The sequence below is a fragment of the Chamaea fasciata genome, unplaced genomic scaffold (assembly GCF_029207755.1).
Source record: "Chamaea fasciata isolate MVZ Bird 193981 ecotype frontalis unplaced genomic scaffold, bChaFas1.0.hap1 SCAF_8, whole genome shotgun sequence".
NCBI lineage: Eukaryota > Metazoa > Chordata > Aves > Passeriformes > Sylviidae > Chamaea > Chamaea fasciata.
In genome coordinates this window covers 11,016,223-11,118,290 of record NW_027094093.1, presented here as the reverse complement: position 1 = coordinate 11,118,290, position 102,068 = coordinate 11,016,223, and the positions used below count along the sequence as shown (strand labels likewise).

General features: G+C 41.0%; 5 protein-coding genes and 1 long non-coding RNA gene across 14 annotated transcripts; 4 read left to right on the top strand and 2 right to left on the bottom strand.

The window, feature by feature from the left end:
- The first annotated feature begins 259 nt into the window (after nt 1–259).
- RFTN2 (raftlin family member 2) lies at nt 260–31,484 on the top strand. Of its 2 annotated transcripts, XM_066189642.1 has the most exons (10): nt 260–355; nt 747–951; nt 5,827–6,010; nt 7,884–7,995; nt 9,917–10,229; nt 13,122–13,322; nt 15,627–15,748; nt 16,814–16,917; nt 22,494–22,572; nt 26,852–31,484. In XM_066189642.1, the coding sequence occupies exons 2-10, from the start codon at nt 813–815 to the stop codon at nt 27,119–27,121; spliced, it is 1,524 nt and encodes a 507-aa protein (XP_066045739.1). In that variant the 5' UTR covers nt 260–355; nt 747–812; the 3' UTR covers nt 27,122–31,484. The 2 variants fall into 2 exon arrangements, with proteins under 2 accessions (XP_066045739.1, XP_066045740.1); XM_066189643.1 differs by lacking the exon at nt 260–355 and having other exon boundaries at nt 488–951.
- An 84-nt stretch (nt 31,485–31,568) lies between these two features.
- On the bottom strand, nt 31,569–51,087 carry LOC136293188 (MOB-like protein phocein). Of its 2 annotated transcripts, XM_066189644.1 has the most exons (8): nt 41,639–41,731; nt 39,558–39,620; nt 39,004–39,104; nt 37,650–37,692; nt 37,320–37,406; nt 35,723–35,802; nt 34,828–34,939; nt 31,569–33,945 (listed from the first exon to the last, which is right to left on the bottom strand). In XM_066189644.1, exons 1-8 carry the CDS (start codon nt 41,696–41,698, stop codon nt 33,814–33,816), a joined length of 678 nt encoding a protein of 225 aa, XP_066045741.1. In that variant the 5' UTR covers nt 41,699–41,731; the 3' UTR covers nt 31,569–33,813. The 2 variants fall into 2 exon arrangements, with proteins under 2 accessions (XP_066045741.1, XP_066045742.1); XM_066189645.1 differs by lacking the exons at nt 31,569–33,945; nt 34,828–34,939; nt 35,723–35,802; ... (3 more) ...; nt 39,558–39,620; nt 41,639–41,731 and adding exons at nt 46,588–46,944; nt 47,466–47,555; nt 48,771–48,935; nt 50,813–51,087.
- A 231-nt stretch (nt 51,088–51,318) lies between these two features.
- HSPD1 (heat shock protein family D (Hsp60) member 1) lies at nt 51,319–60,872 on the top strand. The gene is made up of 12 exons (XM_066189637.1): nt 51,319–51,411; nt 52,189–52,364; nt 55,077–55,329; nt 55,852–55,934; nt 56,507–56,602; nt 56,905–56,998; nt 57,391–57,559; nt 57,811–57,910; nt 58,761–59,006; nt 59,200–59,374; nt 60,006–60,184; nt 60,274–60,872. Exons 2-12 carry the CDS (start codon nt 52,191–52,193, stop codon nt 60,424–60,426), a joined length of 1,722 nt encoding a protein of 573 aa, XP_066045734.1. The 5' UTR covers nt 51,319–51,411; nt 52,189–52,190; the 3' UTR covers nt 60,427–60,872.
- A 1,835-nt stretch (nt 60,873–62,707) lies between these two features.
- On the bottom strand, nt 62,708–73,035 carry COQ10B (coenzyme Q10B). Of its 3 annotated transcripts, XM_066189639.1 has the most exons (6): nt 72,920–72,973; nt 71,577–71,668; nt 69,348–69,494; nt 67,710–67,902; nt 65,521–65,622; nt 62,708–62,989 (listed from the first exon to the last, which is right to left on the bottom strand). In XM_066189639.1, the coding sequence occupies exons 2-6, from the start codon at nt 71,663–71,665 to the stop codon at nt 62,822–62,824; spliced, it is 699 nt and encodes a 232-aa protein (XP_066045736.1). In that variant the 5' UTR covers nt 71,666–71,668; nt 72,920–72,973; the 3' UTR covers nt 62,708–62,821. The 3 variants fall into 3 exon arrangements, with proteins under 3 accessions (XP_066045736.1, XP_066045738.1, XP_066045735.1); XM_066189641.1 differs by lacking the exon at nt 71,577–71,668 and having other exon boundaries at nt 72,920–73,035; XM_066189638.1 differs by lacking the exon at nt 72,920–72,973 and having other exon boundaries at nt 71,577–71,980.
- LOC136293186 (uncharacterized) lies at nt 67,850–73,039 on the top strand. 2 transcript variants are annotated; one of them, XR_010722107.1, is made up of 4 exons: nt 67,850–67,936; nt 69,392–69,558; nt 71,555–71,704; nt 72,665–73,039. It is a non-coding gene; the product is annotated as an uncharacterized lncRNA (long non-coding RNA). The 2 variants fall into 2 exon arrangements; XR_010722106.1 differs by lacking the exon at nt 72,665–73,039 and adding an exon at nt 71,960–72,045.
- Nucleotides 73,040–78,415: 5,376 nt separating this feature from the next.
- Nucleotides 78,416–101,858, top strand: SF3B1 (splicing factor 3b subunit 1). Of its 4 annotated transcripts, XM_066189633.1 has the most exons (25): nt 78,416–78,508; nt 84,319–84,485; nt 86,227–86,328; nt 87,025–87,139; nt 88,978–89,057; nt 90,208–90,375; nt 90,524–90,758; nt 91,517–91,729; nt 92,125–92,246; nt 92,879–93,076; nt 93,168–93,269; nt 94,635–94,814; nt 95,182–95,268; nt 95,388–95,658; nt 95,934–96,079; nt 96,167–96,313; nt 96,458–96,583; nt 96,985–97,206; nt 97,455–97,637; nt 97,730–97,841; nt 97,928–98,048; nt 98,315–98,446; nt 99,317–99,589; nt 100,066–100,282; nt 101,231–101,858. In XM_066189633.1, exons 1-25 carry the CDS (start codon nt 78,481–78,483, stop codon nt 101,387–101,389), a joined length of 3,906 nt encoding a protein of 1,301 aa, XP_066045730.1. In that variant the 5' UTR covers nt 78,416–78,480; the 3' UTR covers nt 101,390–101,858. The 4 variants fall into 4 exon arrangements, with proteins under 4 accessions (XP_066045730.1, XP_066045733.1, XP_066045732.1 ...); XM_066189634.1 differs by lacking the exons at nt 78,416–78,508; nt 84,319–84,485; nt 86,227–86,328; nt 87,025–87,139 and adding an exon at nt 87,158–88,663; XM_066189636.1 differs by lacking the exons at nt 90,208–90,375; nt 90,524–90,758; nt 91,517–91,729; ... (15 more) ...; nt 100,066–100,282; nt 101,231–101,858 and adding an exon at nt 88,608–88,663.
- The last annotated feature ends 210 nt before the right edge of the window (nt 101,859–102,068 follow it).

Below are 102,068 nucleotides of genomic sequence, written 5' to 3'. Positions count from 1 at the left end.
ATGAGTTAATTTTCATGATGGAGATTCTTACTGATTTTTCTGGACAACGAATTACTACATATTTTTACACTGTTACACTGTGTTCATGTTTGGTTTTTCTTTTTTTTCCTCTGGAACAAAGTCCCTGTAGAAAGGAAATAGGAGCCAACTCTGAAATCTAAAATAAGGACTAAACAGCTTTTCATTTGCCTTTCTACCCTTTGAGATGCCAGAAGCAATTTCCTCTTGAAGCTGACTTCCTTTCTGGAAGTGATTTTCGTCTCCAACCATGTTGAGGCTCTTTTCTCATTCTTTCATTCTGACTAACTTGCTTTTTTCCTGTCTGACTTTCTGCTGCATTTGGGAACTTCTGGAGGTAAGTAATGACAGACAAGTTTCTCTCTAACTTTCTTTTTCAGTTCTTCTTCCCCCTTTGCCCCCCCTCACCCGGTCAGTCTAGAAGGACAAACAAAGCACTATTGGTGTCCTCTGCAAGAGAGCACTGATAGGGGCTGGCTGTAAATTGACGTGGCATGGAAAATCTCTGCTAGTTTGGAGCAGCTCTAACGTTGCTGCGAAATCAAGCCTACTCCTAACCAAGTTTGTAGCTTGAAATCAGCACGAGCTTACTGCTTCTATATTAAAAATGAATGGAAAGTACCTTTGCTCTTTGGTCTGGGAACTGGACTTTTTCTCTGTTTGGATTTACAGCTAATAGAAAAAAAAAAATCGAGGGGAATTATTTGGTTCCTTTTTTTCTCCTGTAGTAAGAGCGACACATCTTGCTGCTCCCCCCACCTTTTCCTGCGACTTAATCATTTGCAGATCTTGCCATGGGGTGCGGACTGAGAAAGCTGGAAGACCCAGATGATAGCAGCCCTGGAAAAATCTTCTCTACACTGAAGAGACCACAAGTTGAGACAAAGACTGATTCTGCTTATGAATATGTATTGCTGGATTTTACTTTAGAAGGTATTTTTTTATGCTGTATTTTTACTATTTTGAAATAAGGAGGGACAGGGTTTAACTTAGTTTTGTCTGGTTTGACTTACAGTAAATCTTAGGCGCTTTTATCAAAGCTAGCCAAAATGTAAGACTTTTATTTTGAAACACAAATCGTGACGAAGGTTCTTACTTGTATAAAATTACAATGGAAACTGCTGAAGTATTTTTAACAACCAAACCCTCCAAACTGTACAACTGTCCTCGTTAAGGAAGCTGGCTAAAAACTGTTAAGAGATTTTTCCTGGTTTCCTATGAGTCAGATACTGCCATCTGTACTCGCTTTGAATAATGGTTGTCTGAATTCAGTGTGACGGTTCAGAAAATACACTGTGCCTGAGCCTTAATTGAATAACAATTTTTTAAATGCACTCAACTTCCGAAAACAGGCTGTCATTGTCCTTGTTACTTTATGCAGAAGTAAGTCTGTTCCTTAGTTGTATATCAGGAGTAACTTCCCCTCTTGCGCCCACCGCAGTCTCTTGGTAGATGTTTCTGTGAGAGCCTGAGTCTCATCTTACTTTTTTTTCCAAATGCTTTACTTGTAGTTGTTGAATAGTCTTTTGAAATTGTGACTGAAATGAAACAAAATCTGTATGCATAGCTAGAGGCAGACAGTGCTCTGTGGGATACTTCCTTCCCGAGGGTCTCCCATCTCTTAACAGAGCGACTCCCTGTTCCACAAAGTTGAAAACATAAACAAGCCCAGATGGCTGCCCTCAGAGAACAGACAGCTCAGTTTTACAGTCACTTTATAGTAACTTGCATTTTGTAACAACCCAATCTACTAGAGATGCTTAATAACAAGGATTTGAAGTAAATGCTGTTACTAGAAGGTTTGGATAAAAGGAAACAGTGTAAGGGCAGGTCTTACTGCAATTGCAGAAACTTTTTCATAAACAAAACTTGACTTCTGATTAGTTTTAATTCTAGTAATATTTTTATTTAAAATACAGGAGTCTTTTAATTAAAAAACTGCAAGATACTAATAGAAGATATGTTCTGCTAGGTTATAGTACTGAAAATCTGTGTTCTGTTTATTTACACAAAAAGTTTCTCTCTGGCTTTTTCCTTTTGAAGAAACAAAACTGTTGAGTAAGTAGTAGTAAGATGTTGGAAATACAAACTAGGCTGCCTAACGCATACATGGATTACCTACTAATCTACTGATACGGAAAGGATAATTTTTTTGGAAACTAAAGAGCATTTGGTGTTCTTAAATAGCCTCTGTTGCAGATAGTTTTGCTGTGTTTTCAAGTTACAGTTTCTAGTAGTGTTGTATAAATTATTTGTTGTAAACGTGGTTGTGACTTTTTAAGTAAAAGCCCATCAAACAAGTGCAATTAAAGGTGTATCTCTGTTTTAATAACCGAGCAGTACAGCAGTAAATATTCATTTTCTGTTGCTTTGTCTGATAATCAGACTTGCTTCGTTTCAGAGGAATTATGAATATTAAACAATGAAATAACTGAGATCAGTTTCAGGTAATTGCCTCACTCTTTTATAGTTTTCTCACTGGAAGTAAGGGGATTTGTAAACACAGGTATCTTTCTGTTGAATGGTTCTAGCTATGTGTGTACATAACCTTAAAATTCTTTTTGAAGTATCTATTTTTTAGAGCTAAGATGAATAAGAAAAAAAACCCTGTAGTGTGTATGTATACTGTCTTGGAGGCATTTTTCAATTCTGAGTGTTTCTGAAATGGGGGAATAGCTCCAGTACTGTGAAGAATATATTGAGCTTTTTTCCTTATACTTCAGTTACCTTGCTCATGTACTTGTTGCTATTTGAATATCCTTTGGCTAAATGAAACTAAGTGAGAGCCCCTTATCACTTCAGAGCAAAGTTTTTGCTCTGCTGTCAAGTTGTGTGTTTATGGCACTCATTCTGCTTTGCCTACTTCCGGAGCAAAGTCTTCCCCTGCACAGGAGACTTCTGTGTACCCAAGTGATTTCTTGCCACTATTATTAATTAATATTTTAAGATCTTACAGTAAACCATATCCTGCATCTAGATAAAAGTATAGCAAGCATAAATGTGTTACTTCAATTCAATATGCCTTATTCTTGTGCTTTAGCAGATATATGCAATGTGAAGTCGAAATGAGCCTGCTGGGGAAACTTTGAGCAGTCCTTGATCTCTCCCAGGCCATGATGCAGATTAGGTCAACTATGCTGTAGTCTGAATTTGCTGGCTGGAGTCCCTGTGCATCTTAACTAGTTATTAGCTGTGCACTGAACCTTGGCTTCTCCCTTCATGGTCCCCAAAATGTTCCCATCCCTACTGTAAAGATTAGCTTTGATTTCCATGGAGGATGATGCCTATCAGGGGGATCCCAAACAAGAAAATTACAGCCAATCTTTTATCTTGTTAGAATGGAATAGTAGAAAGAAAAGGGAGCAGTGGGCTCTAAAGTGTAATTTTAAATGCTGGTCAGTGACTGTAAATTCCAAGGTCTCAATCATGAGGCATATCGCCATCACACAAACAGCTGCTACTTTTTGAAATCAGTTTAACCAGAAAGTAGGGATCGTTTATATATTTCTGCTAAGCAGAATGCTTATGCTTTATCCACTACCCTCCTATTAGGAAAAGAAGAAATACTGATGCAGCCTACTAAGATGACATGCTGTCATGTTCTTGTCACTCTGAATACCAGTATGAATATGTATGAAATAGCTGTTTTGTCATCCTTTTCAGTATCCTGCATCTGAGGCTTACTATGCAGCTAGAAAGTTACCTGGAGTTGTTATTGCTACAGTATTTTGGCTACCTGTTGAGAGCACATCAGGAAGGAATTTTTTTTTATGGAACAGGGTTTAAGACATTTATAAAATCAAGGAAGTGATGATCATTTTGCATCATTCCTGCTTTTTTGGCCTGTGGGCTATGGAGCAGTTAATTCTCAATACATATGTCTCCCACTTTTACAGTGAGTAGAATCATGGGATGAAGATCTTGCCAATGATAAAATATCATCTGTTTACAAAAAGGGAGCTGTCATACACTGTCTGCTTAAAGAAAAAGTGCAACAGCCCTATCCTTATGACTGAGGATGACTGACAGTTTGGTTTAATAAGTTGAATTTACGGGTTATCAGCAATAAACCATCAAATATGTATGTTGGTGATAATTTTTGGTAGGGTGTGTTTCCTGTGGTATAAATTATTCTGGTTCTTCTTGATGGCTTTTCTGTTAAGACTCTTACAGTGACAGACAAAGTAGGCCACCATTCCTTTGTCCCTTTAGTAGAAATTGGTGTTAAATAGCATTGGAGTGTTGTTGAAATACTAGTTTCTGATTGTTTGTGAAGTTTTTGTGGTCTTTTTTTTTAAGCCCTCCATAAGTGTATGTATGTCAAATATTATCCTCATTTTATAGTGGGAAAGCAGTATAGAGAGGCTTTACAGAACACTACTCATGGATCAGCAGAGTTCTAATTCAGTTTATTAGAATAAAATGGTGCAAACTAAGGAGTCCTGTCTCTGGTTTATGATAGTTTAAAACAGTAGAATAGACAAGCAGTGATTTGCTGTGTCTTAGGTCCTTAAATTCCTTGCTATTGCCAACCTGCACTATAATGCAGGTAGACAAGAGAAGGTAGCAACGAGAAATTGACTCAACAAAGTGATGAGAGATTTATGTAATTGCATTTATTTTATTTTATACATTTTTAAAAATTACAGAATCAAAAGAGAGTTAGTGTATTTAATTATTTTCAGTTGCATGGTTTGAAAGGGAATGTTCAGGGCAGCATGCCGAAGTTGTTTGTATCTTGGAAAAAGCATTGTGAGGTCACTTAGTTTTGATTGAGGCATCCTTTAATGCAGATGGGCACTGGCCTTACTGCACAGAAAGTTCTGCAAAGAGGGACCCATCAGAGCCTAGACAAGTAGGCTGCTTGGAGCAGACTTCCAGCCTGGCTGCTCTGTTATCAGAGCTCCTAAGTGCAAAGAATGAAAGCTTTGGCAAATCTGTGCTGGCATAATTACTCTTCTGCTGCTGTTTGTGTATGAGTATTGATTTTCTGCTTTCTGAGAGCATCTAGAGTTCTAGCTATACTTGAGAGAAACAGGAATTAGTGACCCATCAGACTGGCAGTAGCAGAATATGTTATCTGTTACCACTGAGAAATTTTCATTTTCTCTCTGCAAAGGCTGTGGACCATTCAAAAAAGGTTCTCCAAGAAGTTTTTCCTTTATCTCTGTAGTTTTCCCTAACAATAATGTATTATCCAGGTGCTGCCTGTTGATGCAAAATGCCTGCACATGCTGAGAGAGATCCTCCTTTGAAATCAGTAACAGCACAAAGTTACTTAGGTGATGTGTAAGTCTGTTGAAAAAAGGAACTGGGACTATCAAAATGTCGACTGATTAACTCCACAGATCACTTCTAAGGGAAAAAAAAAAAAAAGGAAACAATTCAATTGTCGTAGACTTAAATCTGTTATGTGGGAATTTACCTCAAAACTAGAGTTGAGGGATACTGCATCAGTATGTTTAAGGCTTTGGCTAGACAAATAGTTGCTCTGTTATGTTCCGCTCTATTGTGTGTTTAGATGTTAACACAGCTTTTAAATCAGCTTGGCAGGCCTTGATCAAACAGAAAATGTTGCCAAGTATGTTAAAAACAGATCATACTAAGTTGTAAAAATAGGTACTTGAAGTAGTTGAATAGTGTTGAATCATCCATGAATGTGCTTTTTGTTGTATAAATAGAACTGTAGTTTTTTAGTAAATGCCTGGGGATAGGTTTAGTGTGGTTTGCATAAAAGGAACTCACCCAAAATTTTTTGTAGACGTACACAGTATCATGTGCCTCTCTTCTGCTTTTAATGCTTTTTAGCTTCCTCAAATCCAGAAGTTATCAAGATCAGTTCTGTGCTGGATATAGCATCTCAAGTGGAAGAATATTACAGCAAGGGCTATGTTGTGGGAGCTGTTCATCCCATCATGCTGCCAATTGGACGGAGAAGGAACTTCCCCGCAAGTCACATGTATCGAGTGGTGCTCTCACGATTAAAACTGAGGTAACAGTGAGATAACTTGAATACACTGATGCTTTACTGTAGCCGTTTCTAAGTGGACTGCTCAGCGTTCATAACTTAGCAACTTGAAATTATTCAATTAGCCAGTTAGTAATGTTTATAATTAATGCGAAGCACACAATAGGCTAATGTTTCCTTTGCCTTAGCAAATATCCTAACTCAAATCCAAAGTGTAGTATCATCTGCCTTAGAACTTGCAGCAAATTAAAGATTAACCAAAATACTAGGAGAGTAATATGCTACTTTAAACTATCTCATGCCTGACATAGTTTGTGAATTAGTTTATCAGGGATAGTTTGGGGTTTTTCCTTATTAAGAAGGAAAACATCATTCTGGATCAGTGGTCATACAAAAGCTTAGCTTTGACACTGAGGGAGAGGCAAGGGCTTGTTTATGTTCCAGATCCATGATCTTGTTTATTACTCCAGTTTTTACTGCATTGTAATCACCATGTGATCCTAAAGAACACCTACAAAGCAATGTTACCATTCATTAGTTTCTTTGAATGCAAAGATAACCTCTTGTTCTTATTTTGAATAACTAGAAAAGTGGATTTCTTAGAGCATTAGAAGCTGTCAACCTTCCCCTTCTCTCCTGAGTCCTTATGTGATGCACAATGGTTCTGGCCTTTATTTGAGGGCTGGGAGGGTGTGAATTGGAAGCTGCCTTGCTGCCACTCCATTAATGCTTTCCTAAAAGATTCATTTGAGAGAAATTCTCAAACCCTTTGATTAAACAAGTGTTGTCCAGAGTATATACTGCTCATACAACTTTATAAATTAACCTCTATAAATTCATCTGCAAACAAGGTGAATGCTGTTCCTGTGGGCAAAAGGTTGAATAAGAAAGCAAAATCTTGCCCTGGAGCTGAGGCTTCCAAGAGCTGACACTGCCAGCACACAGCTCCCACAATTTGCCTTATCCCTGTAGATGTGGCATCCTTTGGAAGTTGTTGTTTGAACCTTTAGGCCCTTGATGGCGTGAAGGATGAGACTCGGTAGCCTGTGTGTGAAAAGTGATGTAGATTGCAGTTTCCTTCCCATGTGAACCAAGGCTGGTTTTGCTGTAGGCAAATAGATTCTCCAACTACTGTTTGGAAAGTACACTTTTATATTTGAATGTGTCTAATTGATGTTCTTTTTAAAATGAAATTATTATACAAAGGAAGCATCAAAATCCCATTATATTATTGGCATACACTAAATATTGTCTGACTAATAACACAACTGGCTATCGGTGAAACATGAGTACAATTCTGTAACTTTAAATGCAAGTTAGTCAGCTTAAATATGAGCGATTTAAACTTTATTTAACCCTCAGTAGATGTTTTTGTATTGTATTCCTAGTATTTGCCTACACTCTTTCATTTCATAGATGCAGCTCTGCTTTAGTTAGAAAACTAAGCAGCAGGATGTTAACAGTGTAAAAGGACCATTTCTATTCATGGTGTGTTTTCTACAAAACTGAACCTGCTTTGTGCTTGCTAAATTTATAGTTTAAATCTGTGTGGTTTGTATTGTCAGATATTTTTGCATTTATTTATTTATTTATTTATTACAAAGGCTGAGCTGTTTGTCAGAAAAGCTCAGTTTCCAAAGTACTTCTCTACATGGTCTTGAGATGAAATTCCTGTTAAATATTAATATTCTTATCCTGGCATTGAAACACACAGTACCTGCCACTTCGTGTAAGAAACAGTACAAAACACCAAAACCCACTGAGTTCTAAAATGTATGAAGAAGCATTGTCAGGATTTCATTCATAACTATTCCTAAAGAAAAGAATTCTGTATGCAAGCATTTGCTCAAGTTAGCAGCAAACTCCTGACAAAGACTGCTTTCTTTCTGTGTTCTAGCCAGAAGCACGCAGCACCCAGAGGACAAAGGCACCCCAGGCTGGTGATTGAGGAATGTCCTTTAACATATGAAACACTGACAAATGAAGTAGTGAAAGAACTGCTAGAAAAGGTAATGGAGGTTTTTTCCAACTTCTCTCAGATTTTTGTTTCTATCGTACATGTAAGTTACATTTAGCGGTTGTGGTTTTAGTTTTGCGTTTATTTTATAGAAGCTACAGAACTTTTCTCCAAGTGAGAAAAGAGATACTTTTTGTAGTGTAGGACTAAGTATCCCTGTAAAGCTTCGGAAGTCCTTATTGAAAGCAGAATCAGGCCCAAGTTTGGTCACTCGTTATAAAATACTTGCATGATATGTGAAGTTTTATGTTTTTTTCTGATTTAAGTACCTAAAAAGAATTTGTTCTTTTCATTCTTTAACAAAAAAATACATGTATAGGAACTATAATAAATATTTACTTGGCACGACTTTTGAAAACATTGTGTAGTTACAGTAAACTTCTACTGGAATGCACTTACAGTTCTGGTTCTTTTTGTGTTTAACTTCCTCTGCAAAATTGAAGACTTGCTGAAACAGGAAGCTATTGTTATTACAAGAGTTAGTGATATCTTTTACATTAGTTGCCAAGGAAGGTAGTAGAGGAAAAAGCATATTGGAAATCATTCAAAATTTCAGAGATCATTAGAGTTGTTTATATTTTCTAAATGGCTTGTTTTGACTTTGACAGGTGTTTCAAATTTAAAATGTGATTACATTATGCATTTATAATATGTATACCTATTCTAGGTTGGTGATGTAGTGTAGCAGACAAAGATTAAAAGGAAAAACACACTTGAAATGAGCAATGATGGAGTCTTGGAAGCATATCTGTTACAGAAGTAGTGTGTGAGAATAGTTTGGTCTTAAAATGCTCTCAGTTTTAAAAAGACAGAGCCATTAATCCAGTCAAATCTTAGTAAAGTTTTTTTAAGATCTGAGACAATAAGATTTTGTGGTGTTTCAGAAAAAAGATTGTGTTATCTGTTTTTCTCTGTTGCTTGTTAAATTCAAAATTATTTTGCTTGTCCTTGAAGCAGCAGCTCTGTATATATAACCACTGTGATTGGCATATTATACCATTGCTGTACATAAATAATGGCAGCAGATAGACTGAAGTGTCATTATCATGATACTAAAAAGGGATTGCAGTATCATCAGTTGCTGGATTTTTACTCACTGGGGGGGATTAATAGTTTATGTGAATAAGCTGAATAAAGATCCTTCCCTCTCTGCCCTCACTTAATCCAGTGCTTCCCATGTGATGTCTTCTTTCTGAGGTGAAGCTCCTATATTTACCTGTGAAGACTTTACAGGGGAGCTTGTAGTACACGATGTCAGTGGGGTCACCTTCCTAAATGGCAGCACTCCTTAAACCAGGAAAAAAACACTTCCAAGAACAGAAACATCCCACAGGTGACACAGATGTTGCAGTTGTGTATTGAGACCTCAGTGCGGAGAAGACATCACTGGCTGAAATAAGAGGATTTCCATTTGCTTCTAGCTTCCTCCTTTCTCTGCTCCTCCACTATCCTCAGTAGTAACAAAGCTGAGTAGCCTCCAAGGGAGCCAGAGGGCAATGACTCATGGCTCATGACAGAAATACTTCTGTGGTATTGGAGGTCAGTATTTTTAGTATGACTGGCATCATGTATTGAGAGAAATACTATTTATTGCTCTACTATACTGCTTGTCAATACAACACAGTAAATAAAATACTTGGGGTTTGTTCTAAATGAAGGATTTTGTATACTTAGTGGTCAGTACCAGTGTTGGCCACCTTTCTTGGCCTGACTCCAAAGACATGCTGGAGAACTCCTATTTACTCGGAAGCAGGGACGGAATCACAGACATGTCACCCTTCTGTAATACAGTGTTATGCCTTTATGTCCTCAGCAGTTTAGTAAAATGGTTCATGTACGTACAAGTTTTAAAGAAGAAAAAGTTCCATGCAATTCCAAAACGACTTTGCGGCTAAGTTTATGTTGTATTACAGGTTAATGAAGCTGCTAAAAGAGGAAAGAAGTTTGTGGGATTTATAACACAGCATTTTCCTCAGCCTAAAGCCTGTAATGGAACAAGCACAGATGGAGGTGCAGAGCTCAACTCAACGTTGGGCAGAAGAAATAGGGAACACAAAAGAGAAAACTTTGATGAAAACTATAAAAACTGGAATGAAGGGACATTGAGCGGTCACTCATCTGAGAGTGGGATGGAGGAAGAAATGCATGGAGAAAGCAGACTGTTGGAGGATCCAGATTTCCAGTTTGGAAAAGAAGCTAGCCCTTCTAAACCACGAAAAGGAGATGGTAACAAATACTGCTTGTTTGTTGCAGAAATAAAGTATTTTATTGAGTTGTTGGAAAAAACAGAACAACATCATTTTCTGTTGTATCAAATACTAGTTTTGGAAATGCCTCTACACGTGCATATGTAAATGCATACATATTTCTAAAAGAGTTGCCATAAAAGAAGCAGAAGGAATATTCTACCTTTTGCTTTATGTATGTGAGCTGTGGTAATATAGTAAAATGATATTTCAGTTTTCACATAGACTATTATAGATTTACTGTCAGAATTTTAGTTTGCAATTTAAAGAAAAAAAGATAATTACAAACAAACTCCCCCAAATCACCCATGATGTAATTGTGGCTTGAAATGTGGCGCAAACAGAAAAGGTTTTTGTTCAATATATGTATAACAAACACGTGGCAGTAAAAATCCTTCCTTTTAGAAGGATGCAATTGTTACAAAGTATTTTCTGTGGTGCACGTGTAGTTTTACTGAATATTAAATTGTAAACACATACTGATTTCCAAGTATATGTTGTGATTCCAGTTGTGCCTTTTTCAAAGCTGGCTACAAAGAGAGCCCCTTCCAGCTAGAGCCATAATTTTACATGCTTCCAGGCAACTCGCATAATGTACAGCAAATAAATCCATTCAGAATGGATTCTTTCTGGTTCACGTGCCTTCAAGAAATGTCCTGAAAGAGATCACTGAAATTAATGCATTGACCATGAAATCGAAGACAATAATTGTTACAAAATGAATTTCTTAGAGAAAAGTAAGCATTAGAAGTATAGGAAGGAAAAGCATAATTGAAAAAATGCTGGTGTTGTGATAGACAACTTAGCTGTAGAAGAATGAGGTGCTTGGTGTAGTCTGTGTAAAAAATGGGCTGAAACATTGACTTCTGGTACTGAAACTCTAAGGCCTCCTGGCTGCAGAGTGGAGAAGGTAAAAAGGAAGAAGTAATCTAAGTCAGAGAACTATGCAAGACAGTATTGTGTGGAAAGCAGGCAGCATGAAACTTTCATGTCAGGCTGCACTCCTAGATGAGCCAGACATGTTTTAATTGCTCTCAAAAGCGACCTTTTCAGTTTCCTGTTGAAGCAGCCTCTCCAGTTTGTAGACTCTGAGAATAATGACTCTTAAGCACAGAGATTATCAGTGTCCCTCTTACTTTTAACGCTTGAGTAAAAGCAGTTTTTCTACAAGTGTGCCTTTTTAGCCTAACCTGTTAAAGCTTAACTCTTTTCTTCCAGCTTGCTATATGTAGCAGAATAGAAGTCCTATAAGGAAGCAGTGGAAAACTCTTGGTATTGTTCGGGAGCATTGTGCAGGCTGTGTGACCAGGTAGATCAGCAGCCAGTGCATCCCCTACATGCAGTGTTCTCAGGAAACTTCAAAAAGCTTTAGCAAGGATATGCCAGGCTTCTCTACACTAGTCAGATAGAAAATCACTGGTGTTAATAAGATAAAGCTTCTGGAAACTCAGCCACCTTTCTTGGTCTGTTTTTTGTAGCCATCATTTTGAAAAATACTGATGTAAACTTTCCAAGGCAGTCTTACACATGTGTAGGTATATACTGCTATGCCAGTGTGCCACATCCATTTACCTCTGCTCAAAAGAGGCAAAACTGTGTCCCAGTTATAGATTTGGGGATTGTAAGTATGAATTTTTTACTGTTATGTTGCTTTTTGAACTATTCTAGTCTATTGAATGTTGACTATAATACATTGCTTGCAGAAGTAAATTTCTGGTAGATATGAGGAATTGAATAGTTGTATTGAGCAACAGGGGCGTTTCGCCTGAAGAATAAGGGATCTCACTTCAATATATGGGATAAGAAATAAAGGTTTGTCAGGATAAACACATCTATTCTGATGTAAGCACCTGTGAAAGTGATAAAACTATATAAAAAGAGTCATCTCTTAGGAGTTCAACATTTTGTTCTGAATTTGCTTTATTCCAGGCACCTGATGTCAACTGCAGTGGGTGTAATAACACTTCTCAAAGCAGAGAGGGATTCTTCCAGATATTGATTCAGATTACTTAGAGTACAAATCCTATTTTGGAAGCTGGAGCCTAGAGAGACTGACTTCTTAACTGAGGTCATCTAAGCAAATTCCTTTGTTTTAACAGTGAAAACTTCAATGTTTGCATTGATTTAGGCTGCCCAGCAGTATAAGGCAATCTGAGAATATTTCTGGGCAACTGCTTTGTGTTACTTCTCTACACCAGTGACATACAAGTGTATTTGTAGAACACACTCACATAGTTAGGATTTCATAACTTGCACCAGTGATTTCCTAAAATCCTATGGATATGTTAGTTTTAAATGAGTGCTTGCTTGTGACTGGTGTTGTTACAGCACTGTATTAATACCTAGACAGAAAAACAATTTGAGGATACTTTTTTGTTGTTGTTCTTAGCTTCCACTGATCATCAGTTACTATGGGAAGATCCCAGGAAGCAACTAATTACACTGGTGCTTAGCTCAGAAAATAATGGATAAAAGTCAGTACAAGGCATTCCTTATATTTGCAAGCTTAGAAAATTGTCCTTTTTTAAATATAGTTGCAAATATTTGTAACCAGAAGTTCTACAAGTGCAGAAATGAAGGCTGTTTCCACTGGGTATTTTCTTAGTCCTTGTATGTTTTCTTTATGCCAGCCCCAACTACCTGAAGAAAGACAGCCCAGCTGTAATAAGTTCACATTTACCTCGTATCCCAAAATGTACCTTCCCTCACACCTTGTCTTGAGTCTGTTTAGGTCTTAAGCAGAGCCACTTTAAGAAACAATTATTAAAACTGTTGTTTGGAATTAGACAACTGTGTTAAAATAGGAGATAAGTAATATTACTAATTTTGGAGCACTGTGTTTGAGGTTCATTTTTCCTTTCTCTCTCCTTAGACAAGCTCTATACAGTCTTCAATGTTTTTGATGATGATTCTACCTGCTGGACCTACCATGAAGGTGTTTTGTCTATGAAAGTAACAAGAAAGGGGCCAGTTGTCAGTGCACTGGAAGCAGACTGGTTAGAATTAACTACATTTTATTATAAACAAGGATTGGCCTTAGTTGATTCTTTTGTACACTGGGAAACTTCTAAAGGTGAGTACTGTCCCAAGATATCTTGAAGCTTTTGCTTGTTTACACAGAACTATGTAACTTGAAAAAAATTATTATTGTATTTTGCTTCTTGATGGAAGGGTATTTATGTAAACATGTCCAGATAGATCTGTAACTGCCCAGAAAATAAATTATTCCCTTTTAGATATCAGATTCCATAAATTTATAATAGACTTAAGTAACTGAAATTTTTGCTTTATCAAATGGACAATTTCCAAAGCAGCAAACTAGAGTAGCTTTATAACAAAATAAACCTTTTGTGCTAGTTCTTCTGGTTTGGTTTGTGCTTTTCCGAGGAAAAGACAACAGGATGAAAAGTGTTTAGAACTCTGAAACTCTGTTGCTGGTAAAATATGTAATTGAGAGATATATTTCCATTGGAACTGGATTTGTCTGAAAGCCAGAAGATAAAAGTGTGCAAAAAATAGTAGGTAGCTCCTGTTGTACAATTACTTGAAATAGAAGTGAAGAAAATTGTAGTACCCTGGTGTTAGAGGTACACACCAAGACAAACTGACATGATTAATAAATTCCAGAACAATTAACTGTTGTAATAAATGTTGTTTGATAGCAAACCTACACTTTGTACTTCGCTAAGGTGATGCTTTGGTTGCTTTGGTACCTGTCTTGCTTGTACTGAGTTGCAAGTTGATGTTCCTTGAGAATTAATTTTTGCAGTGTAAGCAAGCAAAATACAGGGTTGCAGTGGAGAAAAGTCTTGTTAAATGTTTGTTGAAAAAGTTTCAGTTAAACAGTTTTTTGCAATGCTCAGGGTGATTAACAAGTGCAGTAGATAATTAATGATGTGTTAAAGTGGCTTTCATCTGTCATTTTGCCTGCTTTTTACACTAATTATATGAGGAGGGTAAAATTACTGTCAGTTTGAGTAGTTGTTATATTTACTATGCCTTATGCTTTTTTCTGATAATTTTGATTTAAAACAATACAGACTTCTCATCCCCTTTGCAAGGCTTGGATTATTGAAGGCCTTAAATTTTAAAAAAACCAACTGCAAGACATAAAATCTTTGCAAGTTAAATTATGATTCTTCGAAAACAAAAAGCTGACATTAATGATAACTCTTCAGTTTTCATTGCTCTCCACGGTTTTGAGTGTGCATCACTGTGTTTCTGCAGCTCTGCAGTGAATTTAGTGACTCAGAGGCACGTAAGCTCATCGATGTAGTTTTACTTCTGATGGAATTTGGCAGCTAGTCCCTCTCAAACTGCATATTTTGTGCTCATGAACAGTCTAATGCCATAGTCTGTATCAATCATACTTTTTACTCTGAAACTTTTTTTCCTATTTATTTAAGTCAATGGAAGAACCAAATTTCCTTCAGTGAAGTAGAGGTGAGAATTCAGACTTGTAGTTTTCAGTATAGAGTTTTTTTCAGAGCTGGAAAAGAACTCTCTGATGGAGATCTGTTCCAGTTCACTGAAGGGTGGTTTTGGCAGCTGTTGAAATTAATCTTTGCAGCTGTTGTCCAACAACAGTTTACAGTCTTCCCATTCCCCACAGGGAGAGCTGTCTGCTCTTCTCTGCATGAATAACTCTGTCTTTAATACCCAGGTAGTAACATACCTCATCCAGTATTGGAGGGGATTTAATGCTGATATTCTGAGGATTACGTAATTTTGCTATACCAGTTTAGTTTGTTAGTCAGTTGCCAAAGTAAATCTCCACAAAAGGCTTCCCAAAGGCTATTAGGAGAAGCAGAAGCAGAAAATGAACCAATATTTGATGTACAGCTTTAGTTTGGGCCAAACGGATGCTACTGAGCTTTGACATGTGAGTCAGGGAGTTGTGCTCTGAAACTTCCTTCCCATCAGGAATCCTCCTACAATTACTTGTTTCAGGCACTTCCTGTGGCCATTTATGTGTTTAAGTAGCTGTAGCTGAGTTTTACACTTCATGGTTCACTCATTTTTGTGCTCTCTCCCAGCACACCAAAAGCCACATGTCTTGTCAGGAGAACAATATTGAAGTTGAGAAAAAGGGTTGTGCCCATCCTCTGCAATGGATATGTTGAATACAGGAAACCGGAATTCATACTGAAGCATGGAAGGTTTTAATGCTTTTGAGAAAGTAGTTCTAAGTTCAATTTGTATAGAAAAAAGGGATTTTAATAGTAAGTTGACTTGATGCTCCATGAATAACCACAAATTTGAGTTTGCTGAGTCATGTAATTTTATTTTAGAGGACTGTTCAGTGAGAAAGAAACATCTTGTGCACATCTTGGTAATCTATTAAGCTAAAACTTAATGCTTGTGTTTATGTTTACAGGGGATTATTTGCCCAAATCTTTGGAAGGATTATTTATCTATGAAGAAGAAGGTGCTGGGGTTCCAGGTTCTAACAGGAGGGGAAATGATGCAATAGTAGTTGAACAATGGACAGTCATCGAGGTAAATAGGTGATGATTTAGCAGTGCAATTTCCTACTTGTATTTTTCTTTGTTTTTTCCTTTAGGATGCTGGTACCAGTGTTCCAAAAACATTCAGTATGGTTTCCTGAAGTCACCTGCCTGGGCTTAACTAAAGCCCCAAGCGATATAAACAAAATAGATTTGTGGGCATTGGTAAATGTACATAAAACAAATATGCCAGAGGAGTTCTGGCCTGACATTTGTAAATGTTCATACCAACACATACAACTAGCAAAGAAAATGTCTTGGGGTAATTTCAGCAAGTGCAGGTCACATTGATAGTGTGCAGTATTTTTTTCAAAAGTGAAAGAAAATAGCTAGAACTAGAAGGACAAGAGAAAATTGATAGTGAATTAATTCAGTATGATATTTAGAGATGTATTTTTGTGAAAATTTTACTGCCAAATATGAAAGACTTGGGTTTCCTAATAAATTTACATCTACTGCTGTAGTAGGTTACAGCAATAAAATTACTTAAATTACTCTTTAGGTATATTCTAATCTTTTAGGATTATTGGTATGAATGGCATCTCAAAGCAGTTGTTGGATTAAGGTCTTACTTTTGAAATATCCAATGATAAATGCATTTACCAATGTGAAAAAATCGACATCAAACTAAAAACTTGTACATTTAAAAAAAAACCCCACCACCGTAAGACCCACCAAAACCTTAAGTATGTAGCTAAGAGAGATGCTTATTTTTCGCAAGTGGAGTAAAAAGTGTAAAGATGTCAATTGAGACACCCAGTTATGATGCTTAAAATTTTTAGGCACTAATTTAGCAAATTGACAAGTTTAATAAGTGAGATGTGCTTTGAATTATATCTTGATGAGTCAGGGCTCATACCTAATGTTATTAAATTCTGTTTTCCCTGGATCTTGTAGTCTCGAATTTTTCAAGTTGTTTTCAGTTTGAAATAATTAGCTTGATGTCATCTCAAAAGATATCTCATTAAAAGTGAGAGGGGAGGTGTTCTAATTGTGTAGAACTGCAAATAAAACCTGTACAGAGTCTCTTTACTACTTTTTATAATTATTAATGTAGGGGTGTGAAATTAAAACAGATTATGGACCTCTACTGCACACCCTGGCTGAATTTGGATGGCTCCTGACCTGTGTCCTGCCTACACCAATTGTACGACATGACAGGTACCCAAACTATTGATTACAGCATTTCTGGTGTGTATGTCTGAGAATTGTCAAATAATCACTTGCATACTTAAATCGAAAAGGAAGAAAAATGCTGATGATGCTAAATGTAGGTAGAGCTGGAGTTGTAAGTAGCATTTTCCTGGAGTGCTTTGCCACATCTGCTTAGGACTACTGATTTCAGTGAGTCTAATTCTAAATATAAAATGCATCATGTAAATCTAAATGTGAAAGGTTTTATTTAGGAAACTTTTTATCACATACCCATTCCCCAGCAATGGGGTTACTCATGCTTCAACTGGAAAAAAGTGTTGAAATGTTTCACTAGTTTAGGACCTTGGTGAATGACTTATTTAGACAATGGGAAAACTCATGTTATCACAAAACAGTCATGGAGTATTTGTGGCAAATTAGGGCAGAGAATCTGCTAATCCAGCAAGTTATTGGACTCTTCTCTAATGTGGACATTATGGTTCACCTCAAATATAGTACCAGACTACTGGAGGATTTCAGGTCTGTAGGTGTAATGGTTATTTGGAGCATTGGTGGGACTCTTTTCTATGTAAGAAGAACTAAATTGCAGACCTGGTTTCTCCGTAAGGTTCCAGACTTTATAGTTTTTTCTTCAAGTAAGCTCCCCAAAAGGTACTCTGGCTTTCAAGCTAAAAAAATGGCAAATGAAACACTAAACCCAGCATTCTTAATGCCTCTCTTCTATAATTTTTTTTTTTTTTTAAGCTCTCCACCCATTAAATTAGGATTTCCCAACTTCAAAACAAACAAATGTACTGAGGCAGGGCTTAGAGCTCATTATCAGCTGTGGAAGGAGTGGATGACTTCAGTAATCTTTGGATCCCAGACCTCACTGTGTTAAATCAAGACAGCATGAAAAAGATGTGAATGAAAGATTCTCAGAAAGTTGCTGCAAGAAAGTGGAGTTCTGGTCAAGTGATTTGACATAGTTAAATCAACTCACCCCCTGTAAGAAGGAGGCTTTTGTGATCAGGAAATTGGTGTTGGGATTTTTTGGCAATGTTTTTTCTAATAGTCGATTTTAACTAACTGGTTAAATGCAAAGACAAAAGTAGTTGTGGTAAAATATGGCATGTTCTGTTGCCTTTTTTTTTAAGGGTCTTTGTTTTGTTTTCCTCTGGAAGAAGAAGCAGTTTCCAGTATGTGTAACAAATAGTTATCCTTTAATCTCTTTAATAATTTTTTAGTCTAAGTGTATTAGCTTTGAACATGGTGACTATATGAACTACTGGGCCTGGTTTTCATAACCAGCTGAAATTTTGGCCAAATCTTACAGCTTTGAGAGTAGGTCTTCAGAATCTGGGTATAATCTTTGAAGAATGGGAGGGAGATTTTAGTAGCCACGGTGTGTTCTGAGTCATAGGATGAGAGAATATTTAACTTCCAACCTTTTGTGTCCCACAGGCAATGTAACTGAACCCATCCCCACAGGGCCTGGACAGCAGGGTCAGGAATGTCCTGAGCAGCTGCTGGTGACACTCTGGGAGTGTCAGCCTGTGCTTGCAGCACATCAGATGGTGCTGGTTTGTACCTCAGAGGTCACGGGGCAACGGCTAGAGGCAAAGTGCTGTAAGAAAAAAAAAATAGGGTGCAGTGCTGTAGGAAGCATTAACAGATTGATTAGGCTGGAGCTGTTCTTTGAATTAATGAGAATGTACCAGGAAGATATTTAGGTCTCAAATATGCTGTATCCCAGATGTGAAACAAGCAGAGCATTAATAGCAGTGCTTATGCTAAAGGGGCTGTATCCTGGCCAAATCTGAAACTGGATTCATGTTGTATCCACACTAGAGTAACTCAGCCTAATAAAAACCATTTGTTTTCTGGTCTAAATGGCTGAGTAGGAGTCTGTATGAATTGTCTAATGCTTGTTATGCCACTGTAGCTTGTGAGTTGCTCTTGGTAGAAATAGGATGAATCATGTTTTGTGTGCCTGTTGTATATCTCATATACAGCAATTCAGTTTGCTTCAAAAAAAGGAAAAAAGCTTATGGACAAGAATTCCTAATTAGGGATTGAGAATTCATGAGAATGAGAAAATGAATGTCTTCCTGTTCTGATAGGCTGAGTAGTGATTGATAACTGCTATTTTTAGGCATTGATGTTGGTATTTAAAGAGGAGAAGAAATTCCTGGATGGTTACTGTGTGTCTGCTATGAAAGATGCCATTACTGTGGTGGTGGTGGATTATCCTAGGAATGCGAAAGTCTTAATAAAGAAGGACACTTTATGCTGCTCAACAGCTGGTTTTTTTCCCAGACTTGAAACTCTGACCTCAAAACCCAGCCTGAATATTAAGACGCTTCAGAAACACTGAAAAAACAAAATAAGCAACAATTTGGCGTGATCGGACAAAATTATGTTTTATTTTTTAAATAGATCTTTTGCATAGTGTTTAAAGAAAATTTTATCTATTGTCCCCATTTTTACTCGCTGTAGTACTTTCCTCTGTTCCTGTCTTTCTTTTCTCCTAATTTATTGCAAAACTTTCCCTCATCTCAGATCTTTTGTGAGTATCTAGAAAAACTTCACTTGTACATTAATGCTACTGCAGTTTTTAGTAGGGTATTACCATGAGTTTGTAGAGGTCCATACTTGTTTGTGGTTGAAAATTAGAATTATTTTTAAGGTTTTTTAAATTTTTCATTGAATAGATCCTTTGAGCCAGGACACTTAGTATCCCAGGCTGGTGTCTGTCTCAAAACTGAAAGTCTAGATGCTGTCTAGTTCCAAAGGAGTGCAAAGTTTTATTTTGAGAAATGAAGAGGAAAAAAAATCCAAAAACCTGAACACATGAAATTATGAAATAATTTCTTATTCTCTTTATATTTTCAGAAAATCTTGTCTAACATCTATTCTGAGTGCTTTGTATATTAAATATTCATGCATTTTAAAAAATGGATCTGTAAAAACCAGAGTCATTGGCAGTACTCCTGAGCTTGTAGCTTCATGGTTATTTTGGAGGACTTAAATATAGACGTGTAAGAGGACACAGTTTTTGCCCATACAGCATAAGCAGACAAACAAATTGCTGGTGTTTCAACAAAAGAGTCTCTGTTGCTCTTCATCACTCTTAAAAGAAGAGACAGGAAAAAGGCTTCAGCAGCCTTACTCTGCAGTGACCTTTATTTCCCTTCACTGGTTACTGTAGTCCCTGAGAATGGGCAGGGCAGACCTGGGCAATGGGCGATGCTATGCAAAAACAGTGACGTTATGGTTATTAATTTATCCTGGCTCACTGCTTGATCTGTGTTTGCAAAATGCCCTGACTTATGAGGCAAAGAGCGAGTGTAGAAATGAGAGGGAAACTCTGGAGCTTCCCTTGCTCTGAGCACTTTTTCTCATTTAAATTCTGTGGAAATCCCACTGTCATTGAGTTCTTTGTGAATTAAGCTCATAGCAGCTTTGTCGTGTGCGGCATTTTAATAAGGTCAGACTTAGAAATTTGTTAATTTACTTCTTGTCTACTCGCCATCATGTCCTTTTTCTGTTCTAGTAGAATTTGTACAAGCTGTAGCTTAATGTTTGGGTTTTTTTCTTTTCTCTGAAGGAATGCAGACACTGTTACAAAATAAGCCTTAGGCTCTTCCCCATGCCAGGGTCTGTGCTCAGCCTTGTTGCTTGGAAGAGACATTTTTGAATTGATCAAAAGAGACATAACTGAGGCACAGAGAAATACCTAGCCAAGTGGAATAAGGTTGCAGGATTTCAGATTTCCTTGTAATGACATAAAATCTAAACACTTTTTCTTTTAATGAATGCAAATAATGAGGTAGGGACTCTTTGAACAGGAAACCTCGTTAGGCTTAAGGAAATGAATGAATTTGTTCTCTTGCATTTTTGTTTTTCCCACAAGCTGAAGGTTTAGTTCTCTGTTCTCATCCAAGGAAGACATGCAAAGATATGCCATGACCTGAGTACAGCTGGACTGAAAGAAAGATTGCGAGGGGCCAAACAATCACAAATCCATCATTACTAACTATTGATCTGAGTGGCTGTCTCTGCAGAGAATAGTACTGATTTGTGTACTCTCTCAGAGCTCACTTCCGGAAGCTTTACTAGGGCAGGCTGTTAAAAAGCTCTTCTGAGCTCATAGGAACAGTTTTAATCCCTGACTGTTCTTGGAGCAGGTCCCTGAAGTAAAATACAAAATGGCTTTTGGTTGTGAAACATGCATCAGTTACCTTAACTTCACCTGTGTGATGGTGAACCTGGTGACATATCCAAAATGAAGTAAAAGCTTACACTGCTTTAGTAGTTCTTTCTGTAACGTTATGCACAATAACTGTGTTTTATGATGGATAGAATAGGTAGAATCATACATACTTCAAATGAACTCCCATCTCTTTGGTGTTTCTATTTTGCTACTTACATTTAGTGCGCTGTTAAATCTTTTGCCAAACAATTTCAGTGTTTTGCTTAAAGACCTTACTGAGTACTGCCCAGAGGCAGCTGGGGGGAGAAGAGCTTATAAAAATGAAAACAGGAATTTTAAAAACCTTCTTATTCTGGAGTTCTTGTCTTGAAATTGTTTCACTTTCAGTGAAACGTGGAGTAGGGGTTTGTATTACATATTCTGTCAATGTGGTGACCTGTATTTCTGGTGGGAAGGTGATGGAAATACATTAAAACTTAAAGAGGATGTATTTATCACCACTGCTCAGGGAGTGTAATGCTTATGAAACATCATATCAGTCATATCTGGTCTGGAGAGCAACTGCACTTGTCATAGGTATTTTTCTACAAGTATTCCCTTTTGGAAAAAAAAAAAAACAACACATTTGCTTTGTCTACCACGACAGTATTAGCATCTGTCAAAGTTCCAGGACTGAAGTTGCTCTTTTTTTTTCCCCCCTTCTTAATTTTTCTTACTAAAATATTCTCCTGTCCTGCCTGTGCCGATACCTCCCTCATACAAAACTCCTGGTGTCATTCTTCTCATTCTTCATGTAAAGCTTATTAAAACTGAGCTGAAGCCCTTTATCCATAGGTGGTGAGGCAGCAAGCTGATCCTTAGATGACATTTTACAACTTTTATTTAGCAGTAGAGAATGCTAATTCCCAACTTTCATACCACAAAGTATTGAGAGATTTTCTAAAGCTATGGATCTATAAAGATTTGGCCTGGTTGTTGTGATATTAATAGGTAGTAATATGTTGCTGTATATTTAACAGTGAAGATTAAGTTAAGAAAAAAGACTTGTGAAGGCTTGCTTCAGACATAAATATGCAGACTTGGATTAAAAGTAGGATCTCTGATATTTCAACTCTCAAGAGCACCCATATTAAATGACTGCAGTCATGGTAATACAAGTTACTGCTCTGTCCATATTTTCATGTGCATCACGTTAACCCAGGTCTGTGCTTCCGTTATTTTAAAAATATCATTATAGAACCATTGGGGAATTAATAAAGTAGATAATACTTTGTAGTCTGTCCTCTTCTCACTTATGGATTTACACCCCCCCTAAAAAATTGACTTTGAATATGTTAGTGACAATTATTGCCTTTAAAACATGGAAACTATTTTCTTTAAATTTTAGTGAAGGAAATCTGGCCACAAAGCAAGTAATTTTTCTTCAGAGACCTGTTATGTGGAGTTCTGCTGTCCAGACACCAGAGGTGAGTAACATATTTGTGGTATTAATATTAAAAAAATAGTACTTTACATAATGGTAAGATACAGAAACAAACTAGACTTCAGAATTGCCAAGGGGAAAAACGTGGCAGAACAGGGTTTCCCCTTGGACAAGTTGGAGCTTGTGGATGTTTTTTGCAGCTCAATCAGATGTTATTTTTTTTCTTCAGCTGTTATTTTTTAAACCATGGAGAAAAGCATAATGAAAGCTGGGTTTTTGCTGAGGAATTACCCTGTCTCAGGTGAATGAGGTTGGCTAGCCTGTATTTCCTTGGAAGTCTTTAGGGAGTCTTAAAAGTTCTGATCAAAATCCTGCATCTCTTGTTCATGAAACAGAAAACCATTTTCACCTTCAAAACATCTACTTTCATATTTTTAGAAGAAAGGAGTGTTAATCTGTGCTGTAAGGGATATTGTAATCTGCAGGTTATCAGGATGAAGGGCTGTTGTTGCATGAAAATGAGTGACAGAGATAGAGGCTTTAAAATTCCTGCAGCTGAACCTCAACAATTCCTTGTCCATTTTGAGTGGAGTTCCCATAACAGTGGTTGTATCAAGTGCTTTGAGGATTAAGTGACTGCCAGTCTCCACATTCTGCTCAAAGTCAGTGTCACAACAGTTGCTGCACCTGCACCGGATTGCAGGAGATCCTGTGTGCCCAGAGAAGGGTGAGCTCCTGGTGGGCTTTTCTTTGCCAGGTTTTTTGATGTACTGTGAGGGGTTTCCATTTTTGGTTCTTTCTGGTTTTCAGTGTCTGGTCAGCCTTTTTCTATTCAACTTGTCTTTCCTGTGATAATCTTAAGCAGCTAGGAAGGCTGTGAATGTTTTCACTCATGTCCAGCAGCAGAGTAGTAACTTTGCAAACTCACTCATGGCATATAATTACATGGCAGCGATATCTAGCTGCTTCTTTCTTTATTTGTATGAATACTTCCATAAATCTCTGAATTTCTTGCATTTCTATTTGATCTTTCTCTGCTTTTTTTTTACTGTGTGTTCAGTGTGTTGCCTTCATCTGTGTTTTCCTTTGTTTAGTGTTTCTAAAATACACTCTTCCTTTTTTTGTTCTTCTCCAGGCTTCTGCTTATCTCCAGCCTAACTTCCTTCTCACTGTGTCCCCTGATAATTAGTACTTCCATGCCTGGAAGAACTTGCCTTCAACATGCACAGTTCAAATGCTGTTTGATTGTTTTTGTCTCTGCCACCGTCTCAATTCCCAGCTAATTCTTGTACGCTATCATTTATTTCTTCATTTTCAGAATTGGAGCTTTTGCATTTTTTGCTCTTCGGTGTTCTGTGTAGTCTCCTTTGCCAGTGTCTTAATCGCTCTCCATTCATACTCTCTTCTAAATCCTGCCAGTGGAATTTTTTCCCTAACTACCCTCTGTGTCGAAAGCACCTTCAGCTTTTACCATTAAAACCTTCTGACTTCTCCCACGTCTGACTTTGTAGCCTTTGCTTTTTTCCTAATACATTTCATACAAAAAGTATGTTTTGGACCTCAGTTTTTGATAACTAGATTGTAAATATGTAACTCAATATCATGTCAGTCAAAAAATAATGTTTTTCCTGATGCTTTCCTACTTCTTTAATACTCTGTATATAATAAGGTCATGAACTCCTGATATTTTTTCCCTTATGGTAAGGCGTAATGTTACTTCTAACTATGTGTCCCTTAAAGGCAGCATAACTGTATGTCACAAGTTGGATTCTGCCAAGAGATGTAATACAAACCAGTTCTGTAAAAACATTCAGTCTGAAGGAACTGATGAATCTTTGAGGCATGGCTTAAATTAAAGATAGGAAACATTGTACTCACTGTTGAAATTCTTTCACCCCGTTGTGGGGTGATGAGCAGACTTGGGCTATACAAATAAAATGTGTTTTGTAGTTGTTTTTTTTTATTTTGTTGGAATGGGAAACATTTGACTTAAGCATTAAACACACTCAAAGTAAACAAGAAATAGCTGATTTGTAGCCATTTACATCAGGATTTCTGTGTTTGAAATCTGAACAAAATGTGCTTTTTCAGTACCAGTGAATGTTTTGCTTCTCTACCAGGAAATTTCACTGTGCTGAGGTCATTTATCTTGGGATAATCAGGTAACTCGGGCTGAAGCTGAAACATTTACCAGAGTTACATTTTCCTTCGGTTTTGCCAATTACTTTGTTTTTCCCCATAATTTTAATCTATTTACTTCATTGCTTTTTTACCAAAATGTTAGCTTTGCATTGAGTACCTAGATTTCAGGTATTAAACAAGCTACTGAAATTTGAAACATTCTCTTTTGCTCTAGAAACTTTAATGTGTAGAGGGGTTAGGGTCTTTTATTTCAGTTGTTTTGTTTTTGTGGAGGTTTTGTTTTGTTTTCTGTTTAAAATGTCCCATGGACACTGATGACACAGCTCTACAGCTTTACCAAAAATGCAAACATTTTTGTAAAAACATTTAATGCCTGTGATTGTATATTGTTGGTCATGACATCACCTTTGTACATGACATGACATTTTCATTTGTGCTGTGTATCTCTCTGTTCACTGATGTTCATAGTACATTAAAGCTGGTATTAAAAAAATTTCACATCCACAGCCTAGGATGTTTTTGAAACACAGAAATATTTCAGATACCTAAAGTTAAAAAAAGACTGCATCACAACTCATGATTATTTAAGCATATACTTAGCATGTTCACAGCTCAGATACCTTGAGAAGAATGCTGCCAATCAGGCTCTTTCATTACTAAAATAAGAAGCAGCCTCATCCAGGCCTTCTCATCACTTAACTACCAAGCCCTGGTCACATCACTTTCCAGTTCCTTACAGTGCAGCAGGGTCTGGCCATGGAAGGAGCTGAGCTCCTTAGGCATGTCCAGCTGTTGGACCTCTGTGACTTCCATTCTGGAAAATGGCACCACAGGGTATGGGGTGCTTTCTGTATTCAGAATAATTTTTTTTTGATTGTTGGATTGAATTTAGCATTTTGCCATTTCTAGAGGAAGTTTTGCTTCTGTAAGAATTGAGGGGAACCCCCCATTACTTGGGGGGTCTCAGAGGGTCTCTTTTCTGAGGATGGAATTATGTCCTCACAGCTCATCTCTCTGCCTTCTTGTATATTTGTGGGGTAGTGTGTTATGGCCTGGCTTATGATTTATGGGGTAGTACAAAAGCTGCTTGGGTTCAAGGGCTGTACTGTCTCAGTGGACTTTTTGTTTGTCACGTACCATTTGCTTTTCTAAGAAAGGGTTCAGAGGATGAGATGCAAGATTGAACCATGCAGTGCTTGAGGGGGTTGGTTTTTTCTTTTCCCTTTTTCTTTATTTAGCTTAAGCAGACTTTTCCAGCCTCTTACTGTGGCATCCAGGCAAAATTTATTTCCTTCTGTTTCTACTGAGGTAATGCTGTTTCCCCTTGTCTAATTTCCCAGTGTCCCCTGTAACAGCTTTCCTAAATATGTTTCCTTTTGCCATATGGGCCATTGTTTTTACTATTTCAAAAGGATTTGAGAAAAAGCTTGGAGGACACAAACTTGCCAAAGCATAGTAAAAGTCTGTGGTGTGTTTGTTTTTTTAAGTGTCTGCACTGTGTCCTTCATGCACTGAAATGCAGCTCTGTGCTGAGGCTGGATTCCCTCTTAGCTACACGTGCTCCTTCTGTGTGCAGAGCTGTGTCCCCTGGCAAACATCTCTTGGTGTAGTTGTGCCCGTGCTGAGCAGGGCTCCAGGCTCAGGGTACTCCTGCCTTGCTGACCCTGCTCCTCTGTGTGGCTCAAGGCACTGACATTGTCTCTGGAGGTGCTGCATCATCACAGATCTTGGTACCGCAGGTAGCTCCTGATGCTGAATTGAAGTAAACCTTTTATTTATTGTTATGCCTCAGAGAACCCTTAGCAGAGTCTGGTAGGTCTATTGTTTGCAGAACTCACAATCTGCTTTTCTTTTTGACACTGGCAACCATCACTTCAACGGGCAAGATGTCAGGCACTCGCAATACTAATGTCAGACTGTATTTATACTGAGTTCCTGCTGTGCAAGGACTCTGTAGATCCCATTTCAAATGGCTGTATAGATCAGCCCCTGACTTCTATTTGTATAGATTTATCACGGGAATTGTAATCGCCTCCTCAGATAATGGCACATTCCTTGAGAATTGCACTCGGTATTAAAATACAGCTACACTAAATCTATCCATGAATCATTGCAAAGCATTTGGCTGGGTTGGTTTTCCCCTAAATAAGCTAACATTTCAACATCCTCTTGTTTTTCAGAGGAAATCCTTAAGACAAGTGACCGGGGAAGAAAAAGGCCGAGTGTCCAGCAGAAGTGTTGGATCAGACACAGCTACATCTTTCCCTGTAGAAACTGGACAACCACCTGATGAGTTTCACCTATCTCCTTCTAAACAATGTTGGATCAAGGAGGGATCCTCCCATTATGGAGGCTTTCCAGGATTCAGTAGCAGTGATGGCGTATTAAGGGAACTGGACGATGGACAATTTGACCAGGAAGATGGAGTCACTCAGGTCACATGTATGTGATAAGTAAGTAACTGCATCAAATGGACATGTACATAAATCACACAAATGGATTTTTAAAAAAAATTACACTACTTTAAATGCATTGGTATAACCCTATGACTCTTCCCAAACTCCTTTTGTATTTTTGTCATTTTCCATGTTGTGTTAATCCTACTGTAGTAATAATACTACTGCAAAATAATTGTTTTTTTCTGTCTTTAATAGTATAACTACATGACTTGGGTGCTCTGCGAACTTGTTAATGTTTCTGATAAGCAAGGAAGCAAAAGCTGCAAAACAGTGACAGTTTGAATTGTGTGAGAGAGAAAGGAATGAGGATGTTTAGAATTTTCCACAAGCTGGAAGAATGTTTTTGGGTTTGATTGTTTTGTTGTTTGGGGCTTTTTTGAGGATGTTGTAAATATTGGTGGGAAAAAATGAACCGTTTGGCTGTTGTTAAGTTTTAATATAATTTTCATTTTATTTGCCTTGCATAAGTTTAGAAGCCTAGAGAAATGTCAAGTCTTACACTAGAGTGTTAATAATTTAAGCTACATTCAGACCTGGTATGGACAGAAAAACTCAGGAGGCTGTAGGTAGGTAACTTGCTCCTGGAATACAACTTCACCTATGCAGTTTTCACAGGGTTCCTTGTACATATAAGCCAGGAGCTTATAGCTTGTATTATAACGATGTGTTCATAATACACTTGTGAGTGGAAATTAAGCACTGCTCATCCCCTGAAAGATAACTTGCAGTCTTTAAACAAGTAGTTTGAGAAGCTCCCTAGGAAGCATTGAGAGGAGCAGTATGCACAGTGATGCTGCTAATGCGTAGGAGGATGATGTAGGCTAAACTTCATAGGCAGTATTAGATGGATGTATATATAAAATGTCTCAGCTAAATGTATCTCACACTGGATGAAGTGTATTGAGCTGCGCCAAATACCAGATCTGATGTTCAGAGGAAAGGATCAAGTTGCTGTGCTTCCATCCTTATGGGGAGGAGCTGCTTGTATTAAGGGAGGTTAATACTGGCAGGGTTCTGTGGGGAGAGGAACAAACAGCAATTGCTTTTATGCTGCTGTCTGGAAACTGTTTTACAGAGGAGCTGAATAAAAATGCATCTCCAGAAGGTAAATGTGATTATAACTACAATGTGCATTTTTAATTTAGTTCTAGAAGCAAAAGAATAAAGTTAAAAATGCTCATCATCTTTAAGCTAGTGCAAAATAATTGGGTCAAAGTAAGTCAGAACAGAACTGAGCAAGTGCATTCATAACTCCACTCTCAGTGTTTGCAGTACAGCACACACATCACCCAGGGATTTTGGTACCTGTCTTTGTGTGTTGTGCTGCAAACACAGATGCCATGAATCATTTACCTACAGCACCCTGTTCCCCATGGATGGCATCCCACCAGCTGCTGTTGACTCTGCCTAATCCACTGTGGTAGATGGTGGCACTAAATGCAGTGGGGCAGATTAATGCAGTGATGGGAACACCAACCATTAGCTCCAAATAAGCACCCCAGGAGATGGCCAGGATAGTTCACCTGCAGTCTCAGAGCTGTGCAGACAGAACGTGGGCAGTAGCTGCTTTTTCAGTCAGCAAAACTAACTCATGCAGGAAAAAAGGTTGATTTTATACAGCACGGGGTAGGGGGAAAACCCATTCTACTGGCATAATTAGCATAGGGGGAGCTTGACATAGTATTGCTTTGGAGCCGCTTCCTGATTTACTTACGAAATTCTTACTGGCAGGCTTGTTATTTTTTCTTTGAAATAGCAACTTTTAACTATTTGTAGCAGCTTGGGGGGGTTTTCTTCCAAGAAAATCTACAGCTCTGGAGATTTAGCTTCAACTTCATTTTCCTACTGGACACTGTGGGGAGTGATGGGAGCACCTCGAATAAGAGGTACAGTAAGAAACCCCTTCTGGCAAAGGCTCTTCTCCCAGCTTTCCCACCATTATCTTGAGGTCAGGGATGTGGAGCATGAGCCTTGTGTTCATTCCCAGTCTGGGGACACTGTGGGGAGGACAATCCCCCTGCTGACAGGGAGAGTGCTGAGCTGGGTGTCCCTGCAGAGCCTCCCCAAGTGCTGCTTTCTCTTGTGGCACTTCTCAGGGAGCATTGGTCATAGTCATAGGAAGCAGGGATCTCCTCCATGGGACTCAGATGGGGAAGAAATATGAAAATACAAGTTACAGCCATCTCTGGCAGAAAGCCAGGTAACTCTAGCATATTCAAAATGGCATAACAGTTGGTCTCACGCATGTTCACACATGGAACATGTTGCTCTATTCTAGTATTTTTAATGAGTTATCCAAAACTTGGGTGTGTGTAATTTTAACCATTGGACATTCTCCATACAAGTCAAATCTGTAAAATGGGCAAAAGTTGGTCCAAAACTCCAGTTCTGAATATTTCAAGTTAGAGCTTTTAAAGTAAATAAATTGCTTAAGGTAGTTAACATTAGTGAACCCTTAACCAAAACTGAGCTATAAGTGTTTAAGTAAGTTACAAAGTATAAAATAGTAAATTTAATGCAGTTATTCTTTCTAGAATGCATTCACTGGATAAAAATTATTTAACTAAGATCTTTCCATATCACCTGTTGAAAGCACTGAAAATCCAAATAAAATAGTATCTTTCTAAGAGAAATATTCTTTCTTGTACACAAGAGAGACTGTGTTCTGGAACTAGGGTGGAAATTGAGGATGCCTTGGATGTCCACAGGTACACTAGAATATCATCGCTTTTAGCACGAAAGGCTTTTTAAAAAATGAAATAAAGCCATATTCTTTTCAGTAGCCCTCAGTTTTAACCGTGCTTTAATCCTTTCTCATTAATCTCACAAGTGTTGACAATGCTGCAAACCTCTGAATTTGTCTTTTTAAAGCAGTATAACAATGCTAAATTGTTTCCTCTGAGCCCACTCAACAATTCCTGGGTTGTTAAGGACAGCTGGTGTTTTTAATGTCATTTGTCTCATGGTATCAAAGTTGCCTGTGCTGAAGAAATACTCATCTGAACTTTGTGCTTTTGCAAGTCAGGGCAAGTTGCTTCCTCAGCCTGTGTGAAGACAGTGCAATGATTACCTGACTTCATGCACTTGACCACTCATCTTCCTAAGGCTTGGATGCTGAAACTGAAAAAATGGAAAATGCCTCTAAAACAAATTATGGAAAATCTTCTGGTTTTCCATAAGATTTGTAGTAAAAAATTCTGAAAGACAACTCTGTCTTACTTGGATGAGTGAAAAAGGGAGGGTGCATTTTGGGCATAGATTTGATTTCAGATCCTCATCACCTGTCTAGCACAAACCAGAGCATTAAGGTTTGCCTTTAGTGGTGTGGTGATCAGCACTGTCCATGAAGTAAAGCAGCTTTGTAAATCAGAAGAATTCTCTGAAAAAAACAGTAAGTACACTTTTTATAGTCAATAACAAGACTTCAGCCAGGAGCCTCTGTGTCTGAAATGTAGTAGGGAAACCCCTTTCCTGATTGTGACAACAGAAATGCTCTGCAACTATTAGAAAGAACAGAAGGCAGCCATTAGTTTTCATGAACCTCTGCAAAAGACTGTTTATACTTTCTGATGTTTAATTTGTTTGGAGAGGAAATAGTTTTCTAGTGTTTACAAACAGGAAGAAACTGTCCACAGTTAAATATTTTGTACTTTGCTTATAACTGTAAGAACAGTTTATTTACATACCTGGTCAACTGTAATAAATGGCTGCTTCACTTGTTTCTGGTCTGTAAAATACTGTCTTTCTGTATAGGTTCAGGTCTTTTCTATAGTTCACGTAGGAAGGTTCTCACCATTTGAAGTTCTTATCAAATCAGTTACATGTTTATCATGTTTGTCTCGCACAGGCTGAATTAACTGGGTCAGATCAATGTATACCTTGCCTCAAGCTAAAATTACCTTTTTGCAGTCTTGTCTGAACAGCAAAGCCTGACAGAATTAATGCCATCTAGAAAAAGCTCATTAGGTTTTCCCTGTTCTTAGTATAGTCATCTTTTGAAGCCAAAAAATGGAGATTGCTGTCTTGCCAGTTCCCTGTGGCTTAATACCATGGCTGATGTGCTGGAAGATGCGTAAGCCAAAGGTGAGGAAAAACCCCAGTGATGAAGGAAGAAGTAATTTGACAGTGAGTCTTTGCTTACAGCCTTTGTGTCTGTGACATGCAGTCATAAATGTGCTTATTCTGTATCCAGAAGACCTCTTCTAGACCTCCCATATTTTAACTGTGGAACCAGCATGTTCTGATCTGAGGGGCGTATAAATTTGAGGTCTGACTAGCAAGTTCCTAATGAGCATTTTATTTCTCTACTTTGGAAAGAAGAAAGACAACTGGACTTGAGCACATCTTGTAGCAGAGATGAGGGAGCACCCAAAGGTCTGTTGGAAACAGCTGTTATGTTCTCAGACAACATGAAAAAAGAGAATAACTTGTCAAAATATAGTGGTATGGATAAAGAAACAGTTTAATTTTATCCTTTTTTTACAATATAATTCAAAGACAGTCTCAGTTTTCCCTATGATGTAAAGTCTAAATTAAACCTGTTAATATTTATTAGACAAATCAATGATCTGCTTAGGCTAATTGTAGTTTTATGGTACCATCCAGGCACATGTGTGTACACAGTACTCATGTAAACAATAGCAAGGGAAAATACAAGCAGTGTCTCACTTAGGCCTTATATAAAATCAGCTTAGTATAGCAAGTCAACTTTACAGTGCAAATCTGAATGAGAATGAACAGGATTCAAACTTCCAGAGTTTTGTTTTGAAGTTAAACTCTTAAAGCATAAGAGGAAGAGGTTTAAAATTTTAATGCACTCCTGAGCACCACATCATTTTCTTCAGTTTTGTAGAGGAAATGTAATTAGCAACACCAGTCCCATGTTTTTGCCTGTCCCAGTCACCACGGCCAATATACACATGCAGAGTGACTGTACAAAGGAGCCACACCATGGATGGTCCTAGAGCAGACAGCAACGAGCTAAATACATTTTACTACCTCCAGAAAGCATCCTCCTACCTGCAGTACAAACTCTCAAGTTATCTATCAAAATCAGGTAAGCTGGTCTATACAAGGCAAGTTACAGCTAAGTGTATAGACAGCAACTAAAGCTACTTCACTCTGACAACATCTCATGCAATTACCCTGCTGACAGTTAAATACAATGATAAACATGAGACAAGAAGCTGCTGAAGAACACAGCTGTTGAAGTACTTAAGCTTAGTCTCTCAATTTTCTCATTGTTTATATTCCCTTTACCTCCAGGTGATAGCAGTTGCTTGAGGTGTGCTTGATTCATATAAAGAAAAACAGAATTTAAGGCATGTTTAGTATATTATGAAAAAACACTTAGTAAAAATATGTGGACTCCCTTCTTTCCATGTAAATATAATGCAGAAAACAAAGTGTAAATTGCTGAAACTAGCTGAGCTAACCCATTCTGACCTGCTGAAAGAAATAGAGGGCTCCTGTCAACCTCAGAGAAACAAGCTAACTTCTTAAACAGCAAAGCAAAATTCATTCAAGAACACTGCTACTGCTTTTAGACCCTGTGTTCATGTACACTTAGCAGTATTTCTCTTATATGCATCTCTAAAACATTTAATTCTATCCTTCTAGACAAAACACAATTAAGCAGCACTCATGGAAAGTTATTGTCAGTTATTGCAAATCTGCAAACACCACTTGAAATAGACACCTGATAGGGAACCAGAAGCATGAATCCAAATATTTCTGTCAATATGGTTAAGGTAACTGAAGAGAAACAAATGTATGTTGAAAACATAATTAACTCTTGCAAAGGATGGGGTTTGATATTTCAGGTACTTAGCATGTTTTGACTAGGAATACAAGCAGAGACTGGGCCAGTGTGTTATGTAGTGTAACATGAACAGCTGAGGTATAATCTGTAAGCAGTTGCCATAAATATGCACAGGTATTCTTTAGAGAGGTTGTGGACTGGAAAACAGCAGTCGTCTGCCTTAAGAGGACAGCACCTGTCCCCTGCTGCACACAAACCTCCACTGCGGACAAAAAAAAAAAAAAAAAAAAGTAGTCCAGAAAGTGTGTTAGATATATATCAAGAATATATATATGTTCAATACCATAGTGAAATTGTCCTTTTGGTTTAATACTATAGATGCTGTTAGTATTTGGATATACACATACAGCAGTATGCACATCCAGAAGTAAATCTTCAAAGCCATTTTAAAAAAATAAAAGGTAAATTAGGAATAAGCTACATTGCAAGAAGCTTCCTGCAGGATTATATATTTAAGGTGATCATCTTTGAACTAAGACTTAATATAGCTACTGCGTTACAAAATGGCTTGCTGTGAAATCGTTATCTCACTTTTTCCCCACCCAATCAGACACATCTTCAGGATTGTGATTCAATGATTGTTTAGCAGCATTTTTAGAGAACTGTAAATTCTTTTATTAACAGGCATTATAAACAGATACTACTACTTTTATTTAAAAACCATGAGTGCCACATTGATGAATATACAGCTCATGAATAACTTAGAAGTATTTCCCATATTAAAAGGCAATGCACACAGCATACAAAAAGTTTACTAAACAAAGCTATGAGGATACGTGATTGAAGTGTCTAAAGTGATATATACAGTACATAATTAATGTTTTGTTTATATTCAGTACAGGAGTCTGTACTGCTCTTCCCATTATGCCTCACTCTCCCCTGACACTGAATTTTGCACTTCTTCTTCCAAAATTGGTACAATCAGGTTATCCTTGGACATCAGATTATACTTCATCACAAACTTAGTGAACCGGTGACACAAGAAAGTTTCATTCTGGAGGTGAAAAAAAGGGAAAAACAGTATGTACAGAAGGATTATTGTAAACCATTTTGAGGAACATGCTAAACAAAAAAGCCTGCTTCTATGTAATTGTCTCATTAGGCTTACAGGTCTTAGTCATGCTTAAATAGTAAATTTATATTGCTTCTTTTATATCTTCACTGGTTGCTTATAGTTACTACAAATACTAAGAAACCTACTGAAATTGAGGCTTCAGTCACAGCTCAATTTAACAGCACTTAGACAAGAATATATTTAAATATTTAAAAGTATGGTTCTGAAATTCCTCCTACATGCACTATCTCCAACACAACAGGGCACAATCATTTGATAGCTGTTCCAGAAATCTTAAGTGGGATTTGGCAAAGGTTTGCTTCTATATTTAGCTGTACCCCTTATCTCCATCTATTAATTTCTACTTTCCCATTAAAAAAAAGGTTACTGGTGGTGCAGTAACCCAATTGCCCTCAATTACTCTGATCCTTTACAGTTACACAATCAGAATTCCTTAACTGCTCTGCAACATACACAAACAGGAATTACAGATATGTGAGCAGTACTAACTGCACTCAGTGCTTGAATGCATTCAGGATTCTTAAATACAAGATGAGTTTGAGTTGTCTGTAAAAATCCCTCAAATTCTGGCCTTTTATTTAAATGAAGGGAAACCATAACTGAGTACGCTAATCACATAAATGAATCTTTATGTGTATATGTAAGTTTAACAGCTTTTCAGTTCTTGTAAAACTGAATCTACTGTAATTAATCCTTCACTTGAATACAGATCTTCGAGTAGGACTACGATATTTTATGCAACTCCATCACAGCTGTAACTTCAGTTACTTCACTTTCAAGATGTAATTTCAAACTACTTACTTCATATTCATCAAATATCTGCCGGTGATGAAAGTAAGCGTGTGAAAATATTCTGTAAATCCTTCGGCACACTGATCCTAATTTGGCTACAGAGGATTCCTTAATGCTAACCCTGTAAGCAACAGGAGAAATGTTACACAACTGCTCTAATGAAATGACTACTGAGGCATGTGTTGACATAAATTTTGATCGTTAAAACTATTCTGTATAATTTCATATGAAATTTAGACTTGTTGGTGTAAGCTCTACATTTACAAATTGTATTCTGACTACAAAAAAAGTTCTGCCTGTAAGTAATCATCATCAATTATTCTGGTAAAGGCTGGATTTCTGGTTTCTAGAGTTTATGGGCAAAGCAAAAAAAAAAAAAAAGACTTCCAGTTGCACCTCTTTGTCTGTACTGAATTCCTAGAGAAGCACAATTTTGACTTCTGCAGGGAGTTTTCTCTGATGTGACCTGCCCAGTCAGTGGCCTGTCTCTGTCTTCTGTGATTGCCATGTCCCACAGTAGGTTGGTTGTTGGCTTCTGGAGGGTTTTGGTGCTGTCCTGTTGAAGGCCTCTGAGGTGCAGCATCTGTCCAAAGGCCATCCTCTTGTTTAGGTGGGCACTACTCCAACAGAAGCCCCAGACCACTAACAGATAATCACTAAAACAGTTTTTACCTAAACAGCCTCCCTTAGCTCCAGTAAATGGCAAACCATTTGACTAAGCCAGAATTCTTCCTTGGCTTAGAAGTGGCAATAGGCCTTCCAACTCCTAAGAGCTGCAGGATTTTTGATAGTTCCAACAGTAGCCATGAAAAATGCATTACACCTCTCCCTAGGCTTTGTCAATGTCTTAAGATGCAACCTCCTCCCTCCTTCTCTCCCACCTCCCAAGATAAAATGTTTTTACCTGCTGGGGAAATATTTATTGCTATTCAGAAGACATGCAGCTCCATCAAGTGTGTGCCTGGTGTAGTCTATAGCAGGACACTACAGAAACAGACACAACATTGTCAGAACTTGTTTAAAAAGAACCAGTTTATTCTATTTCCTGATGCTTTGAACTTCACTGGTCATTTTTTATTCCCAGAAGTTTCATGTAGCTTGTCTAAAGGTATAATTACATTTCTTCCTTAAGTGAGTAATTCCTTTTCTCTGCTTCAAAACCCATATAAATTATTTCAAGACAAAAAGTTACTATGGCAATGCCATTATGCACGTGAGTAGTGAATGTTATGCCTCTCCTTGAGCAAAGCTGTATAATAAAAATACATGCTAGGAGTACACTGAAAGGAAAGATGATTGTTGCCTCACAGCTCATTTGTTTCCCACACAGTCAAGTTGCCAGACTTGCTCTTCTACAGGCTCTGAAACCTAACCTGCACCTAAATCTATCAGTGCTTTTTACTTTGGCAAAGGAAACTAAAATCTTACATGTAACTAAGTGTGTAACAAGCCATCCCTGACTCTGCAATCAAATAACACCTGAAGCAAGAAAGTAAAGGTGAACTGAGCCAGACTGAGAGAAAGAATATCTGTCCATTGTCCATTCACTAATTTCAGGAAAAAGACTCGTCAGTTGTACATTTCTGTCAGCAGTTCAAGGTTCCATCACCCCCGGTCTGGCCATAAGTTGGTAGCTACTGCTATGGAAAACAGGAAATGAATGCTGCATGCTCAGAGATAAAAAGAAACCTGAAGTCCTCCAGTCTAGCTAAGGACAACACTGCCAGACATGCCAAGATGCTATGTAGGGATAAGGGTTAAAGGAGGGAGTGGGAAGTTGGCTAAATCAAAACATCTCAGGAAAGTAAAAGCAGAACAAAACAAGAACAAAAAATGATATAGGACAGAAAAGATAAAAAGAGCCAATACCTTATTCTGGAAGGTGAAATACAAAGATAAATATGACAAACTGCATAACCAAAAGCAACAAAGACTTTCTGAAGGCAAAAAAAAACTGTATTAAGTGGTTCAAGAGAAGGTCCAAACAAAGTTTAAACTATCTGGACATGGAGGAAGACAAGCTAATGCCATGCTGATAAACCCACTTGACTGAAAACATTTTTATGACTCCACCCCCTTTTGGGAGTAACTGCCCTAAGAATGAGCACATGGAGGCACATTTGGAGTCAGGCTTACACTGACCAGTGGATCAAGGCCAGTCTTTGAAGATGAGTGCCTATTCTCAGCATGGACTCTTCTATCAGTTAAACAAAGAGCTTTTTTCCATTACGTTTCAGGCAGGCTCAACACCAACCCAGAGAGAAAAGGGGAGTGTGCAAAGCTGCTAATACTGAGGTAGAAAAGCAGTTCCTTTTACCTCATCCTGCTCCTCTGTAAAACACTACAGAATGGCAAAGAAGAGTAGCTCAAGTGATATTCTTAACCCACATAAGCTCTCAATTTGACTAAGAAGCCACCTCTAACAGGCTCCTCAAGAACACATGGACTGTGAAAGAAAATTCCTACATGACGGGAGTCAGTTTTCCAAAATGCATCCATACCTCTTTGGGAGTTTTATGAGCTGCACAAAGAAAAATCCACTGTTCAGTTGCTGTCATCTGAGTACATGTGTCAGGGTGACATTCACTCTGTTAAAACAATTGCTCAGTTAAGAAAAATACCCAGCAGCAAAAAGGAGCTAAACTTTTCAAATCACTTCTTTGCCCTGTCCACCCCCCAAAAGAGTTATTTGCCATAATCGCTTAAAATCTTACAAAACCTTCAACCACTGCTTAGCCCTGTGTGTATATATTTAGAAGAAAGCGCTGCAATCTACACAAAACAAAGAAGTCTCCTCCCTGACAAAATATAAGTCTCAAGAAAACAATTACCTGAAGCTTGACAGCTAGTCCATTGAGCTCAAGGCAGAATTGTCTAAAAGAAATTCAACACAGCAGCATCAAAATCAGCTATTTGTTTCCTCACTGCAAGTATCTCATTAAAAAATAGGTTAGACATCCTGATCTTCATACCAGCAGATTGTTTTTTTACTCAACTAAACCATTACATTTTAATTCTTCACTGACAGCAGAGGCTGAATTTAACTTACCATTTAGTGGAAGTGTTTAAGGTCCCAACATGCTATGAAAGTGAGTGCTATTCCACAAACAAAGATTAAAAAAATTAAAAGAACACTTCAAGAAAACTAATTTAAGAATCTAAGTGTTAAACTCCTATAGCTGGATTGTCCCATCCTTCTAAGATGTACTTCCAATCAATTAAGGGGCTAAAGTCCCATCTGAGGTCATTAACAGAGTGGGACCTCTGGAATACAGCTTTCACTGGAATGTGTCTGAAAGTGCATTCTTGAACTTTACAGAACTCAGACCTCCACCCTACAAGAAAATCTGAATAAATTTTTCAAAACTCACAAGTCATAGTGTTAAGAATCTAAAATTTCTGGGGGATATATGAAAGGATGGGGAAATCTTAAAATAAGACTTTGCAGCTTTATGTAGATACTTTTTCTTTTCTTGAGGATTCCCTGTTGCCTGTTGGAATGATTGCAGACCAGAGGAGAGAAAAAGAAAATGTGAGGCAAAAAACCAAGGTGTCCAAATCTTAGAATTGTTCTTATTCCAGAGTATACTCAATAGTGAGAAGAGATGCTTATAAGAAAAAAAAAAAAAAATCAAGACAAAAGGATTACTGCATATGTATTAATAACTACACTACAGCTGAAAAATACTTTCTGGCACAACCTTCCAAGGCTGAATGTATTTACTGTACTGCAATTAGAAGAAAAAAAAAACAAACCACAGAGATGGACAAAAAGGTTTGTTTCCTTACAAGCAGAAAAAGAACTGTAAGACACAGGTACTCTTGCTGTCCCCACCTATTTGCCTATAAGTTTCAGAAAAAGCACTGGAAGCATCTGGAAATCACATTACACATTAGTGGAGATGAAGAACTGACAATACAATAAGAAAGTGCTGTGGAAATTCGTGATTATGTCTTCATATTCAAGAAGTGAGGTACAAATATTTTCTTTTAAAGAATTAAGATCACATTACAAACCTTTAAAAATGACAGGGAATTCAGAAAATAATACCAATATTTAACAGTGGAAAAATCAATCTTCATTTTAGTTAGTTTTGATGTGTCACATTCAAATAGATTCACTACCAGCATCAATGCACAAAACTTAGAACCAAGACAGCATGTTGACAAAAGATGGATTTTTACCTTAAATGTTCATACTTCCATACACCTTCATCCTGGCCTTCGGGAGGTTCAAGGATCTTATCAATGTTGGAACAGTCTGCCCTTATGTTCTGTTGAATATACTGGGGGGGGGAGTAGAAATAAAACTAGATCTTCTTGTAATTGTAGTAAGACAGTATATCTAGGACATTACATCTTGGAGGGGTTTAGTTTTTACTTAAATAATTGACAGACTAAAAAAGTTCAAAAGCAGATGGGCAGGGTAAGGAAATTGGTATTAAAAATGCCAGATGTGAAAAATGCCTTTCTTCAATTCAAAAAGGTAAAAGAATGAAGAACCCCCCATCATTTTCTTAAATCGGATTTGTTTAAACCAGACATGGTAATTAAAGTTAATGTCTGCAAACAAAATTAACCATTAATCTGTTAATATACATGGGTGCTTAGGAAATTCACTGCTGTGCAGCAGCACCACCCTAAGCAGATAAATACCAAGCCCTGTTCCATTTTATATACCAGAACATAAAACCTGGGAAACTGCACTTATTAACAACATTTCATGTAAATAGGAATACCTGTTGGACAGCTAATGTGCTATCCATTTCTTCAAAGGATTCATCAGGCCAGTTGTAGAAATCCTGTTTTGAAAAAAGAAAGTTTAAAGCAATGTAACAAAACCAGAGGGGGAGGAAGGAAAGCACACAGCCTACAATATGCATGAGCATCCAGGAGAATAGAAGGAGTTGATACAATTCCAGGAAGCTGCACCTGAAGAGAAGCAGCACACAGTTGTGGCAGGAAGAGGGTGAAACAGGATTTACACCCCAGCACTGCAATAGCAGCAAACCTTGAAATGAAAAGCTCTGCATGACTCGGCAGGTGAACACACTGCTCTAACACCCATAGCCTGCATTTTTTACATTAAATACAGCACACAGCACCCACTGCAGGTGTTACACCAGGTAGCAATGGGGAAGAGCAGCTCTGTAGAGAGCAGCAGCATCCACTGGTTATGAAACTAAAACTCCCAGTGGTGACACAGCAAGAAAAACATCTCTGAACTGAGATCACGCAACGCTGTGCTGGCCTAACCTGGTACCACACTCCCACCTCACCCTTGGTAAGGTCAGTATGTCTTAATTAATTTACCAGGATGCTTATCAGCCTTGTTAATGATAAAGCTTTCCTGAAGTGTCACCTCAGATCCAGCTGCCCCTGTGTTCTGCAGCAATCCACAACTGCTGCACCCACAATCATCCCAACCATAGGCATTTTCTTACTGTGCATTCTTCACATCTAAAATTTGGTGCTATCCCTCACATCATGCAGAGATGCTGCACATCAGCTGGCTGTAGTCATCCCAGTAGGAGCAATGACTCAATGAAAATGTCCCAACTGCAAAGCTCAGCAATCTGTTCCTGAGAGAGTAAGTCAGCTCTGGAAAAAATACCTCAAGTGCATATCCACTGTTGAAATATCATTATCTAATTGTCTTTGCAAACTGAATAGCTATACAAGTGTTTTTCTTTAAAACATATGTTTTAAAGAAAACATTAAATACAGCCATACACAAAGAAAAATCATGTCTGTGGAGACAAATTATCATTGCTATATACAAAACCCTTCGATGTACATGAACTTCAAAATATTTGACCAAACCTAGGTCTATGTCCAGCTGTTTTGCAGAATACCCCAAATTTATTAAAGGCACACAACATTCTGTCTGCTTCACAGATGAAACATGCATAGAATGACCTGATTTACAGGGTTGTGTAATAATGTTACCTCTATGCTATGACAAAGAACAGCAGACTGGTGTCACACACTGCTCCTTTCCTACCATGAGTTCTCCTCACAAAAGCAGAGGAGAAAGTCTCACATAAAGGTCTAACAGATCACCTCTATGAAATAATCTAAAAAACGCAGTTTCCGTGTTGGAGGTGTGCCTTTTCCACCTGACCGTGAAACCCCAGAAACAAATGAACTCAATTTTGATTAAGAGATGTGACACCAGCATTTTCTGGTGCGCAGTTATGCAAGGGAAGGACGACTTCCCTCTGGGATGGGCAGGCAGGTACGGTCGCTGTGGCGGTGCCGAGCTCCCACCCGGAGCCATGTGCAGGGTCATGAGCCCGCTCCCGGAGCGTGCTCTCGGTGTTTTCACAGCAGGAACAACAGCAGTGCCTGACAGCCCCGGGGCGCCGCCCTGCCTGCCCCAGCCTGCGGCCCGCGCTCCCGCCCGGCTGTCACAGGTCTTGCCCGGCCCGGCCGAGGCGCTGCGGGACGCGGCCCCTCCCTGGGCCAGCCGGGCCCGACGCCACCTCCATTCCCAACCCTGGCAGCCCCGGCGGCGCCCGGCGCTCCCCCCGCCCCGGGGCCGCTGCAGCAGCGGCCTTTCCGCCGAGCCCGCGGGGAAGGAGCCGTCGCCGTCCCCGGCCCGCAGCCCCGCCGCCACCGGGTCTCGCCCGCTGCCCCACGGCCGCGGGAACAAAGCGATCCCCGCAGCGGGGCCGCCGCCGCTGCCCGCCCCAGCCCCGGTAGGCCCGGCGCGCCCCGGGGCGCCGCCCCGCCGGCCGCCGGGCCCTCGGCGGCGGCGCTGCCCGCGCCCGCCCGCCCGACGGCCGCGGGGGCGGCGGCGGCGGCGGCGGCGACTCACCTGGGCCTTGGTGCCCGGGCGGTTCCGCCGGAGCACGGCCGTGCCCTCCGCCATGACCATAGCGACCGCGGGGCCCGGATGTGCCGCGGGGCGGGGCGGGGCGGGGCGGGGCGGGGCGGGGCGGGGCGGGGCGGGACGAGAGCCGGTCCGCGGAGGGAGGGGCGACACGGCCAGAACAGCCGGCGCGCGGCGGGGGAGGGAACAGCTTCTCGCGAGAGAAGGCGGGAGGCGGCGCGCGGGGGCGGCCGTGAGGGAGGAGGGGACGAGGCCTTCCCGTTCCCTGCCCTTTCCCTGCCCGCCTCCGCCTGGCCGCGGGGCAGCGCCCACGAGCCGTCCTCCGCGCCGCTCTGCAGGCCGTGGACGCTTCCTTGTGGGGCAGTGCTCTGTGGGCGCCTGCCGGTCCCTCTACCAGAGCAGAGATTTGTGTTCCTGGGGGGCAACACTGACACCGCCCCCCCACCCCACACACACAGAGGCGGGAGTTTTGGGGCGGCCGCTCGGTGCTGCGCGGTGGGGCCGGTGTCTCAACGAGTGACCCGGCTTGTGAGGCGAAGCCTCGCACGGAGATTAGCGGGCTGAGTGGTTGTTGAGGAAATCCATGCTTCGCATTTCACTCTGGTTTCATCAGCATCCCCACTTTAGCCCCTGGCTGTGCGTGCGCTCACTCAAGGTTAGTCCCCGCTTGTCCCTGTACAACCGAATACCTGATGTTCTGTACAATACAAACCATAAGGGTGTGCGTTTAAAAAAAAAAATCAGAGTTTTATGTTCAATATTTATAGTTGTTAACTCTAAAAATAATGAGTAAAAAATCCACCCCAGCAAAGGCTGTTTGGGGCAAAATAATTTTAAAGTAGGTAGGAAGCCTTTCTAGGTCTCCGAAGGCATGACTGCGAGCTGGGTGTGCAGAGGGCACGAACTGCTGTGCTAACGGCAAACAGAGTTAGCTTAGGTTTCAAGGTTTACTGAGTCGGCTGTTGGCTCTATTTGGGAAGAAACCAGAAAAAAAGACACTGTTACATCATAGCTGGCTGATAAATTAGTCTCCCATACAGGCAAGTAAAGTAAAAGGTTTTGGAAGACCAGAGTGACTCATACTATTTCTGTAGGATAAGTGAGAAGAAAATTATTTGAAAGCTGTTCTGTTTTTTTGAAAATACACGGTAAGAAATGAGTACAGAATAAAGAGGGGTGGATTGCTTCTGTGTGCAAGAAGGATGAAGCAGCGAGGTGCCGATGAGACACCTCCCTGCTACAATCAAGGAATAAATGGTTACAATTGTGTGGCGTCTCCTGCAAAGCGGAGAAGGCTGCTGCCTGCAGCTTGTCCGCATTTCAGGTTGAATGCTGGGTGCAGTCTCCCCCTTCACCCAATTATTTTGCCGTAAACAACACGTTAAAACCCCTTCCTTCCACCCAGTGAAAGTTACGGTTTGTGAAACATTTCTAGATCGCAAACACTGAAGAATCTCTAATCAGGCTTTCCCGTCAGAAGAAGAGGAGCACTTTGACTCCTGTCTGTGCTCGGGCGAGGTCGTGAGCAGCCCCTGCCGTGCCCCGGGGGTCGGAGCCGAGAGCGGGGAGCAGAAATGGGTGACGGGGTCAGCGCCTGCCTTTCCTTTGCAGGCACAGGGGGCTCCTCTCACGTTACACTGTAACGCGGAGCTCGGCATTCCTGGCTTCGGCCGCCTGAGTTCGGTTTGCAGTAGTTACTTTTTTACTCCTGCCCCAGGGATGTCAGCTATTCGGGTGGTGTGGCGAAACTCTGCTTGTGTAAGAAGCCTTCAGAAGGTTTAAAATGCTGTGAGAAGCTGGTGTATTGGAATGAATGTCTAATTAGAAATGTCCTATTACCTCTTTGGACCAACGTGTGTTCCATAATGTGTTCCAACATTAATTTTCTTTTAATGAGATTGATATTATTATTAGCCAGTTTCACAACACAAGCAGTTCTGGCTGCTTGAGTCCTTCAAAATTCAGCAGCTTGTTTGCTTGTTGTTTTTTTGGGGTGTTTTGTTGTTGTTGTTGTTGTTGTTTTTGGGGTGGTTTTTTGGTTTTTGTTTTTTGGGGTTTTTTTCTTTTTCAATCACCATATTCAAGGTTTAACTTTAAAGCACAGAAAAGTTGGGGACTTGACATTTCCATTTGTCCCTGATCTTCATTTCATGGCCATCTTGCCTTTAACATGGAAACAACCCAAATCTGACTGTGAAGAAATACCTCTCAGAGAAAAATATGTCTCTGTTAGGTCAGTCTGAAGGTGGTTCATGCATTTGCAGAAAAAAAAAGGAAGGAAATCTGCCTCGCTTATTAAGATCTTGAATTCTGAAGGGTATCTTGTGTTGCCCCTTGATAATTAACCTCTATTCCTGGAAGACACTAATTATTTTTATTTCATTAAATTTTCAAGCTGTTTTTGAACAAAATCTGAACAACCGTAATTTCAATTTTTGTGAGCTGGTCCTCATTATCTTAATGCCTTCAATAATGAAAATTTGAATATTTGGCCAAAATTTTATCAACCATTCATGTGCTGTTAGGGACCTGGCTCTTCTTTCTTCTCTATTGGTATATAAATGTTCCATCCTTTTCTCACTGCAGCAGGATAACATAACCAGGGTGAGAAAAGCTTTCTGAAAACACCACAGCTGTTGATAATGGAAGCTATTCTGAAGTGTTAACAAAAGGAAGTCCCAAAAGATGGACTCCGCCTGGTTTCCTTGTGATTCAGACAGGCTGAAGAAAGACTGAAGACTGTATCCCCTCAAAAAAGCAGGTGGGGCAATACGCAACATTTACACCGAAACTGAAGTTTTGAGACCATCTAGAGAAGTGGAAAGAAGGTTCATTTCCTACAGGAAAAGCAGAGCAAAGAAAGAGGGTTTGGATTGATTGTCTGTCCTCCCCTGGAGAAGCCGAGGGGTACAGGATTTGGCACAGTCCTGGCCTTGAGAGGCAAGGACAGCAGATGGATCACCCTGGCTGTGTGGCAGCTGCCTTGTCCTTGCTTGCAGTGAGAGCCTTGTGCTGCAAGGATGGAATGTTCCTGTCAATCCAGCAATGTTCCAGCTTGTCCTCCATCTGATTAGGCCTAGGAATGCTATCTTCCCCCCACATCCATCAATTACTTACTCCCATGAAGTGTGACTTCTGTTTTTAATCACTTGTGTAAACTGTAGTAGATACAGCCATGCTAAATATTTTAATAAACAGGGATTGTATCAAGGTGCTGAAACCCTGCTGGGCTGAAAGTGTGAGCTGAGGGTGGAGCTGGGGGCAGCCAGGTTGTGTGGTGAGGGCCCAGAGTGATCCTGTGCAGTTCACGTCTTTTAGAGACATTAAGGAAAGAAATGCTGAAATTTTAGGCCTAAACATTTCTCTGTTGGCAGTTAATTCCTACTGCATCTTGAGATGGGGTAGAGTGTCTTTAAGCAGTTTGTAAATATTTGAAATGCCTTTCCCTCTGGGATGTGACTGCAGCAGGATGCCTGCCTTATCCTGGGAGATAAAGGCATGCTGGCTGCAGTAGAAGATAATGCTTCCCAGGGAGTTGGTGTTTCATTGCACAATCAATTGTCTTGCAAGGTCCTTGGGGTGTGATTATCAGCTTGAAAGTGCAGTGCTGTAGCTACTAAAGTAAAACTGAAATAGGGCAGATTTCAAGAAGTAGACCTTTTATATAAAAAACTGTTTTTATTAAATGAGCGCCTTCCCTGTCTGTCCATAGTTCAGTGCAAATTTAACCCCTGGAGCAGTGCCTGGTTTGTCCTCAGCTCCAGAGCAAGCAGAGGTGAGCAGCCAAGAGCAATCACCCCACTGCTAAGGGCAGCAAAAGGCATTGCAGCCAAGCCTGGCACACACAGCTCCTGCTGGAAAGGCTGGGTGAGCAATGGCACCTAAGGAAACACGTGCCTCCAGCTCACCTCTGTGCAGTGCCGCTGATGGGAAGGGATCGTCTGCCGGCACAAAATACATTGTGCTTCAAACTGTGTCACAGCTTGAGGCCCACACTGCAGCCACTGAATGGGTCTGGAAAGTGTTTTGTTACAGTTCTATACTGTTACCCGTGGAGTAAGGGCTATACTGTATCCAGCACTCTGAGTTCTTACCAGCACGAATTGAATGGGAAAGGAGGGCAGTTTAATTCCAGCCAAGGAGGTTTCAGCAGCAGTTAAGTCACATTCAGACTGACTGCACTAACACTACATCAAAAGCACTTTAAGGCACATCCCTCTGTGCAGCCCAGCTTTGAAAGCCTCCTCAGGAACAGTGCAGATTTGGGTGCTCCTGAATGTACAACTCTGAATCCTTTCCTAGGCAAGGGAAGGTGGCCAGAAATATGCAAATTTAATTGCTTCAGCATTACCTAAGTCAGTATCTTGCTAATTAAGAATGGTGGGTTAAGGACAGAGGAAATAGAATTTGTCAAAGCAAGATCTGGGTGTGATTCTGTGATAACCAGTAAAGAAACTTCATTTAAGATCAGCATCAGGCCCACTTCTGCCTGATTAACTGATGGGGGAAGTTTTTTTTTATTTTCTGTTGGCAAAATGCAGGGAGTGATAAGGGAGAATAATCGTTAATTCTTATCTGCTTCATCTGGGAACGGGCTGATTTTGTTCCAGCAGACACAACTAATGCCAAGCTCCTTCCAGCTGCTGGGAAACAGGCTGTTTGTAGCAGGGTGGTTTGTGTGCCTTAACCTTGCAGTGTTTCAGGGTCTTCAGAGAGAAGTTAACACAACCCATGCTGTCTCAGGAGTACAATGTGCAAGGGAGCTGGATAAAAGTCCTCAGCAAGATTGCATCTGTCTGGTAACCATTTTAAGCTCATTTTGTACAAACTTGGGGAAAATAACATATTACTACCATGGAACATTTCAGAGAGCTCATTACACAATTGAGACTCAGTTTCACTGAGCAACAGCAGAAACTGAGACAGAAGCAGAAGAGTTTTATAAGTTTATTGTAAAGACCTTTACAATCTCAGTACACAGATAGGGATATAAAATGATGTTGTTTGGAATAATTAAGGCTGGTTGGTGGTCATCCAAATTTCACTGTTCAATGGAACTCAAGCAAGAGCAACTGATTTCTGACTGTACATATTTTTATTTGTGTTCCATCGTTACAGTGAGATCACGAGTTATTTCAAAGACTCAATGCCTGTTTATTATAAAATAAAGGACATTATTTACATGATGAAAGAAAAATTTCAGCATTTCAGTGGAATGGATGACTGACACTGCACCAGGTTTAGTCCACATATTTCCCAAGAATGTCACCATCTCTAAACAAGTAGTAGTCCTGCAAAGAAAAGAAAACATTAGCTTCTGTCATGTGAATCTTTCTCTTGTTTTGCAAATACTGGCTCATTCTGAGTCAGCATTAGTGCAGTCACTAAATCAAAAGCAAGATAACCAAGAAGTCAACATGCAGAACTAGTCTTGAAAAAATTCTTTTTGTTCCTAAGATACTCTTTAGAAAGCTATCAAGTTACTACTTTTAGCAGTGGGAAGTGCAAGAACTGTTAGAAAACAATTCTGCAGGCTTTCCCTGCCGAAAGCAAGGATGTCACCAGGAATATCTAAGCCTTTTTGGATTTCCTCTAATACATGCTTAACATATGGAACATTTTGCCCACCCAGGTCAGAGGCTCCTGTGGTTGCTTCCTCTTATGCAGGGACAGAAGTAGCAGCAGCAGAGTCACCATAAGGTGGCCGGATCCAGCTGCTCCTCTCCTTGAATGCACCATGAAGTAACCACAGTATTTATCACTGTGTTTCAGGAACCGTTCTGATTTGCACTCACAAAGTTTGGAAACCTACCTTATCTTCTAGCACGATCTTAGTACCACCATATTCTGGGAGCAAAACCTTCTCACCAACTTTTACACTCACTGGCTGAATCTCGCCATTCTGAAAAAAGAAAACAAATCCTTACTCTTCCATACTATAAACTGATGTAACAGAATTCCTCCAAACTACAACAATCCATCCATGTAGAGAAACTTTCAGGAAATCACAACTCTGCATTTAGTTTTGACTGTAAATACAAGTGTGAGGTCTTCGCCTGACACACTGAATAGGGCTTCACTTAAAGAACCATGAAACCCCCTTGTAAAATCAAGGGACAAAGTCCATTTCCATATTCTATAGCCAAGGATAATTTCTCCAAGTACCAGTTTAAAAAGTACCTTCCCATTCCTGTAACTTTGACCAATTCGTCACTGTTGCCATCAAATCACTTGTTTAGAAACACCTGATATATTAATTATTTTGTATTGTAAATAAAACATTAACACATTAGTCAAATATTGTCACCCTTTCACAATATAAACCTCTAAAACTCAGATCCTGATACAAATCAGCCTGGGACGTATAGAGGGAGTCATGGTAAAGAAAGGCCAAGGCAACGTGCCCCAGTTGAAATTTAACCTGATTTCCAGTGTTGCTGCTGACTGAACCCTGATCTGGTGGGGAACCGGCCCTTCTGATGTGGAAGCCCTCAGGCACTGGCATTTTTGTGATCTGTCTCCTTTTATTTTCCTGTACATATCCAGTGTGCAGAATTAACAAGCAGTTATTCAACACTTATTTCTTTTGATTGCTGAGTTTCTTTAGTCCAATAAGCCTAATCCTTATGGACAGTGATATTTTGCACAGCACAAGACAGCCAATGCCACACTTTGGGATTCCACCCTGCTCACAAGTCACAGACATCTGGGCACGTAATAATTTTAACAAAGAAGTCTGTTAGTCCCTCAAGGCTTTGGCTGAGAAGTGATGAAACAAGGTATCACACCAAAGACTGTCTACACATTTAAAATGAACAAGCAACACCAACACCTCCCCAAAACACTGCCCCCACCAAACAAGCCCCACAAAAAATAAACAAAAGAACCCCCACTCCATTCTACAAATGATGAAAGAAATGCTGGAATTCATTTCAGGACAACTTGAGATTTCTACCTGCTTTTTGAATCTCCACTTGCAATTTCAGCCATCACAGACATCCACTTTTGTGAACTACCACCACTGCTGCACTATAACCTTCCCACTCTTAGGGCAACATTCCAGCCACCACCACACCATTACTGGCTCTACCCAAATGAAATGCTTCAGGGTCATCACCTTTCCTTTGGCTCCAGATCCAACTGCAACTACTGTTGCTTGTAGTACCTTCCCTTGGGATTTTTCTGGTATCATGATTCCTCCTTTGGTTACTGTCTCAGCTGCACATCGCTCAACCAGGACACGATCAAAGAGGGGAAGAAATTTCCTAAATGCTTTTCCTGCCTGTAGAAGTAATTGTACATTGAAACAAGAGAGCCATTACAAGAAAAACAGCAATTAAAAGGAGGTTAAAAAACCCCAACACATAATGATTTCTCATTTGAGACAGATGAATAGTATAAGACAACTGCTAAGCACTTATTTAATAGCAGCAAACAAATACCACCTCTGATTGCATCAGAAACTCCTGAAGGCACAGGCAGCTGCTGGGCAATCCTGACAGTTCAGCCGTAGGAAGATGTACTCCAGGTGGGGAATAAACCAGCACAGATGGAGCAGACTCCTCTGCCTGGAAAGGCCTCAAGGCTTTTAACCCCAAACCCTCGGCTGCTGAAGCTTGGTGAGCACATGAACTGTATTTCTCCAGCTCACAACCAGATCTAAGGAAGATTAAGGACTCTTTGGGACATCTGCATTTGTACTTGTGAGGAGGTTTACATTAAAGAAGCACAAATCTGGCCAGGTGCCCCATGGTCAGTCTTTCTCAGGTGCTTTCAATCATTACCCTTTCACAAAAAAAAAAACAGGGGAGAATCTGCAGTCTGAGCCACAGTGCTGTTACTTATACCAACTTCTACAAATAGATTCAGAAAAAAGTTAAAAGAAATTTTAGGTCAAGGCCCTGTAAATAAGAAGGCAGGGTAGACACCTCAACTGCTTTGGTATCTGCTTCTGCTTAAGCAGAATCAAGGGAAGGAGTTTTGGTTAAGTTCTTGGGTTTTCCCACACATTTTGTTTAGGTTCGGGGTTATTTTGCAACTACTTAACTGCTACCTGTCTGCATTTCAGAACTGGCAGCCTAATCCCCACAGGCCAGAGAAATGCAAGCATATGCATTTATCCCAAGCCGTGGGGGTCAGGAAGAAGGAACATGCTTTGATTTCGAAGGAAAGATATGGCAACTTGCCAAGTCACATGGAGATAGCGCTGCACTAGACAGGTACACGGAGCCCACACTGAGAGAAAGAGCTGGAAGGGCCTGGCAGCCGTGTGCCCTTTGCTGGCACTCATCGATGTCCACACACACTTGGGAAGTGGCAGAAACAAAGTCACAGGCAGAGCACAAACAAAAGGCAGCACATGGAAGATGCAGTGTCCGGCTGCTGTCAGCAGCACAGGGATGAAAGATAACCAAGGGAAAAGGCTGCCAGTTGGGTACGTTTTCATTCTGTGAAGATAACATCGCTAACTCTCTTTTTTAAGAGCCGTTGCACATTCACCGGAAATAAAGTTGCCAGACTGATGACTATGAACATTTTACACTAAGTTTTAATTCTTCACGTTATTATTACCGTAAGAATCAAGTATCACTGCAAGAACAAGGGCAACTCAGTCAAACTCTTCTTCTTCTCTATAAAAAATTTTACAGAACTTATAGAAGGAGAGCTCCTGAGCGTGGCATAGGTTTCTTCTCTGTCTCCGCAGAGATCCGCCGTGGCCTGTGCGGCCCTGCCCTGCAGCGCTGCAGCCACGGGGCTGCTCCCGTTCCTGCGGCGGGAGGAGCCCTGAGCCCGACTGTCCGGGCAGCCAAAAGCAGCAGCCCCCGCAAACCTCCCGCCACGTCCTGGCCCGCGGCCCCCGCGTTCTGCCCCACGGACTGCGTGACCTTGCGGCGCTGCCGGCCCCTCGCCTCCGCCTGCCCCCCGTCCCTCCTGCGACCGGCGCTGCCCGCGGGCACGGCAGGGACGGAGCCCACCCGTGAGCGGCGCCGCGGCCGCGGCTGCTCGGGGGCCCCAGCAGCGATCCAACCCCGGGAAGGAGTAGGGGCGCCGCCAGGCCCCGCGCGGTGTCGGCCCCCGCGGCGCCGGACACGCCGGGCGGGGCAGCCCAGGACAGGGCCGCAGGAGCGCTGAGGAGATGGCGGCAGCCGCGGCACTCACCATGATGCTCCCGCGCCGCCCGCACCGAGTGACCGCGCCGCCGCCAGCACACACGTGAGGAAGGTCACGGCGTGCGCATGCGCGACCGGCGCCCCGCCCCGGGGCGGAACAGACCCCACCCCTTCCGCGGCCCCGGGCGCCGTTAGGCGCCGCCGGTTTTTTTTTCGACCGCTGCGGCCTCGTCCCGGTCCCGGGAACGGCTACGCCTCGGCGGCACCGCGGGCCCGCCGCACAGCGCCCGCGCCGCCCCGGGCCGGGTCCCGAACGGAAGTGAGGTCAGCTCACCCTTGACCCGCGGCGAGCATGAGCGTTCCAGAAGGTTCTGGAATCGGCCGGCCCCGGAACATGAATGGTTCATGCTGCAGCCCGCGGCGCATGCGCAGTTCTGGCCCGCGGCCCGGCGCGGCAGGGCGGGCTGTGGGCGGGCGCGGAGGCCATGCTGGTTCCGGGGCCGGCGGCCGGAGCCGCACATGGGCCGGCGGCGGCGCGGGGGCGGGGCCGAGGCGGTGAGTGCCGAGCGCCGCCCGCCGCCGCCGCCGCCGCGCCAGACGTGCTCCGCGAGTCCGCAGAGCCGCGGTGCTGCTCCCGCGCTGCCGCAGGTGAGCGGGAACGCGGCCGGGCCCCCGACCCGCGCCGCTCTGCCCGGCCTGGGGAGGGCATGGCGGCCCTGCCCCTGTGGCCGGGCTTACCGCGGGGGCCGCGGGCCGGGAGCGGCTGGGCCCGAGCGGCGGGAGCGGGGGACGGCCGCGATGCAGGCGCCGCGCCCGGGTGGCGGGAGCGGGGCCCACGCGTCCCTGCGGGGTGCTGGTGGCGCCGCGGGCCTGGCGGGCGGGCGGGCGGCGGCCGGGGCGGGCGGCGCTGACCTTGCTGCGCGTGTCCTGCTGCAGCGGCCATGTGGCCGCGGGGCCCGGCCCGGCCTGGGGGCTCCGGCGGGTCCGGGGCGGCGGCCGCGGCCTCGTCTCTCTTCTCTCTGCCCTTGGTTGCGTAGGGCGGTGTGGGAGCCCTACCCGAGCCCTCCTCGTCACGGCCCCGCTGCTGCAGCCGCGGGCGGGCGCGGCCCCGCGCTGAGCACATGGAGCCGCGGGCGCTCCGCGGTGCCCTGGCCGTGTCCTGCCCCGCTCCGGGGGAAGGCTCGGCGGGAGGAGCTCGCAGGTGCCGGAGGCCGCGCAGGGAGGAGCTGCTGCCGCGCGCCTGAGGATCGGGGATACCCAGCCCCGGTACTTGCAGTTACGTGTGCCTCGCTTTCAGCCAGACGAAAAATTAAGGATTCATCATGCCTGCTTTACTTTCCGGTTCTGTTCTCTCTCTTTTCCTGTAGAAAAAGCCGTGCAAAGCTATAATGCTTTTGTTTTTCTCTACTTTTTTTAATATTTTAGACATGCTCCGTTTATCTACAGTACTCCGCCAGATAAGACCAGTGTCCAGAGCCCTCGCCCCCCATCTAACACGAGCCTATGCAAAAGATGTGAAGTTCGGAGCAGACGCGAGAGCTCTGATGCTACAAGGAGTAGATCTTTTAGCAGATGCTGTAGCTGTCACCATGGGGCCAAAGGTAATGGAAGATTTGGCCTTTGTGTTAGCACAGACCTGGCTGAAATTACTGCAACAGAGAACAGTTGTTGGGTTTCTCTCGGTACACGATTGTATTTGCAGAACTGCATCGCGAAGGGGTAGGAGCACGGACAGGCTCCTGCAAGCGGCTGTGGTCTCCTGTTTGTCACCAGAAGTGGGACAGTAGCGCATGTGCTTTTTGTGGTAACAAAGTAAAATGACTTTGATTCCTCTGAAAGGTACAATATATTCGTCTAAACGGTTTGAAGGTGAAGGAGATGTGCATAATGTGTTGCCAGCTCAGTTGATAAGCTGTAACAATGTAGTAGACGATGTAGCCGTCTGTGTCATGTTAGCATGTTGGTGACTTACTTGGGGTTTTTAATGGTGTTTGTTTTGTTTGTTTCAGGTTTTTTTGGGTTTTTTTGGGTTTTTTTTACAAATTACATTTTTGTATTGGTTTTTCTTTTAATATTAACAAGCCTTAAAAAACATCCAAAGTGTAATGTTGAGGTTTCAATTGGTTGGTGAATGTTAGCAGCGGAAGTGAAATTTTGTGGTAGTGGCATTCATTTGTGTCACCCTATATTCTGTCCTGTAAGGGACATCTGGGTCTCTTGGAAAACCAGCTATGGTATTCTGCATAGTCATGCAATGTGCAATAGGGCTTGAAATGAGATTCCTCTTTTTGAGGAAGAGACACTGATTAACATGGGGCTCATGTGGATATCTGTTCTCTGTAATGGCATGTGCATGATAGTTCTTTTGAGCTCTGCTTGGCCTCTGTAACATTATTTCACGTATTTCCCGCATATTTTTAGTGCTCTATCAGCTTTATTCAAAGGAAAAAATGCCATAAAGCTGAGCAGATGAAGGTAAAGGAACAGTTATGTCAGGAAGCTGTGGCTACTTCCATAAAGGAACAAAGTTTAAGTGTAGTTGGTTAATTTAACTCCTGCTTTTTTGGATCAGGTTATTTTGTGAATGCTGAAGCATAGTTCTAATCCACTGGCTAAAGGGCAGTTGCTGATGCAACTTTGTGTAACCTTAGGGGGTTTTTGTTTGTTATGCTGTTCTCCATGTATTTGTGAAAACGGAGGGGCTGTACTGCAGTGCCTGATTCTGCTTCTGGCATTTTTAAGAAACATCACTCTGGTGAGGAAACTTCCTTTGGCAGTCTCACACAATCTTTTGGTACTGCTGCAGCATGTTGAATAGAAGTGGTTTGTGTGGGGGCTCAGATTGTCAATTTGCAGGACCATTCTAAATGCCTGTGCAGTTACTGGTGGGGTTTGCTCCCTTCTTCAGGAACACAGACAGGGGTTTTTGCTGAGAGCAAGCCCTTTCATGTGATTTGTAATCTGTAGGTTTTGTTGTGCTCCTCTTCTCAGAGCTGTGAACCAAGCATTTGGAATAAGATCGTATAAAAATACAAAATAAAATTAAGCAAATCAGGAGACACTGTGTGGAAAATGTAAGATAGGGAATGCATTATTTTGGCGTAACTGTTCCGTGGCACAGAGGTAAATCTCTGTGAGCCCTTCCCCAGGTTCAGCCTGAGTAACTGAAGCAGAACCTTTCCTTGGAGCTGCTGGGATGGTTGTGCTTCAGGAGCAGCGTGGCCTCATGGCTGGCAGGCAGCCAGAGCCGGTTCAGGCAGATGTGTGTGGGCTCTGAGCAGGGGAGGGGCACAGGGCACCGCAGCACTGGGAGCTGCATGGCAATGCTGGCCCTGCACGTGATCCCCGCCCGGGGCTGGGAGAGCGGCAGGAGGCAGCCGGGTCAGCTCCGAGCAGGGCCACGCACTCCAGGTGAGGGCACTTGTGCAGGGCTGGGTGGGACAGACAGGGCTCAGGGGGAGCAGTTGCTCTCCCTTCCCTCTTCCAGCAGCTCCAGCTGTCAGGATGGTAGAGGAGTTTCAGCGCAGCAGTGGACCAGAGGTGGCTCCTTGAGTTGCTGCTGCCTCCAACTCAAACTGGAGCAGGATTGTTTCAGGCAGTTATTGGCTATTGAATTCATCTGTGAACAAGCTGTGGCCTTGTGCTGGTGCCTTTCCCTTGTGGTCCCTGCATGGTTCACAGTTTCCCATGTTTGCTGTGTTGTTGGATAGAACAGTCCAGCTTTTCAGTTGAATCCAAGTGCAAACTAAGATGAGAAAAGCTTGGTAACTTGCAGTGTTTGAGAAATTACTGTAACACATAAACACAGATTGGAAGTATTCTCAGGTTTTTTTGCTAATCACTGTTGAAGTTTGCAAGTCTGCTTTTTTGTTCTTCCAGCACATCCAACAAATTGAGTTTTGTATTAGTTGTTTTTCAATCACATAGAATGTTCATTGTGATCTGATGAAAATTTTGGAAATTTGGTTCTTTAAATTGCTTCATTTTAATCTTGGGCTAAAATTTTAGCATTAGAGGGAATCTCTTCAGGTTTTTTTCTCTAAGGTTAGTCTTTCTTAATTGCAGACTGGGGTATTCAGCATTATGGCTGAAGAATGGAACCTTATTCTGTGAAAGCATAAAATCTTTGAGCCGTTTTTCTGGTTTTGGAGAACTTTGCTATTAAACTATGTGTTTTAATACCAAGAGAAGTCCCAGCTGAATGCCCTGTGTAAGGTGTTCAACTGTGGCTGTTCAAAATTTTCAGTTGAGCTCTTTAAGAGTAACGTGCTGTGGGTTGGCTTGGACTTAAAATTTGTTGTTTGTCCCCCTAGGGAAGAACAGTTATTATTGAACAAAGCTGGGGAAGTCCCAAAGTGACAAAAGATGGTGTGACAGTAGCAAAGGCAATTGACTTGAAAGACAAATACAAAAACATTGGAGCCAAGCTAGTTCAGGACGTTGCCAACAACACCAATGAAGAAGCAGGAGATGGTACCACTACTGCAACAGTCCTCGCACGTGCTATCGCCAAGGAAGGCTTTGAGAAGATCAGCAAAGGAGCCAATCCAGTAGAAATCAGGAGGGGTAATTTTTTTCTGCTGTTTTTAATATTTGATCACTGTCTTTTATTTTCTATATCCTAAATTTGACTTGTTTTCTGTTTGAAGTGCTATCATAAAAGGGTTGTGTGAAGTGATGTTTAGAGAACACAACTGTTTTTCTTATACTGCTGGACTCTGAACAATCATTTATTTTTCTAATCATTGTTCTATTTTACGTGCAGTCAACTTATTTAATTTATTATAAGTGAACTGCAGTTAAAGCCATTTCTGCATTTAAATAATAAAATAGCCATGTAAACAAATCTGTGGTAAATTTCGATCATGACAGTATCTCACACCAATTTCAAAAGACCCATCACTACATATACAAATGACAGTATGGAACAAGAGCTGTTTGGTTTTGGACATGCAAACAAGGCTTTTTTGCAGCATGGGCTTTTGTTTGAAAGGAAGCCTGTTTGTTGTGGTGGGTGGGTGCTTGGTTGGTGTTTTCTGTGCCCTGTACCTTGCTTTGTTTGCTCACAAGTCCTCTGTTCATCTTCAGGGGTGATGCTGGCAGTGGACGCCATCATAGGTGAACTAAAGAAGCTGTCTAAACCTGTTACAACTCCAGAAGAAATTGCACAGGTAAGAAAAAACACAATAAAATGGAACCCAAGTTTAGGCAGCTGTTTCTCAGAAAAGGTTTTGTGAGGTCAGGTTTAATGAAGTTAGGTTGTGTGCTTTTCTTTCTACGTCAGAAGTAGTCTTCAATTCCGCTGCTAGAAGCTAGTTCAGAAGTGGGCAGCTTTTTTCATCTTCAAGTTTCATTCCAAAGTGTGGTTTTAAAACAAAAATGTGTGTACTTGGGAAGGATTGATGGGAGCAAAGCTGTTGTGAATGGAAGTGATGGCAGAGTCCTGAGGGTGTGGCAGATCTGCTGTGAGAGATCAGGTTCGGGAGTGCTGGTGGTCCTGGGTTCATTGTCCCTGTGCCTGGAGATGGCCGGGGTGAGTCCATTGCAGAGCATCTGGCTCTGTGCTGCAGCTGCCCAAGAGCCTGAGCCCTTCTAACAGAGTTCCTGGCTCCTGCTGTGAGTGTGCTGCAGTCAGCTGCCCTGCCTTGTCAGAAATGTGAGCATTGCCCATGGTTATTCTGATTTTCTATCATCAGGAAACACCTTGCATTGGGAAATGAGATTAAATATCTTACTCTTCCAGGTTGCCACAATATCAGCAAATGGGGATCAGGAAATTGGCAATATAATCTCTGATGCAATGAAAAAAGTTGGACGAAAGGGTGTGATCACTGTCAAGGTAAGAACTGGCCAACATACAAAGTGCTGTCTCTTCTCCTGTTAGGGCTGGCTTTTGTCACATGTGATGCTGCTGCTGCAGCTCGCATTCCATAATTCCCATCGTAACTCCTCCCCAGCTCCTCTAGATCAGAGTTTGATCACTGTTCCACCTTATGTTTCTTCTGTTTTGGAGAGAAGCACATGAAACTGATGTGGGTCCAGAGCCTTTCAATCTGTTGTGCATAATATGCCAGAACTGTACTTGTGCTTTTGGTAGCAAACAGGAGAGATTTTAATGCAGATTTTCTTTGATCTAAACAGGATGGAAAAACTCTAAACGATGAATTGGAAATCATTGAGGGAATGAAGTTTGACAGAGGCTACATTTCTCCGTATTTTATTAACACAACTAAAGGTGAGTTAATAATAAGCCATGTCAAACACCTTTCAGTGGCTCCGGTAATAATAGAAATAATGGCACCTCTTAAAGGCTTTACAGTCCCTTATGCTCTGCACCACAGCAAATAGAGCAGGGGGTCCTTTCCCATCAGAAAACTTGAACTTGGTAAAACCTTGGAGTTTGGGGGCTTATTTTTTCTCTGCAGAGTGTTCTGTGAGCATCAGGCTGGCCTTGCAACACAGCAGAACAATGTAGAGTTGAGAGTGAAGTCTTGGAGAAAACAAGTTTTTTTTTTTTAATGCAGTTGGAAAGTGCAACCATTGCTCCGAAGCAGCTGATTAAGATAAAAGAATGCTTGATGTGTTTTTGTAATGGAATTGTTCAGGCAATGCATTTTGTTTCTGCAGGGCAGAAATGTGAATTCCAAGACGCTTATGTTTTAATCAGTGAAAAGAAAATTTCTAGTGTACAGTCTATAGTTCCAGCTCTTGAAATTGCCAATGCCCACCGCAAACCTTTGGTCATCATTGCTGAAGATGTTGACGGAGAAGCCCTCAGCACTCTAGTCTTGAATAGGTGAGGCTTAAAAATCCATTTTTTTTTCTGTGGTGTAAGGCTGTTTGTTCTCTATCCTGTGCCAAAGAAACAGCAGCTTCTAACATCACCATGCTTTGTATCAACTCAGACAGAACTTCAGTTGTGTCCTAACTACCTTTGAGAAAAGCTACTTCAGTTCATGATGATTTCTTTCTTTGCTTGACTGTTAGAGCTGCACTGAAATAATTTGTCTTAGTAATTAGACTCATTCTCTGAATTTTTCTCTTTAGACTGAAGGTTGGCCTTCAGGTTGTTGCTGTAAAAGCACCGGGTTTTGGTGACAACAGGAAAAACCAACTTAAGGACATGGCCATTGCTACTGGTGGTGCTGTAAGTAATGATATTTTTAGTGGCTTTTTGCTCCAAGGAATGTTAATGCTTTTTAAGGAAAAATAAAGTGCATTTCTAGGTCCTTGACTTGTATTTGCTGGGTTGCAGGTTGTGTTCTGTTCTTGCAAAAATGTAACAGTAACTGGTGTTTGAATCTTCCTGATTTTTTTAAAATGCAGACAGTGATAATTGCTGTGTAATACAATCCTGGCCCACCGTAAGTGATATCTCCTTGTAACTGACTGAAGTCACATGTGATTTCCTTGCAGGATTTAGGATTTTAAGGGAAGGAGGAACTCCAAGGCAGTTTCTTAGAAGCAGCAAACCTTTCTTGCTGCCTTATATTGTTTCACAGTTGCCTGGACTCAGATGTGGCAAATATAATTATTTAAAATGTTTGGAATGGACTGAATGATTTTCTTAGTACTGGATTTTGCATATGATGCACTGATTAATGTCCCTTTGTGCTGCCCTATTTTTAACGGGCACTTCAAAATCATACCATAGTATTGGGACCCAGAGAAGGCTATTGAAATAAAACTCCATGTTTAAGCTAATTGCAGCACAATATAACAAATCAGCAAACTGTTCTAAAGTCAGTGAAGTGTCACAATCTGTAACTCTTCAAAATACAAGGAGATGACCAGTGACAGGACCCAAGGAAACACTAGGAAACTGTGTCAGGGGAGATAGAAGTTGGATATCAGGAAGAGGTTCTTGACCCAGAGGGTGGAACTGCAGTAATGTGGTTATTTTACACCATTAGCCTCCTGTGTGTTCATGTGCTGGTAGATAAAAAGTGCGGGATGGGGAACCTGTGAATTCCAGCTTTTCGCATGATTTCTTTCAGGTGTTTGGAGAAGAGGGTTTGAACCTAAATGTGGAAGATATTCAGCCTCATGACTTTGGTAAAGTTGGAGAGGTCATTGTGACGAAAGATGACACCATGCTCCTTAAGGGGAAGGGTGAAAAGACTCAGATTGAGAAACGCATTCAAGAAATAATCGAACAGCTAGAGATCACCACCAGTGAATATGAAAAAGAGAAACTGAATGAGCGATTGGCCAAACTCTCTGATGGAGTAGCAGTATTGAAGGTATTAAGAACTTGATGAAATGATGAACTAAAACTTAGGCTCTTGAGTGCTGAGGTACAGAAGAAGACTGCCAGTATGGGAGAGGGTGGGTTGGCTTTCTGGCACTTGTTAGGCATTGGCCGCTTAACCTGGCGCAGCAGTGCTGTCCCAGCTGGCTCCTGGTGCAGACCCTGATGTGTGGCTGCTCTCGCAGGTGGGCGGCACGAGCGACGTTGAGGTGAACGAGAAGAAGGACAGGGTCACGGATGCCCTGAACGCCACCCGTGCCGCCGTGGAGGAGGGCATCGTCCCAGGCGGTGGCTGCGCACTGCTGCGCTGCATCCCGGCCTTGGATGCCTTAACTCCAGCCAACGAGGATCAGAAAATTGGTAAGCAAAGGACTTGAAGTTGCATGTGGAAGTGATACAGGCAGGCTTTCTCTTGTCCTGAGGCTTTATCAGATGAAATGCAGATTGCTTTCAGTGAGTTTTTAGTTACTTGATCTCAGGAACCTCACGTTTCTTTGGTGTGATGATCTTGCTTTAGAGTGGGAAGGAACATCTTCACTGTATTGCTGTCTGGGCTGTGAAAGACCCAGTAGCAGTAAAGCAGCAGTATCCCAGCAGAGTGGCAAACACTTTGGGTTGGTGGGAGCTGGCTGTTAAAGTCATTGCAGACAGACAAAATTTAATCTCAAGAAGACTGTGTGGCAAATCAAATGAAAAAAAGGCTTTGCGTCATGTTACACATAAATACACAGAGCAATAATACTCCTTTCTACTTTTTGTAGAAATAAAACTAAAGTGTTCATTAATATCCTGTAGAGATCGCTTGTTGGCAAGTGTTGAGTAGCAGAGAACCTTTCCTCCTGGAACTGATAAAAATAGCTTATTAAAATAAATAAAATAAGTAGGTTTTGATGGGAGGGTTTCTCTTTGTATTGATGTCCAGCACCAGGGCATTCCTTGGCAGTGGGAGTGGCGTTTGTACACGGAGCTTCAACTATCCTATTTCTTGCAGGCATTGAAATAATCAAGAGAACACTGAGAATCCCAGCAATGACTATTGCCAAGAATGCTGGTGTTGAAGGATCATTGATAGTTGAAAAAATCCTGCAGAGCCCATCAGAAGTTGGCTACGATGCAATGCTTGGGGACTTTGTGAATATGGTAGAAAAAGGAATCATAGACCCAACGAAGGTAACCTAAAGATCTTCATTCTCAGCTTTGCTTCCTCCCACCTCCTGCCATGGTCAGCAGGTTTTAAGTTGTTTCTTGCCTATTTTTAGGTTGTGAGAACTGCTCTGATGGACGCCGCAGGTGTTGCGTCTCTCCTCTCAACAGCAGAAGCAGTGGTGACTGAAGTTCCTAAAGAAGAAAAGGAGCCGGCAATGGGAGGAATGGGTGGGATGGGCGGAGGAATGGGAGGTGGCATGTTCTAATTCCTGGGGTAGGGATGGATCATGAGCTGTGCTGTTGAAGACTGACAGTTCTGACTTCAAAAACTTGAGCTATCAGTGTGAGAGGATGGATAGTGACTGAAGTGAGGCTGGTGTTGAAAAGAATCACTGTAACCATCAGTTACCGGATTTCATTTAACACACGTGTAATTGTTTACAGTCATTGTCCATGCCTACAGATAATTTATTTTGTATTTTTTGAATAAAGACATTTGTACATTCCTGATAACTGGGTGCAAGATCCATCTACCAAGGTCCTGATTTGAACTTAATTAAGGCACTTGATATTCTATTTCAGAATTTCTTGGTGCTTGCCAGTACTAGGAAGAACTTGGAAGCCACTGTGCGTGAGACTAGACAATTGTGTACAAAGTAGGCAAATAGAGTTATGTGACCTTTATGTAATAAACAGCTCAAAAGTTACAAAATGTATCACCTTCTTCATCTGCACACAAAGCCATAGTTATGGGAGAGCCTGGACAGCCTGCTGCTGCTTCTAAGATGTAGTAGAAATTGACACTTATGCTTGAAAAAAATGACAGGGCATTTCACTCCGAGAAACATTCCTTTGTCTAGAATGTTTCTCAGAAATGCAAGTGCTTTAATTTTGGTAAGAAATATCTAAGCTGAACTGCATTACAGTTCTTTGAAATATTAAACAATGCTCTGAAAAAAAGGCAAGTGCACTGACTTTATTTTACCCTCTATCTGATTGTTTCACGTGCTGGAACAGGCCCAGTGTACCTTTCATAGTCCTGGGGGAAGGGAAGTGCCCTGAGGGTATCTAACAGGTAAGTCTTTGCTAAGGGTTCTGGGGTTTTTAAATAGTTCCTTTGCTCAGGTCTCATGTGGTTACCTCCTCACCTTGAGCCTTCCATTCTTACCTTTATCCTTTCTGGTCAGGGGTGCAGGATTTAGTTATTTTACACTAGAAATGTTGCTTTGCCCCTTTCTGTGTTCTTTGACCTGACACCACTACTAATGTGTAGAGAAATGTCTTTTCTGCTTTCCAGCCTGCAGAACAATGGTGTTCCCATACTTCTGTATATATCTCTGATTGCTTCAACAATCAAAATTGCTTTGCAACTTCTCAGTTTCTGTACAAATGACCTTAACCCCAGCTGTTGCTTTCCCCTGCTTCCCGCCCTTAATAAGAACTATCCTACAGACAGGATGTGTGATATTCTAATTTTAAGTAAAATGGTCTGAAACTGTTTCAGGGCTGTCATTATTTTGAAACATACCTTTCTATGTTATTTAATATCCTGTTGTGTAGTAACCATATGGATTACATATGCTGCAGGGAAAGGACCAGCTTCAGCGCTTGGCCTGAAGCTGGTCCTTTTATCAGTAAGGAAATTTGGTAATGCAAGGCAGCATAAAGTAAGGATTTAGAATCTGTTCAAACCTATTTGGTTTCTTCAGAGACTGGGAAGAGAGTGTTTCAGGAACAGAAGTACTGAACGTGTATTTAATCAAGATGGCATTATCACAGTGGGAGCATGGTACTGAAAAACCTCAAAGCATGAGGGTTTATTGCTCTCTTGTATGATTTATAGTGACAGCTGGCCTTGGCTGTGGTTGTCTGCAGGAAGCCTCTTGTTCCCTGCTTCCAGGGAGGACAGCACTGGTACCTGGTTCTCAGAGGTAACTTGTTTTTAAGTGTTCTGTTTGCATTAGATGAGATAGAAGTAACCAAAGTGCAATGTGTAACTGGGAAGGAGTAGCAAGGAGCAAGTTCAGTGCCAAATGTACTACAAATTTCAGACCAGTCCACTGGGAACCACTGGTAATAACAGACTGCTGCACTCCAATTACAGTACTCCTTACGTGCTTCATCCCTGAAAATGAGGGGAGTTCTAGAGCAGTTGGTGTTCCAAGAGCAGCTGGAGACCCCTGACTTACCTTTGCTATTCATTTGGATTAAAAGCACCCCTCCTCAGTGGCTGCCAAACTGTGCCATTCTCTGGGGAGCCATTGTGTCAGCTGGCCCCTGCTCGGGCAGAGCTGGCTGAGTTGGTGCTGTGACGCTGTGTTCCCGCCAAGCTGAGTTAATGTGTGACAGTGCTGCAAACCCCCGGAGCCAGGCCAAGGCAGAGCCAGGCCGTGATTGCAGGAGCCGTTTGGCGTTAACGGCAGCCTGGGATAGCCCGGGCTACAGGAGCTGCCAGGTGTCTGTTACTGATAAGGCTTGAACTGCACTTGATTGCAGCTTTTGAACTTTCTGTATCTGTCTGGCCGGGCAGGTGTGTTTGGCACAGTGTAAGATCACACCCACAGCTCAGATAAGGAATAGATGCCCCAAAGGAGGAGCAGGGCACTTTGTACAAAGGAAGTGTACAGACAAGTTTATAGCTGAGCTTGTTACAGTTTCCCTTTACGTCTGATGAACTTCATGCAGCATCAGCTCCCGAGGGATGCTGGTTTCTGGGCCATGCAGTTTGGATGCTCTTCTTTCAAAGGCAGCAACCATCTGCTTTACAACTTCATCAAAAAATAGCGTAGCAAGTTTCGAGTGAAGAAGTGAACGAAATTCAAAAGAAATCTGTTTAAGAAAATAAATGAGAATTATTTTTCCTGTATACACTGTTGTAAAATGCTGTTACAAAGAGACAACTCTGTTAAAGAATCTCCAGTGAAGGCTGCAGGTAAGTTGTAGAACATTAAAACTGAGGAGTGGGTGAATGTGGCTGAGAAGGAAAGCCAGGTTCCCTGGTCTGAGGGCTGTACCCCTGGGCTTTCCCATTACAAGAATCCTCTCATTCTGTTCTCTGAAGTAGCCATTTACATTTACCTAAACTGTCTTTTCTTTGAATAATGATTTGTTACAAAAGAGGTTTGGGGTATTAAAAAACCCCTGACAAACAATAACTGTTTTGTGCACAGAATTCACCTGGAGGATAAAAGTCGTCGGAAGAAAATCCTGCATGGCAAGACAGCAGACTAAAAGGTAAGCTGGAGCATACCCAAGAAACTTAAAGGTGGCTTGAAATAGTTACCTATTAAATGGCAGTATTTTAATTCAGTCTTTCCTTGTTGGTGGCAGTAGTTATGGTAGGTTCAAACAAGCAGTTTAATGACTAAAACTACAGATTTGGTTTGTGTGTCACATCTCCCACCTGAACAGCTCCCACTCCTGACCTGACACCAGCAGTCAATGAAATGGATTGGGAGTTAAGTAATTTTTGTCATTCCTGAAAAATCAGCAGATTTAATGCCACAAGGAACAAATACAGCTTCTCCCCGCTTCCTTATGAGCAATGCATGTTAACTGCAAAGCAGTAGCACAAATGTAATTAAACAGCTTGGCCCATAAGCCAAGTGTAGCTTCATTTACATTTGCTTGACCTTCAGCATCAGTAAAATTAATCTGCCTCTTGCAAGTCTGAGAGCTGTCATTCAGGGCATGCAGAGTTCTGCAGACTGGGGATAATGAGTTTGGCATCATGTTCAGCAAATATGTCAGTCTTGAGGTATGGTATACATTAATGAAGTCTGCAGGTGGTAAAAATGGTGGTGTGCTTCACTCTGAAGCAAATCATTTCAGAGCTGAAAGCAAAATAGGAAAAAATTCCCTGCTGTATGTGGATGTCTCCTGGAATCAGGCTGGCACAACAGGGTACAGCAGCTTGTGGGAACCAGCATAGCTCAAAACTCAAATAACATTTTCTAAAGCAAACAAGCATTCTTGAAATCAAAGTTTGCTCTTGAATATCTGTAATTGCAGGGCCTGTTTTGAGGAGTTTGTTGTGAAATGCTTATCATCCCTGCCTGCAAGTGCCCAGGGGCAAGGAGCAGCAGGGCAGTAACTGGCAGGGGTTAAGCTCAGCCAACTGCACTGGCTTCTACTGCCTCCAAACAGGGTAAGCAATAAGATGTGCTCAGAGTGTTCCCCCTAGAAAATGAAAATATCCACATCCAGTTCAGTTTTGATTCCCTTTAACTGAAGTTCTTGACCTGACATGTCAAAATGTGGCTTTGGTTTGTAGAGGTGTGGTGCTGTTTTCTCACAGAGCCTGTACTCAGATTGTAGAATTTATGTTTTTTAACTGATTTATGGCTTGGGTTAAAAAATAGCTCATATGTGTTAGTGGAAAGAACTGACACTTATTTGCCTAAAGAAATACAAATAATATGAGCACATAACATGCAAATCATTAAAAATGTGGCTCTTTGAGTGCCTGTAAATTGTTTTTTTTGTTGAACTGTATGAAGCAGAATACAGTAATGAGCTGAAAGTTAATAACCTAAGGAGGTTAATGTGCTAATTTAAAAATACTCCAAAAGCTTTTTCCTATTTACTGAAGATAATTTTCAAAGCAGAGTATTCCAGCAGATGGCAGCAGGATTAGCCCATGTCTCTGTGTACTTTTGCAGCCTGTTGCAACACCTACACTTTGTTTTAAAATGCAAGGAAAAAATGTGATGGCAGACAAAACAGAAAACATAGAAAAGCAGTAACTTGAATGGAAAGAGCTTTTCTGGGACTGGAATCAGGCTAAATCAGGTACTGGATTTAAAGGGCAATAGTTTTGGGCTGCAGCGATATCCCATCATAGATTAGAGACAGCAAAAATCTATTACACTTGTATTAGAGAAGGAAGGAGCAAGGCTTAAAATACATGAAAGAGTAGAACTGGAAGACAGGAAATTAAACTGACCAAACTGCAGCCCAAACAGGACAGATGGCAGAACACTGACTTTCTGGTACCAAGAGCATTTAGGTTGTAGAATAATTAAAGAAAATAGCAATGTATATTTAGCATTTCTCCTGCATTTAACTGTCTGAAAACTTCAGTGTGTTTAGGACTGTAGGCTGAGAGGTGCCTGTCCTAGACTGTTTCATGATACATGGACACCTCACAGAAGGCTGCTGTCTCTGAAGAATACTGAAGTGGTTTCCAGCAGTAAAGTTTGCAAAATATTTTGTGGACAGAATTGACTAAAACTAACTTGTTTTCTGTGTATAAGTGTTTAAAGAAATAGGACAGGCATTTAAAAAAAGCCCCCTCAGTTGAAGATAAGTATTTCTATGTGCTGCTCCTAGCATGTGGTAGTTTTAATTACCATACTTACTGAAAAATCCAATGTACACGTCCTTGGATAGCCAGGGATACCAGGGCTCAAACGCCACACTGTTTCCAAGTGATTAAAGAGTTTTCCATCTGTGCATGATGCCTAAAATAACAGTTTAAAAATCAAGCTACAATTAGGCAAATTTTACAAATGTGACAAGCAGGTATCACTGAAGCTTGTGTTTGCATTTTGTTAAACAGTGATGGTCATGGCATAGTTAAAACTGTTCTTACAGCACAGCCAGCATGAGATCCTATATGCACAGTTGTCAGTTATGGCAAAATAACTGAAGTCCTTCCAAGGCAGAGCCAACAATTGTGTGTTGAGTGCCATAAAAGAGATCTGTGGCATGATGCATAGAACATCCAAATACATAACCTCAGCTGGCTGGGAATTTGTAGAAAAAATTTCTGTCTCTTTTTCACAAGTTCTTATTGTTACCCAAGGAGCTCTGCTCCAACAGAGTGCCCCCAGGGAGTGTTGCTTGGGTTGGAAAGCTGTGGAAAGGTGACTCATCCCAAAGCCTAATCACCAGCACAGGAACACCTACATTTCTCTTTCCAGGAATGAGATAATGCAAGGCCTTGCTACTTCTGCATCAGAAAGGGAAGGAGTAGAGGGAAGATTAGATACAAAGAGCTGGGCCTACTTTTCCCTAGTGTCAAAACAGCAGGAAAAATGGGAAAACTGCCACTGTGTCCCCCTTTCTCCCAGTCTTAAGGGAGCAAACTCACTCCATGCTTTCCCCTTCAGCAAAAACTGCTGTTACCAATCTGATTTTTCCACTGCTTCAGTCCTAAAAAAAGGGAAAACCTTAAGCAACAAACCCATTCCCATTTTGTGCCTGAGCACCACACAAGGCTCCTTTGCCTAGAGTTACTTGAGAGGACAAGCATACAATCACTTCCCTAGGAATGTTCCTGCAGTTCTGTGGAGATAATGTAAACCTCTAGGAAAAGTAATTGCAGCAGAGAAAAGGCTAGTGAGTCTCAGGGGAGGAAATCTGAAGAAATGGCTTTCCTCGCCACTTTTAGGGTTTTTTTTCCTGAGACAAGAATGCTTCTTTTGAGTGAATTAAGAGGGAAAAAGAGTTGGTAAGCCAATCTGATAGCTGAGTGAAAGAAAAAAGCCTGTCTTCTCAGGGAACTGTAGAAAAGGAAAGCTCTCAGCATGTTAATCACAGATTTTCCATTATAGCTGCGCAACTTTTTTTAATAAAGGAAAAAAAATCTTTCTTTCCCTAATCAGTCAGGATATTGAATAAAGTAATTTTGTGTATTCCTTTTCCATTTTACATCTCCCCTGTACTTCAGAAACTCATTTTCTGTTAAGTGTCTCTTATTAGGAAGCCTAGAAAAGAACAATGAAATAGGATTTTCAAACAATTATCCTGAACAGCAATCAACTGCTATAATTTCCACTATTCCAAACTAATTAAGATCTGCCAAGGAACAGTCAGTTTTGCTATAAGGAATCTGTTCTGAGCCATTCTTTAGCAAAACAGATTTGAACATATAAGGCAAACAAATAGAAGATCCAGGCATCATTTAAAATGTTTTCCTTGACACTTTTCTACTTTTCTCTTAATTATAGCTTTTGAAAAGCTGAAAGGAGAAATATAACTGCTTCTCTTCTGAACAAATTAATTATAAAAAAATTGCCTTTAAATCCACATTTGTGTCTTCTCATCAATATATTGAATAACAATCTCTTCAGCACATCATACTGAAGCTTAGCCTTTTTTTTAGGCTTTTCATTTTAACTAATTAAAATTGTAAGAAGAAATGTAATGACAGCAAGTTCATTAAGGCATCAGAAGCTAGAGTTGTCAGATAACTTTTAACTGAGTACTTATTTTACAAACAGAGAGGCTTGGACAAAGCTTAAAAAAAAACTAAGCAAAATTGTTAATGTCTTCGTTTAATGGCTGCCAGCTTTGCCAACAATGGCAAATTAAAAAGTGATTCCCTCTCCTCCCCTGTGGCAGTTCATGTTCTAAAACACATTCAAATTCTCCCCAGTTTAACTAAAGTCTTTACAGAAAAGCAACAAAAATTTTGAACCACACAAAGAACTTCCAGCATCGATTTTGTTTTGAAGCAAGATGTTCCTGGAATATTCAAATTTCAACAACAACAACAACAACAACAAAGGAATATTATGGTTAGGAGAAAAAAAAATGCAATTACCTTAACTAAATGTGGTCTCACTAGGGTTACAATTGATGTGTATCTCTCTATTACAGGAGGAAATCCTATTTCTAGCTGTGCTTTGCAGTACCCAGAGCGCTTCGAGAGTATGTCTGACTTTTTACACCAAGGAACAAAGAGTTTGTAATTCTCCACAACAGCAACAACTTCATACATTTCCTGCATGGAATACCTGGAAATGGACACATGAACATCACAGTTACAAGGTATTTTAACTTCAAATTCAGTATGAAAAAGTTTCAAAGATGGTATACAGGGCACAGGCAGTTGAAAGGTAGACATAGTCATACCACTGATTTTGGAAATTGAAAATGCAGCTTTGCTAATTAAGAGGAAAGAAAAGTAATACACTGGTATTTGCATAAAGAAGCAAACTATCATACACCATCCAGCATAATGAACCTAGTGCCTGCTACTTTCTGCAATATCAGGTAAACATGCACACACTTCAAATGGAAACATTTTTCCAGCACAGCTGTGTCTTCGTTTAGGCAGATCTTGGACACGCCACAAAAAGAAAACAAAACCCACACTTCGTGGGTCCCAAGACAAGGTGTACCAAAACTCAAGTACTATATTTCATAAGGTTTAAACAGAGGAGCACCACCTTCTTTACTTCAGCCCAAATAAAAAAGCTTAATTAAATACCAGATGCAATGGAAAAACCTTCCAGCATCACAGAATGGCTGATGTTGGAAGGGACCTCTGGAGTTCGTTTTGTCCAGCACCCCTGCTCAGGCAGGATATTGAAATCAGATGAAACAATATTAAGGCAACATTTTAGCTGATTCTGCTGTAACCTGGCAAAGTATTACATAGCTATGGTTTTTAATTTTTCATTCTGACTCTGAAACAGATGGGATTAAGCATGTGCCTAATTTCCTTTAAAATGAAGCATATGTTCAACAGTGCTCAGCTGTGAGGACTATTGGACAAAGGCCCTTTTTAAGTGACTAGGCAAGATGTGTTGCCGTTCAAGAACTATCACAAAAAGGAATGTTAAATATAGTAGAAAAAAAAAAAAAATCTAATAAAGAGTTCATACTGTTATGGACCAGAGACTGGGGGCTGATCCCAGTATCATTAAATGAACTGGGATTTTCCCACTAGCTCTTAAGGCAAACAAGGTTTTAAAATCTTTTTCTGTGTGAAATTTCTTCATCACAAAATTAATTATTTTTCTTCTTTTAAAGAAATAAGAAAATCTTAAGACGTATATTATAATGTAAGTGCAAACATTAGCATGTATTTGGAAGAATATAGAACAGAGTTTTCACACCTGTTGATTCATTCACATTTTGCTAGATGAAATTATTAGTGTATTACTCCATTTCAAAGTTTTTTTGGTTTTGTCATGGAATAGAACAGTTATTTCTGCTGTTTCATGCTATGGGCCAAAGGTTTTGGGTTCCTACTTTTTTTTTAATTCAATTTCAGACTGGTGAACCCGATCTCTACAAATTCTGAAAGTCAAAACTCCTTTCTAGGTTCCCAGAGTGTTAGGGACATGTGTCTTCAGGGATATCCAGTCTTTTGAACTACTGGTGTTTTGAATTAATTACAGCAAATACAAAATCAATAAGCATTTAAAGTCTCTTTCCACAGTTTTATACCAACCCTATAATTCTTCTTTCAGAATATTCTTTTCTTTTATTTATTAGTGGTGTGGCAACATTGAAGAAATTTCTTGAAAAAGTATGGCTCATCACAGGTCCTTGCGAAGGAGAAGTTCTGGTCATCAGAATACCACAAGAGGTCAAGTGCCTGAAACAGGGAAAATGCTTTTAGATGTGTTTCACATCAGCAAAAGAAATAACAATGCATTCAGGTAAGACAAACAGTCTCTTGTATAACATTAGAGAAAATGTCAGCCAGATGAAAAAATGAGGGCTTGTAACAATATACAAACTGTCAAAAACACAAGGAGCACCTTTTTTTTTTTTTTTCTTGAGAGAAACTAAAACCAGCCCCCAGTGGTGACAGAAGTAACTGGCAGAGTGAAATACAAAGGGCCTCATTAACCACTGCCTGCATGGCAGCTCCAGTTCACATTCAAGTCTCACGTGCACTTAGTCTGCAGGACAGGCTTAACAGCAACAGCAAGGCAGAGTTTGCAATACTTTACCCTTCAGGAATACACGAAGTAGAGAAGGTTTCACTTGCAAATAGAAAGCTGAACTCTGCTTTAATCCCTCTGCTGCCACCCTTTTCTTAAAAGGACAATTTCATGTTGAAAGTCCTTTCAGAAGGTGCTTTGTTTATCCAGCTTTCAACATTTCCTTCAGAAAATATCTCCAGAACCTTGGATGCAGTGTTTTCATAAGTAAAACATTACAAATTACCTTTGAAAGTACTAGTAATTCTAAGATTGCACCTCAGTGTTCTCTGTGAACATCTACACTAAAATCTAACAAATATTGTGTTTAACAGCTCTGCTAAATTACTGACTTGGCTCAGATCAAGTCAGTCAAGATGCAAAATGCTGCCTCAGAAGTGTCTGAATTTTGGCACCAGGAAAGTAAAAATGCCACTATTTGCCCTCAGTGAGCCTACAAACATAAGCTAATGAGTAACCCAGGTCTTCCTCTAACTATAACCAGGACTACATTTCTGGATTCACGTGGTTAAGAATGGAGCTTAGGACTTAAAGTAAAACTTAGTTTTACTTAGAACTAGGCCTCTCTGGAGTTTGCTTGATTGCTTTGTTGGTTTTTTAGACACAATGAATATGAACAGGTAGATGCCCCCCTTTTTTTTTTTTTTTTTTTTTTTTTTTACCAAACACCAAATCAGTCAGCAAATTAGTTACCCAATTTGAATTAAATTTAATTAAAATTAACACTATGTTCTTTAAAATCAACACAATCTAGAATTCTAAAAAAAATACAGTGGTTACCTATGACTGAGCAAATCAGCTTATATTGTCACTCTATTAGGAGACAGGTAAGTAATAAATTGGTATTGAGTTTAGAGAAAAATAATCATCATTAGCAGCTGGTTAGAAACGATCTGTACAGACTTTCTAAAAACCAACTATGCAACTGGGATATGAAGCATGATGCCTGAAAACACATTGTAATCACTGCAGTCGAAAAGAAACTACAGTGGGACAGAAGTGTTGTGTCAAAATTCAGACAGGATAGGTCCACTTTAAAAGCCTTTAGACAGCTCTGCAAATGTTTGTAACAGTATCTCAAGGCTTGTGGACAAAGTCTGTTTTTTTTCTAGACAGACCATACAAGACTGTTAAGGAAAAGCTCTGACAGGAATGCTGGAAGGGTGCCAGTAACGTTGTAGCTGCCTCAACCAGATTCACAGAAGGTGTTCAGAGCTCATCCTGCACAGCTGATTTAAATTCCATTATCTGGGGCTATGTACAGGACAGAGTCCAAACCAGTCACCAGGGTTTGTCTCTTGGTTTGTTTTTTACTGTAATGCTGTGCCAGTCTATTGTTTCATACAGTTTTATCTAAACTTGTTTCAGCCACGAGGCTGAGAAACAATCCCTACAAATAATCTCTCAGCTGCTGAGAGACAACGTCCTTTTCACAACTACAGTGCCATTCGAGGAAGGCAAGGTTAAGAGGTTATAATGCTAACAAGTACGGTGAGAATCCATCCCTCTCCCAGTTTTATCTGAAGAACAGATGCTGTGAGAATGTGCTGGCCTGGGTCCCAGTTCAGAAAAGCAGATCTCTTGAAGAAATCCCTTGGTTTCCATGGATTGTCATGTTTTTGTGAACCTGACCTGGGCCACTGAAGAAAACCCAAGTCCATGCTAGAATTCAGGCACACCTGCCACCTCTGTATTTATCTTCTGCCAGTGACAGAACCATGTGCACTCACACTGCTCTTACTGGCATCACTCCCTCCTGCCACTCTCTGCTTCCTCCCTGAGCCCCCGAGGACTGACCACGGCACCAGCCAACTCCCATCACCTGAAAAGGAAACATTCCTAGTATTCGACACCACGTGTAAGTAGCCATATTCAGTGACTTTTAATTTTTATTTTAAATAACTTCACAATTTTCTAAGCCTGAAGATTACCTTTTTTTTTTTTTTTAAATGGCTCTCTTAACTCCTCAGTGTAAAGACTGAAATTAGTGCCAGGAGCATGGCAGGGCAAATGTGTTTACTGTACACCAACTGATACTTTCATCAGGGTAGTGATATCTGATTTTATGGTCTGTGAGACACGAGTTGATCCCATTCAAATTCTTTGCCAACAGCTGATCGTATCCCCAAAAAAATGAGTGTACCAGCACGTGTCCTCGTTAGCATCTCAGTGTGAATAAGCAGAGGAGACGGATTTACCACCTGAGCCCTTGAAGCCTGCTGCTGAGCACAGCGAGGTTGTGCCGAGCTGGCAGCAGGTACCGAGCGCGCTCTGGGGACAGCTGCAGCAGTGGAGCATCCGCAGCTCCAAGGCTACAACTAACACAGCGCCCTGCTTCATCCAGCTTCTGCTCGCTTAGAACCAGCTGCCAAGATCTTTGCACTCTCCACTAGGAACATTTTTAAACTTAGTTTGCAAGCAGTTAATGGGTCTCCTTATACCAAACACCCTTCCAGCACTTGATTTTGCCCTGGAGACTCTAATAAATTACTCTTTAAAACAGCAATTTTGTTTACCAAGACTGAACGAATTTAATATTGCAAACACAACCCCGAGATTATACCACAAAGGATATAAAGTAAAAAATGTGGCCCAGTGATACATTATACCACTGCACAGTAAAGAGTTTTGTCAAATTATTGCGTGAAATTTGATGTCATGAACCAATCTCTATTCCACTTTTTGACAGTTTTTATGAGGATGACAGAGTTTGATAAAGCAACACAGCAGCACTGCCGTAACACTGGTAACAGGTGAACCTTTTACACTAAGCCTTTCAAACTGCACTCTCTCATCTGCTTGCTCTTTTTTCTTTCAGTTCCAAAGTTAACTCTTCCGCAAAGCACATCGTTTTTTCTCGAGCTGTTGCAGCCAGCCTTACGCACGCTTAGGTGAGAAGGAACGTGTTGCATTATTTCAAGGGAAAACATACGAGCGCTTCCTCAGTTTTGAATTCCTTTGACGGATCGCTCGCAACTCTGCCACCGTCTCGGGCAAAGAGGAGGCGAGTTTCTAACCAGGAAACCGGCCCCTCTCCGTCACGCCCGCGGCCACCGCGCCTCGCCCCGCGTACCTGGCGGCGGCCCCTCCGGCCAGCGCCCTGCCGAGCGCCGCGCCGCTCCGCGCCATCCCGGCCGCGCCGCCGTCGCCGCCTGTGGCCCCAGTGGCGGCGCGGGGCGGCCCTGCCTGCCTGCCTGCCTGTGGGGGCGCGCGGTCACGGGACAGCGCTGCGCCTGATTGGCCCGGCGGCGCGCGAGCCCCGCGCGCGGCCATAATTGGGCTGGAGCCCGCGGGGCGGCCCCCGTGGAACGGCGGGAGCGGCTTCGTCCCCGTGGCCGTCCCCGTGTCCGTCCCCGTGTCTGTCCCCGTGACCGTCCCCGTCCCGTCCCCCGCAAAGCGCCTGACCCGCGGAGTCCGCGGGAGGAGTCGCTGGTGCTCGTCTCGCCCCTGCCCGGTGCGTGCTCAGGGTTACAGCCGGCGGTAGCTCAACAGTACGGCCACAGACCCGGCTGTAATCACAGAGGGCAGTTTGACCTCAGCTTGAAACAAATAAGTCATTAATTAACGCTTTCTCCTAATTCCCCTTTCAAATACGGGCTCTCTCAAGGAAAGCGTGTTTCACAATTACTCTGCGATTAGAGACCTACTGTTTAAATACAACTCATCACACCTTTCATACCTTGTGTAATTTTATTTCCATAAAATACTTTGGGTTGGCGCTTTTTTTATTTGTTTTTTGTTTTTGTTAGTTTATTTATTACCAAGCATAGTCTTGACTGGGGCTCTTGAACTAAGACTGGTATTTCGTCCTGAACTTGCCTTGTGACCGGGCTGTATGCACTAGAAAACCAGCCTGGATCCATTGCCAGCAGTGTCCCTTCAACTACAGGAGGGACCCATTCCCACCCATTTAACTGCAACTGGAATTTTACACTCAATGTACATGAAGCAATTTTAGTTAAAGCTATTGAATGCTGAATGCATTAAGAAATGAGAAGATTTCAGGACAAAAATAACTGTTAAATTATATAAACCTACAACAACAGCCTCTTCAGAAAACTGATCCTTTTAATTATGCCAGCATCCTTGCCATTAGGAAAACCACTCATTACTAAATATGAACACCAATTTGGATGAGAGAGACTAAATGGATCAGCTTTTACTTTACCACCTCAAGGTATGGTGTTTTCCAGGTAAGTTGCCCTGCAGCACATCTCTATTAACTTGATGAAAACCAGAAATCAGTAAAAACCCATGTTCTCTGTGGATCAGGAATTACCTCTTACAAAAACCAATGTCTTTCAGTGTTTAGAATAATTGAAGTCAGGCATTGAGAAGTCCAAGGTGATGGATGTCTAAGGCACTTTGAGGGGTTTTTGCCTTTTTTGTTTTCTCTTGGTAGGCTCAGGATTAAAGTTCTTAAGCCTTGCTTGATACCTGTTGCTGGAAGAGAGAGTTGTATTTACTAACTTTGACACAAAGAGTGGCCCAAATTAATCCTCAGCACCAGAGGGATGCAGGACATTTCTGATACACTAGAAAGAGATGTACTGTAAGACCACACAGGTTATTTTCTTTCCTAAATGCTATTTTTTATAACACTACCATCATTAGAAGGTTATGTTTAAATTCTGATTATGAGGTTTTAAGAATTTTAAGGCTACCTTTCAGTGAGCAAAGAGTCAATCTTTGACAAGGAGAGCATATCCCTGTGTAAAAAAAAAAGGCTAATTTTTATTCAGCTCTACTCCTAAAGATGAGTGAAAAGAGCAGCTGCTTTAGTATGGTCCTTAGGCCGCCAGAGATATGCTGAGGAAAGCAAAAATATAGCCATTGTGTTCTTGTTTATAAATGAGTTTTGAATAATATTTGCCTTTGAAAGATCTCAAAATATCTCAATTATACATGTAGGCTGGCAAAAATGATCTACAAGCATGGATGATTAATCAGGATATAAAATCACATAAATTTTCTTATACTTCATATAGCACCAGTGAACTTGGTGTTAGTAACAATTGAAGTATTTGGCTGTAAACATGTTGTGTAAAGGATTAGACTTGTTAGATCTTCATAAGGTTTTAGTGGACCAAAAAAATGCAAAAAGGGTTTAAATCTCAGTGCATACTTGCACACGGCTGGTTTTGAAATCCAGCTGTTCTGTTCTTACTCTTCCAAACTAGTACTGTCTATATGTATTTGAGTGCTCAGGAAGAACATGATGGGCACTAAACCTTGCAGACCCCAGGCTGAGCTGGGGCAGGCTGGGGGAAGATTGCTGCCTGGGGAGGACCGTGCTGGCTGGGACACAGGGCCTGAAGCCTGGCTCCTCTCGGCAGAAAATCTACAAAAACACCCTCAGACCCCCTCAGGGGAGCCCACAAGACTGTGGGAGCACAGGTGACAGCCCCATCCCCTCTTTCACTTGTGTTCCTCAGCCCATCCTTACCAGCAGGGACACAAAAGCAGGGGTGGGTTGTGTTCAGGTCATGCACATCCTGCAGGACACAAAGCAGCCCTCATTTGAAGTCCTCCAAAAAGCTCATCTTCCAAAGGGTGTTTTTTTAAATCACTGGCTTTCCAGTGACAAAAAAGGATCCTTTCTACATTATTTCTTCTTGACATCAGAAGCAAAAATGGGACTGGAAGAGATTTTGTTGTGTGCGATTTTTTTCTTGCTCATGTTGGTTGAGAAGTTTCTACCAAGTTGAAACGTAGCTGCTGCGGTTAAATATTTCCTCTCTTTGTTTTAAGAACTTCTGCCCTTGTCTTCAATAGACACAGGAAAGTCAGTGAACTGCCCCTGACACATGAAGCTAAAGCACAAACACGGCAGAATGAAGGACTAGGAGTTTAGACCAGGTTTGTAGCTTTTTGCATCATGTCAGCTCATTGTACAGCTCTTTGTATGTAGCATTGGGTGGGGGGAAAATGAGTACAAATAAGAAGTTATTTTTGGAAGAAGCAGCATGAGGGTGTAGGCAAAAGCCTGCCTTCCTTGAGTGAACTGGTGCCAGAAACTTCTGCAGGCACAATAGAGGGGTCAGTCAAGGGCAGGCAAAGAGTCTGGACACTTCTTTCAGCAGCAGTGCCAGCTAGTGACAGTTCAAGCTGCCCGTGAAATTGGACCTGATCTTACGTAAGGCAGGACCTCGAAGGTCTGTTACTTAGGTGTGATTGCAGATCTGCAGAGCCTGTGGGCCCCTAAATGCAACCTGTGTGAATTCATACAGGAATCTCTGTGAACTCTGTGTAACTTGTATGTGTGGGAGAGGGATGGGAACTCCGTAGGGCTGGTAAACCACTACGTTACAGCCCTGTGTGTATCCTGTGGCCGCTGTGTGATGGAGTTCATGGTCAGGAGGGAAAAGTACAGATGCAGGGATTTGACAGGCAGACAAAAAGAACCTGGGGCAGCACACAGAATTTGGTGGGAAAGCAGGGAAGAGACACAAGCAAAAGGCAGTTTTCTCATGGTTTCATCACAGCACAGTTTCTGTTAGCACTCACAACAAGTAACTCCCTTTGATGTGTGAAATGGCACATTCCAAAATGATTGCTTTAAAGCGTTCCTTGGGACCTCATCCCTAGCTCAGGTCTGTTTAATAACAGAATAAATGTAATATTGCAACTGTTTTGTTTAACAGGAGTTGGAAGTCAGGCTGAAGAAACAAGAGAGAGTTACTGTAAATCGATCTTTGTAGTGAATCCGGGCATGTGACATTTACTTGAAATAGTTACATGCATCAAATTCTTGCAGTGGGGGATTAGTTTGCCTCAACTTTACTGACACATGTCCCTGGGCAGCTTGGTGAATGTCTCCCTTTGTAGCGTGTGAGTGTGTGCAAGTGCATCTTTCTAGAAATGCAGATTGTGAGTTTAATAACACTGAGAATAAAGAGCAGAAGACTTTCTGCACCTTCAAGTGACAGTCACTCTTAACATTTGAGTACATGTAGTTAGTAAATTATTAAAAGCAGAACTGTTCAGCAAATCAACACAAAGCAAAGACTGACAGATCTTTAGATCAGTTGGTCAAGGTATGTATTTACACATATTAACACAAAAATGTGAGCTTCACGTGATTTTCTTTAAGACAACCCTCAAAAAGCCATAATGTGAACTACCAACTTTCATAAGGGGAGTGATTAGTGAAGAGCCAATATGAGTTTTGCCATCAAGCACTTATTGCCCTCTTTGGAAACAGTTTATGCATTTTACCTGATGAGAAGTTCTCAAGTTGGCTTCACTTGTTGCAAAGGCTGCTGAGGAGATTAGGGACTTAGCAGGTGTAGAATAAACCCCATGATGGTAAATAAACTATGGAAGTTTACATATGACTCTGTGTTATGAAATACCATTGATGTGCTGTATCATTAAGCAATTGTGGACTTTGTACTTAGGTTGCATAGCCAGCCTTGGTGTTTTAGTATTACTAAAAGTTGAGACAATAAAAAACGAGCTTGTTCACAACACTTGACTGTAGGAGAGAGTTCCCAGAGCTTTGCATGTGGACAGAATCAATCCTATTCAGTTGTTTGGTATGCAATACAGTGATGCTGAAATGTGTGTATGTCACATCAACAGCACTGGGGAAAAATGTTAGTAATTCCCAAATGAAATCTGGAAATGGTGTGAGGTCAGTTATTGCAGAACAGCTTGTTTACAGTTTGTAAACAGTTTGTTTACATCCCCACCTAGGTCATGTTCATAAACATCTGAGTGTTCCTCCTCTCTTGTAGGTGACATTGAGTTTGCCCAAGTCTCTGCTGAACGCAATCAGTGGCTTTGACTGAGCTAAGGAAAGTGCAATGATTGCTTTCCAGGTTTTGTATGCAATACTATTTTTAATGGCCTGGAGTAAGATTTAATTCCACTGCAGCAGCATATTGCTACAGATAGTTGTGTAGCTTTGATTTGCTTTTCCCATGTCATCAGTTTCTGTTTTTTGCCACTTTAAATTCATAGAGTGACTTAAAATGCCAATATGTAGTAGCACCTGCTTTTTGTTGTTAAAGCTTACCTCTGGTGATCTTAGATTATTTCATGTACGAATCAATGTAAAAAGATTCTCAATTCCTTCTTCCACCTGCCAGTGGTTTTGGCCAGCTTGGTGTCATCTGCCAATTTTGTAAACCCAGCTGCCCTTCCTTCTTTCGAGCCCTTACAAAAATATTGAACAGACTTGATCTGCCTGAAGGGCGGGAATCCGGTTAACCCCCATCTTGTGGCAATAAACATACATCTACTGTACAGATATCTAGCGATCTGCCTGTTGGCACTGGGCCAGTTACCCTGACCAGATGAAACAGGGGTCAAGCAGCTTGGCAAACAAAGCCGGGCACTCAAATTCCAGCGGGGCCAGCCCTCAGCGCCTGCGGGAAGGAAGTTCTCAGGAATCGCTCCCATATTTGGCGCTCCCATTCCCCCCGCCCTCAGCGGAAGTTCCCTCAGGGCGGGCTGGGCTCAGCGCGCGACCATTGGCTGCGCGCGCCGTCAATCAGGCGGTGGGCGGGGCCTGGTCCCGGGCCCGCGGGCCGGCGGCCGCGCCTGCGCAGTGCGGGCTGTGGCGGCCCCGTGTGGCGGAAGCGGCGGGGCCGAGCCAGTTCCGCCTCGGCGTCGTTGGCGCTGCACAAAATGGCGAAGATCGCCAAGACCCACGAAGGTAAAAATAACCCTGAAGGCCCTGTGGCCGCGCCCGCTGGGGCCGCGCTTGCACATCGCCCGCTGCTTGTGTTTCTCTCCGGCTCCGGGCAGCGCCAGGCGCGGCTGGTCGGGCGGGGGCCGGGCGGGCCGGGCCTGTGTGTAATGGCGGCTGCGCTCGTCAGCACCGTGCCCGGGCCGGGCGGGGGGCGGGCATGAGGGGGAGCTCTCGCTGTGCCAGCGGGGGCCGGAGCGGCGGCCAGGCCCGTGCGGGGAGCTCGGTGGCTGAACTCCCCGCCCCCGCCTCCAGTCCGCCCATCGAGCCTTCAGCCGGCGCGCTGTGAAAAAAAACCCGGGGTGCTGGTGCGAGTTTCGCGTCAGGAATGCCGACAGCGCCCGCTTGTTGCCGTGCCCGAGCCCTTTGGCCGCGGTACACGGGGGGCGGAGAGGGCGGAGAGCGGGGGTTGCCCGCTGGAGAGCGGCGCGGCCCCGGCTGCGACTGAGCCGCCGCGCTCTGTGCGGAGAAAAGTGCCCCGGAGGAGCGGAAAGATGGTGAGGTCTGTGCAGCCTTTGAGCTGCCATTTTACACGGGCTTCCTGCGGCCGGGTGCTGGCGTAGGAAAGCGGCTCTCGGAGCCATTCGGGCGGCGAGGGCTTTCCCAGTCCGTGTGTTCTTTGGGAGGTGCCGTGTGCCCCTGTGCGCTGCTGCCTCCAGCTCTTCCCGGGGCAGTCAGAGCTCTCTTTGTGGGCACTGACTGCGCCTTGCCCTGCGCTCAAGTGTTTCCGGGCACCGAAGAGTTATTTGTAGAATTACACTCCTTCTGTGTTTTTGCTTTGGGGTTTTTCACTTGTGTTTCTTTATACGACAGATGATCTGCTGTATTTTGTCTTCATTTATATGAGTAATTCACTAATCGAAAACTGTTCTCTGGGTGGTGGCTGTGCACTGTGAGGTAGGCAGGGCGCCCAGGTATTCATTGTCTTTTAGGATTTTTTTTTTCCCAGTTTTGCACTGAAAAAGCTTTTCAAGTGGAAAGCCGTCATCTCCCGTGGATGTGGGGTTAATGTGGTCTTTAACAGAGACCTGATCTTAGGGATGAAGAAAAGCTTAAACTGTCGTCCTTACTTTTTTTTTAAAAAAAAAAAAAAAATTCTTTTTTAGAGTTCTAGGGTATTTTGGTATAACAATTGTCCTTTGTTTACATGGTGTGACACGCATAAGGGTTGTGGGAGATAGTACCCGAGTGAGTATTACCCATCACAGTGCTCTGCCTCTCCTACTGCCTAAAGAGATTTTTGTCATAAAATAGTAGAATTATTGATGTTTGGTTTGTTGTGGGGGTTTTGTGTCTTTTTTTTTTTTTTTGTGTGTGTGTGTGTTTGTGTTTGGTTTGGGGTTTTTTTGAGCTGAAGTTGCTTGCTTATTGGAGCAAACGTTGATGCATTGACTTTAGTGAAAACATTGACGTGTTTTCACTTGCTTCCAGTTGCATGTGTTTTGATTAGTGCTGTATCAGAACAGGTTTCAGTGGGGAGGGTAGTTAAATAAAAAATATGTATAACAGGGTATGATCACATAAGGGTCTTTCCCTAATGAAAGCATTAACTGAGCAGCCTGATTGGTTTGCTTCCAAGTTCTGTCCTGTCGTTTTTCAGTTCCTCACTAATCTTTGGAATTGAGTTGTCTGTCACTAAATCATCTTAATGTATTTTTAATATATTTGTACTGTTTGTTAAGTACCTGTTGATTGATGTGTTCAAGATACAGCTCCGAAGAGACACCAGAGCAGTTGGAGGTTGTGTCAGCTACACAGTTGAAGAGGAACTCAAAAGTAAAGTTTCAAGTAGCAGCTTATAAAGCCTCAATAAATACCTGAGCTTTCAGTGCTGTTGAAGGTCATTTTTAATTTACATTCTTTTTCTTGCTCAGAAAAGAACAGAGACCTTCAAACATAACCATAACAGATATAACGTGCAAGAGTGCTAGAGTAGCTAAACATAAAACTGTGCAAGAGCAAACTAAATGTGCAAAAATATGATAAGACATGAAAACATAGAACCTGCTTACTCTGTAAAATACCTCTCCAGCACAGGGTTCTCTTTCTTTTTTTAACATTTAGAGCAGAACTGCATGTGTGGTAACAGAGAAATGTGTGGTACTTAGAAAAATCCTCTCTGTGAGCTAAATGTTCAGAGACTTCAAGTTCACGTATGTTGACTTTAATAATATTCAGCATTTATTGTGTGTTTCAAATCAACTGCATGTTAAAGTTACTTCAGTTAAAATACCAAAATATGTAAATAATAGAGTAAAATACAGAAAAGGAATGATTGGTAGAATATTATCCCCCTCCTCTTTTTTCCCCCCATATCCCACTCCCTTTACTGTTTCTCTGTGAATGAAGTTTTCATTCTATCCTGCTTGACTAAGCCATTAAACAAGTAGCTTGCTTTGCACAATTTATCTTAAAATTTTGTGATTACTCTTCCTTAATTTGCGTTTTATTAAAGAGCTTTGTTAAAGATGGTGTTTATCTTTCTTAAATGTGGTGTAAATATGGTTAAATATGGAGCTTTTTCCAAGAAGTACCAGTTAGCTCAGGTAAGCCAAGTGGCACATCTTGAATGTCAAAGTAGCATTTTCTAACTAAACACTTGATGCTTTCCCAGCACAGGCTATCTGTGGCTGCAGGCCTCCTGGTACAAGGGGTTTTGTGGGGTGTTCTCTCTGGAATGCCTCCTTTAAACTGGTACCTGGAGGCTGTGTGGCATTAGGTAAAAATTAGGGTGGCTGTCATCAGTAAGGTTTGTTGAGCCTGTATAGACTTTGTTTTTTTGGTATAGATAACCCAGCAGGTTTTGCTGTAGGAAAATGAGAATGCTCCTTACCCTGCCAACAGATGTAATCCCTGTAATTTAAAGGAGAAGGCAAATCGTGGATGAGACCTCTACCCTGTTCATGAAATATAGTTGTTTTAAAAATAATGTTAGAGGACAAGGCCTTGGTTTGTTAAGTGTTGATAAGAACTATCAGTAGGAAAATATTTTTGTATTGACACTTTTACTGCAGAAATGCCCCAGCTGTTTTACTGGACTCTGTTGGTGATAGTAGAGGTGGGAGGCCATGCACCAACCAGCCTTTGTGGCCTGTCCTTGACGTGTCCTGCAGTGCAGGGACTTGTTGGTGTGTTCTGTGTTGGAGCTGTATGGTCAGGTTGGTGAACAGGTGATGGTAAGGCATGATGTAGGCAAGATCCAGAGGCTTTTTTTTCATACTGAAGTTGGTTACTTACTGAAGAGCTATGGATGCTCTGGATGTTCAGTGTGGCACTCAAGAGGCAGAGTGTTTGTTGTTCCACTCACTGCTCTCTGGAAATCAGGGAAGCTGGGCCTGTGCTCTCACATCAGCCACTCGATGCTGGTAGTGTTGTCCTTGATAGAGATGGGAGCTCCAGGTGTTCCCTTCCACCCCAGTACTGCAATGCAGCAGGCTACAAAAGGAATCAGGAGCCTCACCTGCTCTCCTGGAGAAACGGAAATAACTAAGAACATCTGTGGGGAAGGTATTTGAGTTGCATTGGCTCTGTAGCCGTACCATAGGATGATTCCACAGAAGTGGAATATCTTAAGAGGACACTGCCTCTGAAGGCAATAAGAGACCTCTGTGGGCAAGGGAAAGATCCCTTATTTGGCAGTAGTTTCTTTCTGCTGCTTCTCCAGGAACTAGCACATAGGGGAACAATGTGTTCCAGGTTCTGGACTCCTAGGAAACCCCTGGGCTGTGCAGGATTTTAGAGGGAGCAAGATGTACCTTCAGGCAGGATTAAGGAGGTGCTCATGGCCAGCAGTGTAAGGCTTTTGTGAGCTTTCAGCTTCTCATGAGCTTAAGGCATCACGAGTTTCTGTAACACGGAGGTGACTGTCTGAGCTACTCTGCTCTAGAAAGCTGCAAAAGTTCAGTGCAAGCCCTGAAGTGGCTGGAGCAAGATTCTCCTTACCAGCCTTTAGGGTGTATCTTCTGTGTATGGGACTCCTGATGAGTTTAGACACACATTCCTGCTGGTGTTCCTCACTAGGCCAGTGCAGGAATTGCTGAGTTGCTGCCAGGTTTACATTGCTTCACGTGAAGTCAGTGTTTCTCTCTGACTAAGTGAACGCATAGTGCTGCTGTTCACAGTCATAGCTGGATGGCAAAGATTTGTCCATTGAGTTGCCTCTCTAGAGAACTTGCCTTTGTACAGGAGGCATCATTTGGCTTGCAGTGGGTTTGTGCTTGTTTGTTGCATTTTTTTTTTTGGTTAGTGGCAGTCTGTGATAAGAAGAGGACCCAGCTATGACGTTAAGGCTTGAAGTTTGCAGTGTTGACATTTTAAACTAAGCAATTCAGAGCCAATAATTTGCATGAATCTTAGCTTTAAAAAAAGTATTCTTACTTTTTTGTCAGGTTTCCTAGCAGGTGTTGCATAACATTGCACAGTGTCTTTTGCAAGATGGCTTGATGGTAAAAACATGTCAAATTTATTCATCCTGAAAAGAGAAGTGAGCAACAGTAGTAAACAATTATTACATACTCAGGATTCAGGGTTATTTATGAAGAAATTTTCCTGTAGTTTTTTTGTAAATTGACAAATTTCTGTTAAGTGAATAGAGCAGGCAATACCACTTCAGGTGGGAGAGGGTGAATCCCAGAATTACTGATGCTGAAAGGGTCTTTTCAGGCCATGTCATCCAGCTCTTCCTCTCAAGCGTGATCCTTTGTATTCCTGCAGCCATGAAATGCAGCTCTTGGGAGTTTTCTTGGCCATTAAAGTGATTGTTTGATCTAGTGAAGTTTACATGGTATGGATAATTGTCTTTCCATATCATGTGCACTCAAAATTCACATGCAAACAATAATGATTTTTACACAGCTGTGCTTTGATATCCCTACAGTTACATTTTATTGAAGATAGTTGGATTACTGCAATTTATTTTTGTGTTGCCTTACAACAGATGGAAGGAAGGCATGGTTTAATTTTGTTCCTTGTATTTTGGATTAAGAAGTTAATGTTCTTTCTGAAAGTACCAAATTTCTAAGGTCAAAGATGGCCACCAGAGTTGATTGGAGTCAGATCCTGATACAGTACAAGAATGACAAAGCTCCCATTTGTCCTGTTTGAGGGGTGTTCTGTTATCCAGAAGAATAGTAGTCTTCAAAGATGGTGCTGCAGGCAGGAATAATGGTTCATAAATAACATTTGAGCTGCCAAAGTGAAAAGAAACTGGTCCTAAGTTTTGGGGGTTTTTTATTAACTTGTTACCCAGTGGCATATTAGAGTTGGGTTTTTTATTTACTTATTCAAAGATAGTATAACTTTGCAATATGTTAGAAAACACAATCCAGTGTTGTTTTGTTGTATCTCAGTTTTGAGAACCTATGCAGTAATTCTTTTGAACAAAGTTGTTGAAATTAGCAAAATTAGTGGTAACATTGTGGAAGGCTTTTTTAATGAGAGGGTTACAGTTGTTGTGAAAGGGTTTTGTTAATGTAGTGTTGAGAAATACTGCTGTGCTGTAAATGGCCTTCTCTGCCACCTCTGTTGGAAGATGAGATATGCCATAAGTAGTTAGCTTTGAGCCATACAATTAAAGTTCTCTGTGCTGGATCATATTAAGATGTGAGGAAAAGCTGTTTATGAATTAAGATTTTGTAGTTTTGTGTGTCATAAATATCTAATTTTTTAATGATAATCTTTCCAGTTGAGTGAAAAACTCTGTTTGCTGTACCCAGTAACATGACGACTACATTTTGTATGGATGTGTAACAAGGCTTTTGTGTGTGTCTTTACTCTAGATATCGAAGCACAAATTCGAGAAATTCAAGGCAAAAAGCCTGCTCTTGATGAAGCACAAGGAGTAGGCCTTGATTCCACAGGATATTATGATCAAGAAATTTATGGTGGCAGTGACAGCAGATTTGCTGGATATGTCACTTCTATCGCAGCAACTGAATTGGAAGACGTAAGTGATTTTATTCATTTGGTTTGTTTAGGGCATGCAATGTAATTATTTCAGAATTGATTGTGAGTAACTTTTAGTCACAGTTGCTTGAAGTAAAACCATTTTTCATTAAAGCTGTAGTCAAGGGACCAAGTATGTCTTATCCGGGAAACACATAATCATGAAAGGATTTGGGTTGGAAAGGGCTATTTTGTTCCAACCCGCTTGCTATGGGCAGGGACACCTGTCACTAGACCAGGTTGCTCAAAGCAACATCCAACCTTCCAGGTACGGGGCATCCACAGCTTCCCTGAGGAACCTGTGCCAGGGCCTCACCACTCAGAAAAGAATTTATTTTCCTAATATCCAATCTAAATCTACTCTCCTTCAGTTAGAAGCCGTTTCTCCTTGTCCTGTCACTACATGCCTGTGTAAAAAGTCCCTCTCCAGCTTTCTTTGGTCACCCTGGAGCCTTCTCTTTTGCAAACTGAACAAACCCAATTCTCTCAGCCTTTCCTGACAGGAGATGTTCTCCATTTCTCTCATCTCTTGGTGGCCTCCTCTGGAGTCACTCCACCAGGTCCCTGTTCTCCCTGTGCTGGGGCCCCCAGAGCTGGCTGCAGTGTTCCAGGTGGGATCTCGGAGCAGAGGGGCAGAATCCCCTGCCCTGCCCTGCTGCCCACGGGCCTTTGGATGCGGCCCAGGACACGTTTGGCTTTCTGGGCTGAAATCACACATTGCTGGGTCATGTCCAGCCTCCCCTCCACCAGCTCCCCCCAAGCCCTTCGCAGCAGGGCTGCAGTTCTAAGTCTGGCTTGTACTTAATGAATTTTGCTTTGGAAGCCTTGTAGGCCCAAGAAGGCAACAAAAAGTTGTGGCCTGGCACTTAATTATTCCAGTCAAGGCTCACATTAACTTTGTTCTTTTACCGCTGCCAGGATTACAAATGATGGTAAAAAATTCAATAAAACTTCAGCCAACAAACTTCAGGGACTGTTCTAAGATTCCCGGTTCAGATTTCAGAGCTGTTTTTAGAAATTGGCTTTTTCACTGTGTTGTGTTCTCCTTATGTATCCTGCTTGTAAGATTACCTGAGGTCCAATGTTTAACGTTAGAAATTAACCATATTTTCAGTTGCAGGAAGGGTCAGATCTATAGGCCTTATCATAAGTACATAGGCAACTATGCCTTACACTGAGAGAATTATATTTCTCAGAATGAGGAAGATTATTTAGTTTAGTACTAATTGATACATGAGGTTATTTTAGTGATGTACTTAGGTCATCTACAGAGTTCTAAGGATGCCTTATTAAAAATTTCCATTACTCTGGAAGCTAATATGAAATTTTGGTGTTTCTGAGGCTTTTTTATAGGGTTGTTAAGTCTTGTTCCGTATATGTGTAGGTGACTTGAATGAAAAATAGTTTGAATATCTCTGCAATGGTTCTCACATGCCAACTAGGGAACTGTAATGGTAGTCCTAATATGAAATACAGACTTTTTATCCAGTTAGTGTAGATAGCATACTTGATTAAATGTATCATATTGGAGAACACTTGAGCCTTCTTAGTCATATGAGGTTTATCTGATTCACCAGTTTGGGAATAATAAGAAAAGCTATATGAGAAAGCTTGATAAAATTTTGAATTACCTCTTCTACTTGTCCATTTTCATCTTTTCTGTGACCACAGCATGTTCATTTGATGTTAGTTTATCTAAATATAATACCAGCTTGACAAATGCACCGTGTCTTTCCTGACAGGATGATGATGACTACCCTTCCACAAGTTTGCTTGGCCAGAAGAAGCCAGGATACCATGCTCCAGTGGCATTGCTTAATGACATACCACAGTCTACTGAACAGGTACAGGTCTTAACTGAAGGCACAGTAAAATACTCTTGAGGAAAAGTTTTCATTGAGGAAAAGAAGTGTTAATAGCAGGTTTTATTTTCTGGAAATATAAAATGTATGTAAAGAGTTATGTTTTTTAAATTTTGCTGTAAGCTTGTTACTGCTTTAGTTTGGAATTCCACAGGGTGATAAAGGTTGGCTCTTGTGCATATAAAGCCAACATGAATATAGAAACTGAACTATTGAAATTTTAAAAAATTGAAATCAGATACCTCATTAAATTAAAATAACTGGGAAACTTAATATCCTTTATACTTCTCATTTTTTAAGGAAAATGCGGTCACCTAAGTTTTATATTCCTGGAGTATTTTTATGTAAAATTTAAAAGCACAAGAAGTAGCATTAAGTCACCCTGCAAAAAGAAAGGGAAAGGTTGACAGCATGAAATGCTTTGGTAACAAGTGAATAAACTCTTAAAATACCAAATTTTTATCAGAAATGATTTCCTAAGAAGTTCTGTATTTAAATAACCAAAATTCTAATTATGGAAGTAAAATTTAAGTTCGTATAGTGTTTTGACATTTCCTGCATAGTTGAGGCAAAAAATAATTTTAATCTTTTTAATAATACTGAAAATTAATACAGTACCAGACACTTTTCATATTAGTCTTCATAAGCGTATGACTAACAGACTTTCTTGGTTTTTAGTATGATCCTTTTGCAGAACACCGTCCTCAAAAGATTGCAGATCGGGAAGATGAGTACAAAAAGCACAGGCGGATGATGATAATTTCCCCTGAGCGTCTTGATCCTTTTGCAGATGGTAATTTATTTTGGCTTTTCTATACCCTTTATGGAATTTTTTGTCTTTAATTGTCTTTAGCCCTTTGATTTCTGTTGGCATGCTTATAAACTTAGTTTTGTTTTAAACATCCCCTTTTCATAGAGATTTGGTTGAAAATTTAGATGCCATATTCTTCATCTTTATAATACGAGTTTTCTTTCCAGGTAGAAGGACAAGAAACTTGTCAATGAGCCATTGCCATAGAAACACAAAGGGTTAAAGGTTTCTCTTTTCATTTCGTTTTGGGTTGTGCGTTGTACTTTGAACAACTTGTGTATTGAGTGCTCAGATTCATTCAGTACCTTGATAGTTTTCATTCCAAGTTATAGATTTACAGGGTTACTGCTTTTAAAATGCTAGTAGAGCACCTAATTCTTACCATCCTATGTAAATTTTAGGTGGTATAGCTACAAGAAGCAAAAGCATTTATAAGACTTTGATACTATTAATAGTTCAAGTCTGTTCTGATAATTTTAAAATGCAAGTCAGGAGAAGGGGTGTTAGTGGGTCTGAAATTTTCTTCAGGTGAGTGAGTTTCACGTGTGGCAATAAGGAGCCTGTTGGCTTAAAATTAGTAGCTATTTTGCAGGTTTTACAAATGAGAATTTCAGCCTGCATGAATTAATAGGGATATTAATTATTTTACTTGCTTAATTGTAATTGATATAAACATGTGTTGTCAGAATTCACAGGCCCATACTAACTGTCCTTAATTTCTTTCCTACAGCAGTACTGCTATATGCCAGTCCTGTCTGCATTCTTAAGGGTGCAGTTCAACACATCCTGTGTAGATTATGGTGAAAAAGTATTCCAAAGGAAAGTCTTATCAAAGCTAGTGTCAGAAAGACACAGCCAATTGGGCAGTGATCTTCAGCATAGAAATGTCTAAGAAGTTCATTTTTATCCCTTAAGTATAATAGCTATACCACTTGTATAGCAAATCTGCACATTTTTCTTAAAGAAAAGTGTTTTTCTTGACAAGTCTCATTTCTCTAAAGTTGGGCTTCTTTTAAAGTATTTTAAAATTCAATTAATGCAAGATACAGAGCATAAAACAACATATGGTGTACAAAACCCGTTACCTGTGAGTATTGTTGTGGTGGTGTATGTACTGTATTGCATTCAGCTCCCAATCACAAGTGTCCCTTGAGAAGAGAAGAGGGGGAAAGTGTCATCAAACAGTATTTTGGGGTTTTTTTATTTTGTTTTATTTTTATTTTTAATGAAGCCCTGTTACAATATGACACTAGAAGGTCTGTGAGACATGTCCAGATTTGTCCAACTTATAAATGGGTCTTTATGATAAAGCAGTTTAAAACATTACTTAGGTATGCAATAGTTATTTATAGTCAGATAACAAGTAGGATTTAACAGCTTACACAAGGTAATGTTTTGATTATAAATATCTTTCCAAAGTGTTACTAATGGTAAAGAGATAATTTTCTAGGCTTCTATTCTGCTGCTTGAAGTCAGAACTGCTGATGGAGACAAAGGCACGAAAGTGTACGTATTCCGGATTAGCAACCCAGGAACCCATCACTTCTGAAGACTCTTAACTGTGTTGTCATTTTATCATTTTTATCGGCTTTAAAATATTTGTTTGAAACTGCAGTAGTTATGTTTGTGTTCAAACAGGTTAAATTGATTCAGCAAACTGAATAAACGTAAGATACATGTAATTTTAAAAAATTTCGATCAAAAAGTAAAATTAAATGATCATGGAATAATATAATACTAGAGCAGGACAGTAGAAGTCCATAGTTTCTGCTTATCCTGTACTCATTGTGCTCCATTCCTGTTGCTGTTCTCTTCTGCAGGAGGGAAGACTCCAGACCCTAAAATGAATGCCAGAACATACATGGATGTTATGCGTGAACAGCATTTAACAAAAGAAGAGGTGCGTGGAGGGAAGGGTTTTCCATTTGGACTGAGTTTCATGTTACAGCCTTTGAAAGCAATGTTACAATAGTGGGAACAAATTCTCTTGACTTTGTCTTGACTTGAAATCCCCTTTCTTTGGAAAATCATGTTCTTCATATGCTGAAAGTCAGTAGAATTTAAAGATGGAAGTTCTAAAAAACATCTGTTCTGTGTAATACTTAAGCCATGCAGGGAAAAATAGTCTCAATATATTTCAATCTGGATTTTTTTTTTAGAGATTGGACTTGCTCTTGTTTATTGTCTTTCAGAGGAGGAGAGGAAAAAATCTAACAGTAACTGAGAACTACTCAGTGTGATAGATGTTTGTTTTTGTGAGGTCTGTGTATAGAAAAGCCAGGGAGGTTTTAAAAGGCTTTTGATGGGGTACCTAGAGCAGATGTTGCAGTGCTAAGATAGGGTATAAGATTGGCATTTGGTTTTACATATAAAAAGAAAAAAAAGAAAAACTAAAAACATGCTTTAAAATTTATTTTAATAGTTAAAATGGTATTGGTAATATAAACAGATTTCTTGTGTAATACTTACAGTGCCATCTTGCTAATGGCAGCAAGACCCTGTAGTGACTTCTAACGTTGATTTATCTTAAGTGAGGAATTAGTTCATAATTTTGACAGTATTACTGCTTTTGGATCCATTGATAAGTGCAAAACAGTCTCTGTTAGTGTGCTGTAACAGCAGTATCATCTCAGGGTTTAAAATAAGAATTTCAGGGCGTTTTTTATGTCGTGGGATGTAGCTCCCATGAACATATTTTCTAAGTCATCCACCTTTAATTTACTGAAGTGGTACGTATTTGAAACAGATGGGTAGTCATCCTAAGGCATGTACCTATCAGTGACAGAAACTGGTAGCTTTAAAAATTCTCTGTGCATTTGCTGTAAGAATGGCTTTTATTGAAAAATAAATTTAAAAACAGCCCCTCAAACACAGCTGCTCTGTTAATATGGAAGAATTTGAAAAAAAGAATGGCCTTGAAATAAAAGCAGTTGCTAGTTGCAGGTTATTTGAGCTAAACCTCAAAAAAAGCATAAAAAGATATTGCAAAAACTCATTTAAAGGTACAGTTTGAAGGGTTCTTACATTTCTCTTTTTGTGCTCTTGAATAGAGGGAAATTAGGCAACAACTAGCTGAAAAAGCTAAAGCTGGAGAGCTTAAAGTCGTCAATGGAGCCGCTTCTCAGCCACCTTCAAAACGCAAACGGCGTTGGGATCAGACCGCTGATCAGACTCCTGGTGCTACACCTAAAAAATTGTCCAGTTGGGATCAAGCAGAGGTAATGACCTAGTGCTCATGAGCTGTCTACAGAAGACATTATCAGTGCTAATCCTCTTGATGTCAGAAGTTCCTTACTGCACTTAAGAACAACTGGCAGTCTTTTATTGTATGGGATGAGATACTGATAGTTTGGTTTTGTCTTCTAGACTCCTGGACACACCCCATCCTTGCGATGGGATGAAACTCCAGGCCGTGCAAAGGGTAGTGAAACTCCAGGTGCCACTCCAGGCTCAAAAATCTGGGATCCAACTCCCAGTCATACACCAGCAGGAGCTGCAACACCCGGCCGGGACACGCCTGGTCATGCAACACCAGGCCATGGAGGTGCCACTTCCAGTGCACGGAAAAATCGATGGGATGAAACGCCCAAAACAGAAAGAGGTATTTATGGCAAACTGGGAGGTACACGATCAGTTCTGAATGGTTCATTGGACTGGGATTTTTCACCTTAAGTAAACAGTGAGTTCAGAAGCTGGGCAAGAAGTAATTATATTCTGACATCTAGTGGTTGATGCAGGGAGTTGTTCTAGTCTGAGTTCTCAGCATTGGGTTCTGCCTGTGCTTAAGTGGCATCCATGAAAGTATCTCGGCTCAGATATGGAACCACAGTTTTCTCCTATCTAATGACTGCTGCAGGCTAGGATTTTAATGTATAACGGACGTAGTAAAGAAGCACATGTTGAATTACTTCTCATAATATGTTTGTGTGTGTTGTTTTTTAATGGATTTGCAGTTTTTTAAGAGGTTGTTATTAAAACAAATTTGAGAAGCATCTCACCTGCCTAATTTGAATTTGACTCTTGTGGCAGAGAACAGTGAAACACTTGTTACCTAATGCTTTTATTGAGGGAGTACATGGAGTACTTTGTTCAATTCCTAGAATATCTGGGTAGTTCTCTTTTTTTTAGAATCTTATGCTTTTATGCTAGGGTTCAGCAAGAAGATGACACTTTTTCATAAAACGAAGTTCTCTGTCGAATATTTTTAGTGTAATACCTGTGTTTTTTCAATATTCACCAAAGTAGTCTTCTTGCCTACTGTTTGTTCATTTGATACTGAAAATGGATTTGAATATTGATAGTATAGTTGGAGTATATACTGTTCAGCTTTCTGAGAAAATGTGGTTTGTTTTTCCTTAGATACTCCGGGCCATGGCAGTGGCTGGGCTGAGACACCTCGTACAGACAGAGGTGGTGACTCCATTGGTGAGACACCAACCCCGGGAGCGAGCAAAAGGAAGTCACGCTGGGATGAAACACCCGCCAGCCAGATGGGTGGCAGCACTCCTGTTCTGACCCCTGGCAAGACACCCATTGGTACCCCAGCTATGAACATGGCAACCCCTACGCCAGGTAAGCTCAGTCCCTTGTCTAAGGCTTCACTTTGTGTTGTGGGAATGAAGCATTTCCTTTTGTGTTGTCTCTTGAAACAGGCTTCTCCCCAGCTCTCCTGCCTGTATGAAAGCAGTCAGTGTATGCTCAGTTTACAGGTTTTGTGGCAATGTCCTCAGCAACTCATTTCTGGAGAGGAATTGAGACTAAGGTTTATATGTCTGTTGCTGTTTAGTTTAGTTGGTAAAAAAGTTTGATTAAAGGCTCTGTAAAAGTTGGATATCTTATTTGGCTACAGAGTTCAGGTGCTATGGAAACTTTGACTCAAGAGAGCATTTAAAAGTTAAGTAAATAAGTCATCTGCTTCTGTATACGAAAGGATTTTTTAATACTTTTTAAAAAAAATTTGAATATAGGTCACATCATGAGCATGACTCCTGAACAGCTGCAGGCGTGGCGCTGGGAGAGGGAAATTGATGAGAGAAACAGACCACTTTCTGATGAGGAATTGGATGCTATGTTTCCTGAAGGATATAAGGTAATTCATCTGGATTAAAACACAGCAGACCATGATGAAGTTTTTTTCCTACCAGAGATTACTGATTTTTTTTCCCCAGAAGTAGAATGTTTCACATTAACTATTGATTATTGATTGTACACACTTGTTTGACTTGGTTACTGATTTATTGTAAATTGCTTAGAAAGGGTGGGTCTAAAGGTGATCTCACAGGCAAATCACTACTGTGCTTCTCAGTGCTGGAAATGCCTGTCAAAGTCAGAAATGTACTCTCTATGGACTGATAGAAATGGTAAGTCCAGATGTAGACAAACAGGGAAGAGGGTCACAAATACTGAGACAGCAAATATAGTGTGTTGATTCAGTTACTGAAGTGCTTCTTGAATTCTTGGAGACTTCACAATTTATTATCCATGCTCTCAGCAGTGGGAGTGAGCTTTCTTCTGGAATGCTGTCAGTACGGGATAAGTGTAAATAAAAGCTGTCAGGGTTAGTTTGTATTGCTGGGAACATGGGATCCGTTGTATGCAATAACACACAAATCCCCAGACAAATAAAGTGAAAGCTACAGCTTCAAGCAATGTTTTGTAATTGATGGCTTCTTCTTTTTGTATCTGTTGCAATTAAAAGGAATTTTGTTGTTCCTTCTTTAGGTTCTCCCTCCCCCAGCTGGTTACGTGCCCATCCGTACTCCTGCTCGGAAGCTCACAGCGACTCCAACGCCCCTGGGGGGGATGACAGGGTTCCACATGCAGACAGAGGACCGCACCATGAAGAGTGTTAATGACCAGCCATCTGGCAACCTGCCCTTCCTCAAACCAGATGATATCCAGTACTTCGACAAGCTGCTGGTAAAGGAGATTTCGCTCATGCTGATTTAACTTCCTTGGTTTCTTTTGATTATGTAGCAATGCTCATTTATTTGTCTGGAATTACTTGTAGGTTGATGTTGATGAATCAACTCTGAGTCCTGAGGAACAGAAGGAGAGAAAAATAATGAAATTACTTCTGAAAATAAAGAATGGCACACCTCCCATGAGAAAGGTAAGATGAATTGTCAGATATGTTTATGTAATCTCATTTTTCAAAAATCAGTGTTTGTTTTCAGGTTTAGCTTCAGTTGTCTGTGGGATTCTCTTGAAGATGATTTTCTAAGCCTTGCTATCTATTGTGGTTTAAACACAATTGGTAACTAAGCCCCACACAGCTGCTTGCTTCTGCCCCCACTTCTCTTCGCAGGATGAAGGAGAGAATCAGAAGAGTGAAAGTGAGAAAACTTGCACACTGGGATAAGAAGGATTTGTTAATAATAACAGTTAGGGAAAATAACAAAAAAAACCCCAACAAAACAAACAAACAAACAACCACAAAAAAACCCCCAACCAAACAAAATAAAGAGAAATAAGCCCCAAGAAAACAAGTGATGCAGATGGAAAACAGTTGTTCACTACCAACCAAGTGATGCCCTGGCAGTCCCCTGGCAGTGACCCTTGGCCAGCTTTCCTCCTGGCCTGTATGCTGAGCATGGTGCCATATGATGTAGAGCATCCCTTTGGGCAGTTTGGGCCAGCTGTCCTGGCTGTGTCCCAATTTCTGAAATCCCATTTTCTTGTGCCAGTCAGCCTTCTCAGTGGTGGGGTGAGGGGGTGAAAAGGCCCTGACTCTGTGTAAGCCCTGCTTTGCAGTAACTAGACATCCCTGTGTCATCAGCACTGTTTCCAGCGCAAATCCAGAACACAGCCCTATACTAGTGGCTGTAACGAAGATCAGCTCAATTCAAGCCAAAACAGCACACTCTGTTTAGTGCCTTTTTTTCTTCCTCTTGTATCTGTGTGGCTTTTTGTTATTCCGTATAATTTAGCACTGCTGCTCCTTTGACAGTAATGTCAGTCACTAAATGGTGTAGGGCTTGTATAATTTTTTTTTACAATTATGAAAAACTGCATTTATAGTGTGTTTTGCTTACATGGCTTTGGAACTTTCTGGATTTGGCTTCTTACTTAAATTAGTTACTTAATGTAGCTCTTATTTAAGTTTTGACCTTAAGCATTAGGCAGCATAATAGCACTCTTTTCTGCAAATGCTCTGAACTGACCAAGCACCAAGCTGCCTGGATGCAAACAAGAGCTGTGAAGCTGTTTTCCAAGCAGAACCAGTATTAGCTCAGAAGTTTTGCTTCTCTTGAAAGCTGAACTCCTGGGCACTAACAACACAATGTTTGTCATCACACATTTGTGTTTTAAAAGATCAGCATGAAATTGCTTGAAACAGTTTTGTGGTGGTTGGGGCAGGTATTTGGAAGCCTGTGGATGTAGTCAGTTACATGTTAACTTGGTTATTAATACCTGTTCCATGATTGTTCAGTGTTGTTTCCTTAGTTTAACGGGCAGGTTTTCTGCTTTTGTTCAGGCTGCGTTGCGGCAGATTACTGACAAAGCTCGGGAATTCGGAGCAGGGCCGCTGTTCAACCAGATCCTGCCTCTGCTCATGTCACCAACACTCGAAGATCAGGAGCGTCACTTGCTTGTCAAAGTCATCGACAGAATTCTGTACAAATTGGATGACTTGGTCCGACCATACGTACACAAGGTCTGTTGCAGTTTGCTATTTCATCTCTGGTTTGTCCTTTCTGCATTTTATGTGCATATCAAAAGAGGATGATAGCACTTTTTTTAAAAAACATATTTGGCTTTCATATTTCTTAAACCATTGTAGGCTTTAGAGTATTGAGGCATGATATAAATATATGTGCATATTTGGAGGTGGGAGGGGACCTTACCTGATCTAGGTAGTATCTCCAGACCACATCCTTAAGAAACTTAAGAGCTATAAAAAACAATGTAATAGATTTAATTTTTTTCTGATCATGGTAAGCTTGAATTAATGGAATCATTTCTGTTTCATGAACTACTGTAGAAAGTATTAATGAAAGGAAACGTTAATTTGTCTTTTTCAGATCCTTGTCGTCATTGAACCACTGCTGATTGATGAAGACTACTATGCTAGAGTGGAAGGCAGAGAAATTATTTCAAACTTGGCTAAGGTAAAACTCCATCCTGTATTAAAGCATGAATTAGCTTACATACACCTGCATGTTTATAGGCATGGCAGAACAATTAACTGTGCTGTTCATAAATCCAGTTGGTGTGTTTTGTCCTGCAGGCTGCGGGTTTGGCTACAATGATCTCCACAATGCGACCTGATATTGATAACATGGATGAATACGTCAGAAATACGACAGCTCGAGCCTTTGCTGTTGTTGCATCTGCTCTGGGCATTCCTTCTCTGTTACCCTTCCTGAAAGCTGTCTGTAAAAGCAAAAAGTCCTGGCAGGCCAGGCACACTGGCATCAAGATTGTACAGCAGATTGCTATTCTTATGGGTTGTGCTATCCTGCCTCATCTCAGGAGCTTGGTTGAAATTATTGAGCATGGTAAGTTCTGCTTTCCCAGACAGAGTTTTTTTTACCCACTTTATATCTGGAAAATTTTTTTACCTCAGTAAGGCATAGTGGCAGTAAGGTCCTGGTTTTGTTGTTGCTGTGACACCAAGAAACATTTCAGCTGACTCTGAAAGGTGAATAAAGACAAATAACGGTTCAGTATTCCTGAAAATAAGATAATCCCTTTCACACTGCTCCTCTATTTTTGCTACTTCGAACTGAAGACACGAGTACAAGAGGTGGTACTAAACGCTGCTCTCTTGCAGGTCTGGTGGATGAGCAGCAGAAGGTTCGCACCATCAGCGCCTTGGCCATTGCTGCTCTGGCTGAGGCAGCCACTCCCTATGGTATTGAGTCATTTGATTCTGTCCTGAAGCCCTTGTGGAAGGGTATACGTCAACACAGAGGAAAGGTAAATCTAAAATACTTTGTTTAATTGGAACTGAAATGGATGTGTACCTGCTGTGAGTTATTAAAGACATATTTTGCATTTAAATAGGGTCTGGCTGCGTTTTTGAAGGCGATTGGTTACCTGATTCCACTCATGGATGCCGAATATGCAAACTACTACACCAGAGAAGTCATGCTGATTCTTATCAGAGAGTTCCAGTCTCCTGATGAAGAGATGAAAAAAATTGTGTTGAAGGTACGTCAGAATGATAGTTCAGCCTTGATATTGAATATGTATGCAAAAAAAAAAATCCAAACCAAAGCAAAAAAGCTCCACCCCAAATCACCCACCCCATACCCTACACCAAATTAACATTGTTGGATTTTTATTTCCTGTCAGGTGGTAAAGCAGTGTTGTGGTACGGATGGTGTTGAAGCAAACTACATTAAAACAGAAATCTTGCCACCCTTCTTCAAACATTTCTGGCAGCACAGAATGGCACTGGACAGAAGAAATTACAGACAGGTACTTTTGATGGTTTTTTAGCTGGGGAATGATTTACAGCAGAAGAAAATTAGGATGTTCATTCGGGCTAGGTACTTATTTTTGTCTGTGTCCTGAAACTTGATTTTTGTTTGTACTAGCAATTTAGAAGTTGTGTACCTGAGAAGATTTACGGGTTCTTAGGAGGTTGTCACAACATTTCACATCTGTGAATGTCTTCATCAGTTGCAAAGGTGGGGTGGTTCACCCCACTTTTGTTCTTAAAAATACTGGATGATTTCCAGTAAAAGTAAAACTAGTTTTTTGTAGTGGGCTTAACATGTTTCTTCAGACTGGGGAAATTATTTTTAAGGTGTAGAAAGTAGATTTTAACTACTAAACATAATTTTAATGCTTGCTTATTTAATATTTCTGTATTTCAGTTGGTTGATACGACTGTGGAGCTGGCAAATAAAGTTGGAGCAGCAGAAATTATTTCGAGAATTGTGGATGATCTGAAAGATGAGGCTGAGCAGTACAGAAAAATGGTCATGGAAACAATTGAGAAGATAATGGGAAATCTGGGGGCAGCAGACATTGATCATAAACTGGAGGAACAGCTCATTGATGGTATTTTGTACGCCTTTCAGGAGCAGACAACAGAGGTACGGCCAAGTCCCGGAGTATGTGGGTCACTGTTATTGTAAGCCATCTCACTGTTAGTTACACAGAAATGTGTGCTTCTGAGTTAGATTTTTAGAATCCCTTTTTAGATGTCATTGCTCTAATCAATGAAAACCAGTGGCAATCTCTGGAATGTTAGCATTTTAAAAGCAATTTTAGATTATGACAAGTTTAGGTAAAATGCGGTGTTGCTGTTTGTCTGATTTTCTTTTATTGTTTTTACCCTCAGGATTCTGTGATGCTGAATGGTTTTGGCACAGTGGTTAATGCTCTAGGCAAAAGAGTGAAACCCTACTTGCCACAGATCTGTGGTACAGTTTTGTGGCGTTTGAACAACAAATCAGCCAAAGTCAGGCAGCAGGCAGCTGACCTGATCTCTCGTACTGCAGTTGTCATGAAGACTTGTCAAGAGGTATGGACTTCTCTTCCAGATCTGCTCTAGCAGGTCATAGTAATGAGAGGGGAGGGGAAAACTACCTTCTAACTCTTTTTACTTGGTTGTAGGAAAAACTGATGGGACATTTGGGTGTTGTTTTGTATGAGTACCTGGGTGAAGAATATCCTGAAGTACTGGGAAGCATACTTGGAGCGCTTAAGGCTATTGTCAATGTTATAGGTATGTTTTCATATTGATTACTTGCTGTTCAAGAGCAAAATTTAAAAATCACTGTAAAACTAAATGTGCCTCTTTGAATTCAATAGGTATGCACAAGATGACACCACCAATCAAAGACCTGCTGCCACGGCTGACACCTATCTTGAAGAACAGACATGAGAAAGTACAGGAAAACTGTATTGATCTTGTTGGGCGTATTGCAGACAGGTAAGCTGAGTAATGATGAAATATCTAACCTTCTTTGTGGGCAATTATTGTAGCAAAAGCTCAAGTTCAGCATCTGGGCATTTATTGTCGTTATCTCTTGATATTTCTGAAGTTGAGATATTTAGCAGACACACTGTTGAATTACCTAATAAAGGAAATGCTTAAGCTGTTACCTCTGTGGATAGCAAATGATTAGGTGCTACGGTTTGTGGCTTTATTTAAAAACTTGCATGACTGAAGAGGTAACTCACTTTATTCTCTTTCAGAGGTGCAGAGTATGTTTCTGCAAGAGAATGGATGAGGATCTGCTTTGAATTGCTTGAATTATTAAAAGCTCACAAAAAAGCTATCAGAAGAGCCACAGTGAATACTTTTGGTTATATTGCAAAAGCTATTGGGTAAGTTGGTTTAATGCTTATCCACTTCTGCACACAGTTACTAAACAGTTCGTTTGGTAACAGTTTGTTTGGTAGTTTTCTGGTGGGAAATACTCAAACATCTCTGCATTTTATATGTGCAGATCTAGTTTTACTCATTTTGAAGAATACAGTCATGTATTTTTCATTAATATAGGGTGTTCCACTTCTGAACAAAATAAGGTTAGAATCCTATTTGGGAATAAGAGCTGTTGTCTCATGAATTTTTGATACTGTAATGTGCATTCAGACCCTCTTTGTATTATTTCATAAACTCTCCTCTAAATAATTTATCTTCTCTCTCTTTTTCCCCCCTCCCCCCACCAAATCAGTAGTTTTATTGATTTTTAAAGGTTTGTTTCCACTAAGGTCATACTGCAAGTCAGCACATTGGTAGAATGAAGCACAGTTGCCACCTTTGTGTGTGTTCTATAAGTGACTGATGACTGACTGAATGCAGATAGAGCAAGCAGCCAGGAGTGCTGTAACTCTTCTCTATGCAGGGCATAACCTATCTCTGTCAAGGCTTACGGTTTTATCCAATACTGTAATCTCCTCTGGGATCAGAGTAATAGTGGGGGAGCTCTCATACCCTCCAGAGTTCACAAGAGGAAGAAGAGAGGGCAGGGAAAAAACTAAGTCTAGATAAAGTAAAAGATGTTGGCTATGAAAATAAATCCTTTAGCTGTTCTAGAGTTTAGTGTTTCATGTTTGGCGTTCAGTTTGTTTCCCAGTTCTCTAAACTCTTTGAGGGCTAAATCATGTTTGTCTGCCGTTTGTTTGAAGCTTAACTGATTTGATCCAAATCCTCACTGAATCTATTGACATGGATGCCCATGTTGTCTCTTCCAGACCTCATGATGTACTGGCCACTCTGCTAAACAACTTGAAAGTACAAGAAAGGCAGAACAGAGTTTGTACTACAGTAGCAATTGCTATTGTGGCTGAAACATGCTCACCTTTCACAGTGCTGCCTGCACTCATGAATGAATACAGAGTTCCAGAACTGAATGTCCAGAATGGTGTGTTAAAATCTCTTTCTTTCCTGTTTGAATACATTGGAGAGATGGGAAAAGATTACATTTATGCTGTTACGCCATTGCTTGAAGATGCTTTAATGGACAGGTGAGTGCACTTCTTCTGTGGTACAGTTACTCACAGTTATATTTTTAAGTATGTACCTGATCGTTATTTATGGCAAATGTGCACATTATCCTTGTTTGCTAAAGGCTTTAAGTGACCAGCATGATTTGGAAGCCATTTGCAAACAATTTGGATTATATATACTCCAATTTTACTAATAATTCTGAAGACTAAAATTATAAAAGTATCTTCAGTGAGTCAAGGCTTCTTCCATTACAACTACTTTAGATCATTTCTGTTGTTGGTACTTCTGTGGAGTTGGGGTGCAGTAATTTGTCAGAAAGCTCCCATCTTTTTTCATTTCACTGATTTTTCATACTCTGCCTCTTGCTGTCAGTACGTATGGCTTAAAACTGTTACTAGTGCTTTCAAGAAAAGTTATTGAAAAGAAACACTATGCTTGTCCAATCATGTTGCTTCTAAGTCTCATTTTTTAATACCCGTTGTTCTCTTTGCAGGGATCTTGTACACAGACAAACAGCCAGTGCTGTGGTGCAGCACATGTCCCTTGGTGTTTATGGGTTTGGCTGTGAAGATTCCCTCAATCACTTGTTAAACTACGTGTGGCCGAATGTGTTTGAAACCTCTCCTCACGTCATCCAGGCAGTTATGGGGGCTCTGGAGGGCCTTCGAGTCGCTATTGGGCCCTGCAGGATGTTACAGTATTGTTTACAGGTATGGCCTTGTGGGTGCTGGGGCAGCAGAGAGCAGGTGTCAGGCAGGACTTCTTTCCAGGAGACAAAAAACTCCACTGAAAATGATTTCCAGCATAGGAAAAACTGTCTTTTTGTCTCCAAAGTGTTATTTAAACAGGGTATTCTGTGCCAAGGATTTGAATAGCGGAAATAGGCAGTAAACAGAGGGTTTGGTAAATGGAGATGGCTGATTACATCACAGAACTTTTGTAGAAAGAGCAGGTAACTTAGAATATCAATTGAATAAAATAGCCCGGCACTTTGATTTCTAAATTGGAAGCATCTCACAAATTCTCACGATGTGAACTAATGACTGGGGAATAAATTAGCTCTGGAAGGGGTTATGACAAGTAATCAGTGAGATAAATAAATGAGGGGATAGGATTAATAGTCATAATTTGTCACTAGCCAAGAAAAACAGACATTTAGAAGAGTGCAGCACTATAAAACAGTGTTTGCTTAGACTTGATACTGCTACATCAACACTAGGCAGTTCAGCCCCTGGAAATGTGCATGGGTTGGTAAAACCTTAAGGCTCCTTTTCCGTGTAATTGCACATGACAGTGGCTGTAGCGGCTATGGAATTAAAACTCAGCAGGTGGGGAGCAAGGATTGAAGTAATGCAGGTCAGTGCAGAGAAGGTGTGACAGCATTTTAGTAATAATTTGCAGGTAGGAAACTTCACAGTTCTGCAGTGTGGGGACCTCAGCATGAAGATGCTGACATCAGTAGGAAGGTGAAAGTCTCTTGCAATGTTTATTCTTCCAAGTACTCTTAGTATATTGTTATTATACAGAACAGTTTTCTCCTACAGCTTGTATGTCCTGCCCATTTATTAAATGCCTATTTTGCAATGCTTGAATAATTTCAGTAAAAGAATATTGAAACTTCAAGCTTTTATTACATTTTGTTCTGTTCTGTTTTCTAGGGTTTGTTTCACCCTGCCAGAAAAGTCAGAGATGTTTATTGGAAGATCTATAATTCAATCTACATTGGATCACAGGATGCTCTGATAGCACATTATCCAAGAATCTATAATGATGAAAAGAACACCTATATTCGTTATGAACTTGATTACATCTTATAATCTTCTTGTTCAGTTGTTTGTGTTTAATGCACAGCTGTTGTTCAGTTAAATGCTTTGGATTTCATGATGTAAAATTTTAAAATTTTGGAGATCAGTGTAGAGCTGGTCAGAGGCAGAGCTAGGTATCCAGTAGCATGATTTTTTAAATATGTCCTTGTTTTTTGATGTTAAACAGTTAAAGCCAGTAGTGACCAACAAAACAGTGATTACAATGTGCTGGAGGGACTTTGTTTTGGATCCATCTTTATGAAGATTTAGATTTCATTCCTTGTGTTTAAAGGGGAAGTTTATTTGAGAAATAAACATTTGTGTATAAAAACTAATTTGTGTGTGGTTTTTGGACAGAGGGGCTTGTAAAATAAGTCCCTTTGGATTAAGTATTTGTTCATGTAATGAATAGGTGATATAAAACATTTTAACCCTTTTTGTCATCCACTAGCTTTTGAATAAATAAGAAAAATGTACCAACTGTAGTTAATGTGTGGATCTTTGTCATGAAATAATGTAGCTGTAGCCTGGCTGATGGTTGTAGTAGTATCAGTTTATTTTAATGGAAAAAGTAGTGTTTAATGGCTTCTTGTTACTGCTTCGTATGCAGTATCCTGGTGGACATGGCTTGTTAAATTTTCAGAAGTTAAGCAGTTTTATTGTAAATTGCATTTGTAAAATCAGTTGTGAA

What these genes read in the sequence shown, in the direction of transcription:
- RFTN2 (XM_066189642.1), top strand. Translation starts at nt 813, where the DNA reads ATGGGGTGCGGACTGAGAAAGCTGGAAGACCCAGATGATAGCAGCCCT. An exon ending in CTCTCACGATTAAAACTGAG is followed by an intron (nt 6,011 to 7,883) that starts GTAACAGTGAGA and finishes TCTGTGTTCTAG; the next exon opens with CCAGAAGCACGCAGCACCCA. An exon ending in ACACTGGGAAACTTCTAAAG is followed by an intron (nt 13,323 to 15,626) that starts GTGAGTACTGTC and finishes TTATGTTTACAG; the next exon opens with GGGATTATTTGCCCAAATCT.
- LOC136293188 (XM_066189644.1), bottom strand. Translation starts at nt 41,698, where the DNA reads ATGGTCATGGCGGAGGGCACGGCCGTGCTCCGGCGGAACCGCCCGGGC. An exon ending in TGGAAGTATGAACATTTAAG is followed by an intron (nt 37,693 to 39,003) that starts GTAAAAATCCAT and finishes AATTTCTTTTAG; the next exon opens with ACAATTCTGCCTTGAGCTCA. An exon ending in AATAAATATTTCCCCAGCAG is followed by an intron (nt 34,940 to 35,722) that starts GTAAAAACATTT and finishes TGTTGCTTACAG; the next exon opens with GGTTAGCATTAAGGAATCCT.
- HSPD1 (XM_066189637.1), top strand. Translation starts at nt 52,191, where the DNA reads ATGCTCCGTTTATCTACAGTACTCCGCCAGATAAGACCAGTGTCCAGA. An exon ending in TCCAGTAGAAATCAGGAGGG is followed by an intron (nt 55,330 to 55,851) that starts GTAATTTTTTTC and finishes GTTCATCTTCAG; the next exon opens with GGGTGATGCTGGCAGTGGAC. An exon ending in CCATTGCTACTGGTGGTGCT is followed by an intron (nt 57,911 to 58,760) that starts GTAAGTAATGAT and finishes GATTTCTTTCAG; the next exon opens with GTGTTTGGAGAAGAGGGTTT.
- COQ10B (XM_066189638.1), bottom strand. Translation starts at nt 71,716, where the DNA reads ATGGCTACTTACACGTGGTGTCGAATACTAGGAATGTTTCCTTTTCAG. An exon ending in TGAGACCACATTTAGTTAAG is followed by an intron (nt 65,623 to 67,709) that starts GTAATTGCATTT and finishes CTGTTATTTTAG; the next exon opens with GCATCATGCACAGATGGAAA. An exon ending in CGTGTACATTGGATTTTTCA is followed by an intron (nt 62,990 to 65,520) that starts GTAAGTATGGTA and finishes TTTCTTAAACAG; the next exon opens with ATTTCTTTTGAATTTCGTTC.
- SF3B1 (XM_066189633.1), top strand. Translation starts at nt 78,481, where the DNA reads ATGGCGAAGATCGCCAAGACCCACGAAG. An exon ending in GCACACCTCCCATGAGAAAG is followed by an intron (nt 93,270 to 94,634) that starts GTAAGATGAATT and finishes GCTTTTGTTCAG; the next exon opens with GCTGCGTTGCGGCAGATTAC. An exon ending in TTATTTCAAACTTGGCTAAG is followed by an intron (nt 95,269 to 95,387) that starts GTAAAACTCCAT and finishes TTTGTCCTGCAG; the next exon opens with GCTGCGGGTTTGGCTACAAT.